Source organism: Oncorhynchus masou, chromosome 13, assembly GCF_036934945.1.
Source record: "Oncorhynchus masou masou isolate Uvic2021 chromosome 13, UVic_Omas_1.1, whole genome shotgun sequence".
Taxonomy (NCBI): domain Eukaryota; kingdom Metazoa; phylum Chordata; class Actinopteri; order Salmoniformes; family Salmonidae; genus Oncorhynchus; species Oncorhynchus masou.
In genome coordinates this window covers 96,910,960-97,055,138 of record NC_088224.1, presented here as the reverse complement: position 1 = coordinate 97,055,138, position 144,179 = coordinate 96,910,960, and the positions used below count along the sequence as shown (strand labels likewise).

The window sequence follows — 144,179 nt, the reverse complement described above, 5'->3', positions numbered from 1 at the left end:
GTACGTCACAATGAGCATATCAATCATCAACCCCCATTATATAGGGTACGTACATCACAACAAAAGCAGTAGGAACATACGTTGAATTATTTACTGCACTTTGGGAAGGTTAAAGACAGACCAACTAGACGTACCATCTCTCTGAGATAATTGCATTTAGAAATGACATAATTATGTTTGAGGTCGCGAGGTAAGACTAGTGCTTCCGTATGGAGGAAGACAGCTGGACGGATGGTGGTTAGGCCAGGATGGATGGTTCTACCTCCCACTCAGAATACATTGGAGTACAACACCCAGGACTTCACTGGTCTGATCCAGTCTGTTTGTGCAACTGCTCTATTTGTTCATTGTCATGCGGAACAGGTTGGAGAGCTCCGTTCGAGAACTGTAATATCCCATGTTTGTTTTTTTAATCTGGGTCTTATCTCATTTCTACCAGTAGGAAATGCATACAAAGCTCTCCCTCACTCTCCATTTGACAAATCTGACCATAACTCTATCCTCCTGATTCCTGCTCACAAGCAAACCCTCAAACAGGAAGTACCAACAACACGCTCAATACAGAAGTGGTCCAACGAAGCGGTTGCTAAGCCACAGGACTGTTTCACTAGCACAGACTGGAATATGTTCCAGGATTCATCCAATGGCATTGTAGAGTATACCACCTCAGTCAACGGCTTCATCAATAAGTGCATCACCGACGTTGACTCCACAGTGACAGTACGTACATATCCCAACCAGAAACCATGGATTACAGGAAACATCCGCACCGAGCTAAAGGGTAGAGCTGCCGCTTTCGAGGAGTGGGACACTAATCCAGACACTTAAAAGAAATCTCACTACGACCAACAACAAGCCATCAAACAGTCAGAATGTCAATACAGGACGAAGATTGACAAGCAACAGTGAACCATGCATGAGAGCACCAGTTGTTCTGGACAACTGTGTGATCTCGCTCTCTGTAGCAGATGGGAGTAAGACATTTAAACAGCTTAAAATTCACAAGGCCGCAGGGCGAAACGGATTACCAGGACACGTGTTCAGAAGGTGCGCTGACAGAGTCTCCCTGACAGAGTCTGTTACAAACAGATGCCCAAGAATTCCAAGGTAACTTGTATAAATGACTATCGCCCCATAGCACTCACATCTGTAGCCATTAAATACTTTGACTGTCTGGTCATGGCTCACATCAGCACCATCATCCCAGACACTCTGGACACCCACTCCAGTTCTCATACCGCACCAACAGATCCACAGATGAAGCCATCCTATTGCTCTCCACAATGCCCTCTCCCACCTGGACAAGAGGAACATTATGTGAGAATGCTGTTCATTTGACAACAGCTCAGCGTTCAACACCATAGTGCCCACGAAGCTCATCACTAAGCTAAGGACCCTGGTACTGAACACCTCCCTCTGCAACTGGATCCTTGACTTCCTGATGGGCCACAGTAGGTGGTAAGGGTAGATAACAACACATCTACATCTGCCACGCTGATCCTCAACACAGGAGCCCCTCAGGGGTGTGTTCTTAGTCCCCTCCTGTACTTTCTGTGACCGTACATGACTCCAACAGCATTATTAAGTTTGCTGACGACACAACAGTGTCGAGGGAGGGAGGAGAGGGAGGAGATCAGTGACCTGGGAGTGTGGTGTGAGGACAACAATCTCTCCCTTCAGATCAGCAACACAAAAAGAGCTGATTATGGACTTCGGGAAACAGAGGGCCGAATACACCCTCATCCACACCGACAGGGCTGTAAGGGAGTGGGTCTTCAGCTCCAAGTTCCTCCACATCACTAAGGAATTATCATGTTTCCAACACACCAACACAGTCGTGAATGCATGACAACACCTCTTCCGCCTCAGGAGGCTGAAAAGATTTGGCATGGGTCCTCATACCCTCAAAGTTCTACAGCTGAACCATTAAGAGCATTCTTGACTGGCTGCATCACCGCCGGGTATGGCCACTGCTTGGCATCCGACCGCAAGAGGCTACAGAGGGTAGTGCGAACAACGCAGTACATCACTTGGGCCGAGCTTCCTGCCATCCAGGACCTCTATACCAGGAGGTGTCAGAGGAAGGCCCTAAACATTGTCAGACTCCAGCCACCCAAGACTGTTCTCTCTGCTACCACACAGAAAGCGGTACCGATGCAACAAGTCTGGAACCAACAGGACCCTGAAGACCTTCTATCCCCGAAGCCATAAGACTGATAAGTAGTTAGTCCAGGTTAACTACCTGCATTAACCTTTTATGCACTAAGTCTTGACTCATCACGTTGCTGCTACAGTTTTTATTATCTGGCCTGCTGTCTAGTCACTTTATCCACACCTATATGCACATATCTACCTCAACGACCTCGTACCCATCGACTCGGTACTGGTACCTACTGGGCCCCATCGACTCAGTACTGGTACCCATCGACCTGGTACTGGTACCCATCGACACGGTACTGGTACCCATCGACCCGGTACTGGTACCCATCGACACGGTACTGGTACCCATCGACTCAGTACTGGTACCCATCGACCTGGTACTGGTACCTATCGATCTGGTACTGTTACCCATCGACCTGGTACTGGTACCCATCGACCCGGTACTGGTACCTACTGGTACCCATCGACTCGGTACTGGTACCTACTGGTACCCATCGACCCGGTACTGGTACCCATCGACCCGGTACTGGTACCCATCGACCCGGTACTGGGCCCCATCGACTCAGTACTGGTACCTACTGGTACCCATCGACTCGGTACTGGTACCTACTGGTACCCATTGACCCGGTACTGGTACCCATCGACCTGGTACTGGTACCTATCGACCTGGTACTGGTACCTACTGATACCCATCGACCCGGTACTGGTACCTACTGATACCCATTGACTCAGTACTGGTACCTCCTGATACCTATCGACTCGGTACTGGTACCTATCGACTCGGTACTGGTACCTATCGACTCGGTACTGGTACCTATCGACTCGGTACTGGTACCTATCGACCCGGTACTGGTACCCATCGACCCGGTACTGGTACCTACTGGTACCTATCGACCCGGTACTGGTACCCATCGACCCGGTACTGGTACCTACTGGTACCCATCGACTCAGTACTGGTACCCATCGACCTGGTACTGGTACCTATCGACCTGGTACTGGTACCCATCGACTTGGTACTGGTACCTACTGGTACCCATCGACTTGGTACTGGTACCTACTGGTACCCATCGACTCGGTACTGGTACCTACTGGTACCCATCGACTCGGTACTGGTACCTGCTGGTACCCATCGACTTGGTACTGGTACCTACTGGTACCCATCGACTCGGTACTGGGCCCCATCGACTCAGTACTGGTACCCATCGACCTGGTACTGGTACCTATCGACCTGGTACTGGGCCCCATTGACTCAGTACTGGTACCCATCGACTCGGTACTGGTACCTATCGACCTGGTACTGGGCCCCATTTACTCAGTACTGGTACCTATCGACCTGGTACTGGTACCTATCGACCTGGTACTGGTACCCATCGACTCGGTACTGGTACCTACTGGTACCCATCGACTTGGTACTGGTACCTACTGGTACCCATCGACTCAGTACTGGTACCTACTGGTACCCATCGACTCGGTACTGGTACCTACTGGGCCCCATCGACTCAGTACTGGTACCCATCGACCTGGTACTGGTACCTATCGACCTGGTACTGGTACCCATCGACTCGGTACTGGTACCCATCGACCCGGTACTGGTACCTACTGGTACCTACTGGTACCCATCGACTCGGTACTGGTACCTACTGGTACCCATCGACTTGGTACTGGTACCTACTGGTACCCATCGACTCGGTACTGGTACCTACTGGTACCCATCGACTCGGTACTGGTACCTACTGGTACCCATCGACTCGGTACTGGTACCTACTGGTACCCATCGACTCGGTACTGGTACCCATCGACCCGGTACTGTGCCCCATCGACTCAGTACTGGTACCCATCGACTCAGTACTGGTACCCATCGACTCAGTACTGGTACCTATCGACTCGATACTGGTACCCATCGACTTGATACTGGTACCCATCGACTCGGTACTGGTACCCATCGACTCGGGATGGGTACCCTGTGTATATTAGCATTGTGAACGTATTCCTTATGTTGTTACTGTGGTAATTTCTCTATGTTTCTCTGTGCATTGTTGGGAAGAGCCCATAAGTAAGCATTTCACTGTTCGTCTACACCTGCTGTTTACGAAGCATTCGACAAATACAACTTGTCGATGATGTAATTTTTAAAAGTTGGCTGTTCAGCGGTATTGGGGAATGGGATGTGTGGGCAACAACAATACCACACTGCTAACAACATACAGGACCAGGCTAAAATACAAGGGTGATATCTGATACTGTAACTGAATATATAGATCTCACACACACACACACACACACACACACACACACACACACACACACACACACACACACACACACACACACACACACACACACACACACACACACACACACACGGGAAGTCACAATGACAGACACAGTCTAGTGGTTGAGAGAGGGGACCCTATTCCCTACATTGCGCACTAAGTTTGACCAGAGCCCTATGAACCCTATTTCCTAAATAGCACACTGCCAAAGCCCTGTGGATTCTGTTCAAAAGTAGTGCACTATATAGAAAGGAAGCTGTAATTTGGGACGTAACCAGAGTCTGGTGGCGGAGCAGAGAGGGGGCTCTAATTGGGCAGGTCAGATACCAGACCAGACATGATTTTAAAAAGCCAGGGAGAAGAGAGAGACTACCAATATCAGAATGATCAAAGTGCAGCGGATGGTGGAAGAACCCATCTCAATTTAAAGCAGCTCACTGATATAGCCTGGCCCTGTACTGTCTAGTCCCTGTATCACTGATATAGCCTGGCCCTGTACTGTCTAGTCCCTGTATCACATATATAGCCTGGCCCTGTACTGTCTAGTCCCTGTATCACATATATAGCCTGGCCCTGTACTGTCTAGTCCCTGTATCACATATATAGCCTGGCCCTGTACTGTCAAGTCCCTGTATTACATATATAGCCTGGCCCTGTACTGTCTAGTCCCTGTATTACATATATAGCCTGGCCCTGTACTGTCTAGTCCCTGTATCACATATATAGCCTGGCCCTGTACTGTCAAGTCCCTGTATTACATATATAGCCTGGCCCTGTACTGTCTAGTCCCTGTATCACTGATATAGCCTGGCCCTGTACTGTCTAGTCCCTGTATCACATATATAGCCTGGCCCTGTACTGTCTAGTCCCTGTATCACATATATAGCCTGGCCCTGTACTGTCAAGTCCCTGTATTACATATATAGCCTGGCCCTGTACTGTCTAGTCCCTGTATCACTGATATAGCCTGGCCCTGTACTGTCTAGTCCTTCTATCACTGATATAGCCTGGCCCTGTACAGTCTAGTCCCTGTATCACTGATATAGCCTGGCCCTGTACTGTCTAGTCCCTGTATCACATATACAGTCTGGCCCTGTACTGTCTAGTCCCTGTATCACTGATATAGCATGGCCCTGTACTGTCTAGTCCCTGTATCACTGATATAGCCTGGCCCTGTACTCTCTAGTCCCTGTATCACATATATAGTCTGGCCCTGTACTGTCTAGTCCCTGTATCACATATACAGTCTGGCCCTGTACTGTCTAGTCCCTGTATCACTGATATAGCCTGGCCCTGTACTGTCTAGTCCCTGTATCACATATACAGTCTGGCCCTGTACTGTCTAGTCCCTGTATCACTGATATAGCCTGGCCCTGTACTGTCTAGTCCCTGTATCACATATATAGCCTGGCCCTGTACTGTCTAGTCCCTGTATCACATATACAGTCTGGCCCTGTACTGTCTAGTCCCTGTATCACTGATATAGCCTGGCCCTGTACTGTCTAGTCCCTGTATCACTGATATAGCCTGGCCCTGTACTGTCTAGTCCCTGTATCACATATACAGTCTGGCCCTGTACTGTCTAGTCCCTGTATCACTGATATAGCCTGGCCCTGTACTGTCTAGTCCCTGTATCACTGATATAGCATGGCCCTGTACTGTCTAGTCCCTGTATCACTGATATAGCCTGGCCCTGTACTCTCTAGTCCCTGTATCACATATATAGTCTGGCCCTGTACTGTCTAGTCCCTGTATCACATATACAGTCTGGCCCTGTACTGTCTAGTCCCTGTATCACATATATAGCCTGGCCCTGTACTGTCTAGTCCCTGTATCACATATACAGTCTGGCCCTGTACTGTCTAGTCCCTGTATCACTGATATAGCCTGGCCCTGTACTGTCTAGTCCCTGTATCACATATATAGCCTGGCCCTGTACTGTCTAGTCCCTGTATCACATATACAGTCTGGCCCTGTACTGTCTAGTCCCTGTATCACTGATATAGCCTGGCCCTGTACTGTCTAGTCCCTGTATCACTGATATAGCCTGGGCCTGTACTCTCTAGTCCCTGTATCACATATATAGCCTGGCCCTGTACTGTCTAGTCCCTGTATCACGGATATAGCCTGGCCCTGTACTGTCTAGTCCCTGTATCACGGATATAGCCTGGCCCTGTACTGTCTAGTCCCTTTATCACTGATATAGCCTGGCCCTGTACTGTCTAGTCCCTGTATCACATATATAGTCTGGCCCTGTACTGTCTAGTCCCTGTATCACATATACAGTCTGGCCCTGTACTGTCTAGTCCCTGTATTACATATATAGCCTGGCCCTGTACAGTCTAGTCCCTGTATCACTGATATAGTCTGGCCCTGTACTGTCTAGTCCCTATATCACATATATAGCCTGGCCCTGTACGGTCTAGTCCCTGTATCACTGATATAGCCTGGCCCTGTACTGTCTAGTCCCTATATCACATATATAGCCTGGCCCTGTACTGTCTAGTCCTTCTATCACTGATATAGCCTGGCCCTGTATGCTCCCAGACCCTAGCCTGCTCCCTGATCTGAGCCTGCTCCCTGATCTGAGTCTGCTCCCAGCCCCTAGCCTGCTCCCAGACCCTAGCCTGCTCCCTGATCTGAGTCTGCTCCCAGACCCTAGCCTGCTCCCAGACCCTAGCCTGCTCCCTGATCTGAGCCTGCTCCCTGATCTGAGCCTGCTCCCTGATCTGAGCCTGCTCCCTGATCTGAGCCTGCTCCCAGACCCTAGCCTGCTCCCTGATCTGAGCCTGCTCCCAGACCCTAGCCTGCTCCCAGACCCTAGCCTGCTCCCTGATCTGAGTCTGCTCCCAGACCCTAGCCTGCTCCCAGACCCTAGCCTGCTCCCTGATCTGAGCCTGCTCCCTGATCTTAGCCTGCACCCTGATCTTAGCCTGCTCCCTGATCTGAGCCTGCTCCCTGATCTGAGCCTGCTCCCAGACCCTAGCCTGCTCCCAGACCCTAGCCTGGTCCCTGATCTGAGTCTGCTCCCAGACCCTAGCCTGCTCCCTGATCTGAGCCTGCTCCCAGCCCCTAGCCTGCTCCCAGACCCTAGCCTGCTCCCAGCCCCTAGCCTGCTCCCTGATCTGAGCCTGCTCCCTGATCTGAGCCTGCTCCCAGACTCTAGCCTGCTCCCTGATCTGAGCCTGCTCCCTGATCTGAGCCTGCTCCCTGATCTGAGCCTGCTCCCTGATCTGAGCCTGCTCCCAGACCCTAGCCTGCTCCCTGATCTTAGCCTGCTCCCTGATCTGAGCCTGCTCCCAGACCCTAGCCTGCTCCCAGACCCTAGCCTGCTCCCTGATCTGAGCCTGCTCCCAGACCCTAGCCTGCTCCCAGCCCCTATCCTGCTCCCAGACCCTATCCTGCTCCCAGACCCTAGCCTGCTCCCTGATCTGAGCCTGCTCCCTGATCTGAGCCTGCTCCCAGACTCTAGCCTGCTCCCTGATCTGAGCCTGCTCCCTGATCTGTTTGTTCTCTTGCTAACTCAATTGCTCCTTGTCAAGCCAACATGTTTTCCATTTGGAATGACAGTATAAGCCAAGGAATTGGCATGATAATACAAACACTCTGGCTGTAAGTGTAGCCCAACTATATTTGGTCATATGCACACCCGGCCTGTCTAAAGTGGAAGAAAAGGTTTGGTTTGGAAGGTGCCTTCAGAAAGTTCTCATACCCCCTTGATTTATTCCACACTTTATTGTGTTACAGCCTGAATTCAACATGGATTCAATTGTTGCATTTTCCTCTCTTCCATTTCCACACTATACTCCGTAATGACCAAGTAAAAACATGTTTTTAGAAAAGTATTGAGAATTAAATACATAAATATCTCATTTACATAAATATTCACACTCTTGAGTTAACACACGTTAGAATCACCTTTGGCAATGATTACATCTGTGAGTCTTTTTGGGTAGGTCTCTAAAAGATTTGCACACGTGGAATATACAATATTTTTCAAATTCTTTAAAAAAATATTTAAACTCTGTTATATGTTGGTTGTTGATCATTGCAAGACAGACATTTTCAATTCTTGCCATAGATTTTCAAGCTGATTTAAAACAAAACTGTTACTAGGGTAACCAAGTGTGCTCTCCACGAGGATGGCTGTGTAGAGGAGGAGCTTCATCGAACTCGACACTAAAATTGATTTTGGCAACAATATTTACCCATTTTGGGGCATAGTGATACGCATACAAGTGAAAGACAGATTTTTGTTACAACCAAACATTACACATGTCTAACCGGGATAGCTGCAAACCACAGCACATAAAGGATTCACTGCAGACACAACTATCCAAGCTTAGCAAGAAAATGGAGGCTACGGGACAGCAAAGCCAGACACTGCAACTTGCAAGCCCACTCGGACCTTTCTTGCCTCCAAAAAATCTGAGAAATTAGTTTGTCCACCCAAAATATTGAACAAGACATGTCAGTAACAAAGACCGCGATGGAGTAAACGGAAGGGAAAATTGGATACGCTGGCCACCCGCTACATGAAGCAGAGGACCGTGTTGCAACATTGAATAACGGCGCCTTCACAACAAAAGGTCAGGTAGACGAAATCCAGAAGGACAGGACCATGTTGATAATTTAGATAACAGGGGGTGTCTCTGAAGTATTAAAATCTTAGGGGTTCCTAAAATGGTAGAAGAGAAAGACATGATACAGTTTCTACAGAGGGAAATCCTGAACGTGCTGGAATGCCACTTAAGATACCAGAGTCCCCTCAGGCCCGCCCAGAAGACAGCAGAAAGAGGGAGGTTGGCCACGGCACATCATGGTCAACATGCGACATTATCAGGTAATGGAGGAAATTCTCAGAGCAGCGAAAGAGAAGAACGTTGACATGGCTGGGACTATGTCCTCAGACTATTCTAAAGTTGACAAGGCTGGGACTATGTCCTCAGACTATTCTAAAGGCTGGTACCAGATGGAAGGGAGGGGCTAAACCAGACTGGTACCAGATGGAAGGGAGGGGCTAAACCAGGCTGGTACCAGATGGAAGGGAGGGGCTAAACCAGGCTGGTACCAGATGGAAGGGAGGGGCTAAACCAGGCTGGTACCAGATGGAAGGGAGGGGCTAAACCAGGCTGGTACCAGATGGAAGGGAGGGGCTAAACCAGGCTGGTACCAGATGGAAGGGAGGGGCTAAACCAGGCTGGTACCAGATGGAAGGGTGGGGCTAAACCAGGCTGGTACCAGATGGAAGGGAGGGGCTAAACCAGACTGGTACCAGATGGGAGGGAGGGGCTAAACCAGGCTGGTACCAGATGGTAGGGAGGGGCTAAACCGGGCTGGTACCAGATGGAAGGGAGGGGCTAAACCAGGCTGGTACCAGATGGAAGGGAGGGGCTAAACCAGGCTGGTACCAGATGGAAGGGAGGGGCTAAACCAGGCTGGTACCAGATGGAAGGGAGGGGCTAAACCAGGCTGGTACCAGATGGAAGGGAGGGGCTAAACCAGGCTGGTACCAGATGGAAGGGAGGGGCTAAACCAGGCTGGTACCAGATGGAAGGGAGGGGCTAAACCAGGCTGGTACCAGTTGGAAGGGAGGGGCTAAACCAGACTGGTACCAGATGGGAGGGAGGGGCTAAACCAGGCTGGTACCAGATGGTAGGGAGGGGCTAAACCGGGCTGGTACCAGATGGAAGGGAGGGGCTAAACCAGGCTGGTACCAGATGGAAGGGAGGGGCTAAACCAGGCTGGTACCAGATGGAAGGGAGGGGCTAAACCAGGCTGGTACCAGATGGAAGGGAGGGGCTAAACCAGGCTGGTACCAGATGGAAGGGAGGGGCTAAACCAGGCTGGTACCAGATGGAAGGGAGGGGCTAAACCAGGCTGGTACCAGATGGAAGGGAGGGGCTAAACCAGACTGGTACCAGATGGGAGGGAGGGGCTAAACCAGGCTGGTACCAGATGGTAGGGAGGGGCTAAACCGGGCTGGTACCAGATGGAAGGGAGGGGGCTAAACCAGGCTGGTACCAGATGGAAGGGTGGGGCTAAACCAGACTGGTACCAGATGGGAGGGAGGGGCTAAACCAGGCTGGTACCAGATGGAAGGGAGGGGCTAAACCAGGCTGGTACCAGATGGTAGGGAGGGGCTAAACCAGGCTGGTACCAGATGGAAGGGTGGGGCTAAACCAGACTGGTACCAGATGGGAGGGAGGGGCTAGTCCTCAGACTATTCTAAAAGGAGGCAAAGAACAGAGGATATCATTCAAACAGGTCAAAACGGATCTGAAATCCACTTCATTCTGTGTTTTCCTGCTATAGTGTCTGTCCAGAAACAGGAGGGGCTAAACCAGGCTGGTACCAGATGGGAGGGACTAAACCAGGCTGGTACCAGATGGGAGGGGCTAAACCAGGCTGGTACCAGATGGTAGGGAGAGGCTAAACCAGGCTGGTACCAGATGGAAGGGAGGGGCTAAACCAGGCTGGTACCAGATGGGAGGGACTAAACCAGGCTGGTACCAGATGGGAGGGACTAAACCAGGCTGGTACCAGATGGGAGGGGCTAAACCAGGCTGGTACCAGATGGGAGGGAGGGGCTAAACCAGGCTGGTACCAGATGGAAGGGAGGGGCTAAACCAGGCTGGTACCAGATGGAAGGGAGGGGCTAAACCAGACTGGTACCAGATGGGAGGGAGGGGTTAAACTAGACTGGTACCAGATAGGAGGGGCTAAACCAGGCTGGTACCAGATGGGAGGCTCTAAACCAGGCTGGTACCAGATAGGAGGGGCTAAACAAGGCTGGTACCAGATGGATGGGAGGGGCTAAACCAGGCTGTTACCAGATGGAAGGGAGGGGCTAAACCAGGCTGTTACCAGATGGAAGGGAGGGGCTAAACCAGGCTGTTACCAGATGTAAGGGAGGGGCTAAACCAGGCTGGTACCAGATGGGAGGGAGGGGCTAAACCAGGCTGGTACCAGATGGTAGAGCGGGGCTAAACCGGGCTGGTACCAGATGGAAGGGAGGGGCTAAACCAGGCTAGTACCAGATGGAAGGGAGGGGCTAAACCAGGCTGGTACCAGATGGAAGGGAGGGGCTAAACTAGGCTAAACCAGGCTGGTACCAGATGGAAGGGAGAGGCTAAACCAGGCTGGTAGCAGATGGGAGGGAGGGGCTAAACCAGGCTGGTACCAGATGGGAGGGAGGGGCTAAACCAGGCTGGTACCAGATGGGAGGGAGGGGCTAAACCAGGCTGGTACCAGATGGAAGGGAGGGGCTAAACCAGGCTGGTACCAGATGGGAGGGAGGGGCTAAACCAGGCTGGTACCAGATGGGAGGGAGGGGCTAAACCAGGCTGGTACCAGATGGGAGGGAGGGGCTAAACCAGGCTGGTACCAGATGGGAGGGTGGGGCTAAACCAGGCTGGTAAAAGATGGGAGGGAGGGGCTAAACCAGGCTGGTACCAGATAGGAGGGGCTAAACCAGGCTGGTAAAAGATGGAAGGGAGGGGCTAAACCAGATTGTTACCAGAGGGAAGGGAGGGGCTAAACCAGGCTGTTACCAGATGGAAGGGAGGGGCTAAACCAGGCTGTTACCAGATGTAAGGGAGGGGCTAAACCAGGCTGGTACCAGATGGGAGGGAGGGGCTAAACCGGGCTGGTACCAGATGGAAGGGAGGGGCTAAACCAGGCTGGTACCAGATGGAAGGGAGGGGCTAAACCAGGCTGGTACCAGATGGAAGGGAGGGGATAAACCAGGCTGGTACCAGATGGTAGGGCGGGGCTAAACCAGGCTGGTACCAGATGGAAGGGAGGGGATAAACCAGGCTGGTACCAGATGGGAGGGAGGGGCTAAACCAGGCTGGTACCAGATAGGAGGGGCTAAACCAGGCTGGTAAAAGATGGAAGGGAGGGGCTAAACCAGGCTGTTACCAGATGGAAGGGAGGGGCTAAACCAGGCTGGTACCAGATGGAGTCTGGGGCCTGTGGGGGAGCCCTGCCTCAGAATATTTAGCACAGTGAGATCACCGCCGAAGGACCTCCCCACTGTTAGAAACTCCAAAACATTGTGGGGTGAATTGCACAGAGGTGGACGTTGGGACCAGAAGAAATCACCTCAGGCCCCTCTGTGGCACAATAAGCGTATCCTATTTGGAGGTAAAAGCATCCTTTGGGAACCGTGGTAAATATGTAGGGATCACTTGTCTGTTGACTCTATTTAACCGTATTAAGCTATTCTTAAACTTGGCCCAGATTTCTAATAAATATAATTTGTCACAGGATTAATATTGGAGTCATCTCCAATTGCAAAGTCTTTTTCAAAATGGCTGGGAAGCTCTCTTACCTGTCCCATCGTCAGTCTGTTCCATCGCCAGCCTGTCCCAACGCCAGCCTGTCCCATAGCCAGCCTGTCCCATAGCCAGCCTGTCCCAACGCCAGCCTGTCCCATAGCCAGCCTGTCCCATAGCCAGCCTGTCTCATAGCCAGCCTGTCCCATAGCCAGCCTGTCCCATAGCCAGCCAGCCTGCCCCTTTGGCAGGTAGCCTAGTGGTTAGAGCGTTGGGCCAGTAACCGAATGGTTGCTGGATCGAATCCCTGAGCTGATAAGGTAAAAATCTGTCATTCTGGCCCTGAGCAAGGCAGTTAACCCACTGTTCCCCAGGCGTTGAAAACAAGTAACGTAACTAGCCCAGGGGTGTGAATACTTCCTGAAGACTCTGTATTGACCCTGGTTTATAAACGTACATAAAGTCTCTACCTCTTGAGCGTATGTTTGACCCTGGTTTATAAACGTACATAAAGTCTCTGCCTCTTGAGCGTATGTTTGACCCTGGTTTATAAACGTACATAAAGTCTCTGCCTCTTGAGCGTATGTTTGACCCTGGTTTATAAACGTACATAAAGTCTCTGCCTCTTGAGCGTATGTTTGCGGCACAGTCGATGGCGCACTGGGCTTCGGGCCAGAAGGTTGAGGGTTCAAACCCGAGCTCTATGCCCGTTCTATTACACTATATCACACTGAACAAAAATATAAAACGCAACAGTGTTGGTTCCTTTGTTTTATGAATTGAAATAAAATATCCTATACATTTTCAATAAGCACAAAAATGTTAGTGAGCATTTCTCCTTTGCCAAGATAATCTGACAGATGTGGTGTATCGAGAAGCTGATTAGACAGCATGATCATTACACAGGTGCACCTTGTGCTGGGGGGCAATATAAGGCCACTCCTAAATGTGCAGTTTTGACACACAACACAATGCCACTGATGTCTAAAGTTTTGAAGGAGCGTTCAATTGGCATGCTGACTGCAGGAATGTCCACTAGAGCTGTTGCCAGAAAATTGTACATTCAATTTTCTACCATAAACCCCCTCCAAAGTTGTTTTAGAGAATTTGTCAGTACATCCAACTGGCCTCACAACCACAGACCGACCACATGTAACCATGCCAACCCAGGACCTCCACAACCACAGACCACATGTAAGCACACCAACCCAGGACCTCCACAACCACAGACCATGTGTAACCACACCAGGCCAGGACCTCCACAACCACAGACCACATGTAACCACGCCAACCCAGGACCTCCACAACCACAGACCACGTGTAACCACACCAACCCAGGACCTCCACAACCACAGACCACATGTAACCACACCAGGCCAGGACCTCCACAACCACAGACCACGTGTAACCACACCAGGCCAGGACCTCCACAACCACAGACCACGTGTAACCACACCAGGCCAGGACCTCCACTACCACAGACCACGTGTAACCACACCAGGCCAGGACCTCCACAACCACAGACCACATGTAACCACACCAGGCCAGGACCTCCACTACCACAGACCACGTGTAACCACACCAGGCCAGGACCTCCACATCCGGCTTCATCAGACCAGCCACCCGGACAGCTGATGAAACTGAGGAGTATTTCTGTCTGTAAGAAAGCCCTTTTGTGGGGAAAAAACTAATTCTGATTGGCTGGGCCAGGCTCCCCAGTGGGTGGGCCAGTCTCCAAAGTGGGTGGGCCTATGCCCTCCCAGGGCTGCGCCCCCTGGCCAGTCATGTGAAATCCATGGATTAGGAACTAATGAATTCATTTCAATTGATTGATTTCATTATATGAACTGTAAATCTGTAAAATTATTTAAATGATTGCATTTATATTTTTATTTTCAGTATAGAAAAGTAGGCTATACATTGGATAAGCAGGCTACACTTTCTTTAAGTATAGGCTTCCTTCACAAAATCAAGGGGACACAGACAGACAGTGTCCTCTTGACACAACATAAAATGAATAGCAAGAGCTAGTGTCCAATTAGTCAATTGCATGGACTGTCTATGTTAAACACTCCTAAACAGTCCATCTTGGGCTATAGAGTCCAATGTATTTCATTTTCCATTGGGTCCCTTTGGACACGGAGAAAGGCTACTTAACATCCGCTGTTTTTCTTCATCCACGAGGTCACAGATACTGTCCAATCATCGACTAAAAATACTTTTGGGGACTGTAGACTAAACATTTTTTAATAGCGATATTATGAATGTATTTTCCTTTTTCATAGTCTAACCATCGATATAGCCTTCATACAACAACGCGTAACGGTCAGGAATACATTTACATTTACATTTAAGTCATTTAGCAGACGCTCTTATCCAGAGCGACTTACAAATTACGATGTTGTTTTGTCTTTATAATAAGGCTATCATTGATACAACTCTGAAATTATGACACTCACCTCTTGTCGTGTCCGTGGCAGTTTGCGCTACTGTTAGCAGATGAGTATTTATTTAACGGTGGATGATCTCTATCAGAATCTACTTCGGTAGAACATTGTTTTGTTGAATCACTTTCATTGAAATACAGTCTTCTGTGAGTCATTTCTTGTCAATCTCAACCCAGGTGATCATCAACAGAAGCGCACAGACAAAGACGCTACAAACCTCCTAAATCCACTCTTGGAATGGACTGACGCTGAGCGCGGAATGAGCGCGTCTGTACCCTGACCACAGAACAGTCTACCGTAGACGGTTGATGGTGACGTTCTTTTGACGATAATAATTGTGTGTGCTGTGGTAGGTTAATCAACTCACGACCGTTGTGAATGGGGTCCAGTTTGAAGTGCCCCTGTTTATGGCCAACTTGTCGGAACGTTTTTTTCCTCATATGCCTACAAATCATAGGGTTCAGGGCACAAGTTGAGTTTTCACTCCCATGGGTAAAAGGCATAGCCCCCCTCTCCTGCGCCTAAAATCTCACTCAGTGTGGATTTCCCAAATCGAACATATACAGACAATATTGCTTTTTACTATAATTTACTAATGGAGGATGGGGGAGCATCTCGAATTGTTTTGAGTTCATACCACGGATCATTTAGCTATTTGATTTTGAATTGTAGGACCCCTTTAGGTATTAAAATATTTAAAACATGATAAAACATTGAATTTGGCCTTTACTACTATGCCCATAGAAATGAATAACATTCATAAATGGCAAAACAGACAGTAAAAACATGATTCAGTTCAGTTCAGTAACTATTTCTAGGAAATGTAAGAAAGCTCAGGAAATCTAAACCATTTTTTACACATATTTAACCCCATTTCTTGGTAGCAACAAAACTACCTCAATAATACCTAGTTTTTTTTAACCTTCGGATGAGTATTGTGACACTTGTGGGAGAACACCATGATTTTTGTGAGAATCTCCCCTTTGCACCGTGGGGCAGATTTAGGTATAAGCGACATCCGCAGCCGCGCAGGGCGGCATCTTGGCGCGGGCGGCTCCGGGCGGCTGCACAAAAAAAATCGGAATGGAACATGGAACATTTTGCGCGACCTGTTTTCTATCGCTCATTTTCACATCACGTCTATGATTTCATGTCACCCTGTGGGACTTGTGAGTCAGTTAACCTTGTCGGAGTGGGCGCCCTGGTTCTAGTTTGTGAGCTAGGCAGGTATCTCACTCAGAAGTACGAGATGGGGAGGGTGCGGGGGAATCTATCATTAACAACTAAGGAAGAACTTTTCACGTCTCTCGTTGACTTCTCAAACCCCGGCCTGTTTTGTTTGGTCTGCTTCGCAAGCATTCCCGGAAGTCCTGCGATGTTCTGCCTCTGGGTTTAGAAACTCTGTGCCTAAACTATATACCTACATATACTGTAAGTATAGCATTACCATGCATTAAATACACACAGACAAATTACGTGGTGAAGCCTATAAATTGTATCATTGTATCACAAATACCGTAAAACATTGGCTCCGATGCATTGTATTGAATAACTGTTTCAACTGTTAATTTGTTTCTGCCATCATTTCTTCGAACAAATAAATACGTTTTTTTTTTTAAATTGTATTTTATTTTACCTTTATTTAACTAGGCAAGTCAATTAAGAACAAATTCTTATTTTACAATTGACGACCTGCTCCGGTCAAACCCAGACGACGCTGGGCCAATTGTGAGCCGCCCTATGGGACACCCAATTATGGCCAGTTGTGATACAGCCTGGGATCGAACCAGGGTCTGTAATGACGCCTCTAGCACTGAGATGCAGAGGGGAGCGTCGTATGGGGAGCGTTGCAGCATAGTTATTTTCAGGTTTTTCCAGAGATGTTCGATCAGGTTCAAGTCCGGGCTCTTGCTGGGCCACTCAAGGACATTCCGAGACGTGTCCCGAAGCCACTCTTTCATTGTCTTGGCTGTGTGCTTAGGGTCAATGTCCTGTTAGACGGTGAACCTTTGCCCTAGTCTGAGGTCCAGATTTACATCAAGGATCTCTGTACTTTTCTCCATTCATCTTTCCCTCGATCCTGACTAGTCTCCCAGTCCCTGCCGATGAAAAACATCCCCACAACATGATGCTGCCACCACCCGGCTTCACCGTTTGGATGGTGTCAGGTTTCGTCCAGACCTGACGCTTGGCATTCAGGCCAAAGAATTCAATCTTGGTGTCATCAGGCAAGAGAATCTTGTTTCTCATCGTCTGACTCCTTCAGGTGCCTCCAAGCGGGGTGTCATGTGCCTTTTACTGAGGAGTGGCTTCCATCTGGCCACTACCATAAAGCCCTGATTTGTGGAGTGCTACAGAGATGGAAGGTTCTCCCATCTCCACAGAGGAACTCTGCAGCTCTGTCAGAGTGACCATCGGGTTGTTGTTCACCTCCCTGACCAAGGCCCTCTCCCCAATTGCTCAGTTTGACCGGGCAGCCAGCTCTAGGAAGAGTCTTGGTGGTTCCAAACTTCTTCCATTTAAGAATGATGGAGGCCACTGTGTTATTGGGGACCTTCAATGCTGCAGAAATGTTTGGTACACTTCCCCAGGTCTGTGCCTTGACACAATCCTGTCTCTGAGCTCCAGAGGGGAGAAAATCTAGATCACCTGTACTCCACACACAGAGACGCGTACAAAGCTCTCCCTCGCCTTCCATTTGGTAAATCCGACCACAACTCTATCCTCCTGATTCCTGCTTACAAGCAAAAATGAAAGCAGGAAGTACCAGTGACTCGGTCCATAACAAAAAGTGGTCAGATGAAGCAGATGCTAAACTACAGGATTGTTTTGCAAGAACAGGAGGATTCTTCCGATGGCATTGAGGAGTCCACCACATCAGTGGCTTTATCAATAAGTGCATTGAGGACGTTGTCCCTACAGTGACTATACGTACATACCCCAACCAGAAGCCATGGATTACAGTCAACATTCGCACTGAGCTAAAGGCTAGAGCTGCTGCTTTCAAGGTGCGGGACTCTAACCCGGAAGCTTACAAGAAATCCTGCGATGCTCTGCGACGATCCATCAATCAGGCAAAGCGTCACTTCAAGGCTAAGATTGAATCATACTACACCGGCTCCAATGCTCGTCTTATGTGGCAGGGCTTGCAAACTATTACAGACTACAAAGGGAAGCACAGCGGCAAGCTGCCCAGTGACACGAGCCTACCAGATGAGCTAAATCACTTCTATGCTCGCTTCGAGGCAAGCAACACTGAGGCATGCATGAGAGCATCAGCTGTTCCGACATGTCCTGACCAACTGGCAGGTGTCTTCACTGACATTTTCAGCATGTCCCTGATTGAGTCTGTAATACCAACATGTTTCAAGCAGACCACCATAGTCCCTGTGCCCAAGAACACAAAGGCAACCTGCCTAAATGACTATAGACCTGTAGCACTCACGTCCGTAGCCATGAAGTGCTTTGAAAGGTTGATAATGGCTCACATCAATACCATTATCCCAGAAACCCTAGACCCACTCCAATTTGCATACCGCCCAAACAGATCCACAGATTATGCAATCTCTATTGCACTCCACACTGCCCTTTCCCACCTGGACAAAAGGAACACTTACGTGAGAATGCTATTCATCGACTACAGCTCAGCGTTCAACACCATAGTACCCTCTGCAACTGGATCCTGGACTTCCTGACGGGCCGCCCCCAGGTGGTGAGGGTAGGTAGCAACACATCTGCCACGCTGATCCTCAACACTGGAGATCCCCAGGGGTGCGTGCTCAGTCCTCTTCTGTACTCCCTGTTCACCCATGACTGCACGGCCAGGCATGACTCCAACACCATCATTAAGTTTGCAGACGACACAACAGTGGTAGGCCTGATCACCACCGACAACGACGAGACAGCTTATAGGGAGGAGGTCAGAGACCTGGCCGGATGGTGCCAGAATAACAACCTATCCCTCAACGTAACCAAGACTAAGGAGATGATTGTGGACTACAGGAAAAGGAGGGCCGAGCACACCCCCATTCTCATTGACGGGGCTGTACTGGAGCAGGTTGAGAGCTTCAAGTTCCTTGGTGTCCACAATAACAAAGTAGAATGGTCCAAGCACACCAAGACAGTCGTGAAGAGAGGCACGACAAAGCCTATTCCTCCTCAGGAAACTAAAAAGATTTGGCATGGGTCCTGAGATCCCCAAAAGGTTCTACAGCTGCAACATTGAGAGCATCCTGACCAGTTGCATCACTGCTTGGTATGGCAACTGCTCGGCCTCTGGCCGCAAGGCACTTCAGAGGGTAGTGCGTAAGGCCCAGTACAACACTGGGGCTAAGCTGCCTGCCATCCAGGACCTCTACACCAGGTGGTGTCAGAGGAAGGCCTTAAAAATTGTCAAAGACCCCAGCCACCCCAGTCATGGACTGTTCTCTCTACTAAGGCATGGCAAGCGGTACCGGAGTGCCAAGTCCAGGACAAAAAGGCTTCTCAACAGTTTTTACCCTCAAGCCTCCTGAACAGGTAATCAAATGGCTACCCGGACTATTTGCATTGCATCTACCCACACTCACACACTGGACTCTACCCACACTCACACACTGGACTCTACCCACACACACACACTGGACTCTACCCATCACACACACTGGACTCTACCCATCACACACACTGGACTCTACCAATACACACACACTGGACTCTACCAATACACTCACACACTGGACTCTACCGACACACTCACACACTGGACTCTACCGACACACTCACACACTGGACTCTACCGACACGCTCACACACTGGACTCTACCCACACACACACACACACACACACACTGGACTCTACCTACACACTCACACACTGGACTCTACCCAAACACATACTGGACTCTACCCACACACTCACACACTGGACTCTACCCACACACTCACACAATGGACTCTACCAATACACTCACACTGGATTCTACCCACACACTCACACTGGATTCTACCCACACACTCACACTGGATTCTACCCACACACACACACTGGATTCTACCCACACACACACACTGGACTCTACCCATACACACACACTGGACTCTACCAATACACTCACACACTGGATTCTACCCACACACTCACACTGGACTCTACCCACACACACACACACTGGACTCTACCAATACACTGACACACTGGACTCTATCAATACACACTCACACTGGACTCTACCAATACACTCACACACTGGACTCTACCAATACACTCACACACTGGACTCTACTAATACACACACACACTGGACTCTACCAATACACTCACACACTGGACTCTACCCTCACACACACACACACTGGACTCTACCCACACACACACACACTGGACTCTACCAATACACTCACACACTGGACTCTACCAATACACTCACACACTGTACTCTACCAATACACTCACAAACTGGACTCTACTAATACACTCACTGTCACGCCTGACCTTAGAGAGCCTTGTTTATTCTCTACTTGGTTAGCCCAGGGTGTGACTTGGGTGGGCAAATCTATGTTTCTATTTCTTTGTTGGCCTAGTATGGTTCCCAATCAGAGGCAGCTGTTTATCGTTGTCTCCGATTGGGGATCATACTTAGGCAGCCCTTTTTCCCACCTTAGATTGTGGGATCTTGTTTTTGTACTGTTGCTTTCCACCCCTACAGAACTGTGCGTTTCCTTTTGTATTTGTTATTTTTTCAGTGTCATCCATAAAATAAAGATGTACGCTTGCCATGCTGCACCTTGGTCCAATCCATCTTTGAACGAACGTGACACTCACACACTGGACTCTACCAATTCACTCACACACTGGACTCTACCACTTCACTCACACACTGGACTCTACCAATACACTCACACACTGGACTCTACCAATACACACACACACTGGACTCTACCAATACACACACACACACTGGACTCTACCAATACACTTACACACTGGACTCTACCAATACACTCACACACTGGACTCTACCCACACACACACACACTGGACTCTACCAATACACTCACACACTGGACTCTACCCTCACACACACACACTGGACTCTACCCACACACACACACACACTGGACTCTACCAATACACTCACACACTGGACTCTACCAATACACACACACACTGGACTCTACCAATACACACACACACACACACTGGACTTTACCAATACACACACACACTGGACTCTACCAATACACTCACACACTGGACTCTACCAATACACTCACACACTGGACTCTACCCACACACTCACACACTGGACTCTACCAATACACTCACACACTGGACTCTACCAATACACTCACACACTGGACTCTACCCACACTCACACACTGGACTCTACCCACACACTCACACACTGGACTCTACCAATACACTCACACACTGGACTCTACCAATACACTCACACACTGGACTCTACCAATACACTCACACACTGGACTCTACCAATACACACACACACTGGACTCTACCAATACACTCACACACTGGACTCTACCAATACACTCACACACTGGACTCTACCCACACACTCACACACTGGACTCTACCAATACACTCACACGCTGGACTCTACCAATACACTCACACACTGGACTCTACCAATACACACACACACTGGACTCTACCAATACACACACACACTGGACTCTACCAATACACTTACACACTGGACTCTACCAATACACTCACACACTGGACTCTACCCACACACACACACACTGGACTCTACCAATACACTCACACACTGGACTCTACCCTCACACACACACTGGACTCTACCCACACACACACACACACTGGACTCTACCAATACACTCACACACTGGACTCTACCAATACACACACACACTGGACTCTACCAATACACACACACACACACTGGACTTTACCAATACACACACACACTGGACTCTACCAATACACTCACACACTGGACTCTACCAATACACTCACACACTGGACTCTACCCACACACTCACACACTGGACTCTACCAATACACTCACACACTGGACTCTACCCACACTCACACACTGGACTCTACCCACACACTCACACACTGGACTCTACCAATACACTCACACACTGGACTCTACCAATACACTCACACACTGGACTCTACCAATACACTCACACACTGGACTCTACCAATACACACACACACTGGACTCTACCAATACACTCACACACTGGACTCTACCAATACACTCACACACTGGACTCTACCCACACACTCACACACTGGACTCTACCAATACACACACACACTGGACTCTACCAATACACTCACACACTGGACTCTACCAATACACTCACACACTGGACTCTACCAATACACTCACACACTGGACTCTACCCACACACTCACACAATGGACTCTACCAATACACTCACACACTGGACTCTACCAATACACTCACACACTGGACTCTACCCTCACACACACACAATGGACTCTACCAATACACTCACACACTGGACTCTACCAATACACTCACACACTGGACTCTACCCTCACACACACACACTGGACTCTACCAATACACTTACACACTGGACTCTACCAATACACACACACACACTGGACTCTACCAATACACTCACACACTGGACTCTACCAATACACTCACACACTGGACTCTACCCACACACACACACACTGGACTCTACCAATACACTTACACACTGGACTCTACCAATACACTCACACACTGGACTCTACCCACACACACACACACTGGACTCTACCAATACACTCACACACTGGACTCTACCAATACACTCACACACTGTACTCTACCAATACACTCACAAACTGGACTCTACTAATACACTCACTGTCACGCCTGACCTTAGAGAGCCTTGTTTATTCTCTACTTGGTTAGCCCAGGGTGTGACTTGGGTGGGCAAATCTATGTTTCTATTTCTTTGTTGGCCTAGTATGGTTCCCAATCAGAGGCAGCTGTTTATCGTTGTCTCTGATTGGGGATCATACTTAGGCAGCCCTTTTCCCACCTTAGATTGTGGGATCTTGTTTTTGTACTGTTGCTTTCCACCCCTACAGAACTGTGCGTTTCCTTTTGTATTTGTTATTTTTTCAGTGTCATCCATAAAATAAAGATGTACGCTTGCCATGCTGCACCTTGGTCCAATCCATCTTTGAACGAACGTGACACTCACACACTGGACTCTACCAATTCACTCACACACTGGACTCTACCACTTCACTCACACACTGGACTCTACCAATACACTCACACACTGGACTCTACCCACACACTCACACACTGGACTCTACCAATACACACACACACTGGACTCTACCAATACACTCACACACTGGACTCTACCAATACACTCACACACTGGACTCTACCCACACACTCACACACTGGACTCTACCAATACACTCACACACTGGACTCTACCAATACACTCACACACTGGACTCTACCAATACACTCACACACTGGACTCTACCCACACACTCACACAATGGACTCTACCAATACACTCACACACTGGACTCTACCAATACACTCACACACTGGACTCTACCCTCACACACACACAATGGACTCTACCAATACACTCACACACTGGACTCTACCAATACACTCACACACTGGACTCTACCCTCACACACACACACTGGACTCTACCAATACACTTACACATTGGACTCTACCAATACACACACACACTGGACTCTACCAATACACTCACACACTGGACTCTACCAATACACTCACACACTGGACTCTACCCACACACACACACACTGGACTCTACCAATACACTTACACACTGGACTCTACCAATACACACACACACTGGACTCTACCAATACACTCACACACTGGACTCTACCAATACACTTACACACTGGACTCTACCAATACACACACACACTGGACTCTACCAATACACTCACACACTGGACTCTACCAATACACTCACACACTGGACTCTACCCACACACACACACACTGGACTCTACCAATACACTCACACACTGGACTCTACCCACACACTCACACACTGGACTCTACCAATACACACACACACTGGACTCTACCAATACACTCACACACTGGACTCTACCAATACACTCACACACTGGACTCTACCCACACACTCACACACTGGACTCTACCAATACACTCACACACTGGACTCTACCAATACACTCACACACTGGACTCTACCCACACACTCACACAATGGACTCTACCAATACACTCACACACTGGACTCTACCAATACACTCACACACTGGACTCTACCCACACTCACACACTGGACTCTACCCACACACTCACACACTGGACTCTACCAATACACTCACACACTGGACTCTACCAATACACTCACACACTGGACTCTACCAATACACTCACACACTGGACTCTACCAATACACACACACACTGGACTCTACCAATACACTCACACACTGGACTCTACCAATACACTCACACACTGGACTCTACCCACACACTCACACACTGGACTCTACCAATACACTCACACGCTGGACTCTACCAATACACTCACACACTGGACTCTACCAATACACACACACACTGGACTCTACCAATACACACACACACTGGACTCTACCAATACACTTACACACTGGACTCTACCAATACACTCACACACTGGACTCTACCCACACACACACACTGGACTCTACCAATACACTCACACACTGGACTCTACCCTCACACACACACACTGGACTCTACCCACACACACACACACTGGACTCTACCAATACACTCACACACTGGACTCTACCAATACACACACACACTGGACTCTACCCACACACTCACACACTGGACTCTACCAATACACTCACACACACACTGGACTTTACCAATACACACACACACTGGACTCTACCAATACACTCACACACTGGACTCTACCAATACACTCACACACTGGACTCTACCCACACACTCACACACTGGACTCTACCAATACACTCACACACTGGACTCTACCCACACTCACACACTGGACTCTACCCACACACTCACACACTGGACTCTACCAATACACTCACACACTGGACTCTACCAATACACTCACACACTGGACTCTACCAATACACTCACACACTGGACTCTACCAATACACACACACACTGGACTCTACCAATACACTCACACACTGGACTCTACCAATACACTCACACACTGGACTCTACCCACACACTCACACACTGGACTCTACCAATACACACACACACTGGACTCTACCAATACACTCACACACTGGACTCTACCAATACACTCACACACTGGACTCTACCAATACACTCACACACTGGACTCTACCCACACACTCACACAATGGACTCTACCAATACACTCACACACTGGACTCTACCAATACACTCACACACTGGACTCTACCCTCACACACACACAATGGACTCTACCAATACACTCACACACTGGACTCTACCAATACACTCACACACTGGACTCTACCCTCACACACACACACTGGACTCTACCAATACACTTACACACTGGACTCTACCAATACACACACACACACTGGACTCTACCAATACACTCACACACTGGACTCTACCAATACACTCACACACTGGACTCTACCCACACACACACACACTGGACTCTACCAATACACTTACACACTGGACTCTACCAATACACTCACACACTGGACTCTACCCACACACACACACTGGACTCTACCAATACACTCACACACTGGACTCTACCAATACACTCACACACTGTACTCTACCAATACACTCACAAACTGGACTCTACTAATACACTCACTGTCACGCCTGACCTTAGAGAGCCTTGTTTATTCTCTACTTGGTTAGCCCAGGGTGTGACTTGGGTGGGCAAATCTATGTTTCTATTTCTTTGTTGGCCTAGTATGGTTCCCAATCAGAGGCAGCTGTTTATCGTTGTCTCTGATTGGGGATCATACTTAGGCAGCCCTTTTTCCCACCTTAGATTGTGGGATCTTGTTTTTGTACTGTTGCTTTCCACCCCTACAGAACTGTGCGTTTCCTTTTGTATTTGTTATTTTTTCAGTGTCATCCATAAAATAAAGATGTACGCTTGCCATGCTGCACCTTGGTCCAATCCATCTTTGAACGAACGTGACACTCACACACTGACTCTACCAATTCACTCACACACTGGACTCTACCACTTCACTCACACACTGGACTCTACCAATACACTCACACACTGGACTCTACCAATACACTCACACACTGGACTCTACCAATACACACACACTGGACTCTACCAATACACTCACACACTGGACTCTACCAATACACTCACACACTGGACTCTACCCACACACTCACACACTGGACTCTACCAATACACTCACACACTGGACTCTACCAATACACTCACACACTGGACTCTACCAATACACTCACACACTGGACTCTACCCACACACTCACACAATGGACTCTACCAATACACTCACACACTGGACTCTACCAATACACTCACACACTGGACTCTACCCTCACACACACAATGGACTCTACCAATACACTCACACACTGGACTCTACCAATACACTCACACACTGGACTCTACCCTCACACACACACTGGACTCTACCAATACACTTACACATTGGACTCTACCAATACACACACACACTGGACTCTACCAATACACTCACACACTGGACTCTACCAATACACTCACACACTGGACTCTACCCACACACACACACACTGGACTCTACCAATACACTTACACACTGGACTCTACCAATACACACACACACTGGACTCTACCAATACACTCACACACTGGACTCTACCAATACACTTACACACTGGACTCTACCAATACACACACACACTGGACTCTACCAATACACTCACACACTGGACTCTACCAATACACTCACACACTGGACTCTACCCACACACACACACACTGGACTCTACCAATACACTCACACACTGGACTCTACCCACACACTCACACACTGGACTCTACCAATACACACACACACTGGACTCTACCAATACACTCACACACTGGACTCTACCAATACACTCACACACTGGACTCTACCCACACACTCACACACTGGACTCTACCAATACACTCACACACTGGACTCTACCAATACACTCACACACTGGACTCTACCCACACACTCACACAATGGACTCTACCAATACACTCACACACTGGACTCTACCAATACACTCACACACTGGACTCTACCCTCACACACACACAATGGACTCTACCAATACACTCACACACTGGACTCTACCAATACACTCACACACTGGACTCTACCCTCACACACACACACTGGACTCTACCAATACACTTACACATTGGACTCTACCAATACACACACACACTGGACTCTACCAATACACTCACACACTGGACTCTACCAATACACTCACACACTGGACTCTACCCACACACACACACACTGGACTCTACCAATACACTTACACACTGGACTCTACCAATACACACACACACTGGACTCTACCAATACACTCACACACTGGACTCTACCAATACACTCACACACTGGACTCTACCCACACACTCACACAATGGACTCTACCAATACACTCACACACTGGACTCTACCAATACACTCACACACTGGACTCTACCCTCACACACACACAATGGACTCTACCAATACACTCACACACTGGACTCTACCAATACACTCACACACTGGACTCTACCCTCACACACACACACTGGACTCTACCAATACACTTACACACTGGACTCTACCAATACACACACACACTGGACTCTACCAATACACTCACACACTGGACTCTACCAATACACTCACACACTGGACTCTACCCACACACACACACACTGGACTCTACCAATACACTCACACACTGGACTCTACCCACACACTCACACACTGGACTCTACCAATACACACACACACTGGACTCTACCAATACACTCACACACTGGACTCTACCAATACACTCACACACTGGACTCTACCCACACACTCACACACTGGACTCTACCAATACACTCACACACTGGACTCTACCAATACACTCACACACTGGACTCTACCAATACACTCACACACTGGACTCTACCCACACACTCACACAATGGACTCTACCAATACACTCACACACTGGACTCTACCAATACACTCACACACTGGACTCTACCCTCACACACACACAATGGACTCTACCAATACACTCACACACTGGACTCTACCAATACACTCACACACTGGACTCTACCCTCACACACACACACTGGACTCTACCAATACACTTACACACTGGACTCTACCAATACACACACACACTGGACTCTACCAATACACTCACACACTGGACTCTACCAATACACTCACACACTGGACTCTACCCACACACACACACACTGGACTCTACCAATACACTTACACACTGGACTCTACCAATACACTCACACACTGGACTCTACCCACACACACACACACTGGACTCTACCAATACACTCACACACTGGACTCTACCAATACACTCACACACTGTACTCTACCAATACACTCACAAACTGGACTCTACTAATACACTCACTGTCACGCCTGACCTTAGAGAGCCTTGTTTATTCTCTACTTGGTTAGCCCAGGGTGTGACTTGGGTGGGCAAATCTATGTTTCTATTTCTTTGTTGGCCTAGTATGGTTCCCAATCAGAGGCAGCTGTTTATCGTTGTCTCTGATTGGGGATCATACTTAGGCAGCCCTTTTTCCCACCTTAGATTGTGGGATCTTGTTTTTGTACTGTTGCTTTCCACCCCTACAGAACTGTGCGTTTCCTTTTGTATTTGTTATTTTTTCAGTGTCATCCATAAAATAAAGATGTACGCTTGCCATGCTGCACCTTGGTCCAATCCATCTTTGAACGAACGTGACACTCACACACTGGACTCTACCAATTCACTCACACACTGGACTCTACCACTTCACTCACACACTGGACTCTACCAATACACTCACACACTGGACTCTACCAATACACTCACACACTGGACTCTACCCACACACTCACACACTGGACTCTACCAATACACACACACACTGGACTCTACCAATACACTCACACACTGGACTCTACCAACACACTCACACACTGGACTCTACCCACACACTCACACACTGGACTCTACCAATACACTCACACACTGGACTCTACCAATACACTCACACACTGGACTCTACCAATACACTCACACACTGGACTCTACCCACACACTCACACAATGGACTCTACCAATACACTCACACACTGGACTCTACCAATACACTCACACACTGGACTCTACCCTCACACACACACAATGGACTCTACCAATACACTCACACACTGGACTCTACCAATACACTCACACACTGGACTCTACCCTCACACACACACACTGGACTCTACCAATACACTTACACACTGGACTCTACCAATACACACACACACTGGACTCTACCAATACACTCACACACTGGACTCTACCAATACACTCACACACTGGACTCTACCCACACACACACACACTGGACTCTACCAATACACTTACACACTGGACTCTACCAATACACTCACACACTGGACTCTACCCACACACACACACTGGACTCTACCAATACACTCACACACTGGACTCTACCAATACACTCACACACTGTACTCTACCAATACACTCACAAACTGGACTCTACTAATACACTCACTGTCACGCCTGACCTTAGAGAGCCTTGTTTATTCTCTACTTGGTTAGCCCAGGGTGTGACTTGGGTGGGCAAATCTATGTTTCTATTTCTTTGTTGGCCTAGTATGGTTCCCAATCAGAGGCAGCTGTTTATCGTTGTCTCTGATTGGGGATCATACTTAGGCAGCCCTTTTTCCCACCTTAGATTGTGGGATCTTGTTTTTGTACTGTTGCTTTCCACCCCTACAGAACTGTGCGTTTCCTTTTGTATTTGTTATTTTTTCAGTGTCATCCATAAAATAAAGATGTACGCTTGCCATGCTGCACCTTGGTCCAATCCATCTTTGAACGAACGTGACACTCACACACTGGACTCTACCAATTCACTCACACACTGGACTCTACCACTTCACTCACACACTGGACTCTACCAATACACTCACACACTGGACTCTACCAATACACACACACACTGGACTCTACCAATACACACACACACTGGACTCTACCAATACACTTACACACTGGACTCTACCAATACACTCACACACTGGACTCTACCCACACACACACACACTGGACTCTACCAATACACTCACACACTGGACTCTACCCTCACACACACACACTGGACTCTACCAATACACACACACACTGGACTCTACCAATACACTCACACACTGGACTCTACCAATACACTCACACACTGGACTCTACCCACACACTCACACACTGGACTCTACCAATACACTCACACACTGGACTCTACCAATACACTCACACACTGGACTCTACCAATACACTCACACACTGGACTCTACCCACACACTCACACAATGGACTCTACCAATACACTCACACACTGGACTCTACCAATACACTCACACACTGGACTCTACCCTCACACACACACAATGGACTCTACCAATACACTCACACACTGGACTCTACCAATACACTCACACACTGGACTCTACCCTCACACACACACACTGGACTCTACCAATACACTTACACACTGGACTCTACCAATACACACACACACTGGACTCTACCAATACACTCACACACTGGACTCTACCAATACACTCACACACTGGACTCTACCCACACACACACACACTGGACTCTACCAATACACTTACACACTGGACTCTACCAATACACTCACACACTGGACTCTACCCACACACACACACACACTGGACTCTACCAATACACTCACACACTGGACTCTACCAATACACTCACACACTGTACTCTACCAATACACTCACAAACTGGACTCTACTAATACACTCACTGTCACGCCTGACCTTAGAGAGCCTTGTTTATTCTCTACTTGGTTAGCCCAGGGTGTGACTTGGGTGGGCAAATCTATGTTTCTATTTCTTTGTTGGCCTAGTATGGTTCCCAATCAGAGGCAGCTGTTTATCGTTGTCTCTGATTGGGGATCATACTTAGCAGCCCTTTTTCCCACCTTAGATTGTGGGATCTTGTTTTTGTACTGTTGCTTTCCACCCCTACAGAACTGTGCGTTTCCTTTTGTATTTGTTATTTTTTCAGTGTCATCCATAAAATAAAGATGTACGCTTGCCATGCTGCACCTTGGTCCAATCCATCTTTGAACGAACGTGACACTCACACACTGGACTCTACCAATTCACTCACACACTGGACTCTACCACTTCACTCACACACTGGACTCTACCAATACACTCACACACTGGACTCTACCAATACACTCACACACTGGACTCTACCCACACACTCACACAATGGACTCTACCCTCACACACACACAATGGACTCTACCAATACACTCACACACTGGACTCTACCAATACACTCACACACTGGACTCTACCCTCACACACACACACTGGACTCTACCAATACACTTACACACTGGACTCTACCAATACACACACACACTGGACTCTACCAATACACTCACACACTGGACTCTACCAATACACTCACACACTGGACTCTACCCACACACACACACACTGGACTCTACCAATACACTTACACACTGTACTCTACCAATACACTCACACACTGGACTCTACCCACACACACACACACTGGACTCTACCAATACACTCACACACTGGACTCTACCAATACACTCACACACTGTACTCTACCAATACACTCACAAACTGGACTCTACTAATACACTCACTGTCACGCCTGACCTTAGAGAGCCTTGTTTATTCTCTACTTGGTTAGCCCAGGGTGTGACTTGGGTGGGCAAATCTGTTTCTATTTCTTTGTTGGCCTAGTATGGTTCCCAATCAGAGGCAGCTGTTTATCGTTGTCTCTGATTGGGGATCATACTTAGGCAGCCCTTTTTCCCACCTTAGATTGTGGGATCTTGTTTTTGTACTGTTGCTTTCCACCCCTACAGAACTGTGCGTTTCCTTTTGTATTTGTTATTTTTTCAGTGTCATCCATAAAATAAAGATGTATGCTTGCCATGCTGCACCTTGGTCCAATCCATCTTTGAACGAACGTGACACTCACACACTGGACTCTACCAATTCACTCACACACTGGACTCTACCACTTCACTCACACACTGGACTCTACCAATACACTCACACACTGGACTCTACCAATACACACACACACTGGACTCTACCAATACACACACACACTGGACTCTACCAATACACTTACACACTGGACTCTACCAATACACTCACACACTGGACTCTACCCACACACACACACACTGGACTCTACCAATACACTCACACACTGGACTCTACCCTCACACACACACACTGGACTCTACCCACACACACACACACACTGGACTCTACCAATACACTCACACACTGGACTCTACCAATACACACACACACTGGACTCTACCAATACACACACACACACACTGGACTTTACCAATACACACACACACTGGACTCTACCAATACACTCACACACTGGACTCTACCAATACACTCACACACTGGACTCTACCCACACACTCACACACTGGACTCTACCAATACACTCACACACTGGACTCTACCAATACACTCACACACTGGACTCTACCCACACTCACACACTGGACTCTACCCACACACTCACACACTGGACTCTACCAATACACTCACACACTGGACTCTACCAATACACTCACACACTGGACTCTACCAATACACTCACACACTGGACTCTACCAATACACACACACACTGGACTCTACCAATACACTCACACACTGGACTCTACCAATACACTCACACACTGGACTCTACCCACACACTCACACACTGGACTCTACCAATACACACACACACTGGACTCTACCAATACACTCACACACTGGACTCTACCAATACACTCACACACTGGACTCTACCCACACACTCACACACTGGACTCTACCAATACACTCACACACTGGACTCTACCAATACACTCACACACTGGACTCTACCAATACACTCACAAACTGGACTCTACTAATACACTCACTGTCACGCCTGACCTTAGAGAGCCTTGTTTATTCTCTACTTGGTTAGCCCAGGGTGTGACTTGGGTGGGCAAATCTGTTTCTATTTCTTTGTTGGCCTAGTATGGTTCCCAATCAGAGGCAGCTGTTTATCGTTGTCTCTGATTGGGGATCATACTTAGGCAGCCCTTTTTCCCACCTTAGATTGTGGGATCTTGTTTTTGTACTGTTGCTTTCCACCCCTACAGAACTGTGCGTTTCCTTTTGTATTTGTTATTTTTTCAGTGTCATCCATAAAATAAAGATGTATGCTTGCCATGCTGCACCTTGGTCCAATCCATCTTTGAACGAACGTGACACTCACACACTGGACTCTACCAATTCACTCACACACTGGACTCTACCACTTCACTCACACACTGGACTCTACCAATACACTCACACACTGGACTCTACCAATACACACACACACTGGACTCTACCAATACACACACACACTGGACTCTACCAATACACTTACACACTGGACTCTACCAATACACTCACACACTGGACTCTACCCACACACACACACACTGGACTCTACCAATACACTCACACACTGGACTCTACCCTCACACACACACACTGGACTCTACCCACACACACACACACACTGGACTCTACCAATACACTCACACACTGGACTCTACCAATACACACACACACTGGACTCTACCAATACACACACACACACACTGGACTTTACCAATACACACACACACTGGACTCTACCAATACACTCACACACTGGACTCTACCAATACACTCACACACTGGACTCTACCCACACACTCACACACTGGACTCTACCAATACACTCACACACTGGACTCTACCAATACACTCACACACTGGACTCTACCCACACTCACACACTGGACTCTACCCACACACTCACACACTGGACTCTACCAATACACTCACACACTGGACTCTACCAATACACTCACACACTGGACTCTACCAATACACTCACACACTGGACTCTACCAATACACACACACACTGGACTCTACCAATACACTCACACACTGGACTCTACCAATACACTCACACACTGGACTCTACCCACACACTCACACACTGGACTCTACCAATACACACACACACTGGACTCTACCAATACACTCACACACTGGACTCTACCAATACACTCACACACTGGACTCTACCCACACACTCACACACTGGACTCTACCAATACACTCACACACTGGACTCTACCAATACACTCACACACTGGACTCTACCAATACACTCACACACTGGACTCTACCCACACACTCACACAATGGACTCTACCAATACACTCACACACTGGACTCTACCAATACACTCACACACTGGACTCTACCCTCACACACACACAATGGGCTCTACCAATACACTCACACACTGGACTCTACCAATACACTCACACACTGGACTCTACCCTCACACACACACACTGGACTCTACCAATACACTTACACACTGGACTCTACCAATACACACACACACTGGACTCTACCAATACACTCACACACTGGACTCTACCAATACACTCACACACTGGACTCTACCCACACACACACACACTGGACTCTACCAATACACTTACACACTGGACTCTACCAATACACTCACACACTGGACTCTACCCACACACACACACACTGGACTCTACCAATACACTCACACACTGGACTCTACCCTCACACACACACACTGGACTCTACCCACACACACACACACACTGGACTCTACCAATACACTCACACACTGGACTCTACCAATACACACACACTGGACTCTACCAATACACACACACACACACACTGGACTTTACCAATACACACACACACTGGACTCTACCAATACACTCACACACTGGACTCTACCAATACACTCACACACTGGACTCTACCCACACACTCACACACTGGACTCTACCAATACACACACACACTGGACTCTACCAATACACTCACACACTGGACTCTACCAATACACTCACACACTGGACTCTACCCACACACTCACACACTGGACTCTACCAATACACTCACACACTGGACTCTACCAATACACTCACACACTGGACTCTACCCACACTCACACACTGGACTCTACCCACACACTCACACACTGGACTCTACCAATACACTCACACACTGGACTCTACCAATACACTCACACACTGGACTCTACCAATACACTCACACACTGGACTCTACCCACACACTCACACAATGGACTCTACCAATACACTCACACACTGGACTCTACCAATACACTCACACACTGGACTCTACCCTCACACACACACAATGGACTCTACCAATACACTCACACACTGGACTCTACCAATAGACTCACACACTGGACTCTACCCTCACACACACACACTGGACTCTACCAATACACTTACACACTGGACTCTACCAATACACACACACACTGGACTCTACCAATACACTCACACACTGGACTCTACCAATACACTCACACACTGGACTCTACCCACACACACACACATTGGACTCAACCAATACACTTACACACTGGACTCTACCAATACACTCACACACTGGACTCTACCCACACACACACACACTGGACTCTACCAATACACTCACACACTGGACTCTACCAATACACTCACACACTGGACTCTACCAATACACTCACACACTGGACTCTACCCACACACTCACACACTGGACTCTACCAATACACTCACACACTGGACTCTACCAATACACTCACACACTGGACTCTACCCACACACTCACACAATGGACTCTACCAATACACTCACACACTGGACTCTACCAATACACTCACACACTGGACTCTACCCTCTCACACACACAATGGACTCTACCAATACACTCACACACTGGACTCTACCAATACACTCACACACTGGACTCTACCCTCACACACACACACTGGACTCTACCAATACACTTACACATTGGACTCTACCAATACACACACACACTGGACTCTACCAATACACTCACACACTGGACTCTACCAATACACTCACACACTGGACTCTACCCACACACACACACACTGGACTCTACCAATACACTTACACACTGGACTCTACCAATACACACACACACTGGACTCTACCAATACACTCACACACTGGACTCTACCAATACACTCACACACTGGACTCTACCCACACACTCACACAATGGACTCTACCAATACACTCACACACTGGACTCTACCAATACACTCACACACTGGACTCTACCCTCACACACACACAATGGACTCTACCAATACACTCACACACTGGACTCTACCAATACACTCACACACTGGACTCTACCCTCACACACACACACTGGACTCTACCAATACACTCACACACTGGACTCTACCAATACACTCACACACTGGACTCTACCCACACACACACACACTGGACTCTACCAATACACTCACACACTGGACTCTACCCACACACTCACACACTGGACTCTACCAATACACACACACACTGGACTCTACCAATACACTCACACACTGGACTCTACCAATACACTCACACACTGGACTCTACCCACACACTCACACACTGGACTCTACCAATACACTCACACACTGGACTCTACCAATACACTCACACACTGGACTCTACCAATACACTCACACACTGGACTCTAGCCACACACTCACACAATGGACTCTACCAATACACTCACACACTGGACTCTACCAATACACTCACACACTGGACTCTACCCTCACACACACACAATGGACTCTACCAATACACTCACACACCGGACTCTACCAATACACTCACACACTGGACTCTACCCTCACACACACACACTGGACTCTACCAATACACTTACACACTGGACTCTACCAATACACACACACACTGGACTCTACCAATACACTCACACACTGGACTCTACCAATACACTCACACACTGGACTCTACCCACACACACACACTGGACTCTACCAATACACTTACACACTGGACTCTACCAATACACTCACACACTGGACTCTACCCACACACACACACACACACTGGACTCTACCAATACACTCACACACTGGACTCTACCAATACACTCACACACTGTACTCTACCAATACACTCACAAACTGGACTCTACTAATACACTCACTGTCACGCCTGACCTTAGAGAGCCTTGTTTATTCTCTACTTGGTTAGCCCAGGGTGTGACTTGGGTGGGCAAATCTATGTTTCTATTTCTTTGTTGGCCTAGTATGGTTCCCAATCAGAGGCAGCTGTTTATCGTTGTCTCTGATTGGGGATCATACTTAGGCAGCCCTTTTTCCCACCTTAGATTGTGGGATCTTGTTTTTGTACTGTTGCTTTCCACCCCTACAGAACTGTGCGTTTCCTTTTGTATTTGTTATTTTTTCAGTGTCATCCATAAAATAAAGATGTACGCTTGCCATGCTGCACCTTGGTCCAATCCATCTTTGAACGAACGTGACACTCACACACTGGACTCTACCAATTCACTCACACACTGGACTCTACCACTTCACTCACACACTGGACTCTACCAATACACTCACACACTGGACTCTACCAATACACTCACACACTGGACTCTACCCACACACTCACACACTGGACTCTACCAATACACACACACACTGGACTCTACCAATACACTCACACACTGGACTCTACCAATACACTCACACACTGGACTCTACCCACACACTCACACACTGGACTCTACCAATACACTCACACACTGGACTCTACCAATACACTCACACACTGGACACTACCAATACACTCACACACTGGACTCTACCCACACACTCACACAATGGACTCTACCAATACACTCACACACTGGACTCTACCAATACACTCACACACTGGACTCTACCCTCACACACACACAATGGACTCTACCAATACACTCACACACTGGACTCTACCAATACACTCACACACTGGACTCTACCCTCACACACACACACTGGACTCTACCAATACACTTACACACTGGACTCTACCAATACACACACACACTGGACTCTACCAATACACTCACACACTGGACTCTACCAATACACTCACACACTGGACTCTACCCACACACACACACACTGGACTCTACCAATACACTTACACACTGGACTCTACCAATACACTCACACACTGGACTCTACCCACACACACACACACTGGACTCTACCAATACACTCACACACTGGACTCTACCAATACACTCACACACTGTACTCTACCAATACACTCACAAACTGGACTCTACTAATACACTCACTGTCACGCCTGACCTTAGAGAGCCTTGTTTATTCTCTACTTGGTTAGCCCAGGGTGTGACTTGGGTGGGCAAATCTATGTTTCTATTTCTTTGTTGGCCTAGTATGGTTCCCAATCAGAGGCAGCTGTTTATCGTTGTCTCTGAATGGGGATCATACTTAGGCAGCCCTTTTTCCCACCTTAGATTGTGGGATCTTGTTTTTGTACTGTTGCTTTCCACCCCTACAGAACTGTGCGTTTCCTTTTGTATTTGTTATTTTTTCAGTGTCATCCATAAAATAAAGATGTACGCTTGCCATGCTGCACCTTGGTCCAATCCATCTTTGAACGAACGTGACACTCACACACTGGACTCTACCAATTCACTCACACACTGGACTCTACCACTTCACTCACACACTGGACTCTACCAATACACTCACACACTGGACTCTACCAATACACACACACACTGGACTCTACCAATACACACACACACTGGACTCTACCAATACACTTACACACTGGACTCTACCAATACACTCACACACTGGACTCTACCCACACACACACACACTGGACTCTACCAATACACTCACACACTGGACTCTACCCTCACACACACACACTGGACTCTACCCACACACACACACACACTGGACTCTACCAATACACTCACACACTGGACTCTACCAATACACACACACACTGGACTCTACCAATACACACACACACACACACACTGGACTTTACCAATACACACACACACTGGACTCTACCAATACACTCACACACTGGACTCTACCAATACACTCACACACTGGACTCTACCCACACACTCACACACTGGACTCTACCAATACACTCACACACTGGACTCTACCCACACACTCACACAATGGACTCTACCAATACACTCACACACTGGACTCTACCAATACACTCACACACTGGACTCTACCCACACTCACACACTGGACTCTACCCACACACTCACACACTGGACTCTACCAATACACTCACACACTGGACTCTACCAATACACTCACACACTGGACTCTACCAATACACTCACACACTGGACTCTACCAATACACACACACACTGGACTCTACCAATACACTCACACACTGGACTCTACCAATACACTCACACACTGGACTCTACCCACACACTCACACACTGGACTCTACCAATACACACACACACTGGACTCTACCAATACACTCACACACTGGACTCTACCAATACACTCACACACTGGACTCTACCCACACACTCACACACTGGACTCTACCAATACACTCACACACTGGACTCTACCAATACACTCACACACTGGACTCTACCAATACACTCACACACTGGACTCTACCCACACACTCACACAATGGACTCTACCAATACACTCACACACTGGACTCTACCAATACACTCACACACTGGACTCTACCCTCACACACACACAATGGACTCTACCAATACACTCACACACTGGACTCTACCCACACACACACACTGGACTCTACCAATACACTTACACACTGGACTCTACCAATACACTCACACACTGGACTCTACCCACACACACACACACACTGGACTCTACCAATACACTCACACACTGGACTCTACCAATACACTCACACACTGTACTCTACCAATACACTCACAAACTGGACTCTACTAATACACTCACTGTCACGCCTGACCTTAGAGAGCCTTGTTTATTCTCTACTTGGTTAGCCCAGGGTGTGACTTGGGTGGGCAAATCTATGTTTCTATTTCTTTGTTGGCCTAGTATGGTTCCCAATCAGAGGCAGCTGTTTATCGTTGTCTCTGATTGGGGATCATACTTAGGCAGCCCTTTTTCCCACCTTAGATTGTGGGATCTTGTTTTTGTACTGTTGCTTTCCACCCCTACAGAACTGTGCGTTTCCTTTTGTATTTGTTATTTTTTCAGTGTCATCCATAAAATAAAGATGTACGCTTGCCATGCTGCACCTTGGTCCAATCCATCTTTGAACGAACGTGACACTCACACACTGGACTCTACCAATTCACTCACACACTGGACTCTACCACTTCACTCACACACTGGACTCTACCAATACACTCACACACTGGACTCTACCAATACACTCACACACTGGACTCTACCCACACACTCACACACTGGACTCTACCAATACACACACACACTGGACTCTACCAATACACTCACACACTGGACTCTACCAATACACTCACACACTGGACTCTACCCACACACTCACACACTGGACTCTACCAATACACTCACACACTGGACTCTACCAATACACTCACACACTGGACACTACCAATACACTCACACACTGGACTCTACCCACACACTCACACAATGGACTCTACCAATACACTCACACACTGGACTCTACCAATACACTCACACACTGGACTCTACCCTCACACACACACAATGGACTCTACCAATACACTCACACACTGGACTCTACCAATACACTCACACACTGGACTCTACCCTCACACACACACACTGGACTCTACCAATACACTTACACACTGGACTCTACCAATACACACACACACTGGACTCTACCAATACACTCACACACTGGACTCTACCAATACACTCACACACTGGACTCTACCCACACACACACACACTGGACTCTACCAATACACTTACACACTGGACTCTACCAATACACTCACACACTGGACTCTACCCACACACACACACACTGGACTCTACCAATACACTCACACACTGGACTCTACCAATACACTCACACACTGTACTCTACCAATACACTCACAAACTGGACTCTACTAATACACTCACTGTCACGCCTGACCTTAGAGAGCCTTGTTTATTCTCTACTTGGTTAGCCCAGGGTGTGACTTGGGTGGGCAAATCTATGTTTCTATTTCTTTGTTGGCCTAGTATGGTTCCCAATCAGAGGCAGCTGTTTATCGTTGTCTCTGAATGGGGATCATACTTAGGCAGCCCTTTTTCCCACCTTAGATTGTGGGATCTTGTTTTTGTACTGTTGCTTTCCACCCCTACAGAACTGTGCGTTTCCTTTTGTATTTGTTATTTTTTCAGTGTCATCCATAAAATAAAGATGTACGCTTGCCATGCTGCACCTTGGTCCAATCCATCTTTGAACGAACGTGACACTCACACACTGGACTCTACCAATTCACTCACACACTGGACTCTACCACTTCACTCACACACTGGACTCTACCAATACACTCACACACTGGACTCTACCAATACACACACACACTGGACTCTACCAATACACACACACACTGGACTCTACCAATACACTTACACACTGGACTCTACCAATACACTCACACACTGGACTCTACCCACACACACACACACTGGACTCTACCAATACACTCACACACTGGACTCTACCCTCACACACACACACTGGACTCTACCCACACACACACACACACTGGACTCTACCAATACACTCACACACTGGACTCTACCAATACACACACACACTGGACTCTACCAATACACACACACACACACACACTGGACTTTACCAATACACACACACACTGGACTCTACCAATACACTCACACACTGGACTCTACCAATACACTCACACACTGGACTCTACCCACACACTCACACACTGGACTCTACCAATACACTCACACACTGGACTCTACCCACACACTCACACAATGGACTCTACCAATACACTCACACACTGGACTCTACCAATACACTCACACACTGGACTCTACCCACACTCACACACTGGACTCTACCCACACACTCACACACTGGACTCTACCAATACACTCACACACTGGACTCTACCAATACACTCACACACTGGACTCTACCAATACACTCACACACTGGACTCTACCAATACACACACACACTGGACTCTACCAATACACTCACACACTGGACTCTACCAATACACTCACACACTGGACTCTACCCACACACTCACACACTGGACTCTACCAATACACACACACACTGGACTCTACCAATACACTCACACACTGGACTCTACCAATACACTCACACACTGGACTCTACCCACACACTCACACACTGGACTCTACCAATACACTCACACACTGGACTCTACCAATACACTCACACACTGGACTCTACCAATACACTCACACACTGGACTCTACCCACACACTCACACAATGGACTCTACCAATACACTCACACACTGGACTCTACCAATACACTCACACACTGGACTCTACCCTCACACACACACAATGGACTCTACCAATACACTCACACACTGGACTCTACCAATACACTCACACACTGGACTCTACCCTCACACACACACACTGGACTCTACCAATACACTTACACACTGGACTCTACCAATACACACACACACTGGACTCTACCAATACACTCACACACTGGACTCTACCAATACACTCACACACTGGACTCTACCCACACACACACACACTGGACTCTACCAATACACTTACACACTGGACTCTACCAATACACTCACACACTGGACTCTACCCACACACACACACACTGGACTCTACCAATACACTCACACACTGGACTCTACCCTCACACACACACACTGGACTCTACCCACACACACACACACACTGGACTCTACCAATACACTCACACACTGGACTCTACCAATACACACACACTGGACTCTACCAATACACACACACACACACACTGGACTTTACCAATACACACACACACTGGACTCTACCAATACACTCACACACTGGACTCTACCAATACACTCACACACTGGACTCTACCCACACACTCACACACTGGACTCTACCAATACACACACACACTGGACTCTACCAATACACTCACACACTGGACTCTACCAATACACTCACACACTGGACTCTACCCACACACTCACACACTGGACTCTACCAATACACTCACACACTGGACTCTACCAATACACTCACACACTGGACTCTACCCACACTCACACACTGGACTCTACCCACACACTCACACACTGGACTCTACCAATACACTCACACACTGGACTCTACCAATACACTCACACACTGGACTCTACCAATACACTCACACACTGGACTCTACCCACACACTCACACAATGGACTCTACCAATACACTCACACACTGGACTCTACCAATACACTCACACACTGGACTCTACCCTCACACACACACAATGGACTCTACCAATACACTCACACACTGGACTCTACCAATACACTCACACACTGGACTCTACCCTCACACACACACACTGGACTCTACCAATACACTTACACACTGGACTCTACCAATACACACACACACTGGACTCTACCAATACACTCACACACTGGACTCTACCAATACACTCACACACTGGACTCTACCCACACACACACACACTGGACTCTACCAATACACTTACACACTGGACTCTACCAATACACTCACACACTGGACTCTACCCACACACACACACACTGGACTCTACCAATACACTCACACACTGGACTCTACCCTCACACACACACACTGGACTCTACCCACACACACACACACACTGGACTCTACCAATACACTCACACACTGGACTCTACCAATACACACACACTGGACTCTACCAATACACTCACACACTGGACTCTACCCACACACTCACACACTGGACTCTACCAATACACACACACACTGGACTCTACCAATACACTCACACACTGGACTCTACCAATACACTCACACACTGGACTCTACCCACACACTCACACACTGGACTCTACCAATACACACACACACTGGACTCTACCAATACACTCACACACTGGACTCTACCAATACACTCACACACTGGACTCTACCCACACACTCACACACTGGACTCTACCAATACACTCACACACTGGACTCTACCAATACACTCACACACTGGACTCTACCCACACTCACACACTGGACTCTACCCACACACTCACACACTGGACTCTACCAATACACTCACACACTGGACTCTACCCACACACTCACACACTGGACTCTACCAATACACTCACACACTGGACTCTACCAATACACTCACACACTGGACTCTACCCACACTCACACACTGGACTCTACCCACACACTCACACACTGGACTCTACCAATACACTCACACACTGGACTCTACCAATACACTCACACACTGGACTCTACCAATACACTCACACACTGGACTCTACCAATACACACACACACTGGACTCTACCAATACACTCACACACTGGACTCTACCAATACACTCACACACTGGACTCTACCCACACACTCACACACTGGACTCTACCAATACACACACACACTGGACTCTACCAATACACTCACACACTGGACTCTACCAATACACTCACACACTGGACTCTACCCACACACTCACACACTGGACTCTACCAATACACTCACACACTGGACTCTACCAATACACTCACACACTGGACTCTACCAATACACTCACACACTGGACTCTACCCACGCACTCACACAATGGACTCTACCAATACACTCACACACTGGACTCTACCAATACACTCACACACTGGACTCTACCCTCACACACACACACTGGACTCTACCCACACACACACACACACTGGACTCTACCAATACACTTACACACTGGACTCTACCAATACACACACACACTGGACTCTACCAATTCACTCACACACTGGACTCTACCAATACACTCACACACTGGACTCTACCCACACACTCACACACTGGACTCTATCAATACACTCACACACTGGACTCTACCCACACACTCACACACTGGACTCTGCCAATACACTCGCACACTGGACTCTACCAATACACTCACACACTGGACTCTACCCTCACACACACACACTGGACTCTACCCACACACACACACACACTGGACTCTACCAATACACTCACACACTGGACTCTACCAATACACTCACACACTGGACTCTACCCACACACTCACACACTGGACTCTACCTATACACACACACACTGGACTCTACCAATACACTCACACACTGGACTCTACCAATACACTCACACACTGGACTCTACCCACACACTCACACACTGGACTCTACCAATACACTCACACACTGGACTCTACCAATACACTCACACACTGGACTCTACCCACACTCACACACTGGACTCTACCCACACACTCACACACTGGACTCTACCAATACACACACACACTGGACTCTACCAATACACTCACACACTGGACTCTACCAATACACTCACACACTGGACTCTACCAATACACACACACACTGGACTCTACCAATACACTCACACACTGGACTCTACCAATACACTCACACACTGGACTCTACCAATACACTCACACACTGGACTCTACCAATACACACACACACTGGACTCTACCAATACACTCACACACTGGACTCTACCAATGCACTCACACACTGGACTCTACCAATACACACACACACTGGACTCTACCAATACACTCACACACTGGACTCTACCAATACACTCACACACTGGACTCTAACAATACACTGACACTGGACTCTACCAATACACTCACGTTCACACAGTTACACATTCGCCACACACACACACTTCCACACTCATCACATACGCTGCTGTTACTGTTTATTATCTATCCTGTTGCCCAGTAACTTCACCCCTACCTATATGTACATATCTACCTCAATGACCTCGTGCCCCTGCACATGCACTCGGTACTGGTACCCCATGCATATAGCCTAGTTATAAATGACTCGGTACTGTCGTGTCTGGACTCATCATTAAATGTGAAGACTTATTATATAATTTATATCTTATTTATTACATGATTAAACAAATCATTAAAACATCAAATGAACTACAATTTTCCCGAATATAACTCTTCAGATATTTCAATATCTGATCGATTAGTCTCATTAATGTGTTATTACTACCTCATCAGTTCTCTGAACGTGGCAAACCCTTGGATATCTGCACCAACCCTAGTCTAAATCATGAATCAGCGATATACAAATTGGCGTAATTATTTATTTACTAACTAACTAAATAATCACACAGAAGTGCATAACAAAGAAACAATAGATACTAACAATGGTAGAAAAGTCCCTAGTGGACGAAGCCGATATGACGGCTTGGTAGACAAAGGGAAGGGGTGTGGTCTGAGAAAGAGCTGGAAAGACTAAATGGATTCACTACACACAGTGGATAATGGTACTCATGGACATGCGTGTGCTTTTCACATGAACTCATTCTGAAAGATATTGCATTGTACATATTTACGCCTGTATGTCGTTGTTGTCTCTCGATCATCCTGTAGAGTTCATCAGAGTCTCTGGTTAACTTTCCCAGAAGTCACTATTCCAACTAAACTACTGAAAGAGCTGCTTCCTGTGCTTGGCCCTCCTATGTTTAACATAATAAACGCCTCCCTATCCTCCGGATGTGTACCAAACTCACTAAAAGTGGCAGTAATAAAGCCTCTCTTGAAAAAGCCAAAACTTGACCCAGAAAATCTCAAAAATGAATCGGCCTATATCGAATCTACCATTCCTCTCAAAAATGTTAGAAAAAGTTGTTGCGCAGCAACTTACTACCAAATGCTTCCGTCTGGTTTTAGACCCCATCAAAGCACTGAGAAGGTGATAAATTATATTTTAATGGCGTCAGACCGAGGCTCTGCATCTGTCCTCGTGCTCCTAGACCTTAGTGCTGCTTTTGATACCATCGATCACCACATTCTTTTGGTGACATTGGAAACCCAAATTGGTCTACACGGACAAGTTCTGGCCTGGTTTAGATCTTATCTGTCGGAAAGATATCAGTTTGTCTCAGTGAATGGTTTGTCCTCTGACAAATCAACTGTAAATTTCGGTGTTCCCCAAAATTGCCCTCGCTAGAAGCCTGTGTTTCAGACATAAGGAAGTGGAAGTGGATGGCTGCAAACTTGAATCTGACAATTAATCTTGATGGTTGTACAGTCGTCTCAAATAAAACTGTGAAGAACCTCGGCGTTACTCTGGACCCTACTCTCTTTTGACGAACATATCAAGTCGCTCTGGATAAGAGCGTCTGCTAAATGACTTAAATGTAAAATGTAAATGTAAGACTGTTTCAAGGACAGCTTTTTTCCATCTACGTATCATTGCAAAAATCTGAAACTTTCTGTCCAAAAAATATGCAAAAAAATTAATCCATGCTTTTGTTACTTCTCGGTCAGACTGCTGCTAGAATCCTGACTAGATCCTGACTAGAACCAAACAATTTGATCATATTACTCCAGTGCTAGCCTCCCAACACTAGCTTCCTGTTAAGGCAAGGGCTGATTTCAAGGTTTTACTGCTAACCTACAAAGCATTACATGGGCTTGCTCCTACCTATCGCTCTGATTTGGTCCTGCCGTACAAACCTACACGTACGCTACGTTCACAAGATGCAGGCCTCCTAATTGTCCCTAAGCAAACAGCTGGAGGCAGGGCTTTCTCCTATAGAGCTCCATTTTTATGGAATGGTCTGCCTACCCATGTGAGAGACGCAGACTCGGTCTCAACCTTTAAGTCTTTACTGAAGACTCATCTCTTGAGTGGGTCATATGATTGAGTGTAGTCTGGCCCAGGAGTGTGAAGGTGAATGGAAAGGCTCTGGGGCAATGAATCGCCCTTGCTGTCTCTGCCTGGCCAGTCACCCTCTTTCCACTGGGATTCCCTGCCCCTAACCCTATTACAGGGGCTGAGTCACTGGCTTACTGGTGCTCTTCCATGCCGTCCCTAGGAGAGGTGCATCACTTGAGTGGGTTGAGTCACTGACATGATCTTCCTGTCTGGGTTGGCGCCCCTCCTTGGGTTGTGCCGTGGCGGAGATCTTTGTGGGCTATACTCGGCCTTGTCTCAGGATGATACGTTGGTGGTTGAAGATATCCCACTAGTGGTGTGGGGTCTGTGCTTTGGCAAAGTGGGTGGGGTTATATCCATTCCTGTTTGGCCCTGTCCGGGGGTATCATCGGATGGGGCCACAGTGTCTCCTGACCCCTCCTGTCTCAGCCTCCAGTATTTATGCTGCAGTAGTTTATGTGTCGGGGGCTGGCGTCACTTTGTTATATCTGGAGTACTTCTCCTGTCTTATCCGGTGTCCTGTGTGAATTTAAGTATGCTCTTTCTAATTCGCTCTTTCTCTCTCTCGGAGGACCTGAGCCCTAGGGCCATGCTTAAGGACTACCTGGCATGATGACTCCTTGCTGTCCCCAGTCCACCTGGCCGTGCTGCTGCTCCAGTTTCAACTGTTCTGCCTGCGGCTATGGAACCCTGCCCTGTTCACCGGACGTGCTACCTGTCCCATACCTGCTGTTTTCAACTCTCTAGAGACAGCAGGAGCGGTAGAGATACTCTGAATGATCAGCTATGAAAAGCCAACTGACATTTACTCCTGAGGTGCTGACTTGTTGCACCCTCGACAACTACTGTGATTATTATTATTTGACCATGCTGGTCATTTATGAACATTTGAACATCTTGGCCATGTTCTCTAATAATCTCCACCCGGCACAGCCAGAAGAGGACTGGCCACCCCTCAGAGCCTGGTTCCTCTCTAGGTTTCTTCCTAGGTTTTGGCCTTTCTAGGGAGTTTTTAGCCACTGTGCTTCTACACCTGTATTGCTTGCTATTTGGGGTTTTAGGCTGGGTTTCTGTACAGCACTTTGAGATATCAGCTGATGTTCTCATAGAATAGATGCTTCGGCAGTTGTCGTTATTCTCGTATTAGACTTACATCATTTCTAGCTGCAGACTAGTAATTATGCGTCTAAGATTTGCTCTTATTCTGTCGTGATCGATTGTCCCAAACTAACCTTTTCCAGCCATGTAACCAAAACTACAGCTGTATGGTCTAATGGTCATTAGAATTGTAGTCATTCCAACGTGGGGACTCTGTCCCGGCGTTCTCTGACTTAATATAGATTTTGTAGGAAGTGGGTTTTATACTCTTTGGAAAAAGGGGCGGTTCTATGACTCCTAATGTGATGTCTGGGCTCACGGGGGTGTGGCCACTGACTAGTTAATCTTTATATGAAAAACCCATACTCTCATTTAGAAGGTTAACATCACATTGCATCTTTTCACAAATAGTTTCATGTTTAATCACATACGTTTCACAATATTTAGATATAAACCTGACAGCTGGGAAATGTACACTTTAAGAGGTACAGTTATGTCTGTTTCCTGTCCTTTGTGAGATCACCAAATGAAACACACTCGTCATGACGGTCCCTTAAGTGTCCACAGACCATTCTCAAAAATATAAATATTGTTTAGTTCTTTCATTTTGGGGATTAGGAGTTTGGCCAAGTCTCTCTCTGTGTCCCACAGTCACACATTCCAATATCAATTCTACAGACCCAGAAGCAGAGTATTTACGACTGTCATAAACTTGGGGGGGGGGGGGGGGGGCTGTGATCCTGCCCCCAGGGCACGTCATGACAGTTCCCTGTGTATATAGCCAAGTTATAATTAACTCAGTACTGGTACCCAGTGTATATAGTCAGGTTACTCATTGACTCGGTATTGGTACCCTGTATATATAGCCAAGTTATCATTACTCATTGACTCGGTAATGGTACCCTGTGTATATAGCCAAGTTATCATTACTCATTGACTCGGTAATGGTACCCTGTGTATATAGCCAAGTTATAATTAACTCGGTACTGGTACCCAGTGTATATAGTCAGGTTACTCATTGACTCGGTATTGGTACCCTGTATATATAGCCAAGTTATCATTACTCATTGACTCGGTAATGGTACCCTGTGTATATAGCCAAGTTATAATTAACTCGGTACTGGTACCCAGTGTATATAGTCAGGTTACTCATTGACTCGGTAATGGTACCCTGTGTATATAGCCAAGTTATAATTAACTCGGTACTGGTACCCAGTGTATATAGTCAGGTTACTCATTGACTCGGTATTGGTACCCTGTATATATAGCCAAGTTATAATTAACTCGGTACTGGTACCCTGTATATATAGCCAAGTTATCATTACTCATTGACTCGGTAATGGTACCCTGTGTATATAGCCAAGTTATAATTAACTCAGTACTGGTACCCAGTGTATATAGTCAGGTTACTCATTGACTCGGTATTGGTACCCTGTATATATAGCCAAGTTATCATTACTCATTGACTCGGTAATGGTACCCTGTGTATATAGCCAAGTTATAATTAACTCAGTACTGGTACCCAGTGTATATAGTCAGGTTACTCATTGACTCGGTATTGGTACCCTGTATATATAGCCAAGTTATCATTACTCATTGACTCGGTAATGGTACCCTGTGTATATAGCCAAGTTATCATTGACTCGGTACTGGTACCCTGTGTATATAGCCAAGTTATCATTGACTCGGTACTGGTACCCTGTGTATATAGCCAAGTTATCAATGACTCGGTAATGGTACCCTGTGTATATAGCCAAGTTATCATTGACTCGGTAATGGTGCCCTGTGTATATAGCCAAGTTATCATTGACTCGGTAATGGTACTCTGTGTATATAGCCAAGTTATCATTGACTCGGTAATGGTACCCTGTGTATATAGCCAAGTTATCATTGACTCGGTAATGGTACCCTGTGTATATAGCCAAGTTATCATTGACTCGGTACTGGTACCCTGTGTATATAGCCAAGTTATCATTGACTCGGTAATGGTACCCTGTGTATATAGCCAAGTTATCATTGACTCGGTAATGGTACCCTGTGTATATAGCCAAGTTATCAATGACTTGGTACTGGTACCCTGTGTATATAGCCAAGTTATCATTGCTCATTGTGTATTTGTTCCTCATTTTTATTTTTTTTATCTACAAATGTTAAATGTTTCTCTGTGCATTGTTGGGAAAGGTTCGTAAGTAAGCATTTCACTGTTGGTCTACACCTGCTATTGCATTACATGGATTAAACTGTTTCATTGCTCTTTGTTATAGGGCTGGAATACGACCCTTGTTATAGGGCCTGAATACGACCCTTGTTATAGGGCCTGAATATGACTGTGTTATAGGGCCGGAATACGACCCTTGTTATAGGGCCGGAATACGACCCTTGCTATAGGGCCTGAATACGACTCTTGTTATAGGGCCTGAATACGACTCTTGTTATAGGGCCGGAATACGACCCTTGTTGTAGGGCCAGAATACGACCCTTGTTGTAGGGCCAGATTATGACCCTTGTTATAGGTCTGGAATATGACCCTTGTTATAGGGCAGGAATACGACCCTTAATTTGAAAATATATGTTTGATGCATGCGCCTGTGAGAATCAAATTAGCATGACAATAAAATCCCCATAAAAGTTTGTCGGTTTAAACTAGAGACATCATTTTTTTTAGTCTCAATCCAACGATGTCGGCCTTCCGCCTCTGCGGTGAAAGGTGGCAGAGCTAAGGAGGTGTTTGTCAGACCGGGAGACATTAGGAAATTCGTTCTTCTCACAAAAACGTCTGTACGCCGAATGTTTTGGCCTACAAACTATTATGACACCTCTATGGAAAGATGAGACACTCGCAAACACAAGAGATATCCACTCGTTGGGCATTAACATGGAGTTGGTCCTCTCTTTGCTGCTAAAACAGGCTCTGTGCAGGCCAGTCAAGTTCTTCCTCACTGATCTGGACAAACCATTTCCTTATGGACCTCGCTTTGTGCATGAGTCGTTGTCATGTTGAAATGGGAAAGGGCCTTCCCCAAACTGTTGCCACAAAGTTGGACGCAAAATAATTGTCTAGAATGTATGCTGTAGCGTTAAGATTTCCCTTCACTGGAACTAAGGGGCCCGAACCATGAAAAACAGCCCCAGACCATTATTCCTCCTCCACCAAAATGTAGAATTGGCTCTACAGTATATATTGGGGCAGGTAGTGTTCTCCTGGCATCCGCCAAACCCAGATTCATCTATCGGACTTCCAGATGGTGAAGCATGATTCATCACTCCAGAGAACACGTTTCCACTGCTCCAGAGTCCAATGGAGGCGAGATTTATACCACTTCAGCTGACTCTTGGCATTGGGCGTGGTGATGTTAGGCTTGTGTGCGGCTGCTCGGACACGGAAACCCATTTCATGAAGCATGAACTCTGTAGTGAGTGTTGCAACCGAGGACAGACTATTTTTACGTGCTACACGCTTCAGCACTTGGCTGTCCTGTTCTGTGAGCTTGTGTGGCCTACCACTTTGGGGCTGAGCCGTTGTTTCTCCTAGAAGGTTCCACTTAAAAAAAAACATATCTGTGTGCTCGATTTTATAGACCTGTCCACAACAGGTATAGACCTGTCCGCAACGAGTGTCCACATACTGTTGTATATATAGTATAGTGTAGATCTACGACATAGATAGGACAGACACTTCAACATAGATAGGACAGACACTTCAACATAGATAGGACAGACACTTCAACATAGATAGGACAGACACTTCAACATAGATAGGACAGACACTTCAACATAGATAGGACAGACACTTCAACATAGATAGGACAGACACTTCAACATAGAGGACAGACACTTCAACATAGATAGGACAGACACTTCAACATAGATAGGACAGACACTTCAACATAGATAGGACAGACACTTCAACATAGATAGGACAGACACTTCAACATAGAGGACAGACACTTCAACATAGATAGGACAGACACTTCAACATAGATAGGACAGACACTTCAACATAGAGGACAGACACTTCAACATAGATAGGACAGACACTTCAACATAGATAGGACAGACACTTCAACATAGATAGGACAGACACTTCAACATAGATAGGACAGACACTTCAACATAGAGGACAGACACTTCAACATAGATAGGACAGACACTTCAACATAGAGGACAGACACTTTAAAACAAACTTCCTTAGATTTATTTTTGTGCTGTTTTTCAATGTGTGAATCTGTCATTCAATGTGTTTCTATGGGATTAATAGCAGTACGTTTCATCAAATACATGTTTTTAAATATTGTTTTTACTACACGGGTCCTAAAAGTCTATATTTATTGGCTAAATGATCCTTGGTATGATCAAATGTAATTATTTTAAGATGTTAGATTGGTATAAACCCAACCCCGGGCCATTAGACTCTATGGGCTTAAAGGGCATGAATAAAACCCAACCCCGGGCCATTAGACTCTATGGGCTTAAAGGGCATGAATAAAACCCAACCCAGGGCCATTAGACTCTATGGGCTTAAAGGGCATGAATAAAACCCAACGCCGGGCCATTAGACTCTATGGGCTTAAAGGGCATGAATAAAACCCAACCCCGGGCCATTAGACTCTATGGGCTTAAAGGGCATGAATAAAACCCAACCCCGGGCCATTAGACTCAATGGGCTTAAAGGGCATGAATAAAACCCAACCCCGGGCCATTAGACTCTATGGGCTTAAAGGGCATGAATAAAACCCTCCCCGGGCCATTAGACTCTATGGGCTTAAAGGGCATGAATAAAACCCAACCCCGGGCCATTAGACTCTATGGGCTTAAAGGGCATGAATAAAACCCAACCCCGGGCCATTAGACTCAATGGGCTTAAAGGGCATGAATAAAACCCAACCCCGGGCCATTAGACTCTATGGGCTTAAAGGGCATGAATAAAACCCAACCCCGGGCCATTAGACTCAATGGGCTTAAAGGGCATGAATAAAACCCAACGCCGGGCCATTAGACTCTATGGGCTTAAAGGGCATGAATAAAACCCAACGCCGGGCCATTAGACTCTATGGGCTTAAAGGGCATGAATAAAACCCAACCCCGGGCCATTAGACTCTATGGGCTTAAAGGGCATGAATAAAACCCAACGCCGGGCCATTAGACTCTATGGGCTTAAAGGGCATGAATAAAACCCAACCCCGGGCCATTAGACTCTATGGGCTTAAAGGGCATGAATAAAACCCAACCCCGGGCCATTAGACTCTATGGGCTTAAAGGGCATGAATAAAACCCAACGCCGGGCCATTAGACTCTATGGGCTTAAAGGGCATGAATAAAACCCAACCCCGGGCCATTAGACTCTATGGGCTTAAAGGGCATGAATAAAACCCAACCCCGGGCCATTAGACTCTATGGGCTTAAAGGGCATGAATAAAACCCAACCCCGGGCCATTAGACTCTATGGGCTTAAAGGGCATGAATAAAACCCAACCCCGGGCCATTAGACTCTATGGGCTTAAAGGGCATGAATAAAACCCAACCCCGGGCCATTAGACTCTATGGGCTTAAAGGGCATGAATAAAACCCAACCCAGGGCCATTAGACTCTATGGGCTTAAAGGGTATGAATAAAACCCAACGCCGGGCCATTAGACTCTATGGGCTTAAAGGGCATGAATAAAACCCTCCCCGGGCCATTAGACTCTATGGGCTTAAAGGGCATGAATAAAACCCTCCCCGGGCCATTAGACTCTATGGGCTTAAAGGGCATGAATAAAACCCAACGCCGGGCCATTAGACTCTATGGGCTTAAAGGGCATGAATAAAACCCTCCCCGGGCCATTAGACTCTATGGGCTTAAAGGGCATGAATAAAACCCTCCCCGGGCCATTAGACTCTATGGGCTTAAAGGGCATGAATAAAACCCAACGCCGGGCCATTAGACTCTATGGGCTTAAAGGGCATGAATAAAACCCAACCCAGGGCCATTAGACTCTATGGGCTTAAAGGGCATGAATAAAACCCAACGCCGGGCCATTAGACTCTATGGGCTTAAAGGGCATGAATAAAACCCAACCCCAGGCCATTAGAATCTATGGGCTTAAAGGGCATGAATAAAACCCAACCCCGGGCCATTAGACTCTATGGGCTTAAAGGGCATGAATAAAACCCTCCCCGGGCCATTAGAATCTATGGGCTTAAAGGGCATGAATAAAACCCAACGCCGGGCCATTAGACTCAATGGGCTTAAAGGGCATGAATAAAACCCAACCCCGGGCCATTAGAATCTATGGGCTTAAAGGGCATGAATAAAACCCAACCCCGGGCCATTAGACTCTATGGGCTTAAAGGGCATGAATAAAACCCAAACCAGGGCCATTAGACTCTATGGGCTTAAAGGGCATGAATAAAACCCAACCCCGGGCCATTAGACTCTATGGGCTTAAAGGGCATGAATAAAACCCAACCCAGGGCCATTAGACTCTATGGGCTTAAAGGGCATGAATAAAACCCAACCCCAGGCCATTAGAATCTATGGGCTTAAAGGGCATGAATAAAACCCAACCCAGGGCCATTAGACTCTATGGGCTTAAAGGGCATGAATAAAACCCAACCCCGGGCCATTAGACTCTATGGGCTTAAAGGGCATGAATAAAACCCTCCCCGGGCCATTAGACTCTATGGGGTTAAAGGGCATGAATAAAACCCAACCCCGGGCCATTAGACTCTATGGGCTTAAAGGGCATGAATAAAACCCAACCCCGGGCCATTAGACTCTATGGGCTTAAAGGGCATGAATAAAACCCAACCCCGGGCCATTAGACTCTATGGGCTTAAAGGGCATGAATAAAACCCAACCCAGGGCCATTAGACTCTATGGGCTTAAAGGGCATGAATAAAACCCAACCTCGGGCCATTAGACTCTATGGGCTTAAAGGGCATGAATAAAACCCTCCCCGGGCCATTAGACTCTATGGGCTTAAAGGGCATGAATAAAACCCTCCCCGGGCCATTAGACTCTATGGGCTTAAAGGGCATGAATAAAACCCAACCCCGAGCCATTAGACTCTATGGGCTTAAAGGGCATGAATAAAACCCAACCCCGGGCCATTAGACTCTATTGGCTTAAAGGGCATGAATAAAACCCTCCCCGGGCCATTAGACTCTATGGGCTTAAAGGGCATGAATAAAACCCAACCCCGGGCCATTAGACTCTATGGGCTTAAAGGGCATGAATAAAACCCAACCCCGGGCCATTAGACTCTATGGGCTTAAAGGGCATGAATAAAACCCAACCCCGGGCCATTAGACTCTATGGGCTTAAAGGGCATGAATAAAACCCAACCCCGGGCCATTAGACTCTATGGGCTTAAAGGGCATGAATAAAACCCAACCCCGGGCCATTAGACTCTATGGGCTTAAAGGGCATGAATAAAACCCAACCCCGGGCCATTAGACTCTATGGGCTTAAAGGGCATGAATAAAACCCAACGCCGGGCCATTAGACTCTATGGGCTTAATGGGCATGAATAAAACCCTCCCCGGGCCATTAGACTCTATGGGCTTAATGGGCATGAATAAAACCCTCCCCGGGCCATTAGACTCTATGGGCTTAAAGGGCATGAATAAAACCCAACCCAGGGCCATTAGACTCTATGGGCTTAAAGGGCATGAATAAAACCCTCCCCGGGCCATTAGACTCTATGGGCTTAAAGGGCATGAATAAAACCCAACGCCGGGCCATTAGACTCTATGGGCTTAATGGGCATGAATAAAACCCTCCCCGGGCCATTAGACTCTATGGGCTTAAAGGGCATGAATAAAACCCAACCCAGGGCCATTAGACTCTATGGGCTTAAAGGGCATGAATAAAACCCTCCCCGGGCCATTAGACTCTATGGGCTTAAAGGGCATGAATAAAACCCAACGCCGGGCCATTAGACTCTATGGGCTTAAAGGGCATGAATAAAACCCAACCCCGGGCCATTAGACTCTATGGGCTTAAAGGGCATGAATAAAACCCAACCCCGGGCCATTAGACTCAATGGGCTTAAAGGGCATGAATAAAACCCAACCTCGGGCCATTAGACTCTATGGGCTTAAAGGGCATGAATAAAACCCAACCCCGGGCCATTAGACTCAATGGGCTTAAAGGGCATGAATAAAACCCTCCCCGGGCCATTAGAATCTATGGGGTTAAAGGGCATGAATAAAACCCAACCCCGGGCCATTAGACTCTATGGGCTTAAAGGGCATGAATAAAACCCTCCCCGGGCCATTAGACTCTATGGGGTTAAAGGGCATGAATAAAACCCAACGCCGGGCCATTAGACTCTATGGGCTTAAAGGGCATGAATAAAACCCAACGCCGGGCCATTAGACTCTATGGGCTTAAAGGGCATGAATAAAACCCAACCCCGGGCCATTAGACTCTATGGGCTTAAAGGGCATGAATAAAACCCTCCCGGGCCATTAGACTCTATGGGCTTAAAGGGCATGAATAGGGCATGAATAAAACCCTCCCGGGCCATTAGACTCTATGGGCTTAAAGGGCATGAATAAAACCCAACCCAGGGCCATTAGACTCTATGGGCTTAAAGGGCATGAATAAAACCCAACCCCGGGCCATTAGACTCTATGGGCTTAAAGGGCATGAATAAAACCCTCCCCGGGCCATTAGACTCTATGGGCTTAAAGGGCATGAATAAAACCCAACCCAGGGCCATTAGACTCTATGGGCTTAAAGGGCATGAATAAAACCCAACCCCGGGCCATTAGAATCTATGGGCTTAAAGGGCATGAATAAAACCCTCCCCGGGCCATTAGACTCTATGGGCTAAAAGGGCATGAATAAAACCCAACCCCAGGCCATTAGACTCTATGGGCTTAAAGGGCATGAATAAAACCCAACCCAGGGCCATTAGACTCTATGGGCTTAAAGGGCATGAATAAAACCCAACCCAGGGCCATTAGACTCTATGGGCTTAAAGGGCATGAATAAAACCCAACCCCAGGCCATTAGACTCTATTGGCTTAAAGGGCATGAATAAAACCCAACCCCGGGCCATTAGAATCTATGGGCTTAAAGGGCATGAATAAAACCCTCCCCGGGCCATTAGACTCTATGGGCTAAAAGGGCATGAATAAAACCCAACCCCAGGCCATTAGACTCTATGGGCTTAAAGGGCATGAATAAAACCCAACCCAGGGCCATTAGACTCTATGGGCTTAAAGGGCATGAATAAAACCCAACCCAGGGCCATTAGACTCTATGGGCTTAAAGGGCATGAATAAAACCCAACCCCATGGGCCATTAGACTCTATGGGCTTAAAGGGCATGAATAAAACCCAACCCAGGGCCATTAGACTCTATGGGCTTAAAGGGCATGAATAAAACCCAACCCGGGCCATTAGACTCTATGGGCTTAAAGGGCATGAATAAAACCCAACCCAGGGCCATTAGACTCTATGGGCTTAAAGGGCATGAATAAAACCCTCCCCGGGCCATTAGACTCTATGGGCTTAAAGGGCATGAATAAAACCCAACCCCGGGCCATTAGACTCTATGGGCTTAAAGGGCATGAATAAAACCCAACCCCGGGCCATTAGACTCTATGGGCTTAAAGGGCATGAATAAAACCCAACCCCGGGCCATTAGAATCTATGGGGTTAAAGGGCATGAATAAAACCCTCCCCGGGCCATTAGACTCTATGGGCTTAAAGGGCATGAATAAAACCCTCCCCGGGCCATTAGACTCTATGGGCTTAAAGGGCATGAATACGACGCATCCATTTGAAAAGATAAATGTTTCCTCTTACATAGTCCACGAAGAGAAACAGACAATTAGTTTTACAGCATCAAAACCTCAAAGTAGTAGATTCTAATAGCAGTTTAACATCTTCCAAGAACAGCGGTTCATATACAGTATGAAGCAGAAACAACACGTCATTCATATGGGCACATCAATTCATAAACTGTACAAGACCCACAAGTCTTCCATTATGTAATGGCCCCTGCCCCCAGGCGAGTAGCAACATACCGGGCTATGACAGACGGAGAGGGGACAGGGGCAACTATACCTGCGTGGATGAAACCATGATTTAACAGATTTCATGTTCCAAGTGGCACATCAGAATCTTTAGTACAGAAAACATAATTAACAATCCTCACATCAACAAAACCAACGAAATTCCATTAAAGATATCCTGGTCTATAGATACCCTGGTCTATAGGTACACTGGTCTATAGATACACTGGTCTATAGATATCCTGGTCTATAGATACACTGGTCTATAGATACACTGGTCTATAGATACCCTGGTCTATAGGCACCCTGGTCTATAGGTACACTGGTCTATAGATACACTGGTCTATAGATATCCTGGTATATAGATCCCCTTGTCTATAGGTACCCTGGTCTATAGGTACCCTGGTATATAGATCCCCTTGTCTATAGGTACCCTGGTCTATAGGTACCCTGGTCTATAGATACCCTGGTCTATAGGTACCCTGGTCTATAGGCACCCTGGTCTATAGATACCCTGGTCTATAGGTACCCTGGTCTATAGGCACCCTGGTCTATAGATACCCTGGTCTATAGATACCCTGGTCTATAGGTACCCTGGTCTATAGGCACCCTGGTCTATAGATACCCTGGTCTATAGATACCTTGGTCTATAGGTACGCTGGTCTATAGGCACCCTGGTCTATAGATACCCTGGTCTATAGGTACACTGGTCTATAGGCACCCTGGTCTATAGGTACCCTGGTCTATAGGCACCCTGGTCTATAGATACCCTGGTCTATAGATACCTTGGTCTATAGGTACGCTGGTCTATAGGCACCCTGGTCTATAGATACCCTGGTCTATAGGTACACTGGTCTATAGGTACACTGGTCTATAGATACCCTGGTCTATAGATACCCTGGTCTATAGATACCTTGGTCTATAGATACCTTGGTCTATAGGTACGCTGGTCTATAGGTACCCTGGTCTATAGGCACACTGGTCTATAGATACCCTGGTCTATAGATACCCTGGTCTATAGGTACCCTGGTCTATAGGCACCCTGGTCTATAGATACCCTGGTCTATAGGTACACTGGTCTATAGGTACACTGGTCTATAGATACCCTGGTCTATAGATACCCTGGTCTATAGATACCTTGGTCTATAGGTACGCTGGTCTATAGGCACACAGGTCTATAGGCACCCTGGTCTATAGGTACTCTGGTCTATGGGTACCCTGGTCTATAGATACCCTGGTCTATAGGTACTCTGGTCTATAGATACCCTGGTCTATAGGTACTCTGGTCTATAGATACCCTGGTCTATAGGTACCCTGGTCTATAGGTACACTGGTCTATAGGTACACTGGTGTATATGTACCCTGGTGTATATGTACCCTGGTCTATAGGTACCCTTGTCTATATATACCCTGGTCTATAGGTACACTGGTCTATAGGCACCCTGGTCTATAGGTACACTGGTCTATAGGTACCCTAGTCTATAGGCACCCTGGTCTGTAGGCACCCTGGTCTATAGGCACCCTGGTCTATAGATACCCTGGTCTATAGATACCCTGGTCTATAGGCACCCTGGTCTATAGGCACCCTGGTCTATAGATACCCTGGTCTATAGATACCCTGGTCTATAGGCACCCTGGTCTATAGGCACCCTGGTCTATAGATACCCTGGTCTATAGATACCCTGGTCTATAGGCACCCTGGTCTATAGGCACCCTGGTCTATAGATACCCTGGTCTATAGATACCCTGGTCTATAGGCACCCTGGTCTATAGGCACCCTGGTCTATAGATACCCTGGTCTATAGATACCCTGGTCTATAGGCACCCTGGTCTATAGGCACCCTGGTCTATAGGCACCCTGGTCTATAGATACCCTGGTCTATAGGCACCCTGGTCTATAGATACCCTGGTCTATAGATACCCTGGTCTATAGATACCCTGGTCTATAGGCACCCTGGTCTATAGATACCCTGGTCTATAGATACCCTGGTCTATAGGCACCCTGGTCTATAGGCACCCTGGTCTATAGATACCCTGGTCTATAGATACCCTGGTCTATAGGCACCCTGGTCTATAGGCACCCTGGTCTATAGGCACCCTGGTCTATAGATACCCTGGTCTATAGGCACCCTGGTCTATAGATACCCTGGTCTATAGGCACCCTGGTCTATAGATACCCTGGTCTATAGGTACCCTGGTCTATAGGTACACTGGTCTATAGATACCCTGGTCTATAGGTACCCTGGTCTATAGGTACCCTGGTCTATAGGTACACTGGTCTATAGATACCCTGGTCTATAGGTACCCTGGTCTATAGGTACCCTGGTCTATAGGTACCCTGGTCTATAGGTACCCTGGTCTATAGGTACACTGGTCTATAGGTACACTGGTGTATAGGTACCCTGGTCTATAGGTACCCTGGTCTATAGGTAACCTGGTCTATAGGCACCCTGGTCTATATATACCCTGGTCTATAGGTACACTGGTCTATAGGTACCCTGGTCTATAGGCACCCTGGTCTATAGGCACCCTGGTCTGTAGGCACCCTGGTCTATAGGCACCCTGGTATATAGGTACCCTGGTCTATAGGTACGCTGGTCTATACGCACCGTGGTCTATGGGTTCACTGGTCTATAGGTATGGCATGTGGGATGCAGCATTTTCTACTTATCCAAAATAATGTTGACTTATGCAGCTTGTTCTGACTGAGCTTCAATGTGTCAGCCAGGAGCAGGTCTTTAGGGTTGAGGTGTCAGCCAGGTGGAGGTCTTTAGGGTTGAGGTGTCAGCCAGGTGGAGGTCTTTAGGGTTGAGGTGTCAGCCAGGAGCAGGTCTTTAGGGTTGAGGTGTCAGCCAGGAGCAGGTCTTTAGGGTTGAGGTGTCAGCCAGGTGGAGGTCTTTAGGGTTGAGGTGTCAGCCAGGAGCAGGTCTTTAGGGTTGAGGTGTCAGCCAGGTGGAGGTCTTTAGGGTTGAGGTGTCAGCCAGGTGGAGGTCTTTAGGGTTGGGGTGTGAGCCAGGTGGAGGTCTTTAGGGTTGTGGTGTCTGCCAGGTGGAGGTCTTCAGGGTTGTGGTGTCAACCAGGTGGAGGTCTTTAGGGCTGGGGTGTGAGCCAGGTGCAGGTCTTTAGGGTTGTGGTGTCAACCAGGTGGAGGTCTTTAGGGTTGGCGTGTGAGCCAGGTGGAGGTCTTTAGGGTTTTGGTGTCAGCCAGGTGGAGGTCTTTAGGGTTGGCGTGTGAGCAAGGTGGAGGTCTTTAGGGTTGTGGTGTCAGCCAGGTGGAGGTATTTAGGGTTGTGGTGTCAGCCAGGTGGAGGTCTTTAGGGTTGAGGTGTCAGGTGGAGGTCTTTAGGGTTGAGGTGTCAGGTGGAGGTCTTTAGGGTTGAAGTGTCAGGTGGAGGTCTTTAGCGTTGTGGTGTCAGCAAGGTGGAGGTCTTTAGGGTTGAGGTGTCAGCCAGGTGGAGGTCTTTAGGGTTGTGGTGTCTGCCAGGTGGAGGTCTTTAGGGTTGTGGTGTCAACCAGGTGGAGGTCTTTAGGGCTGGGGTGTGAGCCAGGTGCAGGTCTTTAGGGTTGTGGTGTCAACCAGGTGGAGGTCTTTAGGGTTGGCGTGTGAGCCAGGTGGAGGTCTTTAGGGTTTTGGTGTCAGCCAGGTGGAGGTCTTTAGGGTTGAAGTGTCAGGTGGAGGTCTTTAGCGTTGTGGTGTCAGCCAGGTGGAGGTCTTTAGGGTTGAGGTGTCAGGTGGAGGTCTTTAGGGTTGAAGTGTCAGGTGGAGGTCAGCCAGGTGGTGTCAGCCAGGTGGAGGTCTTTAGGGTTGAGGTGTCAGGTGGAGGTCTTTATGGTTGAGGTGTCAGGTGGAGGTCTTTAGGGTTGTGGTGTCAACCAGGTGGAGGTCTTTAGGGTTGGGGTGTGAGCCAGGTGGAGGTCCTTAGGGTTGTGGTATCAACCAGGTGGAGGTCTTTAGGGTTGTGGTGTCAGCCAGGTGGAGGTCTTTAGGGTTGTGGTGTCTGCCAGGTGGAGGTCTTTAGGGTTGTGGTGTCAACCAGGTGGAGGTATTTAAGGCTGGGGTGTGAGCCAGGTGCAGGTCTTTAGGGTTGTGGTGTCAACCAGGTGGAGGTCTTTAGGGTTGGCGTGTGAGCCAGGTGGAGGTCTTTAGGGTTTTGGTGTCAGCCAGGTGGAGGTCTTTAGGGTTGGCGTGTGAGCCAGGTGGAGGTCTTTAGGGTTGTGGTGTCAGCCAGGTGGAGGTATTTAGGGTTGTGGTGTCAGCCAGGTGGAGGTCTTTAGGGTTGAGGTGTCAGGTGGGGGTCTTTAGGGTTGAAGTGTCAGGTGGAGGTCTTTAGCGTTGTGGTGTCAGCCAGGTGGAGGTCTTTAGGGTTGTGGTGTCAGCCAGGTGGAGGTCTTTAGGGTTGAGGTGTCAGGTGGAGGTCTTTAGGGTTGAGGTGTCAGGTGGAGGTCTTTATGGTTGAGGTGTCAGGTGGAGGTCTTTATGGTTGAGGTGTCAGGTGGAGGTCTTTAGGGTTGTGGTGTCAACCAGGTGGAGGTCTTTAGGGTTGGGGTTTGAGCCAGGAGGAGGTCCTTAGGGTTGTGGTGTCAACCAGGTGGAGGTCTTTAGGCTTGGGGTGTCAGCCAGGTGGAGGTCTTTAGGGTTGGCGTGTGAGCCAGGTGGAGGTCTTTCGGGTTGTGATGTCAGCCAGGTGGAGGTCTTTAGGGTTGTGGTGTCTGCCAGGTTGAGGTCTTTAGGGTTGTGGTGTCAGCCAGGTTGAGGTATTTAGGGTTGTGGTGTCAGCCAGGTGGAGGTCTTTAGTGTTGTGGTGTCAGCCAGGTGGAGGTATTTAGGGTTGCGGTTTCAGCCAGGAGGAGGTCTTTAGGGTTGAGGTGTCAGCCAGGTGGATGTTGTGGTGTCAGGTGCAGGTCTTCAGGGTTGAGGTGTCAGCCAGGTGGAGGTCTTTAGGGTTGTGGTGTCAGCCAGGTGGAGGTATTCAGCGTTGTGGTGTCTGCCAGGTGGAGGTCTTTAGGGTTGTTTTGTCAGCCAGGTGGAGGTATTCAGGGTTGTGGTGTCAGCCAGGTGGAGGTCTTCAGGATTGAGGTATCTCAAGAACAAGTCACTCAGTGTTGTCTCTATAAGTACATTAAAACAAAACAGTGGACAGGGCTCTGGACAGACAAGGGAACTTATAGATCTCATTATGTACATCAGTAATTCCACACCATTTGAAAGAGCGACCTGGCTCTCCGTATTTTGTTGGTCTGTGACCCTCTAGCCCCGCCCCCCGGTCAGAGAAGATGGGGAAAGTCCCTCCCTCTACTACTACTGACCAACCAGCAGTAATATACACAACTACAAAGTCCCTCCTTCTATTACTACTGACCAACCAGCAGTAATATACACAACTACAAAGTCCCTCCCTCTACTACTACTGACCAGCCAGCATTAATATACACAACTACAAAGTCCCTCCCTCCCTCTACTACTACTGACCAACCAGCAGTAATACACACAATACACACAGTCCCTCCCTCTACTTACTTTGTACACCATCCCACATGTCAAGATATGAGTCCAGCTGTGTTGGGCAGGGAAGAGGTGTAGGAGCTTGTCTCTCTGCAACTGCTTGAAGAAGACTGAGAGGGGTCGGCAGGAATTGGGGATCTGGAACCCAAGATGACTGCCTTTGATTGGCTGACCCCACGTTGTGATAAGGCACCTGGCAACCTGGTCCCTAGCAACTGCTAGGTTCTGACAAGAGATTAAAAAGCATTGTTATATGATTTGAATATTTCTAACAAATCAACACTTGACTTTATATGCAAATCAAAGGTTGTACAAGTAGACCAGACCTTTGTGGAATAATTATCACTTGTTTTTATGTATCTATGACAATCAATGCAAAAGTTATTGTGAACAAGAGATTTAACAGGTCTGTTGAATGTCTGATATAAAACCTCCCTCGGACCATTTAAGCTGGAGATGTATGTTTTGCATTGGATGCATCTCATTCCACCACATCCGCCAACAGATGCACTTCCGCACCTGCGGTGAAAGGTGAACGAGCTAGAGAGATGTTTGTCAGACCGCCAGAAAATCGGTCTTCTCACAAAATCGTCTGTAACGTCAGAACTGTTTGGCCTCTATTGAAACATGTAGGTGAGAATCTCGTGAACACATACACTATATATACAAAAGTATGTGGACACCCTTTAAATTAGTGGATTCGGCTATTTCAGCCACACCGATTGCTGACAGGTGTATACAATTGAGCACACAGCCATGCAATCTCCATAGACAAACATTGGCAGTAGAATGGCCTTACTGAAGAGCTCAGTGACGTTCACCTTTCCATCAAGTCAGTTCGTCAAACTTCTGCATTGCTAGAACTGAAAGTTCTGTTATTGTGAAGTGGAAAACGTCAAGGAGCTCAGCTGCGAAGTGATAGGCCACACAAACTGACAGAATGGGACCTCCGAGTGCTGAAGCATGTAAAAATCATCTGTCTCTGAGTTCCAAACTGCCTCTGGAAGCAACATCAGCACAATAACTATTCTTCGGGAGCTTCATGAAATGGGTTTCCATGACCGAGCAGATCACCATGGTCAATGCCATACGTTGGCTGGAGTGGCGTAAAGCTCGCTGCTTTTGGACTCTTGAGCAGTAGAAACTCGTTCTCTGGAGAGATGAATCACGCTTCACCATCTCGCAGTCCGACGGATGAATCTGGATTTGGCGGATGCAAGGAGAACGCTACCTGACCGAATGCATAGTGACTACTGTAAAGTTTGGTGGAGGAGGAATAACTCAAACTGAAAGCATTGTCTTTGAAAGATCATTCAAGAAACCCTAAACCTCAACTAAACTAACTAGTAATTCATAATGTGGAAATTGAGCAAGTTGAGGTGACTGAGCTGCTTGGAGTAACTCTGGATCAACAAAACATGTCAACCCCATCGAACACCTTTGGTATGAATTGGAATAAGTTGGCTCCCCTTCCTGTTCGGGCAGTGCTCGGCGGACGTCGTCACCGTCCTACTAGAAGTTGGCTCCCCTGCCTGTTCAGGCGGTGCTCGGCGGTCGTAGTCACCGTCCTACTAGAAGTTGGCTCCCATGCCTGTTTGGGCGGTGCTCGGCGGTCGTCGTCACCGTCCAACTAGAAGTTGGCTCCCCTGCCTGTTCGGGCGGTGTTCGGCGGTCGTCGTCACCGTCCTACTAGAAGTTGGCTCCCCTGCCTGTTCTGGCGGTGCTCGGCGGTCGTCGTCACCGGCCTACTAGAAGTTGGCTCCCCTGCCTGTTTGGGCGGTGCTCGGCGGTCGTCGTCACCGTCCTACTAGAAGGTGGCTCCCCTGCCTGTTCGGGCGGTGCTCGGTGGTCGTCGTCACCGTCCTACTAGAAGTTGGCTCCCCTGCCTGTTCAGGCGGTGCTCGGCGGTCGTCGTCACCGTCCTACTAGAAGTTGGCTCCCCTGCCTGTTCAGGCGGTGCTCGGCGGTCGTCGTCACCGTCCTACTAGAAGTTGGCTCCCTGTTGGGGCGGTGCTCGGCGGTCGTCATCACCGTCCTACTAGAAGTTGGCTCCCCTTCCTGTTCGGGCTGTGCTCGGCGGTCGTCGTCACCGTCCTACTAGAAGTTGGCTCCCCTGCCTGTTTGGGCGGTGCTCGGCGGTCGTCGTCACCGTCCAACTAGAAGTTGGCTCCCCTGCCTGTTCGGGCGGTGCTCGGCGGTCGTCGTCACCGTCCTACTAGAAGTTGGCTCCCCTGCCTGTTCGGGCGGTGCTCGGTGGTCGTCGTCACCGTCCTACTAGAAGTTGGCTCCCCTGCCTGTTCGGGTGGTGCTCGGCGGTCGTCGTCACCGTCCTACTAGAAGTTGGCTCCCCTGCCTGTTCGGGCGGTGCTCGGTGGTCGTCATCACCGTCCTACTAGAAGTTGGCTCCCTGTTGGGGCGGTGCTCGGCGGTCGTCATCACCGTCCTACTAGAAGTTGGCTCCCCTTCCTGTTCGGGCTGTGCTCGGCGGTCGTCATCACCGTCCTACTAGAAGTTGGCTCCCATGCCTGTTGGGGCGGTGTTCGGCGGTCGTCGTCACCGTCCAACTAGAAGTTGGCTCCCCTGCCTGTTCGGGCGGTGTTCGGCGGTCGTCGTCACCGTCCTACTAGAAGTTGGCTCCCATGCCTGTTGGGGCGGTGTTCGGCGGTCGTCGTCACCGTCCAACTAGAAGTTGGCTCCCCTGCCTGTTCGGGCGGTGCTCGGCGGTCGTCGTCACCGTCCTACTAGAGGTTGGCTCCCCTGCCTGTTCGGGCGGTGTTCGGCGGTCGTCGTCACCGTCCAACTAGAAGTTGGCTCCCCTGCCTGTTCGGGCGGTGCTAGGCGGTCGTCGTCACCGTCCTACTAGAAGTTGTCTCCCCTGCCCGTTCAGGCGGTGCTCGGTCGTCATCACCGTCCTACTAGAAGGTGGCTCCCCTGCCTGTTCGGGGTGGTGCTCGGCGGTCGTCGTCACCGTCCTACTAGCCGCCACCGTTCTCTTTTTCGTTTGTCTGTTTGTTTTGTCTTATTATTTTGTCTTCAATGAGTAGGTGTGTCCCCCCTCCCTCCACCCACAAACACATCTACCCCTCTCTCCCCTTCCACCCCCGACCTGACCTACACACCCCTAACCCCACCCACAAAAACATCTACCCCTCTCTCCCCTCCCCCTGGCCTGGCCTACACCCCCTCCTCCCACCCACAAACACATCTACCCCTCTCTCCTCTTCCACCCCTGGCCTGACCTACACCCCCCCCCCTCCCCCCACCCACAAACACATCTACCCCTCTCTCCCCTTCCACCCCTGGCCTGACCTACACCCCCTCCCCCACCCACAAACACATCTACCCCTCTCTCCCCTTCCACCCCCGGCCTGACCTACCCCCCCCCACCCACAAACACACTCACACTCACTCACACTCACTCACTCACTCAAGCACCTTTTCACCACGTCGACCTCTGTATCGTAGTCTCATCAGGGGGCCGCCACGTCGACCTCTGTATCGTAGTTTCATCAGGGGGCCCCCACGTCGACCTCTGTATCGTAGTCTCATCAGGGGGCCCCCACGTCGACCTCTGTATCGTAGTCTCATCAGGGGGCCCCCACGTCGACCTCTGTATCGTAGTCTCATCAGGGGGCCCCCACGTCGACCTCTGTATCGTAGTTTCATCAGGGGGCCCCCACGTCGACCTCTGTATCATAGTCTCATCAGGGGGCCCCCACGTCAACCTCTGTATCGTAGTCTCATCAGGGGGCCCCCACGTCAACCTCTGTATCGTAGTCTCATCAGGGGGCCCCCACGTCAACCTCTGTATCGTAGTCTCATCAGTGTCGGGGATTAGGTCCTGGTCCCGGGTGACCAGTATGACCTGTAAGGCCGAGTCATTGAATAATAATTATTCATCAAAAATGTAGGTTAGTGATCTCTGATCTTTAATGTCCAGAAGCTATTTTCAGTCATAGGAAACAATGAAGACACATTATGTATTATTACATACCAGTACACTATTTCCTGGTTGCTAAAATTCTTATAGTTTGTGACAAAACTGAAAATAGTGTAGAGAATCATTGTACCATCTAAACTGCTGTGAAATATATTTTCAATAACGCAAAATATTGTATTTAACCCCTTAAAGTTGTTTGAAACTGGTTTACAAAACCTAAAGTAAAAGACACAAAAAACTCAAATTTAAGAACGAGAAGCATAAAAATAGCACACATAGAACAGATCTACAAATTCTTAGACTGGCTTTCAATGAGAATGACAGATCTATAACACATAGAACACATCTACAGCTTCTTAGACTGTCTTTCAATGAGAATGATAGATCTATAACACATAGAACACATCTACAGCTTCTTAGACTGGCTTTCAATGAGAATGACAGATCTATAACACATAGAACAGATCTACAGCTTCTTAGACTGGCTTTCAATGAGAATGACAGATATATGACATATAGAACAGATCTTCAGCTTCTTAGACTGGCTTTCAATGAGAATGACAGATCTATAACACATAGAACCGATCTACAGCTTCTTAGACTGGTTTTCAATGAGAATGACAGATCTATAACACATAGAACAGATCTACAGCTTCTTAGACTGGCTTTCAATGAGAATGACAGATCTATAACACATAGAACAGATCTACAGCTTCTTAGACTGGTTTTCAATGAGAATGACAGATCTATAACACATAGAACAGATCTACAGCTTCTTAGACTGGCTTTCAATGAGAATGACAGATCTATAACACATAGAACAGATCTACAGCTTCTTAGACTGGCTTTCAATGAGAATGACAGATCTACGTCTCACATGTCTATGTGAATTTGGTCGGGTCGCCCATAAAGGGACATATTGCAGCTTTAAGATCAGAGCAACAAAAAAAACACACAAAGTAGAATGACTGATCAGGAGCCCATAAAATGGCTGCTATAAACGCCAGGTCCATTCTAGCTGATGGAATGATGGCAATAAAAAAAAACCCACCTTTAGTATTAGCAAACTGCTTTCAATAGCAATATGCATTTGACTATTATGTACATAAGAACTTTAGGTGCCATTTAGTTGATTAGGTCCACAGGCTAGGTTGGATCAACCATTATATGGGTTCAAACATATCGTGTATCATGTTCATTGGAATATCAGGTTTAAACTGGACTCCTGGATATTCAGGTGCACAGGCTGCGCAGTAAATGTGTTGTCAGTCCATCTTCAACAGGTAGCCTGACCACATCTGAAAGGTGTCGAAGAGGGCCACCTGCTGGCCAGTTCCGGTACTGTGCAGAAACTACAACCTTTTATATTATTCTCCGTTGTCAAGGAAGCGCGTCCTCGGGTTGCCAACATGGCGTGTGTCTGTTGTACACGGACAACTGTAGAAATTAATTTAGCTAGAAAACGCTAACTTGTTTATATTTTTAAATTTTTACTTGCTTATTTATAAAGTTTAGCTTTGGATTCTTTTTTTCCCCTGGTGTGTGGCAATGGTTGCCATTGCCGATGTGATATTACATGCGACGAAATGAACGGGAAAGCAGTGAGTGTTTAACGTTTCGTTAGCTGGGTCACTGCCCGTTTTCTATCTAGCGTTTCTGTCTGGGTTTAGTTTTTTTTGTCCTGGGTCTAATCCTGAACTGGGTCGAATGAAGACTGTGGGTGGTATTGGTAACCCTGTCGAGCCCGTCAGCTGTTTCCTAGAATGAAAGCTCTGAAGGACAACTTCTACTCGTATCCTTGCACTACATTGGCATTGCTAATACAGCCTGGCTAACGTTGGCTCAGTGGGAAACATAACCTTAGGTAGTAGTGTGTTTAGTGTCTATTACCTTTAGAGAATTATCCAGCTATAGATGGCTAGTTTAGGTCCTAATGTTTATATGCTAAATGGGATATATTATTATATTATATGTTTTAGGCAGGCAGGCAGAACACCGGAATAATTATTATCACAGTGAATTATTGTAATGTTTGTTTATGTGTCAATTAATCCCATAAGGGATGGGGGGTTTTGCCAACTAGCAGTTTGACATGAAACATTAAATGGCATTCATTCATTCAGTAGATTGATACTGTGTTGCTGTTTTTATTTGTACTCTATCTAAATAGGCCTAATTTGGTTGGAATTAATTCACATGGTTCTAGTAGGTGCTGCAGTTGTTGCCTTCCAAAAAGTAGGGTCGTTTACTTTTACATATGAGCCCTAACCCTATATCTTTGTTCTATTGTATGAATTGTACCTACTAATGGCATAAGCACCTTAACCGGGCCTGATGTCAAAACCAGCAGGATAGGAGCTGACGGGGTGTTTGAAGATGACCGGCATGTTCTGGTGGAGGAACAGAAGTCTTGCAGGGCCCGAGCTCGCTGCTTCTCCCTGGAAACCAACCGACGAAGGAAGTAAGTTTCTTTACCTACGCTTAAATCATAGCCTGGTCCCAGATCTGTTTGTGCTGTCTTGCAAACCACTATGGTCGTTGTCATGTGGCAGGTTACTACCTAACAACCGTAGGCCGTGTCTGAAAGCATAACCTAACTAAAAATGAGTTGTATTTTTTTTTACCTTCATTTAACTAGGCAAGTCAGTTAAGAAAAAATTCTTATTTTCAATGACGGCCTAGGAACAGTGGGTTAACTGCCTGTTCAGGGGCAGAACGACAGATTTGTCCAATGCTCTAACCACTAGGCTACCCTGGCGCCCCTCCACTCTAACCACTAGGCTACCCTGGCGCCCCTCCACTCTAACCACTAGGCTACCCTGCCGCCCCTCCACTCTAACCACTAGGCTACCCTGCCGCCCCTCCACTCTAACCACTAGGCTACCCTGCCGCCCCTCCACTCTAACCACTAGACTACCCTGCCGCCCCATGTATCTACATGTTCTAAAGTGTCCTTTGGTCGGGACCACGTCATTAGCATCCTGCTGCTACTAGCGAATCCCTCCGTCCCAGTACAACTCATATTTCTGCCCTGTTTAGTATACTACTTTTGTCAATTTGATTTGTTATATTTAACCTTTTATTTAGCTAACTGCCTTGTTCGGGGGCAGAACGATATATTTTTTTTAACCTTGTCAGCTCTGAGATTCGATCTAGTAACCTTTCGGTTACTAGCCCAACACTCTAACCGCTACCTGGTGCCTCGTAATTTTCCTAATGGATTGATATAATGGTGTAAATGTTGTTGTTTTGGGGGGGTCACGTAAGGGTTCCATTTGGGACACTGTGACTGTAAAGCTATCTAGAGGAGGACACCTCCACTGTGACTGTAAGTGTGACTGTAAGGCTATCTAGAGGAGGACACCTCCACTGTGACTGTAAAGCTATCTAGAGGAGGACACCTCCACTGTGACTGTAAAGCTATCTAGAGGAGGACACATCCACTGTGACTGTAAAGCTATCTAGAGGAGGACACCTCCACTGTGACTGTAAAGCTATCTAGAGGAGGACACCTCCAATGTGACTGTAAAGCTATCTAGAGGAGGACACCTCCGCTGTGACTGTAAAGCTATCTAGAGGAGGACACCTCCACTGTGACTGTAAAGCTATCTAGAGGAGGACACCTCCACTGTGACTGTAAAGCTATGTAGAGGAGGACACCTCCACTGTGACTGTAAAGCTATCTAGAGGAGGACACCTCCACTGTGACTGTAAAGCTATCTAGAGGAGGACACCTCCACTGTGACTGTAAAGCTATCTAGAGGAGGACACCTCCACTGTGACTGTAAAGCTATCTAGAGGAGGACACCTCCGCTGTGACTGTAAAGCTATGTAGAGGAGGACACCTCCACTGTGACTGTAAAGCTATGTAGAGGAGGACACCTCCACTGTGACTGTAAAGCTATGTAGAGGAGGACACCTCCACTGTGACTGTAAAGCTATCTAGAGGAGGACACCTCCACTGTGACTGTAAAGCTATCTAGAGGAGGACACCTCCACTGTGACTGTAAAGCTATGTAGAGGAGGACACCTCCACTGTGACTGTAAAGCTATGTAGAGGAGGACACCTCCACTGTGACTGTAAAGCTATGTAGAGGAGGACACCTCCACTGTGACTGTAAAGCTATGTAGAGGAGGACACCTCCACTGTGACTGTAAAGCTATCTAGAGGAGGACACATCCACTGTGACTGTAAAGCTATGTAGAGGAGGACACCTCCACTGTGACTGTAAAGCTATGTAGAGGAGGACACCTCCACTGTGACTGTAAAGCTATCTAGAGGAGGACACATCCACTGTGACTGTAAAGCTATCTAGAGGAGGACACATCCGCTGTGACTGTACAGCTCTCTAGAGGAGGACACCTCCACTGTGACTGTAAAGCTATCTAGAGGAGGACACCTCCGCTGTGACTGTAAAGCTATCTAGAGGAGGACACCTCCACTGTGACTGTAAAGCTATGTAGAGGAGGACACCTCCACTGTGACTGTAAAGCTATCTAGAGGAGGACACATCCGCTGTGACTGTAAAGCTATGTAGAGGAGGACACCTCCACTGTGACTGTAAAGCTATGTAGAGGAGGACACATCCACTGTGACTGTAAAGCTATCTAGAGGAGGACACATCCGCTGTGACTGTAAAGCTATGTAGAGGAGGACACCTCCACTGTGACTGTAAAGCTATGTAGAGGAGGACACATCCGCTGTGACTGTAAAGCTATCTAGAGGAGGACACATCCACTGTGACTGTAAAGCTATGTAGAGGAGGACACCTCCACTGTGACTGTAAAGCTATCTAGAGGAGGACACCTCCACTGTGACTGTAAAGCTATCTAGAGGAGGACACCTCCACTGTGACTGTAAAGCTATGTAGAGGAGGACACCTCCACTGTGACTGTAAAGCTATCTAGAGGAGGACACCTCCACTGTGACTGTAAAGCTATGTAGAGGAGGACACCTCCACTGTGACTGTAAAGCTATCTAGAGGAGGACACCTCCACTGTGACTGTAAAGCTATCTAGAGGAGGACACCTCCACTGTGACTGTAAAGCTATCTAGAGGAGGACACCTCCACTGTGACTGTAAAGCTATGTAGAGGAGGACACCTCCACTGTGACTGTAAAGCTATCTAGAGGAGGACACCTCCACTGTGACTGTAAAGCTATGTAGAGGAGGACACCTCCACTGTGACTGTAAAGCTATCTAGAGGAGGACACCTCCACTGTGACTGTAAAGCTATCTAGAGGAGGACACCTCCACTGTGACTGTAAAGCTATGTAGAGGAGGACACCTCCACTGTGACTGTAAAGCTATCTAGAGGAGGACACCTCCACTGTGACTGTAAAGCTATCTAGAGGAGGACACCTCCACTGTGACTGTAAAGCTATCTAGAGGAGGACACCTCCACTGTGACTGTAAAGCTATCTAGAGGAGGACACATCCACTGTGACTGTAAAGCTATGTAGAGGAGGACACCTCCACTGTGACTGTAAAGCTATCTAGAGGAGGACACCTCCACTGTGACTGTAAAGCTATGTAGAGGAGGTTTTTCAACAATGTGCTGTCGTCGTCATTGTAACCGATGTGAAATGGCTAGCTAGTTAGCGGTGGTGTGTTTCAATCGGGTGACGTCCCTCGCTCTGAGACCTGAAGTAGTGGTTCCCCTTCCTCTGCAAGGGCCGTGGCTTTTGTGGAGCGATGGGTAACGATGCTTCGAGGGTGACTGTTGATGTGTGCAGAAGGTCCCTGGTTCGAACCCTGGTCGGGGCGAGGAGTCGGATAAAAGTTCTATTGTTACACCAGCAGGATTTTATCCTGTTATCTTGAAATAGACCTCCTGGTAATGAGCCAACTGCAGGCCAGGGCTGGTCTGACTAGACTACTGGAGGGGTGACCCTGTCAGGTCTGACTAGTCTACTGGAGGGGTGACCCTGTCAGGTCTGACTAGTCTACTGGAGGGGTGACCCTGTCAGGTCTGACTAGACTACTGGAGGGGTGACCCTGTCAGGTCTGACTAGTCTACTGGAGGGGTGACCCTGTCAGGTCTGACTAGACTACTGGAGGGGTGACCCTGTCAGGTCTGACTAGACTACTGGAGGGGTAACCCTGTCAGGTCTGACTAGACTACTGGAGGGGTGACCCTGTCAGGTCTGACTAGACTACTGGAGGGGTGACCCTGTCAGGTCTGACTAGACTACTGGAGGGGTGACCCTGTCAGGTCTGACTAGACTACTGGAGGGGTGACCCTGTCAGGTCTGACTAGTCTACTGGAGGGGTGACCCTGTCAGGTCTGACTAGACTACTGGAGGGGTGACCCTGTCAGGTCTGACTAGACTACTGGAGGGGTGACCCTGTCAGGTCTGACCACACTACTGGAGGGGTGACCCTGTCAGGTCTGACTAGACTACTGGAGGGGTGACCCTGTCAGGTCTGACTAGACTACTGGAGGGGTGACCCTGTCAGGTCTGACTAGACTACTGGAGGGGCGACCCTGTCAGGTCTGACTAGACTACTGGAGGGGTGACCCTGTCAGGTCTGACTAGACTACTGGAGGGGTGACCCTGTCAGGTCTGACCAGACTACTGGAGACTTCTCCAGAGACCGCTGACAGGACAGAAGTAGGATTAAGTCAGTGTTAGGGTTTCTGAGGACAACACTACGTGTGTGTGTGTGTGTGTGTGTGTGTGTGTGTGTGTGTGTGTGTGTGTGTGTGTGTGTGTGTGTGTGTGTGTGTGTGTGTGTGTGTGTGTGTGTGTGTGTGTGTGTGTGAGATTAATGAACAGTCGCCAACCTCTTTAATCGTTTACAGGCCAGCCAACCTCTTTAATCGTTTACAGGCCAGCCAACCTCTTTAATCGTTTACAGGCCAGCCAACCTCTTTAATCGTTTACAGGCCAGCCAACCTCTTTAATCGTTTACAGGCCAGCCAACCTCTTTAATCGTTTACAGGCCAGCCAAACTCTTTAATCGTTTACAGGCCAGCCAACCTCTTTAATCGTTTACAGGCCAGCCAAGAGAAGTCTTCCTGGGAGAAATCATCATATTGTTTTTGAAGCCATTTACCAAGGTGTCCTGTGTGGCTCAGTCGGTAGAGCAGGGCGCTTGAAGCCATTTACCATGGTGTCCTGTGTGGCTCAGTCGGTAGAGCAGGGCGCTTGAAGCCATTTACCATGGTGTCCTGTGTGGCTCAGTCGGTAGAGCAGGGCGCTTGAAGCCATTTACCAAGGTGTCCTGTGTGGCTCAGTCGGTAGAGCAGGGCGCTTGAAGCCATTTACCAAGGTGTCCTGTGTGGCTCAGTCGGTAGAGCAGGGCGCTTGAAGCCATTTACCAAGGTGTCCTGTGTGGTTCAGTCGGTAGAGCAGGGCGCTTGAAGCCATTTACCAAGGTGTCCTGTGTGGCTCAGTCGGTAGAGCAGGGCGCTTGAAGCCATTTACCAAGGTGTCCTGTGTGGCTCAGTCGGTAGAGCAGGGCGCTTGAAGCCATTTACCAAGGTGTCCTGTGTGTCTCAGTCGGTAGAGCAGGGCGCTTGAAGCCATTTACCAAGGTGTCCTGTGTGGCTCAGTCGGTAGAGCAGGGCGCTTGCATCGCCCAAAGGTTATGGGTGTGATTCTCACTCGGGCCACCCACACATATGTATCCACACATGACTGTCAGTCGCTTTAGATACAAGTGTCTGTTGAATGGCAGATATTCTATAATATTGTGAGTTTTTCTTCATAAAAGCCTGATGTCATGTTCCCTCTCTAAACCAACCAGTTGTCATAGGATTGTTTCCTTCAACTATTTAATGAGTGCTGTGAATGCACCCCAAGGTGCCAGTTGTCATAGGATTGTTTCCTTCAACTATTTAATGAGTGCTGTGAATGCACCCCAAGGTGCCAGTTGTCATAGGATTGGTTCCTTCAACTATTTAATGAGTGCTGTGAAGGCACCCCAAGGTGCCAGTTGTCATAGGATTGGTTCCTTCAACTATTTAATGAGTGCTGTGAAGGCACCCCAAGGTGCCAGTTGTCATAGGATTGTTTCCTTCAACTATTTAATGAGTGCTGTGAATGCACCCCAAGGTGCCAGTTGTCATAGGATTGTTTCCTTCAACTATTTAATGAGTGCTGTGAATGCACCCCAAGGAATCCGTTTCCTGTGGGCTTAAACAAAAGATCACTTACATTTACATTTACATTTAAGTCATTTAGCAGACGCTCTTATCCAGAGCGACTTACAAATTGGTGAATTCACCTTCTGACATCCAGTGGAACAGCCACTTTACAATAGTGCATCTAAATCATTAAGGGGGAGGGGGGGGAGAAGGATTACTTATCCTATCCTAGGTATTCCTTGAAGAGGTGGGGTTTCAGGTGTCTCCGGAAGGTGGTGATTGACTCCGCTGTCCTGGCGTCGTGAGGGAGTTTGTTCCACCATTGGGGGCCAGAGCAGCGAACAGTTTTGACTGGACTGAGCGGGAACTGAACTTCCTCAGTGGTAGGGAGGCGAGCAGGCCAGAGGTGGATGAACGCAGTGCCCTTGTTTGGGTGTAGGGCCTGATCAGAGCCTGGAGGTACTGCGGTGCCGTTCCCCTCACAGCTCCGTAGGCAAGCACCATGGTCTTGTAGCGGATGCGAGCTTCAACTGGAAGCCAGTGGAGAGAGCGGAGGAGCGGGGTGACGTGAGAGAACTTGGGAAGGTTGAACACCAGACGGGCTGCGGCGTTCTGGATGAGTTGTAGGGGTTTGATGGCACAGGCAGGGAGCCCAGCCAACAGCGAGTTGCAGTAATCCAGACGGGAGATGACAAGTGCCTGGATTAGGACCTGCGCCGCTTCCTGTGTGAGGCAGGGGCGTACTCTGCGGATGTTGTAGAGCATGAACCTACAGGAACGGGCCACCGCCTTGATGTTAGTTGAGAACGACAGGGTGTTGTCCAGGATCACGCCAAGGTTCTTAGCGCTCTGGGAGGAGGAAACAATGGAGTTGTCAACCGTGATGGCGAGATCATGGAACGGGCAGTCCTTCCCCGGGAGGAAGAGCAGCTCCGTCTTGCCGAGGTTCAGCTTGAGGTGGTGATCCGTCATCCACACTGATATGTCTGCCAGACATGCAGAGATGCGATTCGCCACCTGGTCATCAGAAGGGGGAAAGGAGAAGATTAATTGTGTGTCGTCTGCATAGCAATGATAGGAGAGACCATGTGAGGTTATGACAGAGCCAAGTGACTTGGTGTATAGCGAGAATAGGAGAGGGCCTAGAACAGAGCCCTGGGGGACACCAGTGGTGAGAGCGCGTGGCGAGGAGACAGATTCTCGCCACGCCACCTGGTAGGAGCGACCTGTCAGGTAGGACGCAATCCAAGCGTGGGCCGCGCCGGAGATGCCCAACTCGGAGAGGGTGGAGAGGAGGATCTGATGGTTCACAGTGTCGAAGGCAGCCGATAGGTCTAGAAGGATGAGAGCAGAGGAGAGAGAGTTAGCTTTAGCAGTGCGGAGCGCCTCCGTGATACAGAGAAGAGCAGTCTCAGTTGAATGACTAGTCTTGAAACCTGACTGATTTGGATCAAGAAGGTCATTCTGAGAGAGATAGCGGGAGAGCTGGCCAAGGATGGCACGTTCAAGAGTTTTGGAGAGAAAAGAAAGAAGGGATACTGGTCTGTAGTTGTTGACATCGGAGGGATCGAGTGTAGGTTTTTTCAGAAGGGGTGCAACTCTCGCTCTCTTGAAGACGGAAGGGACATAGCCAGCGGTCAGGGATGAGTTGATGAGCGAGGTGAGGTAAGGGAGAAGGTCTCCGGAAATGGTCTGGAGAAGAGAGGAGGGGATAGGGTCAAGCGGGCAGGTTGTTGGGCGGCCGGCCGTCACAAGAAGCGAGATTTCATCTGGAGAGAGAGGGGAGAAAGAGGTCAGAGCACAGGGTAGGGCAGTGTGAGCAGAACCAGCGGTGTCGTTTGACTTAGCAAACGAGGATCGAATGTCGTCGACCTTCTTTTCAAAATGGTTGACGAAGTCATCTGCAGAGAGGGAGGAGGGGGGAGGGGGAGGAGGATTCAGGAGGGAGGAGAAGGTGGCAAAGAGCTTCCTAGGGTTAGAGGCAGATGCTTGGAATTTAGAGTGGAAGAAAGTGGCTTTAGCAGCAGAGACAGAGGAGGAAAATGTAGAGAGGAGGGAGTGAAAGGATGCCAGGTCCGCAGGGAGGCGAGTTTTCCTCCATTTCCGCTCGGCTGCCCGGAGCACTGTTCTGTGAGCTCGCAGTGAGTCGTCGAGCCACGGAGCGGGAGGGGAGGACCGAGCCGGCCTGGAGGATAGGGGACATAGAGAGTCTAAGGATGCAGAAAGGGAAGAGAGGAGGGTTGAGGAGGCAGAATCAGGAGATAGGTTGGAGAAGGTATGAGCAGAGGGAAGAGATGATAGGATGGAAGAGGAGAGAGTAGCGGGGGAGAGAGAGCGAAGGTTGGGACGGCGCGATACCATCCGAGTAGGGGCAATGTGGGAAGTGTTGGATGAAAGCGAGAGGGAAAAGGATACAAGGTAGTGGTCGGAGACTTGGAGGGGAGTTGCAATGAGGTTAGTGGAAGAACAGCATCTAGTAAAGATGAGGTCGAGCGTATTGCCTGCCTTGTGAGTAGGGGGGAAGGTGAGAGGGTGAGGTCAAAAGAGGAGAGGAGTGGAAAGAAGGAGGCAGAGAGGAATGAGTCAAAGGTAGACGTGGGGAGGTTAAAGTCGCCCAGGACTGTGAGAGGTGAGCCGTCCTCAGGAAAGGAGCTTATCAAGGCATCAAGCTCATTGATGAACTCTCCGAGGGAACCTGGAGGGCGATAAATGATAAGGATGTTAAGCTTGAAAGGGCTGGTAACTGTGACAGCATGGAATTCAAAGGAGGCGATAGACAGATGGGTAAGGGGAGAAAGAGAGAATGACCACTTGGGAGAGATGAGGATCCCGGTGCCACCACCCCGCTGACCAGAAGCTCTCGGGGTGTGCGAGAACACGTGGGCGGACGAAGAGAGAGCAGTAGGAGTAGCAGTGTTGTCTGTGGTGATCCATGTTTCCGTCAGTGCCAAGAAGTCGAGGGACTGGAGGGAGGCATAGGCTGAGATGAACTCTGCCTTGTTGGCCGCAGATCGGCAGTTCCAGAGGCTACCGGAGACCTGGAACTCCACGTGGGTCGTGCGCGCTGGGACCACCAGATTAGGGTGGCCGCGGCCACGCGGTGTGGAGCGTTTGTATGGTCTGTGCAGAGAGGAGAGAACAGGGATAGATAGACACATAGTTGACAGGCTACAGAAGAGGCTACGCTAATGCAAAGGAGATCGGAATGACAAGTGGACTACACTTATCGAATGTTCAGAACGTTAAGCTTACGTAGCAAGAATCTTATTGACTAAAATGATTGAAATGATACAGTACTGCTGGAGTAGGCTAGCTGGCAGTGGCTACGTTGTTGACACTACACTAATCAAGTCGTTCCGTCGAGTGTAATAGTTTCTACAGTGCTGCTATTCGGGGGCTAGCTGGCTAGCTAGCAGTGTTGATTACGTAACGTTACGTTAAAAGAACGACAATAGCTGGCTAGCTAACCTAGAAAATCGCTCCAGACTACACAATTGTCTTAGATACAAAGACGGCTAAGTAGCTAGCTAGCTACGATCAAACAAATCAAACCGTTGTACTGTAATGAAGTGAAATGAAAATGTGATACTACCTGTGGAGCGAGGCGGAATGTTGACCGGGTTGTTGAAGTTCGATTCGGAAGACGTTGGCTAGCTGTTGGCTAGCTAGCTAGCAGTGACTCCTACGTTAAGGACGACAAATAGCTGGCTAGCTAACCTCGGTAAATTAAGATAATCACTCTAAGTCTACACACTCTAAACTACACAATTATCTTGGATACGAAGACAGCAAAGACAACTATGTAGCTAGCTAACACTACACTAATCGAGTCATTGAGTGTAATAGTTTCTACAGTGCTAGTGGACGTTAGCTAGCTGCTGTGCTAGTGGACGTTAGCTAGCTGCTGGGCAGAAAGCAGTGTAGACTACGTTAGGACGACAAAATTTGATCAGCAAAGACAACTATGTAGCTAGCTAACACTACACTAATCGAGTCGTTGAGTGTAATAGTTTCTACAGTGCTAGTGGACGTTAGCTAGCTGCTGTGCTAGTGGACGTTAGCTAGCTGCTGGGCAGAAAGCAGTGTAGACTACGTTAGGACGACGAAATACGATAATTACGCAATTATCTTTGATACAAAGACGGCTATGTAGCTAGCTAAGAAGAAATTGCTAAGATTAGACAAATCAAACCGTTGTACTATAATGAAATGTAATGAAAAGTTATACTACCTGCGGACCGAAGTGTAGATGCGACCGCTCGCTCCAACCCGGAACACTTCAATCAATCTTGATGGAACTGGGACCAGGTTAAAACCTATGTGAAAATGCTAGTCAGAGGAGTTGGCTAAGGTACAATCTGGGACCAGTCTATATATTCTCGTTGTGACTATGATAATACGAGAAGAGTTTGTTGTTAAACAGGTCTGGGACCAGTCTGTAATGTGTTCTCTGTGTTCTCCATGCAGGGTTCTGGAGGAGAGGAGATGGTTAAACAGGTCTGGGACCAGTCTATAATGTGTTCTCTGTGTTCTCCATGCAGGGTTCTGGAGGAGAGGAGTTGGTTAAACAGGTCTGGGACCAGTCTATAATGTGTTCTCTGTGTTCTCCATGCAGGGTTCTGGAGGAGAGGAGTTGGTTAAACAGGTCTGGGACCAGTCTGTAATGTGTTCTCTGTGTTCTCCATGCAGGGTTCTGGAGGAGAGGAGATGGTTAAACAGGTCTGGGACCAGTCTGTAATGTGTTCTCTGTGTTCTCCATGCAGGGTTCTGGAGGAGAGGAGATGGTTAAACAGGTCTGGGACCAGTCTATAATGTGTTCTCTGTGTTCTCCATGCAGGGTTCTGGAGGAGAGGAGTTGGTTAAACAGGTCTGGGACCAGTCTATAATGTGTTCTCTGTGTTCTCCATGCAGGGTTCTGGAGGAGAGGAGTTGGTTAAACAGGTCTGGGACCAGTCTGTAATGTGTTCTCTGTGTTCTCCATGCAGGGTTCTGGAGGAGAGGAGTTGGTTAAACAGGTCTGGGACCAGTCTATAATGTGTTCTCCATGCAGGGTTCTGGAGGAGAGGAGTTGGTTAAACAGGTCTGGGACCAGTCTATAATGTGTTCTCTGTGTTCTCCATGCAGGGTTCTGGAGGAGAGGAGATGGTTAAACAGGTCTGGGACCAGTCTATAATGTGTTCTCTGTGTTCTCCATGCAGGGTTCTGGAGGAGAGGAGTTGGTTAAACAGGTCTGGGACCAGTCTATAATGTGTTCTCCATGCAGGGTTCTGGAGGAGAGGAGTTGGTTAAACAGGTCTGGGACCAGTCTATAATGTGTTCTCTGTGTTCTCCATGCAGGGTTCTGGAGGAGAGGAGTTGGTTAAACAGGTCTGGGACCAGTCTATAATGTGTTCTCTGTGTTCTCCATGCAGGGTTCTGGAGGAGAGGAGGGAGCGGTGGGACATCCAGGAACAGAGGCTGAGGGAAAGCATCCTACAGCAACGTAAACAGAGAGTCCAGGATGCTACCGAACGCTTCCAGAGGGCACATCTGCCCCCCTCACAGAGACGCAGACAATGTCAGTCGCACAACCCAAAGCTGTGTTTCACACAGAAAAACACAATTACTGGTCTCTACTTTACTCTTTGTGGTTTGTAACGGTAATGCGTCTTGAGAAAATACCTGAATGGAATGAGTCACACACTGCAGTGCGTTCGGAAAGTATTCAGACCCCTTGACTTTTTACACATTTCGTTAAGTTGCAACCTTATTTTAAAAATGACTTTTTTTTACCTCATCAATACCACATAATGACAATGCGAAAACAGGTTTTTAGAAATGTTTGCTAAAAAATAATTAAAAAATACAAATAAATACCTTATTTATATAAGTATTCAGACCCTTTGCTATGAGACTCGAAATTGAGCTCAGGTGCATCCTGTTTCCATTGATCATCATCCATGTTTATACAACTTGATTGGAGTCCACCTGTGGTAAATTCAGTTGATTTGACATTTGGAAAGGCACACACCTGTCTATATAAGGTCCCACAGTTGACAGTGTATGTCAGAGCAACAACCAAACCATGAGGTTGAAGGAATTATCCGTAGAGCACAGAGACAGGATTGTGTCGAGGCACAGATCTGGGGAAGGGTACCAAAATGTCTGCAGCATTGAAGGTCCCCAAGAACACAGTGGCATCCATCATTCCTAAATGGAAGAAGATTGGAACCACAGAGACTCTTCCTAGAGCTGGCAACCGGGCCAAACTGAGCAATCGGGGGAGAAGGACCTTGGTCAGGGAGGTGACCAAGAACCCGATGGTCACTCTGACAGAGACAACCATCTCTGCAGCACTCCACCAATCAGGCCTTTATGGTAGAGTGGCCAGACGGAAGCCACTCCTCAGTAAAAAGGCACATGACAGCCCTCTTGGCGTTTGCCAAAAGGCACCTAAGAATCTCAGACTATGAGAAACAAGATTCTCCGGTCTGATGAAACCAAGGTTGAACTCTTTGGCCTGAATGCCAAGCGCCACGTCTGGAGGTAACCTGGCACCATCCCTACGGTGAAGCATGGAGGTGGCAGCATCATGCTGTGGGGGTGTTTTTCGGCGGCAGAGACTAGGAGACTAGTCAGGATCGAGGGAAAGATGAACAGAGCAATGTACAGAGAGATCCTTCATGAAAACCTACTCCAGAGCACCCATGACCTCAAACTGGGGCAAAGGTTCACCTTCCAACAGAACAACGACTCTAAGCACATAGACAAGACAACGCAGGAGTGGCTTCGGGACACGTTTCTTAATATCCTTGAGTGGCCCAGCAAGAGCCCGGACTTGAACCTGATCTAACATCTATGAAGAGACCTGAAAATAACTTGAGAGGATCTGCAGAGAAGAATGGTAGAAGCTCCCCAAATACAGGTGTGCCAAGCTTGTAGCATCATACCCAAGAAGACTCGAGTCTGTAATCGCTGCCAAAGGTGCTTCAACAAAGTACTGAGTAAATGGTGTGAATACTTATGTAAATGTGATATTTGCAAACATTTCTACAACCCTGTTTTTGCTTTGTCATTGTGGAGTAGTGTGTGTAGATTGCTGAGGATTTTTTAATTTATTTTTATTTTTAAATCTATTTTAGAATAAGTAACGTAACAAAATGTGGAAAAAGTCAAGGTGTCTGAATACTTTTTGATGGCGCTGTAATTATACCAACAAGTTACATTAACAACAGACTTTTCTCTCGGTTGTATTGCAGCTTTCAGGAAGAGCGCGCTTAATATCGAGGAGGCACTTAATCACATACAAGGCACCATGACTTCCTACACCAGACAATCTCCCGACAGGTCAGGATGTCTGCTATAATAGCTCAACCCTTTACAAGTACTATGTCTACTAGTAAGAAGTGAATATTCCAACATAGATAGATAGATAGATAGATAGATAGATAGATAGATAGATAGATAGATAGATAGATAGATAGATACACGTACGTATAACCGTTACCCTATGAACACATAAACTATTATAATGACTTTATAAACATTTATAATTCATTAACGTTATTACACCAACTGAGTGTCACCATCTGCATATTTCTCCAGGCTGTTCATTCATGTCATTTTCTAGCCTGAGTCCCAGTCTGTTTGTGCTATCATACCACAGACTCTTTGTCACTCATTGTCATGTTTGGCTTGACATTGGCAGCAATGGATCTGGCAAGAGTACAAACTGATCTGGGATCAGGTTAGCAACCCTATAGTTTACCGGCATTTATAATGAACATTATTATACCAACCACATATCACCATCAGCATGTTCCTCTGTTTTAAACACAGGAGCTGCACTTCATCCCCTAAGCCTCCTCCGACACCCAGCCCGTCGCTCCACCAGGGGACCCGGTCTGCCCTGGAGGCCTACAGCAAACTGATGCAGGACAGAACCTTCAGCAGCTTCAAGAACAGGCTACTATTCCTCAGCCAGCTCCAGGAGACACAGCTGAGGGACAGGGACGATCTGCAGGACACACAGCCGAGGGAGAGGGACGAACTGCAGGAGACACAGCTGAGGGAGAGGGACGAACTGCAGGGGACACAGCTGAGGGACAGGGACGATCTGCAGGACACACAGCCGAGGGAGAGGGACGAACTGCAGGAGACACAGCTGAGGGACAGGGACGGACTGCAGGGGACACAGCTGAGGGACAGGGACGAGCTGCAGGACACACAGCCGAGGGTGAGGGACAAGGAGAGGGACGAACTGCAGGGGACACAGCCGAGGGAGAGGGACGAGCTGCAGGACACACAGCTGAGGGACAGGGACGAACTGCAGGGGACACAGCTGAGGGACAGGGAGCGGGACATGGTGTTCCCCAATGAGCTGCAGGACACACAGCTGTGGGACAAGGAGACCTGTAGCAGTCCACAGGTAGGCATTGTGGGTCAACTATATCTATTAAATCATGCAAACTACCCGGAGGTCTTCTGATGCTTCACAGTTCATATCTCTATTACATTTATAGCCTGTATCAGTGAGTTGTTTCAATTTGAAAATCCTTGTTGAATTAAACTCTCTTCAAATCAAATCAAATTTTATTTGTCACATACACATGGTTAGCAGATGTTAATGCGAGTGTAGTGAAATGCTTGTGCTTCTAGTTCCGACAATGCGGTAATAACCAACAAGTAATCTAACTAACAATTCCTAAACTACTGTCTTATACACAGTGTAAGGGGATAAAGAATATGTACATAAAGATATATGAATGAGTGATGGTACAGAGCGGCATAGGCAAGATGCAGTAGATGGTATCGAGTACAGTATATACATGTGAGATGAGTATGTAAACAAAGTGGCATAGTTAAAGTGGCTAGTGATACATGTATTACATAAAGATGCAGTAGATGATATAGAGTACAGTATATACGTATACATATAGGATGAATAATGTAGGGTAAGTAAACATTATATTAGGTAGCATTGTTTAAAGTGGCTAGTGATTTATTTTACATCATTTCCCATCAATTCCCATTATTAAAGTGGCTGGAGTTGAGTCAGTGTCAGTGTGTTGGCAGCAGCCACTCAATGTTAGTGGTGGCTGTTTAACAGTCTGATGGCCTTGAGATAGAAGCTGTTTTTCAGTCTCTCGGTCCCAGCTTTGATGCACCTGTACTGACCTCGCCTTCTGGATGATAGCGGGGTGAACAGGCAGTGGCTCGGGTGGTTGTTGTCCTTGATGATCTTTATGGCCTTCCTGAAACATCGGGTGGTGTAGGTGTCCTGGAGGGCAGGTAGTTTGCCCCCGGTGATGCGTTGTGCAGACCTCACTACCCTCTGGAGAGCCTTACGGTTGTGGACGGAGCAGTTGCCGTACCAGGCGGTGATACAGCCCGCCAGGATGCTCTCGATTGTGCATCTGTAGAAGTTTGTGAGTGCTTTTGGTGACAAGCCAAATTTCTTCAGCCTCCTGAGGTTGAAGAGGTGCTGCTGCGCCTTCTTCACGATGGGTGGGTGGACCAATTCAGTTTGTCTGTGATGTGTATGCCGAGGAACTTAAAACTTACTACCCTCTCCACTACTGTTCCATCGATGTGGATAGGGGGGTGTTCCCTCTGCTGTTTCCTGAAGTCCACAATCATCTCCTTAGTTTTGTTGACGTTGAGTGTGAGGTTATTTTCCTGACACCACACTCCGAGGGCCCTCACCTCCTCCCTGTAGGCCGCCTCGTCGTTGTTGGTAATCAAGCCTACCACTGTTGTGTCGTCCGCAAACTTGATGATTGAGTTGGAGGCGTGTGTGGCCACGCAGTCGTGGGTGAACAGGGAGTACCAGAGAGAGCTCAGAACGCACCCTTGTGGGGCCCCAGTGTTGAGGATCAGCGGGGTGGAGATGTTGTTGCCTACCCTCACCACCTGGGGTGGTTGCCTACCCTCACCTGGTCAGGAAGTCCAGTACCCAGTTGCACAGGGCGGGGTCGAGACCCAGGGTCTCGAGCTTGATGACGAGCTTGGAGGGTACTATGGTGTTAAATGCCGAGCTGTAGTCGATGAACAGCATTCTCACATAGGTATTCCTCTTGTCCAGATGGGTTAGGCCAGTGTGCAGTGTGGTTGAGATTGCATCATCTGTGGACCTATTTGGGCGGTAAGCAAATTGGAGTGGGTTTAGGGTGTCAGGTAGGGTGGAGGTGATATGGTCCTTGACTAGTCTCTCAAAGCACTTCATGATGACGGAAGTGAGTGCTACGGGGCGGTAGTCGTTTAGCTCAGTTACCTTAGCTTTCTTGGGAACAGGAACAATGGTGGCCCTCTTGAAGCATGTGGGAACAGCAGACTGGTATAGGGATTGAAGTAGTTTTTTTGGGTCGCCGGCTGGGATCCATTCCGTTGTCCTGGTTGAAAGGCAGAACACAGGATCCGCTTCGCGAAAGTCATATTCTTGGTCGTACTGATGGTGAGTTGACGCTGCTCTTATATTCAGTAGTTCTTCTCGACTGTATGTAATGAAACCTAAGATGACCTGGGGTACCAATGTAAGAAATAACACGTAAAAAAAACAAAAAACTGCATAGTTTCCTAGGAATGCGAAGCGAGGCGGCCATCTCTGTCGGCGCCATAGTCTTCTCTGTGGCTGTGGAGGTGTTGCTGTGGAGGTGAAAGTTAAAAGGTCCCTGTAGTGTAATGTTAGCCTGTAGCTACTACTGCCTGGACCTGCATCAACAGACAGGGGCCCCTCTGCGCACACACAGGAATGTTACCTATGTCTGTGCATGGGCCCAGGGGCACTAGATACTTGACATACACTGCATGACCAAAAGTATGTGGACTCCTGATCGTCGAACATCTCCTTCCAAAATCATGGGTATGAATATCCACTCTTCTGGGAAGGCTTTCCGCTAGATGTTGGAACACTGCTGCTATAACAGCCTCCACTCTTCTGGAAAGGCTTTCCACTAGATGTAGGAACATTGCAGCTTTAACAGCCTCCACTCTTCTGGGAAGGCTTTCCACTAGATGTTGGAACACTGCTGCTATAACAGCCTCCACTCTTCTGGGAAGGCTTTCCACTAGATGTAGGAACATTGCTGCTATAACAGCCTCCACTCTTCTGGGAAGGCTTTCCACTAGATGTTGGAACACTGCTGCTGTAACAGCCTCCACTCTTCTGGGAAGGCTTTCCACTAGATGTAGGAACATTGCTGCTATAACAGCCTCCACTCTTCTGGGAAGGCTTTCCACTAGATGTTGGAACATTGCTGCTATAACAGCTTCCACTCTTCTGGGAAGGCTTTCCACTAGATGTAGGAACATTGCAGCTGTAACAGCCTCCACTCTTCTGGGAAGGCTTTCCACTAGATGTAGGAACATTGCTGCTATAACAGCCTCCACTCTTCTGGAAAGGCTTTCCACTAGATGTAGGAACATTGCAGCTGTAACAGCCTCCACTCTTCTGGGAAGGCTTTCCACTAGATGTTGGAACACTGCTGTTATAACAGCCTCCACTCTTCTGGGAAGGCTTTCCACTTGATGTAGGAACATTGCTGCTATAACAGCCTCCACTCTTCTGGAAAGGCTTTCCACTAGATGTAGGAACATTGCAGCTGTAACAGCCTCCACTCTTCTGGGAAGGCTTTCCACTAGATGTTGGAACACTGCTGCTATAACAGCCTCCACTCTTCTGGGAAGGCTTTCCACTAGATGTAGGAACATTGCTGCTATAACAGCCTCCACTCTTCTGGGAAGGCTTTCCACTAGATGTTGGAACACTGCTGCTATAACAGCCTCCACTCTTCTGGGAAGGCTTTCCACTAGATGTTGGAACATTGCTGCTATAACAGTCTCCACTCTTCTGGGAAGGCTTTCCACTAGATGTTGGAACATTGCTGCTATAACAGTCTCCACTCTTCTGGGAAGGCTTTCCACTAGATGTTGGAACATTGCTGCGGAGACTTGTCGGGCAGTGATGTTGTGCGATTAGGCCTGGCTCGCATTCGGCATTCCAATTCATCAATGTTCAAAGGTCTTCGATGGGGTTGAGGTCAGGGCTCTGTACAGGCCAGTCCAGTTCTTCCACACCAATTTCTGTATGGACCTCGCTTTGTTCACGGGGGCATTGTCATGCTGAAACAGGAAAGGGCCTTCTCCAAACTGTTGCCACAAAGTTGGAAGCTGTAGCTTTACGATGTCCCTTCACTGGAACTAAGGGGCCTGGCCCCAACCATGAAAAACAGCCCCAGACCATTATTCCTCCTCCACCAAACTTTACAGTTGACACTATGCGTTCGGACAGGTTGCGTTCTCCTGGCTTCTGCCAAACCCAGATTCATCACTCCAGAGAACACGTTTCCACTGCTCCAGAGTCCAATGGAGGCGAGCTTTACACTCCAGTCGACACTTTGGCATTGGGCATGGTGATCTTAGGCTTGTGTGCGGCTGCTCGGCCATGAAAACCCATTTCATGAAGCTCCCGATGAACAGATGTTGTGCTAACGTTTCTTCCAGAGTCAGTTTGGAACTCGGGGACAGACGATTTTCACGCGCTTCAGCACTCAGCGGTCCCGCACTTTGAGCTTGTGTGGTCTACCACTTTCCGGCTGAGCCATTGTTGCTCCTAGACATTTCCACTTCACAATAACAGCACTTACAGTTGACCGGGGCAGCTCTAGCAGGGCAGACATTAGACGAACTGACTTGTTGGAAAGGTAGCATCCTAGATTGCATGGCTGTGTGCTCGATTTTATACACCTGTCAGCAGCGGGTGTAGCTGAAATAGCCAAATCCACTAGTTTGAAGGGGTGTCCACATACTTTTGTGTATATTTAGTGTAACTATGCACATTATTAAGGATATCTATCATACCGTCATGACATCCATCACTTGTTGAATCATACATCTCTTCTGTTGTTGAATTAATACATCTCTTCTGCTGTTGAATTAATACATCTCTTCTGTTGTTGAATTAATACATCTCTTCTGCTGTTGAATTAATACATCTATTCTGTTGTTGAATAATACATCTATTCTGTTGTTGAATAATACATCTATTCTGTTGTTGAATTAATACATCTCTTCTGTTGTTGAATAATACATCTATTCTGTTGTTGAATTAATACATCTATTCTGTTGTTGAATAATACATCTCTTCTGTTGTTGAATTAATACATCTATTCTGTTGTTGAATAATACATCTCTTCTGCTGTTGAATTAATACATCTATTCTGTTGTTGAATAATACATCTATTCTGTTGTTGAATTAATACATCTCTTCTGTTGTTGAATTAATACATCTATTCTGTTGTTGAATAATACATCTCTTCTGCTGTTGAATTAATACATCTATTCTGTTGTTGAATAATACATCTATTCTGTTGTTGAATTAATACATCTCTTCTGTTGTTGAATTAATACATCTATTCTGTTGTTGAATAATACATCTATTCTGTTGTTGAATTAATACATCTCTTCTGTTGTTGAATAATACATCTATTCTGTTGTTGAATTAATACATCTATTCTGTTGTTGAATAATACATCTCTTCTGTTGTTGAATTAATACATCTATTCTGTTGTTGAATAATACATCTATTCTGTTGTTGAATTAATACATCTCTTCTGTTGTTGAATTAATACATCTATTCTGTTGTTGAATAATACATCTCTTCTGCTGTTGAATAATACATCTATTCTGTTGTTGAATTAATACATCTCAGAGGAACTGTTTTTATGCTTTCATGGGTAATCCTCTGGGGTTCTTGGTACTTTTTTAAATAGTTTTTTTTGTCTGTATGAATTGTTTTACCCAAATATCAATGAATCAACCAACACAACTATATCTTCTGTATTCCAGCATCATACTGTGACTCAGTCAGAGAGTCTGTCCAGTCTGGATAGCTTGGAAATGGAGGATGGCTTAAACCACAACAACACAGTACAGAGAGTCCACAGCTCCTGGTTAGATCACCAGAAACACCCCAATGGTCCATCCTCTGACTTGTCCTTTTGTCCACCAACAAAGAGTTTCCAAAGTGGTAACCTCCTAATCCAACAGGGCAAAGTTGATGCTAGCCCTCAGCCACCCAGACCAAGGCAGACAGAGGAGTCTGTCGAAGATTGTAACAGCAGACTGCACCAGCTCTCTCAGGCCACTGGGTGGCAGAGTTGTACAGACCAATCATCATCACAGAGTAACACTATAACCCAGTCCCCACTCCTCAGTGTCAGTCACCACAGCCTGCTAACTCTGAGTGGGATTATAGATACATCCTCAATACGTTCAGATAACGGTGACCAACACTCTCAGGAGAGGGAAAGTCATCTGAGGGGGGACCACAGAGTCTCGGGGGTCGTAGCGTGCTCCAAGGCTTCTACCCCAGACAGAACACTGCTAGACTTCACCTCTTGTCTGATCCCAGAGGGAAAGTTAGAATTTAGGCAGCAGGTGAGAGACCCGGAGGACAAGTATTCCAAACAACCGTTGGCGACACAGGTCCTTCTGCCTGGGAAAACTTGCAGCCACAAAGACCTTCTGTGTGAAGCCCCCTCCTCAAACCCTGATCATATCCTCAGTTATAACACTAAAAGTAGCTCAGGGATCCGAGACACGGCCAACATTCAGCCAACAAAAAGCACACAACGCCAGTCACATGGGAGCAAACCCAGTGTAGAAGATGCCATGAACAACCTCAACAAAGGGACCAACTCTGAGCCCAAAGCAAGGACAAACTCTGAGCCCAAAGCAAGGACCAACTCTGAGCCCAAAGCAAGGACCAACTCTGAGCCCAAAGCAAGGACCAACTCTGAGCCCAAAGCAAGGACCAACTCTGAGCCCAAAGCCGAGAGGTCTAAGAACACAGACCCTCTCATTCAGACATTGGGTCATTGTAATATCAGGTCTGACCTCCCTAAAGGTCTAAAGAGCCTGCAGGTGGAAATAACACCAACACACCTCCCAGATACACCTCCATCTCCTCCACCTGTAGCTGTTGTCAGCACAGCCACAGATCATAAAGGCACTGAAGTCCGATGTACAAAGGGAATTCTTAAAAAACAATCAAAATACGGCGTGTCGGGAGGAAACGCTTGTTCTAGTATGTATAACGCCAGGCATTTAATATTCACCAAACAATTCACCATGTCCATCAGAGATAGTGTGGAACTGACCAGAAGGAAAGGCAAGGATGCAGACAAGATGATCAAAAAGAAGGTACGCTGGTTTGACGAGGTAAATCTGGAGGAAGAGGAGGAGATGGAACGGAGTCCTATAACAAACAACAAGTGTGTTTCTGAGTATCCACTACCTCCACATAAACACTCAGCATCATCAGACCACCAACAGGGTCAGGGCCAGACGGTGGCCACCAACACCCCTCTGGCCTCCACCGGCTATCACTTTACCAAGCAGGCCTGGGCAGATGTCAGGGTCCAGGAGAGCAGGCTGCAGGGGCACCAGGGGATCCAGGAGAGAGGCCAGGAGGCCAGGGAGACAAGAGTGCAAGCCAGGGAGGTCAAGGTCCAGCGGGGGAGCAGTGGGAGAACCGTGTGCCCCAGAGTCCCCAGGAGAGTGAGATCTGCCAGGGCAGGGATGGATCCTGTTTCGTCCCGCTCCAGAAAAGGCACGGTCATCAGACCCCAATCTGCTACGGAGGCCAGCAGCCACGTGGCCTGGGTGACCCACGGGAAGGTCATGGTGCCTCGTCCCCCGCCCCGCACTGAATCCATGGAACCAAAAACACACACAAGAGAGACGGATGCTGTAGTATCATACACCACCAAGACTCCTTACAACATGGATCAGTCTAACTCTGCTGCTACTAAAGCAGGGATTCCTGTAGATGAGGCTTTGTGTAATAATAACACCCTGGACAGCTTTGCCCTGTCCCAGACCCGTACACATGTCATTAGGGCAGATAGCAGCGTTATTTCCAACGCATCCAAGGCCACCCCCATGTCAGGCCAGCAGGACGCCCAGGGAGAGGCTGCCAGATGGGGGCTTCTGTACCATGAGAATGGCCTCTGTCTGGACCGTACTCCCACAGACGAGGAGATCTCCCAGCTCTGGCATGGAGTCCGTAGTGCCTTAGCCACCAAGGACGGTAATGTACTGTAGATTGATCAGACTGTCCGGTCCTCACATCTCTAATACATGTGTTGTTGTCATCAGTTGAGAAGGACGTGTCGTGGAAATGACCTCCATGGACACCTGAAGTCAATATTAAATGATTCATTCGTTATCATCAGCAAGCTGGAGAGGTTCCAAAACAACGTAACGCTCTGGGGCGGCAGGGCAGCCATTGGTTAGAGGGTTGGACTAGTAACCGGAAGGTAGCCTATTGGTTAGAGCGTTGGACTAGTAACCGGAAGGTTGCCTATTGGTTAGAGTGTTGGACTAGTAACCGGAAGGTTGCCTATTGGTTAGAGTGTTGGACTAGTAACCGGAAGGTTGCCTATTGGTTAGAGTGTTGGACTAGTAACCGGAAGGTTGCCTATTGGTTAGAGTGTTGGACAAGTAACCGGAAGGTAGCCTATTGGTTAGAGCGTTGGACTAGTAATCGGAAGGTAGCTTATTGGTTAGAGCGTTGGACTAGTAACCGGAAGTAACCGGGAGGTAGCCTATTTGTTAGAGCGTTGGACTAGTAACCGGAAGTAACCGGAAGGTAGCCTATTGGTTAGAGCGTTGGACTAGTAACCGGAAGGTAGCCTATTGGTTAGAGTGTTGGACTCGTAACCGGAAGTAACCGGAAGGTAGCCTCTTGGTTAGAGCATTGGACTAGTAACCGGAAGGTAGCCTATTGGTTAGAGCGTTGGACTAGTAACCGGAAGTAACCGGAAGGTAGCCTATTGGTTAGAGCGTTGGACTAGTAACCGGAAGGTAGCCTATTGGTTAGAGCGTTGGACTAGTAACCGGAAGGTAGCCTATTGGTTAGAGCGTTGGACTAGTAACCGGAAGGCATCCTATTGGTTAGAGCGTTGAACTAGTAACTGGAAGGCAGCCTAGTGGTTAGAGCGTTGGACTAGTAACCGGAAGTAACCGGAAGGTAGCCTATTGGTTAGAGCGTTGGACTAGTAACCGGAAGGCAGCCTATTGGTTAGAGCGTTGAACTAGTAACTGGAAGGCAGCCTATTGGTTAGAGCGTTGGACTAGTAACCGGAAGTAACCGGAAGGTAGCCTAGTGGTTAGAGCGTTGGACTAGTAACAGCAAGTAACCGGAAGGTAGCCTATTGGTTAGAGCGTTGGACTAGTAACCGGAAGGTAGCCTATTGGTTAGAGCGTTGGACTAGTAACCGGAAGGTAGCCTATTGGTTAGAGCGTTGGACTAGTAACCGGAAGTAACCGGAAGGTAGCCTATTGGTTAGAGCGTTGGACTAGTAACCGGAAGTAACCGGAAGGTAGCCTATTGGTTAGAGCGTTGGACTAGGTTCCGGAAGGTAGTCTATTGGTTAGAGTGTTGGACTAGTAACCGGAAGTAACCGGAAGGTAGCCTAGTGGTTAGAGTGTTGGACTAGTAACCGGAAGGTCGCCTATTGGTTAGAGCGTTGGACTAGTAACCGGAAGTAACCGGAAGGTAGCTTATTGGTTAGAGCGTTGGACTAGTAACCGGAAGTAACCGGTAGGTAGCCTAGTGGTTAGAGCGTTGGACTAGTAACCGGAAGTAACCGGAAGGTAGCCTATTGGTTAGAGCGTTGGACTAGTAACCGGAAGGTAGCCTATTGGTTAGAGCGTTGGACTAGTAACCGGAAGGTAGCCTAGTGGTTAGAGCGTTGGACTAGTAACCTGAAGTAACCGGAAGGTAGCCTATTGGTTAGAGTGTTGGACTAGTAACCGGAAGGTAGCCTATTGGTTAGAGCGTTGGACTAGTAACCGGAAGCTAGCCTATTGGTTAGAGCGTTGGACTAGTAACCTGAAGGTAGCCTATTGGTTAGAGCGTTGGACTAGTAACCGGAAGGCAGCCTATTGGTTAGAGCGTTGGACTAGTAACCGGAAGGCAGCCTATTGGTTAGAGCCTTGGACTAGTAACTGGAAGGTAGCCTAGTGGTTAGAGCGTTTGACTAGTAACCGGAAGGTAGCCTATTGGTTAGAGCGTTGGACTTGTAACCGGAAGTAACCGGAAGGTAGCCTATTGGTTAGAGCGTTGGACTAGTAACCGGAAGAAACCGGAAGGTAGCCTATTGGTTAGAGCATTGGACTAGTAACCGGAAGGCAGCCTAATGGTTAGAGCGTTGGACTAGTAACCGGAAGGTAGCCTAGTGGTTAGAGCGTTGGACTAGTAACCGGAAGTAACTGGAAGGTAGCCTATTGGTTAGAGCGTTGGACTAGGTTCCGGAAGGTAGCCTATTGGTTAGAGTGTTGGACTAGTAACCGGAAGTAACCGGAAGGTAGCCTATTGGTTAGAGCGTTGGACTAGTAACCGGAAGGTAGCCTATTGGTTAGAGTGTTGGACTAGTAACCGGAAGGTAGCCTATTGGTTAGAGCGTTGGACTAGTAACCGGAAGGTAGCATTTACATTTAAGTCATTTGGCAGACGCTCTTATCCAGAGCGACTTACAAATTGGTGAATTCACCTTAGCCTAGTGGTTAGAGCGTTGGACTAGTAACCTGAAGTAACCGGAAGGTAGCCTAGTGGTTAGAGTGTTGGACTAGTAACCGGAAGTAACCGGAAGGTAGCCTATTGGTTAGTGTTGGACTAGTAACCGGAAGGTAGCCTATTGGTTAGAGCGTTGGACTAGTAACCGGAAGTAACCGGAAGGTAGCCTATTGGTTAGAGCGTTGGACTAGTAACCGGAAGGTAGCCTATTGGTTAGAGCGTTGGACTAGTAACCGGAAGTAACCGGAAGGTAGCCTAGTGGTTAGAGCGTTGGACTAGTAACCTGAAGTAACCGGAAGGTAGCCCATTGGTTAGAGTGTTGGACTAGTAACCGGAAGGTAGCCTATTGGTTAGAGCGTTGGACTAGTAACCGGAAGCTAGCCTATTGGTTAGAGCGTTGGACTAGTAACCTGAAGGTAGCCTATTGGTTAGAGCGTTGGACTAGTAACCGGAAGGCAGCCTATTGGTTAGAGCGTTGGACTAGTAACCGGAAGGCAGCCTATTGGTTAGAGCCTTGGACTAGTAACTGGAAGGTAGCCTAGTGGTTAGAGCGTTGGACTAGTAACCGTAAGGTAGCCTATTGGTTAGAGCGTTGGACTAGTAACCTGAAGGTAGCCTATTGGTTAGAGCGTTGGACTAGTAACCGGAAGACAGCCTATTGGTTAGAGCGTTGGACTAGTTACCGGAAGGTAGCCTATTGGTTAGAGCGTTGGACTAGTAACCGGAAGGTAGCCTATTGGTTAGAGCGTTGGACTAGTAACCGGAAGGTAGCCTATTGGTTAGAGCGTTGGACTAGTAACCGGAAGGTAGCCTATTGGTTAGAGCGTTGGACTAGTAACCAGAAGGCAGCCTATTGGTTAGAGCGTTGGACTAGTAACCTGAAGGTAGCCTATTGGTTAGAGCGTTGGACTAGTAACCGGAAGGCAGCCTATTGGTTAGAGCGTTGGACTTGTTACCGGAAGGTAGCCTATTGGTTAGAGCGTTGGACTAGTAACCGGAAGGTAGCCTATTGGTTAGAGCGTTGGACTAGTAACCGGAAGGTAGCCTATTGGTTAGAGCGTTGGACTAGTAACCTGAAGGTAGCCTATTGGTTAGAGCGTTGGACTAGTAACCGGAAGGCAGCCTATTGGTTAGAGCGTTGGACTAGTTACCGGAAGGTAGCCTATTGGTTAGAGCGTTGGACTAGTAACCGGAAGGTAGCCTATTGGTTAGAGCGTTGGACTAGTAACCGGAAGGTAGCCTATTGGTTAGAGCCTTGGACTAGTAACCGGAAGTTAGCCTATTGGTTAGAGCGTTGGACTAGTAACCGGAAGGTAGCCTATTGGTTAGAGCGTTGGACTAGTAACCGGAAGGTCGCCTGTTGGTTAGAGCGTTGGACTAGTAACCGGAAGTAACCGGAAGGTAGCCTATTGGTTAGAGCGTTGGACTAGTAACCGGAAGTAACCGGAAGGTAGCCTATTGGTTAGAGTGTTGGACTAGTAACCGGAAGGTAGCCTAGTGATTAGAGCGTTGGACTAGTAGCCGGAAGTAACCGGAAGGTAGCCTATTGGTTAGAGCGTTGGACTAGTAACCTGAAGGTGGCCTATTGGTTAGAGCGTTGGACTAGTAACCGGAAGGCAGCCTATTGGTTAGAGCGTTGGACTAGTAACCGGAAGGTAGCCTATTGGTTAGAGCGTTGGACTAGTAACCGGAAGGTAGCCTATTGGTTGGAGCGTTGGACTAGTAACCGGAAGGTAGCCTATTGGTTAGAGCGTTGGACGAGTAACCGGAAGGTAGCCTATTGGTTAGAGCGTTGGACTAGTAACCGGAAGGTAGCCTATTGGTTAGAGCGTTGGACTAGTAACCTGAAGTAACCGGAAGGTAGCCTATTGGTTAGAGCGTTGGACTAGTAACCGGAAGTAACCGGAAGGTAACCCATTGGTTAGAGTGTTGGACTAGTAACCGGAAGGTAGCCTATTGGTTAGAGCGTTGGACTAGTAACCGGAAGCTAGCCTATTGTTTAGAGCGTTGGACTAGTAACCTGAAGGTAGCCTATTGGTTAGAGCGTTGGACTAGTAACCGGAAGGCAGCCTATTGGTTAGAGCGTTGGACTAGTAACCGGAAGGCAGCCTATTGGTTAGAGCCTTGGACTAGTAACTGGAAGGTAGCCTAGTGGTTAGAGCGTTGGACTGGTAACCGTAAGGTAGCCTATTGGTTAGAGCGTTGGACTAGTAACCTGAAGGTAGCCTATTGGTTAGAGCGTTGGACTAGTAACCGGAAGACAGCCTATTGGTTAGAGCGTTGGACTAGTTACCGGAAGGTAGCCTATTGGTTAGAGCGTTGGACTAGTAACCGGAAGGTAGCCTATTGGTTAGAGCGTTGGACTAGTAACCGGAAGGTAGCCTATTGGTTAGAGCGTTGGACTAGTAACCGGAAGGTAGCCTAGTGGTTAGAGCGTTGGACTAGTAACCGGAAGTAACAGGAAGGTAGCCTATTGGTTAGAGCGTTGGACTAGTAACGGGAAGTAACCGGAAGGTAGCCTATTGGTTAGAGCGTTGGACTAGTAACCGGAAGGTAGCCTATTGGTTAGAGTGTTGGACTAGTAACCGGAAGGTAGCCTATTGGTTAGAGCGTTGGACTAGTAACCGGAAGGTAGCATTTACATTTAAGTCATTTGGCAGACGCTCTTATCCAGAGCGACTTACAAATTGGTGAATTCACCTTAGCCTAGTGGTTAGAGCGTTGGACTAGTAACCGGAAGTTAGCCTATTGGTTAGAGCGTTGGACTAGTAACCGGAAGGTAGCCTATTGGTTAGAGCGTTGGACTAGTAACCGGAAGGTCGCCTGTTGGTTAGAGCGTTGGACTAGTAACCGGAAGTAACCGGAAGGTAGCCTATTGGTTAGAGCGTTGGACTAGTAACCGGAAGTAACCGGAAGGTAGCCTATTGGTTAGAGTGTTGGACTAGTAACCGGAAGGTAGCCTAGTGATTAGAGCGTTGGACTAGTAGCCGGAAGTAACCGGAAGGTAGCCTATTGGTTAGAGCGTTGGACTAGTAACCTGAAGGTGGCCTATTGGTTAGAGCGTTGGACTAGTAACCGGAAGGCAGCCTATTGGTTAGAGCGTTGGACTAGTAACCGGAAGGTAGCCTATTGGTTAGAGCGTTGGACTAGTAACCGGAAGGTAGCCTATTGGTTAGAGCGTTGGACTAGTAACCGGAAGGTCGCCTGTTGGTTAGAGCGTTGGACTAGTAACCGGAAGTAACCGGAAGGTAGCCTATTGGTTAGAGCGTTGGACTAGTAACCGGAAGTAACCGGAAGGTAGCCTATTGGTTAGAGTGTTGGACTAGTAACCGGAAGGTAGCCTAGTGATTAGAGCGTTGGACTAGTAGCCGGAAGTAACCGGAAGGTAGCCTATTGGTTAGAGCGTTGGACTAGTAACCTGAAGGTGGCCTATTGGTTAGAGCGTTGGACTAGTAACCGGAAGGCAGCCTATTGGTTAGAGCGTTGGACTAGTAACCGGAAGGTAGCCTATTGGTTAGAGCGTTGGACTAGTAACCGGAAGGTAGCCTATTGGTTGGAGCGTTGGACTAGTAACCGGAAGGTAGCCTATTGGTTAGAGCGTTGGACGAGTAACCGGAAGGTAGCCTATTGGTTAGAGCGTTGGACTAGTAACCGGAAGGTAGCCTATTGGTTAGAGCGTTGGACTAGTAACCTGAAGTAACCGGAAGGTAGCCTATTGGTTAGAGCGTTGGACTAGTAACCGGAAGTAACCGGAAGGTAACCCATTGGTTAGAGTGTTGGACTAGTAACCGGAAGGTAGCCTATTGGTTAGAGCGTTGGACTAGTAACCGGAAGCTAGCCTATTGTTTAGAGCGTTGGACTAGTAACCTGAAGGTAGCCTATTGGTTAGAGCGTTGGACTAGTAACCGGAAGGCAGCCTATTGGTTAGAGCGTTGGACTAGTAACCGGAAGGCAGCCTATTGGTTAGAGCCTTGGACTAGTAACTGGAAGGTAGCCTAGTGGTTAGAGCGTTGGACTGGTAACCGTAAGGTAGCCTATTGGTTAGAGCGTTGGACTAGTAACCTGAAGGTAGCCTATTGGTTAGAGCGTTGGACTAGTAACCGGAAGACAGCCTATTGGTTAGAGCGTTGGACTAGTTACCGGAAGGTAGCCTATTGGTTAGAGCGTTGGACTAGTAACCGGAAGGTAGCCTATTGGTTAGAGCGTTGGACTAGTAACCGGAAGGTAGCCTATTGGTTAGAGCGTTGGACTAGTAACCGGAAGGTAGCCTAGTGGTTAGAGCGTTGGACTAGTAACCGGAAGTAACAGGAAGGTAGCCTATTGGTTAGAGCGTTGGACTAGTAACGGGAAGTAACCGGAAGGTAGCCTATTGGTTAGAGCGTTGGACTAGTAACCGGAAGGTAGCCTATTGGTTAGAGTGTTGGACTAGTAACCGGAAGGTAGCCTATTGGTTAGAGCGTTGGACTAGTAACCGGAAGGTAGCATTTACATTTAAGTCATTTGGCAGACGCTCTTATCCAGAGCGACTTACAAATTGGTGAATTCACCTTAGCCTAGTGGTTAGAGCGTTGGACTAGTAACCTGAAGTAACCGGAAGGTAGCCTAGTGGTTAGAGTGTTGGACTAGTAACCGGAAGTAACCGGAAGGTAGCCTATTGGTTAGTGTTGGACTAGTAACCGGAAGGTAGCCTATTGGTTAGAGCGTTGGACTAGTAACCGGAAGTAACCGGAAGGTAGCCTATTGGTTAGAGCGTTGGACTAGTAACCGGAAGGTAGCCTATTGGTTAGAGCGTTGGACTAGTAACCGGAAGTAACCGGAAGGTAGCCTAGTGGTTAGAGCGTTGGACTAGTAACCTGAAGTAACCGGAAGGTAGCCTATTGGTTAGAGCGTTGGACTAGTAACCGGAAGTAACCGGAAGGTAGCCCATTGGTTAGAGCGTTGGACTAGTAACCGGAAGACAGCCTATTGGTTAGAGCGTTGGACTAGTTACCGGAAGGTAGCCTATTGGTTAGAGCGTTGGACTAGTAACCGGAAGGTAGCCTATTGGTTAGAGCGTTGGACTAGTAACCGGAAGGTAGCCTATTGGTTAGAGCGTTGGACTAGTAACCGGAAGGTAGCCTATTGGTTAGAGCGTTGGACTAGTAACCGGAAGTAACAGGAAGGTAGCCTATTGGTTAGAGCGTTGGACTAGTAACAGGAAGTAACCGGAAGGTAGCCTATTGGTTAGAGCGTTGGACTAGTAACCGGAAGGTAGCCTATTGGTTAGAGTGTTGGACTAGTAACCGGAAGGTAGCCTATTGGTTAGAGCGTTGGACTAGTAACCGGAAGGTAGCATTTACATTTAAGTCATTTGGCAGACGCTCTTATCCAGAGCGACTTACAAATTGGTGAATTCACCTTAGCCTAGTGGTTAGAGCGTTGGACTAGTAACCTGAAGTAACCGGAAGGTAGCCTATTGGTTAGAGCGTTGGACTAGTAACCGGAAGTAACCGGAAGGTAGCCTAGTGGTTAGAGCGTTGGACTAGTAACCTGAAGTAACCGGAAGGTAGCCTATTGGTTAGAGCGTTGGACTAGTAACCGGAAGTAACCGGAAGGTAGCCCATTGGTTAGAGTGTTGGACTAGTAACCGGAAGGTAGCCTATTGGTTAGAGCGTTGGACTAGTAACCGGAAGCTAGCCTATTGGTTAGAGCGTTGGACTAGTAACCTGAAGGTAGCCTATTGGTTAGAGCGTTGGACTAGTAACCGGAAGGCAGCCTATTGGTTAGAGCGTTGGACTAGTAACCGGAAGGCAGCCTATTGGTTAGAGCCTTGGACTAGTAACTGGAAGGTAGCCTAGTGGTTAGAGCGTTGGACTAGTAACCGTAAGGTAGCCTATTGGTTAGAGCGTTGGACTAGTAACCTGAAGGTAGCCTATTGGTTAGAGCGTTGGACTAGTAACCAGAAGACAGCCTATTGGTTAGAGCGTTGGACTAGTTACCGGAAGGTAGCCTATTGGTTAGAGCGTTGGACTAGTAACCGGAAGGTAGCCTATTGGTTAGAGCGTTGGACTAGTAACCGGAAGGTAGCCTATTGGTTAGAGCGTTGGACTAGTAACCGGAAGGTAGCCTATTGGTTAGAGCGTTGGACTAGTAACCGGAAGGCAGCCTATTGGTTAGAGCGTTGGACTAGTAACCTGAAGGTAGCCTATTGGTTAGAGCGTTGGACTAGTAACCGGAAGGCAGCCTATTGGTTAGAGCGTTGGACTAGTTACCGGAAGGTAGCCTATTGGTTAGAGCGTTGGACTAGTAACCGGAATGTAGCCTATTGGTTAGAGCGTTGGACTAGTAACCGGAAGGCAGCCTATTGGTTAGAGCGTTGGACTAGTAACCTGAAGGTAGCCTATTGGTTAGAGCGTTGGACTAGTAACCGGAAGGCAGCCTATTGGTTAGAGCGTTGGACTAGTTACCGGAAGGTAGCCTATTGGTTAGAGCGTTGGACTAGTAACCGGAAGGTAGCCTATTGGTTAGAGCGTTGGACTAGTAACCGGAAGGTAGCCTATTGGTTAGAGCCTTGGACTAGTAACCGGAAGTTAGCCTATTGGTTAGAGCGTTGGACTAGTAACCGGAAGGTAGCCTATTGGTTAGAGCGTTGGACTAGTAACCGGAAGGTCGCCTGTTGGTTAGAGCGTTGGACTAGTAACCGGAAGTAACCGGAAAGTAGCCTATTGGTTAGAGCGTTGGACTAGTAACCGGAAGTAACCGGAAGGTAGCCTATTGGTTAGAGTGTTGGACTAGTAACCGGAAGGTAGCCTAGTGATTAGAGCGTTGGACTAGTAGCCGGAAGTAACCGGAAGGTAGCCTATTGGTTAGAGCGTTGGACTAGTAACCGGAAGGCAGCCTATTGGTTAGAGCGTTGGACTAGTAACCGGAAGGTAGCCTATTGGTTAGAGCGTTGGACTAGTAACCGGAAGGTAGCCTATTGGTTGGAGCGTTGGACTAGTAACTGGAAGGTAGCCTATTGGTTAGAGCGTTGGACGAGTAACCGGAAGGTAGCCTATTGGTTAGAGCGTTGGACTAGTAACCGGAAGGTAGCCTATTGGTTAGAGCGTTGGACTAGTAACAGGAAGTAACCGGAAGGTAGCCTATTTGTTAAAGCTTTGGACTAGTAACCGGAAGGTAGCCTAGTGGTTAGAGCGTTGGACTAGTAACCGGAAGTAACAGGAAGGTAGCCTATTGGTTAGAGCGTTGGACTAGTAACAGGAAGTAACCGGAAGGTAGCCTATTTGTTAAAGCTTTGGACTAGTAACCGGAAGGTAGCCTAGTGGTTAGAGCGTTGGATTAGTAACCGGAAGTAACAGAAAGGTAGCCTATTGGTTAGAGTGTTGGACTAGTAACCGGAAGGTAGCCTAGTGGTTAGAGCTTTGGACTAGTAACACGAAGTAACCGGAAGGTAGCCTAGTGGTTAGAGCGTTGGACTAGTAACCGGAAGTAACAGGAAGGTAGCCTATTGGTTAGAGTGTTGGACTAGTAACCGGAAGGTAGCCTATTGGTTAGAGCATTGGACTAGTAACCGGAAGGTAGCCTATTGGTTAGAGCGTTGGACTAGTAACAGGAAGGTAGCCTATTGGTTATAGCGTTGGACTAGTAACCGGAAGGTAGCCTATTGGTTAGAGTGTTGGACTAGTAACCTGAAGGTAGCCTATTGGTTAGAGCGTTGGACTAGTAACCGGAAGGTAGCCTGTTGGTTAGAGCGTTGGACTAGTAACCGGAAGGTAGCCTATTGGCTAGAGCGTTTTACTAGTAACCGGAAGGTAGCCTATTGGTTAGAGCGTTGGACTAGTTACCTGAAGGTAGCCTATTGGTTAGAGCGTTGGACTAGTAACCGGAAGGTAGCCTATTGGTTAGAGCGTTGGACTAGTAACCGGAAGTAACCGGAAGGTAGCCTATTGGTTAGAGCGTTAGACTAGTATCCGGAAGGCAGCCTATTGGTTAGAGCGTTGGACTAGTAACCGGAAGGCAGCCTATTGGTTAGAGCGTTGGACTAGTAACCGGAAGGTAGCCTATTGGTTAGAGCGTTGGACTAGTAACCGGAAGTAACCAGAAGGTAGCCTATTGGTTAGAGCGTTGGACTAGTAACCGGAAGTAACCGGAAGGTAGCCTATTGGTTAGAGCATTGGACTAGTAACCGGAAGGTAGCCTAGTGATTAGAGCGTTGGACTAGTAACCGGAAGTAACCGGAATGTAGCCTATTGGTTAGAGCGTTGGACTAGTAACCTGAAGGTAGCCTATTGGTTAGAGCGTTGGACTAGTAACCGGAAGGCAGCCTATTGGTTAGAGCGTTGGACTAGTAACCGGAAGGTAGCCTATTGGTTAGAGCGTTGGACTAGTAACCTGAAGGTAGCCTTTTGGTTAGAGCGTTGGACTAGTAACCGGAAGGCAGCCTATTGGTTAGAGCTTTGGACTAGTAACCGGAAGGTAGCCTATTGATTAGAGCGTTGGACTAGTTACCGGAAGGTAGCCTATTGGTTAGAGCGTTGGACTAGTAACCGGAAGGTAGCCTATTGGTTAGAGCGTTGGACTAGTAACCGGAAGTAACCGGAAGGTAGCCTATTGGTTCGAGCGTTGGACTAGTAACCGGAAGGTAGCCTATTGGTTAGAGCGTTGGACTAGTAACCTGAAGGTAGCCTATTGGTCAGAGCGTTGGACTAGTAACCGGAAGTAACCGGAAGGTAGCCTATTGGTTAGAGCGTTGGACTAGTAACCGGAAGGTAGCCTATTGGTTAGAGCGTTGGACTAGTAACCGGAAGGTAGCCTATTGGTTAGAGCGTTGGACTAGTAACCGGTATGTAGCCTATTGGTTAGAGCGTTGGACTTGTAACCGGAAGTAACCGGAAGGTAGCCTATTGGTTAGAGCGTTGGACTAGTAACCGGAAGGTCGCCTGTTGGTTAGAGCGTTGGACTAGTAACCGGAAGTAACCGGAAAGTAGCCTATTGGTTAGAGCGTTGGACTAGTAACCGGAAGTAACCGGAAGGTAGCCTATTGGTTAGAGTGTTGGACTAGTAACCGGAAGGTAGCCTAGTGATTAGAGCGTTGGACTAGTAGCCGGAAGTAACCGGAAGGTAGCCTATTGGTTAGAGCGTTGGACTAGTAACCGGAAGGCAGCCTATTGGTTAGAGCGTTGGACTAGTAACCGGAAGGTAGCCTATTGGTTAGAGCGTTGGACTAGTAACCGGAAGGTAGCCTATTGGTTGGAGCGTTGGACTAGTAACTGGAAGGTAGCCTATTGGTTAGAGCGTTGAACGAGTAACCGGAAGGTAGCCTATTGGTTAGAGCGTTGGACTAGTAACCGGAAGGTAGCCTATTGGTTAGAGCGTTGGACTAGTAACAGGAAGTAACCGGAAGGTAGCCTATTTGTTAAAGCTTTGGACTAGTAACCGGAAGGTAGCCTAGTGGTTAGAGCGTTGGATTAGTAATCGGAAGTAACAGAAAGGTAGCCTATTGGTTAGAGTGTTGGACTAGTAACCGGAAGGTAGCCTAGTGGTTAGAGCTTTGGACTAGTAACACGAAGTAACCGGAAGGTAGCCTAGTGGTTAGAGCGTTGGACTAGTAACCGGAAGTAACAGGAAGGTAGCCTATTGGTTAGAGTGTTGGACTAGTAACCGGAAGGTAGCCTATTGGTTAGAGCATTGGACTAGTAACCGGAAGGTAGCCTATTGGTTAGAGCGTTGGACTAGTAACAGGAAGGTAGCCTATTGGTTATAGCGTTGGACTAGTAACCGGAAGGTAGCCTATTGGTTAGAGCGTTGGACTAGTAACCTGAAGGTAGCCTATTGGTTAGAGCGTTGGACTAGTAACCGGAAGGTAGCCTGTTGGTTAGAGCGTTGGACTAGTAACCGGAAGGTAGCCTATTGGCTAGAGCGTTTACTAGTAACCGGAAGGTAGCCTATTGGTTAGAGCGTTGGACTAGTTACCTGAAGGTAGCCTATTGGTTAGAGCGTTGGACTAGTAACCGGAAGGTAGCCTATTGGTTAGAGCGTTGGACTAGTAACCGGAAGTAACCGGAAGGTAGCCTATTGGTTAGAGCGTTAGACTAGTATCCGGAAGGCAGCCTATTGGTTAGAGCGTTGGACTAGTAACCGGAAGGCAGCCTATTGGTTAGAGCGTTGGACTAGTAACCGGAAGGTAGCCTATTGGTTAGAGCGTTGGACTAGTAACCGGAAGTAACCAGAAGGTAGCCTATTGGTTAGAGCGTTGGACTAGTAACCGGAAGTAACCGGAAGGTAGCCTATTGGTTAGAGCGTTGGACTAGTAACCGGAAGGTAGCCTAGTGATTAGAGCGTTGGACTAGTAACCGGAAGTAACCGGAATGTAGCCTATTGGTTAGAGCGTTGGACTAGTAACCTGAAGGTAGCCTATTGGTTAGAGCGTTGGACTAGTAACCGGAAGGCAGCCTATTGGTTAGAGCGTTGGACTAGTAACCGGAAGGTAGCCTATTGGTTAGAGCGTTGGACTAGTAACCTGAAGGTAGCCTTTTGGTTAGAGCGTTGGACTAGTAACCGGAAGGCAGCCTATTGGTTAGAGCTTTGGACTAGTAACCGGAAGGTAGCCTATTGGTTAGAGCGTTGGACTAGTTACCGGAAGGTAGCCTATTGGTTAGAGCGTTGGACTAGTAACCGGAAGGTAGCCTATTGGTTAGAGCGTTGGACTAGTAACCGGAAGTAACCGGAAGGTAGCCTAGTGGTTAGAGCGTTGGACTAGTAACCGGAAGGTAGCCTATTGGTTCGAGCGTTGGACTAGTAACCGGAAGGTAGCCTATTGGTTAGAGCGTTGGACTAGTAACCTGAAGGTAGCCTATTGGTCAGAGCGTTGGACTAGTAACCGGAAGTAACCGGAAGGTAGCCTATTGGTTAGAGCGTTGGACTAGTAACCGGAAGGTAGCCTATTGGTTAGAGCGTTGGACTAGTAACCGGAAGGTAGCCTATTGGTTAGAGCGTTGGACTAGTAACCGGTATGTAGCCTATTGGTTAGAGCGTTGGACTTGTAACCGGAAGTAACCGGAAGGTAGCCTATTGGTTAGAGCGTTGGACTAGTAACCGGAAGAAAATGGAAGGTAGCCTATTGGTTTGAGCGTTGGACTAGTAACCGGAAGGCAGCCTATTGGTTAGAGCGTTGGACTAGTAACTTTAAGGTAGCCTATTGGTTAGAGCGTTGGACTAGTAACTGGAAGGTAGCCTATTGGTTAGAGCGTTGGACTAGTAACCGTAAGGTAGCCTATTGGTTAGAGCGTTGGACTAGTAACCTGAAGGTAGCCTATTGGTTAGAGCGTTGGACTAGTAACCGGAAGACAGCCTATTGGTTAGAGCGTTGGACTAGTTACCGGAAGGTAGCCTATTGGTTAGAGCGTTGGACTAGTAACCGGAAGGCAGCCTATTGGTTAGAGCGTTGGTCTAGTAACCTGAAGGTAGCCTATTGGTTAGAGCGTTGGACTAGTAACCGGAAGGCAGCCTATTGGTTAGAGCGTTGGACTAGTAACCTGAAGGTAGCCTATTGGTCAGAGCGTTGGACTAGTAACCGGAAGTAACCGGAAGGTAGCCTATTGGTTAGAGCGTTGGACTAGTAACCGGAAGGTAGCCTATTGGTTAGAGCGTTGGACTAGTAACCGGAAGGTAGCCTATTGGTTAGAGCGTTGGACTAGTAACCGGAAGTAACCGGAAGGTAGCCTATTGGTTAGAGCGTTGGACTAGTAACCGGAAGAAAATGGAAGGTAGCCTATTGGTTTGAGCGTTGGACTAGTAACCGGAAGGCAGCCTATTGGTTAGAGCGTTGGACTAGTAACTTTAAGGTAGCCTATTGGTTAGAGCGTTGGACTAGTAACTGGAAGGTAGCCTATTGGTTAGAGCGTTGGACTAGTAACCGTAAGGTAGCCTATTGGTTAGAGCGTTGGACTAGTAACCTGAAGGTAGCCTATTGGTTAGAGCGTTGGACTAGTAACCGGAAGACAGCCTATTGGTTAGAGCGTTGGACTAGTTACCGGAAGGTAGCCTATTGGTTAGAGCGTTGGACTAGTAACCGGAAGGCAGCCTATTGGTTAGAGCGTTGGTCTAGTAACCTGAAGGTAGCCTATTGGTTAGAGCGTTGGACTAGTAACCGGAAGGCAGCCTATTGGTTAGAGCGTTGGACTAGTAACCGGAAGACAGCCTATTGGTTAGAGCGTTGGACTAGTAACCGGAAGGTAGCCTATTGGTTAGAGCGTTGGACTAGTAACCGGAAGGCAGCCTATTGGTTAGAGCGTTGGTCTAGTAACCTGAAGGTAGCCTATTGGTTAGAGCGTTGGACTAGTAACCGGAAGTTAGCCTATTGGTTAGAGCGTTGGACTAGTAACCGGAAGTAACCGGAAGGTAGCCTATTGGTTAGAGCGTTGGACTAGTAACCGGAAGTAACCGGAAGGTAGCCTATTGGTTAGAGTGTTGGACTAGTAACCGGAAGGTAGCCTAGTGATTAGAGCGTTGGACTAGTAGCCGGAAGTAACCGGAAGGTAGCCTATTGGTTAGAGCGTTGGACTAGTAACCTAAAGGTGGCCTATTGGTTAGAGCGTTGGACTAGTAACCGGAAGGCAGCCTATTGGTTAGAGCTTTGGACTTGTAACCGGAAGGTAGCCTATTGGTTGGAGCGTTGGACTAGTAACCGGAAGGTAGCCTATTGGTTAGAGCGTTGGACGAGTAACCGGAAGGTAGCCTATTGGTTAGAGCGTTGGACTAGTAACAGGAAGTAACCGGAAGGTAGCCTATTTGTTAAAGCTTTGGACTAGTAACCGGAAGGTAGCCTAGTGGTTAGAGCGTTGGACTAGTAACCGGAAGTAACAGGAAGGTAGCCTATTGGTTAGAGTGTTGGACTAGTAACCGGAAGGTAGCCTAGTGGTTAGAGCTTTGGACTAGTAACACGAAGTAACCGGAAGGTAGCCTATTGGTTAGAGCGTTGGACTTGTAACCGGAAGGTAGCCTATTGGTTAGAGCGTTGGACTAGTAACCGGAAGGTAGCCTATTGGTTAGAGCATTGGACTAGTAACTTGAAGGTAGCCTATTGGTTAGAGCGTTGGACTAGTAACCGGAAGGTAGCCTATTGGTTAGAGCGTTGGACTAGTAACCGGAAGGTAGCCTATTGGTTAGAGCGTTGGACTAGTAACAGGAAGTTAGCCTATTGGTTAGAGCGTTGGACTAGTAACCGGAAGGTAGCCTATTGGTTAGAGCGTTGGACTAGTAACCTGAAGGTAGCCTATTGGTTAGAGCGTTGGACTAGTAACCGGAAGGTAGCCTATTGGTTAGAGCGTTGGACTAGTAACCGGAAGGTAGCCTATTGGCTAGAGCGTTTTACCAGTAACCGGAATGTAGCCTATTGGTTAGAGCGTTGGACTAGTAACCGGAATGTAGCCTATTGGTTAGAGCGTTGGACTAGTAACCGGAAGGTAGCCTATTGGTTAGAGCGTTGGACTAGTAACCGGAAGGTAGCCTATTGGTTAGAGCGTTGGACTAGTAACCGGAAGGTAGCCTAGTGGTTAGAGTGTTGGACTAGTAACCGGTATGTAGCCTATTGGTTAGAGCGTTGGAGTAGTAACCGGAAGTAACCGGAAGGTAGCCTATTGGTTAGAGCGTTGGACTAGTAACCGGAAGTAACCGGAAGGTAGCCTATTGGTTAGAGCGTTGGACTAGTAACCGGAAGTAACCGGAAGGTAGCCTATTGGTTAGAGCGTTGGACTAGTAACCGGAAGTAACCGGAAGGTTGCAAGTGGTTAGAGCGTTGGACTAGTAACCGGAAGTAACCGGAAGGTAGCCTAGTGGTTAGAGCGTTGGACTAGTAACCGGAAGTGTGTCAGTGCCTGTGTTTGTGTTGCTTCACATTCCCCGCAGTAGCATAACGTGTATTTTTGTATCTGTTTTTTAAAATCAAATGTTACTGTTAGCAAAAATGACTTGATGTGGAATAGAGTTCCATGTAGTCATTGCTCTATGCAGTACTGTGCACCTCCCATAGTCTGTTATGGACTTGGGGACTGTGAAGAGACCCCTGGTGCATGTCTTATGGGGTATGCATGTGTGTCTGAGCTGTGTGCCAGTAGTTTAGACAGACAGGTCGGTGCATTCAACATGTCAATACCTCTCATAAATACAAGTAGTGATAAAGTCAATCTCTCCTTCACTTTGAGCCAGGAGAGATTGACATGCATATTATTAATATTAGCTCTCTGTGTTCATCCAAGGACCAGCCGTGCTGCCCTGTTCTTAGGCAATTGCAATTTTCCTCTTTGTGGCACCTGACCACACCACTGAACAGTAGTCCAGGTGTGACAAAACTAGGGCCTGTAGGACCTGCCTTGTTGATAGTGTTGTTAAGAAGGCAGAGCATCGCTTTATTATAGACAGACTTCTCCCCATCTTAGCTACTACTGCATCAATATGTTTTGACCATGACAGTTTACCATCCAGAGTTACTCACCTCAACTTGCTCAATTTCCACATCATTCATTACAAGGTTTAGTTGAGGTTTGGGGTTTAGTGAATGATTTGTCCCAAATACAGTGCTTTTAGTTTTATAAATATTTACGACTAACTTATTCCTTGCCTCCCATTCTGAAACTAACTGCAGCTCTTTGTTGAGTGTTGCAGTCATTACAGCCGCTGTAGTAGATGAAGAGTATAGTGTTGAGTCATCCGCATACTCAAAGCCAGTGGCATGTAGTTAGTAAAGATTGAAAAAAGTAAGGGGCCTAGACAGCTGCCCTGGGGAATTCCTGATTTCTACCTGGATTATGTTTGAGAGGCTTCCATTAAAGAACACTCTCTGTGTTCTGTTAGACAGGTAACTCTTTATCCACATTATAGCAGGGGGTGTAAAGCCATAACACACGTTTTTCCAGCAGCAGACGATAATCGATAATGTCTCAAGCCGCACTGAAGTCTAACAATACAGCCCCCACAATATTTTTATCATCAATTTCTCTCAGCCAATCATCAGTCATTTGTGTAAGTGCTGTACTTGTTGAATGTCCATCCCTATAATCATGCTGAAAGTCTGTCAATTTGTTTACTGTAAAATAGCATTGTTTCTGGTCAACAACAAAAACATTCTCCAACAGTGTACTAAGGGTTGGTAACAGGCTGATTGTTTGGCTATTTGAGCCAGTAAAGGGGGCTTTACTATTCTTAGGTAGCGGAATGATTATAGCTTCCCTCCAGACCTGAGGGGACACACTTTCTAGCAGGCTTAGATTGAAGATGTGGCAATATCGTCCGCTATTCTCCTTAGTCATTTTCCAACTTTTTTTTTTCCAACCATGTTGTCAGATCATGGTTGCTTGTCATTGTTGATAGACAACAATAATTTTTCACCTCTTCCACACTCACTTTACGGAATTAAAAATGACAATGCTTCTCTTTCATAATTTGATCAGATATACTTGGATGTGTAGTGTCAGTGTTTGTTGCTGGCATGTCATGCCTAAGTTTGCTAATCTTGCCAATGAAAAAATCAGTAAGTAATTGGTAATATCAGTTGTGATGAATGAGCCTTTTGATTCAATAAATGATGGAGCTGAGTTTGCCTTTTTTCCCAGTATGTAATTTAAGGTGCTCCAAAGCTTTTTTACTATCATTCATCGTGTCATTTATCTTTGTTTCATAGCATAGTTTCTTCTTTTTATTCAGTTTAATCACATGATTTTTCAATTTGCAGTACTTTGGTTCTGCAGCCAGTAACTGGAATAAGCAATTTCATAAATGTGTCAAGTGCAGCGTCTGGTTGCTCCTCGTTACACACCACAGACCAGCAGTGTCTGGTTGCTCCTCATTACACACCACAGACCAGCAGCGTCTGGTTGCTCCTCATTACACACCACAAACCAGCAGCGTCTGGTTGCTCCTCATTACACACCACAAACCAGCAGCGTCTGGTTGCTCCTCATTACACACCACAGACCAGCAGCGTCTGGTTGCTCCTCATTACACACCACAGACCAGCAGCGTCTGGTTGCTCCTCATTACACACCACTGATCAGCAGCGTCTGGTTGCTCCTCATTACACACCATAGACCAGCAGCGTCTGGTTGCTCCTCATTACACACCACAGACCAGCAGCGTCTGGTTGCTCCTCATTACACACCACAGACCAGCAGCATCTGGTTGCTCCTCATTACACACCACAGACCAGCAGCGTCTGGTTGCTCCTCATTACACACCAACAGATATTCTTTACATCATCAACAGAGGAATTACTACAAAACGTATTGTATGACCTCTTCTACACTATATTAGGCCCAGCCTTTGGAACTTTGGTAGATATTATAATTTTTAACTAGGCAAGTCAGTTAAAAACAAATTCTTATTTTCAATGACAGCCTAGGAACAGTGGGTTAACTGCCTGATCAGGGGCAGAACGACAGATTTGTACCTTGTCAGCTTGGGGATTTGAACTTGCAACCTTCTGGTTACTAGTCCAATGCTCTAACCACTAAGCTACCCTGCCGCCCCTCCACTCTAACCACTAGGCTAGCCTGCCGCCCCTCCACTCTACCCACTAGGCTACCCTGCCGCCCCTCCACTCTAACCAACTAGGCTACCCTGCCACCCCATATGGCTCTACTATATTTTGATGGCTCCATCTGATGGATCTGGATACTGCTCTTCAAACACATTTCTGCAGCTTAGTAAAGATGTGTTCAATTCAGATGAGGTATTTTCAGAATAAAACAAAATGAGTTAAAAACAACAGTGAACCATTGATTCCTGAAGTTTGAATTAGTTTTCTGACCAATGCTTAATTTGGATCGGTTTAGGCTCTGATGCACTCGCCGTTCATCCATTTGAACTGGGGACGATATGTAATGTTGAATCGTTCCATGCATAGTAGTTAGTTTAGTTCATCCATTTGAACTGGGGGCCGATATGTAATGTTGAATCGTTCCATGCATAGTAGTTAGTTTAGTTCATCCATTTGAACTGGGGGCCGATATGTAATGTTGAATCGTTCCATGCATAGTAGTTAGTTTAGTTCATCCATTTGAACTGGGGGCCGATATGTAATGTTGAATCGTTCCATGCATAGTAGTTAGTTTAGTTCATCCATTTGAACTGGGGGCGATATGTAATGTTGAATCGTTCCATGCATAGTAGTTAGTTTAGTTCATCCATTTGAACTGGGGGCCGATATGTAATGTTGAATCGTTCCATGCATAGTAGTTAGTTTAGTTTATCCATTTGAACTGGGGGCCGATATGTAAAGTTGAATCGTTCCATGCATAGTAGTTAGTTTAGTTCATCCATTTGAACTGGGGGCCGATATGTAATGTTGAATCGTTCCATGCATAGTAGTTAGTTTAGTTCATCCATTTGAACTGGGGGCCGATATGTAATGTTGAATCGTTCCATGCATAGTAGTTAGTTTAGTTCATCCATTTGAACTGGGGGCCGATATGTAATGTTGAATCGTTCCATGCATAGTAGTTAGTTTAGTTTATCCATTTGAACTGGGGGCCGATATGTAATGTTGAATCGTTCCATGCATAGTAGTTAGTTTAGTTTATCCATTTGAACTGGGGGCGATATGTAATGTTGAATCGTTCCATGCATAGTAGTTAGTTTAGTTTATCCATTTGAACTGGGGGCCGATATGTAATGTTGAATCGTTCCATGCATAGTAGTTAGTTTAGTTTATCCATTTGAACTGGGGCGATATGTAATGTTGAATCGTTCCATGCATAGTAGTTAGTTTAGTTTATCCATTTGAACTGGGGGCCGATATGTAATGTTGAATCGTTCCATGCATAGTAGTTAGTTTAGTTTATCCATTTGAACTGGGGGCCGATATGTAATGTTGAATCGTTCCATGCATAGTAGTTAGTTTAGTTTATCCATTTGAACTGGGGGCCGATATGTAATGTTGAATCGTTCCATGCATAGTAGTTAGTTATTTTTATTGTATGTAATTTATGACTGATGTCATCCACCTGCTTTTGGAAATATATTTTAAACTGCTCTTTTTTTTTTTTACATGGAAAGTACTGAGGACCCAGTGACCTAAAGCCTCCCCACTGAACTCACTGCACCTTGTGCTGTTGGCTAGTCCAACAGAAACCCTTTTGACGGGACAGTACTCTCTTTGTGTGGCTGCCAGTTTGTAACTTTGTTTGAGATTCTTTAGGTATGAAAACATTTCTTGGGAAAGCTTCTTCTTCAGTTGTATCGATACACTGTGTTTTCATTGGCCCCCCTGTACCACTCACCACCACATATGGGATCACTACACCGGTGAAATATATAATGGTGAAAATGTCCTTATTTTGGGGTCATGTTTTTGTTTTTGGTATAGTTTGGAGAGAAACTTCAGGTTTTTCATAACAGAATCTGGAGCAGGGAGGGAAACTAGGAACCTCTGACTTGTGTTTTGTCTCTTTAGGTGACCCTATAACTGTCCTGCCTCCAGCACGTGCCAACCTGTCTCGCGTTACTATCAACGGGGACAGCCTGATCAATGGAGTTAAAGCCATCACCACGATGGGAGACTTCTTCCTCTCCCCAACCAATGGTAAGAAAGGTCAAATAAGATTTGGCCTAGGGTTACGTCCCAAATTGCACCCTATTCCCTATTTTGTGCACTACGTTACAGATTTATTCTGAAATTGATTAAATTCATGTTTTTCCTCATCAATCTACACACAATACCCCCATAATGACATCACAATACACCATAATGACATCACAATACCCCTTAATGACATCACAATACACCATAATGATATCACAATACACCATAATGACATCACAATACACCATCATGACATCACAATACCCCATCATGACATCACAATACACCATAATGACATCACAATACACCATAATGACATCACAATACACCATCATGACAAGTGAAACCAGGTTTTTAGACATTTTTGCAAATGTATTAGAAATAAAAAAAACTGCAATACCTTATTCAGACCCTTCACTATGAGACTTGAAATTGAGCTCAGGTTCATCCTGTTTCCATTGATCACCCTTGATGTTTCTACAACTTGATTGGGGGGGATACCTAGTCAGTTGTACAATTGAATGCATTGAACTCTAATGGGTCTTCCACATTTAACCCAAGCCCTCTGAATCAGAGAGGTGGGAGGAGCTGCCATATTCAACATCCACGTCTTTGGCACCCGTGGAACAGTGGGTTGATAGGGGCAGAATGACAGATTTTTACCTTGTCAGCTCGGGGATTCGATCGAGCAACCTTTTGGTTATTTGCCCAATGCTCTAACCACTAGGCTACCTGCCACACAGATTCCACCTGTGGTAAATTCAATTGATTGGACATGATTTGGAAAGGCACACACCTGTCTATAGAAGGCCACACAGTTGGCAGTGCATGTCAGAGCAAAAACCAAGCCATGAGGTCGAAGGAATTGTCCGTAGAGTTCCGAGCCAGGATTGTATCGAGGCACAGAACTGGGGAAGGTACCAAAAAATGTCCGTAACATTGAAGGTCCCCAAGAACACAGTGGCCTCCATCATTCTTAAATGGAAGAAGTTTGGAACCACCAAGACTTCCTAGAGCTGGCCGCCTGGACAAACTGAGCAATTGGGGGAGAAGGGCCTTCGTCAGATGACCAAGAACCTGATGGTCACTCTGACAGCGCTCCAGAGTTCCTCTGTGGAGATGGTAGAACCTTCCAGAAGGACAACCATCTCTGCAGCACTCCATAAATCAGGCCTTTATGGTAGAGTGGCCAGACGGAAGCCACTCCTCAGTAAAAAGGCACATGACAGCCCTCTTGGCGTTTGCCAAAAGGCACCTAAAGGACTCTCAGACCATGAGAAACAAGATTCTCTGGTCTGATGAAACCAAGGTTTAACTCTTTGGCCTGAATGCCAAGCGTCACATCTGGAGGAAACCTGGCACCATCCCTACGGTGAAGCATGGTGGTGGCAGCATCATGCTGTGGGGATGTTTTTCAGTGGCAGGGACTGGGAGACTAGTCAGGATCAAGGGAAAGATGAACGGAGCCAAGTACAGAGAGATTCTTGATGAAAACCTGCTCTAGAGTGCACAGGATCTCCGACTGGGGCCAAGGTTGAACTTCCAAAAGGACAATGAACCTAAGCACACAGCCAAGACGATGCTGGAGCGGCTTCGGGACAAGGATGTCCTTCAGTGGCCCAGCCAGAGCCTAGACTTCAACCCGATTGAACATCTCTGGAGAGACCTGAAAATAACTTGAGAGGATCTGCAGAGAAGAATAGGAGAAACACCCCAAATACAGGTGTGCCAAGCTTGTAGCATCATACCCAAGAAAACGCGAGGCTGTAATCGCTGCCAAAGGTGCTTCAACAAAGTACTGAGTAAAGGGTCTGAATACTTATATAAATGTGATATTTAATTTATTTTTTCTTGTTTTTTTCCCCCAAAAACATTTATACAAACCTTTTTTTGCTTCTTCATTATGGGGTATTTTGTTTAGATTGGAGAAAAAAAATACAAAAATGTTTAATAAATTTTAGAATAAGTCTGTAACATAACAAACTGTGAATAAAGTGAAGGAGTCTGAATACTTTCCGAATGCATAGGGACGGGCAATTCCAGTCCTCGGGTGCCTGATTGGTGTCACACTTATCCCACATCCCTAGCAAACACAGCTGATTAAACTTATTTCAATCTAAACTGAAGATCATAACTAGTTAACTATTGTCGTCAGGTGTGTTAGCTGGGGCTAACAGTGGTTGTCGAGGGTGCAACAGATGTGACACCAATCAGTCCCCTGAGGACTGGAGGTGCCCCTGATGTAGGGAATAGGGTACCATCTGGCGTGACACCAATCAGTCCCCTGAGGACTAAAGGTGCCCCTGATGTAGGGAATAGGGTACCATCTGGCGTGACACCAATCAGTCCCCTGAGGACTGAAGGTGCCCCTGATGTAGGGAATAGGGTACCATCTGGCGTGACACCAATCAGTCCCCTGAGGACTGAAGGTGCCCCTGATGTAGGGAATAGGGTACCATCTGGCATGCAGCCTCAAAACCTCGTAATATTATCTGTCTGTCAAAGAGCGTTGGATTGTTAGTAGTTGTGGACTTGTTAGTAGTTGCTAGAGGTCGACCGACTATGATTTTTCAACGCCGAAACCTATATCGATTATTGGAGGACCAAAAAAAGCCGATACCAATTTGAATTTATTTAATTTGAATTTGAATTTTATATAAAATTAAAATTACAACAATACTTAATGAACACTTTTATTTAAACTTAATATAATACATCAATAAAATCAAGTTAGTCTCAAATAAATAATGAAACATGTTCAATTTGGTTTAAATAATGCAAAAACTAAGTGTTGGAGAAGAAAGTAAAAGTGCAATATGTGCTATGTAAGAAAGCTAACGTTTCAGTTCCTTGCTCAGAACATGAGAACATATGAAAGCTGGTGGTTCCTTTCAACATGAGTCTTCAATATTCCCAGGTAAGAAGTTTTAGGTTGTAGTTATTATAGGACTATTTCTCTCTATACCATTTGTATTTCATTAACCTTTGACTATTGGATGTTCTAATAGGTACTTTAGGATTGCCAGCCTAATCTCGGGAGTTGATAGGCTTGAAGTCATAAACAGCTCAATGCTTGAAGCATTGCGAAGAGCTGCTGGCGAACGCAGGAAAGTGCTGTTTGAATGAACGCTTACGAGCCTGCTGCTGCCTACCACCGCTCAGTCAGACTGCTCTATCAAATCATAGACTTAATTATAATATAATAACACACATAAATACGAGTCTTCGGTCATTAATATGGTCGAATCCGGAAACGATCATTTCGAAAACAAAACGTTTATTCTTTCAGTGAAATACGGAACCGTTCCGTATTTTATCTCACGGGTGACATTCCTAATTCTAAATATTGCTGTTACATTGCACAACCTTCAATGTTATCTCATAATTCAATGTTCTCATAATTACGTAAAATTCTGGCAAATTAGTTCGCAACGAGCCAGGTGGCCCAAACTGTTGCATATACCCTGACTCTGCGTGCAACGAACGCAAGAGAAGTGACACAATTGACCTAGTTTAATATTGCCTGCTAACATGAATTTATTTTAACTAAATATGCATGTTTAAAAATATATACTTCTGTGTATTGATTTTAAGAAAGGCGTTGATGTTTATTGTTAGGTACAGTCGTGCAACGATTGTGCTTTTTTCGCAAATGCTCTTTTGTTAAATCATCCCCCGTTTGGCGAAGTTGGCTGTCTTTGTTAAGAAGAAATGGTCTTCACACAGTTTGCAATGAGTCAGGCGGCCCAAACTGCTGCATACACCCTGACTCTGCTGCACAGAACCCAAGAGACGTGACACAATTTCCCTAGTTAAAAGAAATTAATGTTAGCAGGCAATATTAACTAAATATGCAGGTTTAAAAACATATACTAGTGTATTGATTTTAAGAAAGGAGTTGATGTTTATGGTTAGGTACACATTGGTGCAACGACAGTGCTTTTTTCACTAATGCGCTTGTTAAATCACCCGTTTGGAGAAGTAGGCTGTGATTCAATGATAAATTAACAGGCACCGCATCGATTATATGCAACGCAGGACAAGCTAGATAAACTAGTAATATCATCAACCATGTGTAGTTAGCTAGTGATTATGTGGAGATTGATTATTTTTTATAAGATAAGTTTAATGCTAGCTAGCACCTTACCATGGCTCCTTGCTGCACTCACATAACATGTAGTCAGCCTGCTACGCAGTCTCCTCGTGGAGTGCAATGTAATCGGCCATGATTCGTGTCCAAAAATGCTGATTACCGATTGTTACGAAAACTTGAAATCGGCCCTAATTAATCGGCCATTCCGATTAATCGGTCAACCTCCTAGTAGTTACCCAACATCGTACACATTTGACACTGATAACTCAAATTCTATTAAGGATTTCATCTATTTGATTTGTTGCTCTGACTATGCAATTTCCTTTAAAAAAAACATCATTATGGAACATTTGATTACCTCATTGGTAATAAATGCACATTTATTTAGCATTATTTTATGTTATTGTGATCAGTCAGGAGCGTGGTGAGGAGACAACCCCAGGAGAGTCGTGGTAGTGGGGCCAGGAGGAGAGGAACAACTGGCTCAGGGAACAGAAGGCCTCCTCTACCCTCCCAGTCCCAGGTACAGGCTTCCCTTCCTCTACCCTCCCAGTCTCAGGTACAGGCTTCCCTTCCTCTACCCTCCCAGTCCCAGGTACAGGCTTCCCTTCCTCTACCCTCCCAGTCTCAGGTACAGGCTTCCCTTCCTCTACCCTCCCAGTCCCAGGTACAGGCTTCCCTTCCTCTACCCTCCCAGTCCCAGGTACAGGCTTCCCTTCCTCTACCCTCCCAGTCCCAGGTACAGGCTTCCCTTCCTCTACCCTCCCAGTCCCAGGTACAGGCTTCCCTTCCTCTACCCTCCCAGTCTCAGGTACAGGCTTCCTTCCTCTACCCTCCCAGTCCCAGGTACAGGCTTCCCTTCCTCTACCCTCCCAGTCTCAGGTACAGGCTTCCCTTCCTCTACCCTCCCAGTCTCAGGTACAGGCTTCCCTTCCTCTACCCTCCCAGTCTCAGGTACAGGCTTCCCTTCCTCTACCCTCCCAGTCCCAGGTACAGGCTTCCCTTCCTCTACCCTCCCAGTCCCAGGTACAGGCTTCCCTTCCTCTACCCTCCCAGTCTCAGGTACAGGCTTCCCTTCCTCTACCCTCCCAGTCTCAGGTACAGGCTTCCCTTCCTCTACCCTCCCAGTCCCAGGTACAGGCTTCCCTTCCTCTACCCTCCCAGTCTCAGGTACAGGCTTCCCTTCCTCTACCCTCCCAGTCTCAGGTACAGGCTTCCCTTCCTCTACCCTCCCAGTCTCAGGTACAGGCTTCCCTTCCTCTACCCTCACAGTCTCAGGTACAGGCTTCCCTTCCTCTACCCTCCCAGTCTCAGGTACAGGCTTCCCTTCCTCTACCCTCCCAGTCTCAGGTACAGGCTTCCCTTCCTCTACCCTCACAGTCTCAGGTACAGGCTTCCCTTCCTCTACCCTCCCAGTCTCAGGTACAGGCTTCCCTTCCTCTACCCTCCCAGTCTCAGGTACAGGCTTCCCTTCCTCTACCCTCACAGTCCCAGGTACAGGCTTCCCTTCCTCTACCCTCACAGTCTCAGGTACAGGCTTCCCTTCCTCTACCCTCCCAGTCCCAGGTACAGGCTTCCCTTCCTCTACCCTCCCAGTCTCAGGTACAGGCTTCCCTTCCTCTACCCTCCCAGTCCCAGGTACAGGCTTCCCTTCCTCTACCCTCCCAGTCCCAGGTACAGGCTTCCCTTCCTCTACCCTCCCAGTCTCAGGTACAGGCTTCCCTTCCTCTACCCTCCCAGTCCCAGGTACAGGCTTCCCTTCCTCTACCCTCCCAGTCTCAGGTACAGGCTTCCCTTCCTCTACCCTCCCAGTCCCAGGTACAGGCTTCCCTTCCTCTACCCTCACAGTCTCAGGTACAGGCTTCCCTTCCTCTACCATCCCAGTCCCAGGTACAGGCTTCCCTTCCTCTACCCTCCCAGTCTCAGGTACAGGCTTCCCTTCCTCTACCCTCCCAGTCCCAGGTACAGGCTTCCCTTCCTCTACCCTCCCAGTCTCAGGTACAGGCTTCCCTTCCTCTACCCTCCCAGTCCCAGGTACAGGCTTCCCTTCCTCTACCCTCCCAGTCTCAGGTACAGGCTTCCCTTCCTCTACCCTCCCAGTCTCAGGTACAGGCTTCCCTTCCTCTACCCTCCCAGTCTCAGGTACAGGCTTCCCTTCCTCTACCCTCCCAGTCTCAGGTACAGGCTTCCCTTCCTCTACCCTCCCAGTCCCAGGTACAGGCTTCCCTTCCTCTACCCTCACAGTCTCAGGTACAGGCTTCCCTTCCTCTACCATCCCAGTCTCAGGTACAGGCTTCCCTTCCTCTACCCTCCCAGTCTCAGGTACAGGCTTCCCTTCCTCTACCCTCACAGTCTCAGGTACAGGCTTCCTTCCTCTACCCTCCCAGTCCCAGGTACAGGCTTCCCTTCCTCTACCCTCCCAGTCTCAGGTACAGGCTTCCCTTCCTCTACCCTCCCAGTCTCAGGTACAGGCTTCCCTTCCTCTACCCTCCCAGTCCCAGGTACAGGCTTCCCTTCCTCTACCCTCCCAGTCCCAGGTACAGGCTTCCCTTCCTCTACCCTCCCAGTCTCAGGTACAGGCTTCCCTTCCTCTACCATCCCAGTCTCAGGTACAGGCTTCCCTTCCTCTACCCTCCCAGTCTCAGGTACAGGCTTCCCTTCCTCTACCCTCCCAGTCCCAGGTACAGGCTTCCCTTCCTCTACCCTCCCAGTCCCAGGTACAGGCTTCCCTTCCTCTACCCTCCCAGTCTCAGGTACAGGCTTCCCTTCCTCTACCCTCCCAGTCTCAGGTACAGGCTTCCCTTCCTCTACCCTCACAGTCCCAGGTACAGGCTTCCCTTCCTCTACCCTCCCAGTCTCAGGTACAGGCTTCCCTTCCTCTACCCTCACAGTCTCAGGTACAGGCTTCCCTTCCTCTACCCTCCCAGTCTCAGGTACAGGCTTCCCTTCCTCTACCCTCCCAGTCTCAGGTACAGGCTTCCCTTCCTCTACCCTCACAGTCTCAGGTACAGGCTTCCCTTCCTCTACCCTCCCAGTCTCAGGTACAGGCTTCCCTTCCTCTACCCTCCCAGTCTCAGGTACAGGCTTCCCTTCCTCTACCCTCACAGTCCCAGGTACAGGCTTCCCTTCCTCTACCCTCACAGTCTCAGGTACAGGCTTCCTTCCTCTACCCTCCCAGTCCCAGGTACAGGCTTCCCTTCCTCTACCCTCCCAGTCTCAGGTACAGGCTTCCCTTCCTCTACCCTCCCAGTCTCAGGTACAGGCTTCCCTTCCTCTACCCTCCCAGTCTCAGGTACAGGCTTCCCTTCCTCTACCCTCCCAGTCCCAGGTACAGGCTTCCCTTCCTCTACCCTCACAGTCTCAGGTACAGGCTTCCTTCCTCTACCCTCCCAGTCCCAGGTACAGGCTTCCCTTCCTCTACCCTCCCAGTCTCAGGTACAGGCTTCCCTTCCTCTACCCTCCCAGTCCCAGGTACAGGCTTCCCTTCCTCTACCCTCCCAGTCTCAGGTACAGGCTTCCCTTCCTCTACCCTCCCAGTCTCAGGTACAGGCTTCCCTTCCTCTACCCTCCCAGTCTCAGGTACAGGCTTCCCTTCCTCTACCCTCCCAGTCCCAGGTACAGGCTTCCCTTCCTCTACCCTCCCAGTCTCAGGTACAGGCTTCCCTTCCTCTACCCTCCCAGTCTCAGGTACAGGCTTCCCTTCCTCTACCCTCCCAGTCTCAGGTACAGGCTTCCCTTCCTCTACCCTCCCAGTCCCAGGTACAGGCTTCCCTTCCTCTACCCTCCCAGTCCCAGGTACAGGCTTCCCTTCCTCTACCCTCCCAGTCTCAGGTACAGGCTTCCCTTCCTCTACCCTCCCAGTCCCAGGTACTGGCTTCCCTTCCTCTACCCTCCCAGTCTCAGGTACAGGCTTCCCTTCCTCTACCCTCACAGTCTCAGGTACAGGCTTCCCTTCCTCTACCCTCCCAGTCTCAGGTACAGGCTTCCCTTCCTCTACCCTCCCAGTCCCAGGTACAGGCTTCCCTTCCTCTACCCTCCCAGTCCCAGGTACAGGCTTCCCTTCCTCTACCCTCCCAGTCCCAGGTACAGGCTTCCCTTCCTCTACCCTCCCAGTCTCAGGTACAAGCTTCCCTTCCTCTACCCTCCCAGTCTCAGGTACAGGCTTCCCTTCCTCTACCCTCCCAGTCTCAGGTACAGGCTTCCCTTCCTCTACCCTCCCAGTCTCAGGTACAGGCTTCCTTCCTCTACCCTCCCAGTCCCAGGTACAGGCTTCCCTTCCTCTACCCTCCCAGTCTCAGGTACAGGCTTCCCTTCCTCTACCCTCCCAGTCTCAGGTACAGGCTTCCCTTCCTCTACCCTCCCAGTCTCAGGTACAGGCTTCCCTTCCTCTACCCTCCCAGTCTCAGGTACAGGCTTCCCTTCCTCTACCCTCCCAGTCCCAGGTACAGGCTTCCCTTCCTCTACCCTCCCAGTCTCAGGTACAGGCTTCCCTTCCTCTACCCTCCCAGTCTCAGGTACAGGCTTCCCTTCCTCTACCCTCCCAGTCTCAGGTACAGGCTTCCCTTCCTCTACCCTCCCAGTCCCAGGTACAGGCTTCCCTTCCTCTACCCTCCCAGTCCCAGGTACAGGCTTCCCTTCCTCTACCCTCCCAGTCCCAGGTACAGGCTTCCCTTCCTCTACCCTCCCAGTCTCAGGTACAGGCTTCCCTTCCTCTACCCTCCCAGTCCCAGGTACAGGCTTCCCTTCCTCTACCCTCCCAGTCTCAGGTACAGGCTTCCCTTCCTCTACCCTCCCAGTCCCAGGTACAGGCTTCCCTTCCTCTACCCTCCCAGTCCCAGGTACAGGCTTCCCTTCCTCTACCCTCCCAGTCTCAGGTACAGGCTTCCCTTCCTCTACCCTCCCAGTCTCAGGTACAGGCTTCCCTTCCTCTACCCTCCCAGTCCCAGGTACAGGCTTCCCTTCCTCTACCCTCCCAGTCTCAGGTACAGGCTTCCCTTCCTCCACCCTCCCAGTCTCAGGTACAGGCTTCCCTTCCTCTACCCTCCCAGTCTCAGGTACAGGCTTCCCTTCCTCTACCCTCCCAGTCTCAGGTACAGGCTTCCCTTCCTCTACCCTCCCAGTCCCAGGTACAGGCTTCCCTTCCTCTACCCTCCCAGTCTCAGGTACAGGCTTCCCTTCCTCTACCCTCCCAGTCTCAGGTACAGGCTTCCCTTCCTCTACCCTCCCAGTCCCAGGTACAGGCTTCCCTTCCTCTACCCTCCCAGTCCCAGGTACAGGCTTCCCTTCCTCTACCCTCCCAGTCTCAGGTACATGAATACAGGCACATTGCAGCATTGCACAAATCCCCGTCCAACCCAAATAAGTACTCATTATGTGACCAAGAATAGTGATTTTGTATCTGGCCTTGCTCAAACTGATCCCCTCAAACACTCTAATCTCAGTCTCAGGTGGGCTGGTTGTACCCTCCTAATCTCAGTCTCAGGTAGACTGTCAGGTACCCTCCTAATCTCAGTCTCAGGTGGACTGTCAGGTACCCTCCTAATCTCAGTCTCAAATAAACTGTCAGGTACCCTCCTAATCTCAGTCTCAAATAGACTGTCAGGTACCCTCCTAATCTCAGTCTCAGGTGGACTGTCAGGTACCCTCCTAATCTCAGTCTCAGGTGGACTGTCAGGTACCCTCCTAATCTCAGTCTCAGGTAGACTGTCAGGTACCCTCCTAATCTCAGTCTCAGGTAGACTGTCAGGTACCCTCCTAATCTCAGTCTCAGGTGGACTGTCAGGTACCCTCCTAATCTCAGTCTCAGGTAGACTGTCAGGTACCCTCCTAATCTCAGTCTCAGGTGGACTGTCAGGTACCCTCCTAATCTCAGTCTCAGGTGGACTGTCAGGTACCCTCCTAATCTCAGTCTCAAATAAACTGTCAGGTACCCTCCTAATCTCAGTCTCAAATAGACTGTCAGGTACCCTCCTAATCTCAGTCTCAGGTGGACTGTCAGGTACCCTCCTAATCTCAGTCTCAGGTGGACTGTCAGGTACCCTCCTAATCTCAGTCTCAGGTAGACTGTCAGGTACCCTCCTAATCTCAGTCTCAGGTAGACTGTCAGGTACCCTCCTAATCTCAGTCTCAGGTGGACTGTCAGGTACCCTCCTAATCTCAGTCTCAGGTAGACTGTCAGGTACCCTCCTAATCTCAGTCTCAGGTGGACTGTCAGGTACCCTCCTAATCTCAGTCTCAGGTGGACTGTCAGGTACCCTCCTAATCTCAGTCTCAAATAAACTGTCAGGTACCCTCCTAAACTCAGTCTCAAATAGACTGTCAGGTACCCTCCTAATCTCAGTCTCAGGTGGACTGTCAGGTACCCTCCTAATCTCAGTCTCAGGTAGACTGTCAGGTACCCTCCTAATCTCAGTCTCAGATAGACTGTCAGGTACCCTCCTAATCTCAGTCTCAGGTAGACTGTCAGGTACCCTCCTAATCTCAGTCTCAAATAAACTGTCAGGTACCCTCCTAATCTCAGTCTCAGGTGGACTGTCAGGTACCCTCCTAATCTCAGTCTCAGGTGGACTGTCAGGTACCTTCCTAATCTCAGTCTCAGGTGGACTGTCAGGTACCCTCCTAATCTCAGTCTCAAATAGACTGTCAGGTACCCTCCTAATCTCAGTCTCAGGTAGACTGTCAGGTACCCTCCTAATCTCAGTCTCAGGTAGACTGTCAGGTACCCTCCTAATCTCAGTCTCAGGTAGACTGTCAGGTACCCTCCTAATCTCAGTCTCAAATAAACTGTCAGGTACCCTCCTAATCTCAGTCTCAGGTAGACTGTCAGGTACCCTCATAATCTCAGTCTCAAATAGACTGTCAGGTACCCTCCTAATCTCAGTCTCAAATAAACTGTCAGGTACCCTCCTAATCTCAGTCTCAGGTAGACTGTCAGGTACCCTCCTAATCTCAGTCTCAAATAAACTGTCAGGTACCCTCCTAATCTCAGTCTCAGGTAGACTGTCAGGTACCCTCCTAATCTCAGTCTCAAATAAACTGTCAGGTACCCTCCTAATCTCAGTCTCAGGTAGACTGTCAGGTACCCTCCTAATCTCAGTCTCAGGTAGACTGTCAGGTACCCTCCTAATCTCAGTCTCAGGTAGACTGTCAGGTACCCTCCTAATCTCAGTCTCAAATAAACTGTCAGGTACCCTCCTAATCTCAGTCTCAGGTAAACTGTCAGGTACCCTCCTAATCTCAGTCTCAGGTAAACTGTCAGGTACCCTCCTAATCTCAGTCTCAGGTAGACTGTCAGGTACCCTCCTAATCTCAGTCTCAAATAGACTGTCAGGTACCCTCCTAATCTCAGTCTCAAATAGACTGTCAGGTACCCTCCTAATCTCAGTCTCAGGTAGACTGTCAGGTACCCTCCTAATCTCAGTCTCAAATAGACTGTCAGGTACCCTCCTAATCTCAGTCTCAAATAGACTGTCAGGTACCCTCCTAATCTCAGTCTCAGGTAGACTGTCAGGTACCCTCCTAATCTCAGTCTCAGGTAGACTGTCAGGTACCCTCCTAATCTCAGTCTCAGATAAACTGTCAGGTACCCTCCTAATCTCAGTCTCAAATAAACTGTCAGGTACCCTCCTAATCTCAGTCTCAAATAAACTGTCAGGTACCCTCCTAATCTCAGTCTCAGATAAACTGTCAGGTACCCTCCTAATCTCAGTCTCAGGTAGACTGTCAGGTACCCTCCTAATCTCAGTCTCAAATAAACTGTCAGGTACCCTCCTAATCTCAGTCTCAAATAAACTGTCAGGTACCCTCCTAATCTCAGTCTCAGGTAGACTGGTTGGTACCCTCCTAATCTCAGTCTCAAATAGACTGTCAGGTACCCTCCTAATCTCAGTCTCAGGTAGACTGTCAGGTACCCTCCTAATCTCAGTCTCAGGTAGACTGTCAGGTACCCTCCTAATCTCAGTCTCAAATAGACTGTCAGGTACCCTCCTAATCTCAGCCTCAGGTAGACTGCATGCCAGTTGTACATGACAGTTCAGGTAGCTGCATGCATTGGGCTCTTCAGTTGCATTGTGGGATAGTTGGTATCCTACTGTGAACACAGGGTGTTTTAGAACTTGTTGTGTTTGAGTCCGGGTCAATATGGCAATTCACTGGGAAGGCAGGGACTGTGACTGGGTCTCTTTATTGTCAGGTCGGTCGGTAGTTTTTGATAGGGTGACTAGTGTAGTATGCGTTCTGCTGTCTAGTCATTTTTATCTGTTACAACACGTGTAGTTAATTAATTAGTTAAGTGTATACAGTAGTTTATAAAAAATACAAAAAACACTTGCACAGAGTAGTAAATGTGTCATTACGATGTGTTTTCTTGTATGTAATAGAGTAGAACACAATGACTTCACGATGAAGACAGAATCTGATGCAGAACATTGTAAATACACATTTTCTCCGTGTCTGTATGTGTTTTGTTTTCCACAGGCCATGGTGCTGATAACACCATTACACAGCAAACATGACCTGACACATCAACATGAAGGTATGGGAGTATCTGTGGTAATGTCTGTATAAGTAGTGTGTATCTATACGTAAGGCGGTATTTCAACCCCTATGTTCTCTGGATTTTTGCTGGATACCTGCAGTATTTGTTGTGACATTAACATCAGCGCTAAATGTGCTGCTTGAGTCCAGACTAAGGTCAATACTGACTGTGTTGACTGTAATGTACACCCAGCAGCCAGTTTATTAGGTACACCCATATAGTACCGGTTCGTAACCCCTTTTCCTCCAGAACAGCCTGAATGCTTTGGAGCATGGACTCTACCTGTGGAAAACGTTTCACAGGGATGTTGGTCCATGCAGATACGATAACATCACTCAGTTGCTGCAGATTGGACACCCCACTGCCATCAGCAGTACCGCTGACACCGAGCAGGACGGGTCCATGGACTCAGGCGTGCCCAACTGGAGCCGGTTCTTCTTGTTTTTAGCTGATAGGAACCCGGTGTGGTCGTCTGCTGCAATGGTGTCACGGTCGTTGTTAGAATAAATGGACGAAGGCGCAGAGTGCGTAGAGTTCCACATGTTTTAATAAATGAAACTCACAAAAACAAAATACAGAAACAAACGGAACGTGAAGTCATGAAGTGCTCACAGGCAACTACACAAAAACAAAATCCCACAAAAACCCAGTGGGAAAAGGCTGCCTAAATATGATCCCCAATCAGAGACAATGATAGACAGCTGCCTCTGATTGGGAACCGTACCAAGCCAACAGTTGCTTGCCTCGATCATACCAAGGTCACTTGAATGCCTCGATCATACCAAGGTCACTTGAATGCCTCGATCATACCAAGGTCACTTGAATGCCTCGATCATACCAAGGTCACTTGAATGCCTCGATCATACCAAGGTCACTTGAATGCCTCGATCATACCAAGGTCACTTGAATGCCTCGATCATACCAAGGTCACTTGAATGCCTCGATCATACCAAGGTCACTTGAATGCCTCGATCATACCAAGGTCACTTGAATGCCTCGATGCCTGTCTGCCTTCTTTATATAGCAAGCCACGACCACATGGCTCACTGTCTGTAGGAGCGTTCCATTTTCATGACATGGGTGGGGTACCTAATAAACTGGCCGGTGAGTGTATAGTATATGTTGTCTATGCTGACTGATATTTCTATGTTGACTGTATTGACTGTATTGTCCATGTTGACTGTGCTGACTGTATTGTCCATGTTGACTGTGCTGACTGTATTGTCCATGTTGACTGTGCTGACTGTATTGTCCATGTTGACTGTGCTGACTGTATTGTCCATGTTGACTGTGCTGACTGTATTGTCCATGTTGACTGTGCTGACTGTATTGTCCATGTTGACTGTGCTGACTGTATTGTCCATGTTGACAAAATTGTCCATGTTGACTGTGTTGACTGTATTGTCCATGTTGACAAAATTGTCCATGTTGACTGTGTTGACTGTATTGTCCATGTTGACTGTGTTGACTGTATTGTCCATGTTGACTGTGTTGACTGTATTGTCCATGTTGACTGTGTTGACTGTATTGTCCATGTTGACTGTGCTGACTGTATTGTCCATGTTGACTGTGCTGACTGTATTGTCCATGTTGACTGTGCTGACTGTATTGTCCATGTTGACTGTGCTGACTGTATTGTCCATGTTGACTGTGCTGACTGTATTGTCCATGTTGACTGTGCTGACTGTATTGTCCATGTTGACTGTGCTGACTGTATTGTCCATGTTGACTGTGTTGACTGTATTGTCCATGTTGACTGTGTTGACTGTATTGTCCATGTTGACTGTGCTGACTGTATTGTCCATGTTGACTGTGCTGACTGTATTGTCCATGTTGACTGTGCTGACTGTATTGTCCATGTTGACTGTGCTGACTGTATTGTCCATGTTGACTGTGCTGACTGTATTGTCCATGTTGACTGTGTTGACTGTATTGTCCATGTTGACTGTGTTGACTGTATTGTCCATGTTGACTGTGCTGACTGTATTGTCCATGTTGACTGTGCTGACTGTATTGTCCATGTTGACTGTGCTGACTGTATTGTCCATGTTGACTGTGCTGACTGTATTGTCCATGTTGACTGTGCTGACTGTATTGTCCATGTTGACTGTGCTGACTGTATTGTCCATGTTGACTGTGCTGACTGTATTGTCCATGTTGACTGTCGTGACTGTATTGTCCATGTTGACTGTGCTGACTGTATTGTCCATGTTGACTGTGCTGACTGTATTGTCCATGTTGACTGTGTTGACTGTATTGTCCATGTTGACTGTGCTGACTGTATTGTCCATGTTGACTGTGCTGACTGTATTGTCCACGTTGACTGTGCTGACTGTATTGTCCATGTTGACTGTGCTGACTGTATTGTCCATGTTGACTGTGCTGACTGTATTGTCCATGTTGACTGTGCTGACTGTATTGTCCATGTTGACTGTGCTGACTGTATTGTCCATGTTGACAAAATTGTCCATGTTGACTGTGTTGACTGTATTGTCCATGTTGACAAAATTGTCCATGTTGACTGTGTTGACTGTATTGTCCATGTTGACTGTGTTGACTGTATTGTCCATGTTGACTGTGTTGACTGTATTGTCCATGTTGACTGTGCTGACTGTATTGTCCATGTTGACTGTGCTGACTGTATTGTCCATGTTGACTGTGCTGACTGTATTGTCCATGTTGACTGTGCTGACTGTATTGTCCATGTTGACAAAATTGTCCATGTTGACTGTGTTGACAAAATTGTCCATGTTGACTGTGTTGACTGTATTGTCCATGTTGACTGTGTTGACTGTATTGTCCATGTTGACTGTGTTGACTGTATTGTCCATGTTGACTGTGTTGACTGTATTGTCCATGTTGACTGTGTTGACTGTATTGTCCATGTTGACTGTGCTGACTGTATTGTCCATGTTGACTGTGCTGACTGTATTGTCCATGTTGACTGTGCTGACTGTATTGTCCATGTTGACTGTGTTGACTGTATTGTCCATGTTGACTGTGCTGACTGTATTGTCCATGTTGACTGTGCTGACTGTATTGTCCATGTTGACTGTGCTGACTGTATTGTCCATGTTGACTGTGCTGACTGTATTGTCCATGTTGACTGTGCTGACTGTATTGTCCATGTTGACTGTGCTGACTGTATTGTCCATGTTGACTGTGCTGACTGTATTGTCCATGTTGACTGTGCTGACTGTATTGTCCATGTTCACTGTCGTGACTGTATTGTCCATGTTGACCGTGCTGACTGTATTGTCCATGTTGACTGTGCTGACTGTATTGTCCATGTTGACTGTCGTGACTGTATTGTCCATGTTGACTGTGCTGACTGTATTGTCCATGTTGACTGTCGTGACTGTATTGTCCATGTTGACCGTGCTGACTGTATTGTCTATGTTGACTGTGCTGACTGTATTGTCCATGTTGACTGTCGTGACTGTATTGTCCATGTTGACTGTCGTGACTGTATTGTCCATGTTGACTGTGCTGACTGTATTGTCTATGTTCACTGTGTTTATGTGTTATTGGGATCCCCGTTAGCTTTTGCGGAAGCAGCAGCTACTCTTCCTGGGGTCCTCAGAAAGCACAAAACACAGCACTGATAGCTGAGGAAATTCTATGATCTACAGCAACTTCACAAAGTAGTCTCACCCCTTGACTTTTCCCAAATGTTGATGTGTTCCAGCCTGAATTGAAAATGTATTACATTGAGATTTGTTTGTCACTGGCCTACACACAATACCACATAATGTCAAAGTGGAATTATGGTTTTTACATTTTTACAAATTAATTCACATTTAAAAGCTCAATAACCCTTTTTTTTTTACTAGGCAAGTCAGTTAAGAACAAATTCTTATTTTCAATGATGGCCTAGGAACAGTGGGCTAACTGCCCGTTCAGGAGCAGAACAACAGATTTGTACCTTGTCAGCACAGGGATTCGAACTTGCAAACCTTTCGATTACTAGTCCAACGCTCTAACCACTAGGCTACCCTGCCGCGATCATGGCTTTGTATAAAACTGTCTGTTGCCGTGAGTTCGTTTTGGACTTGGGGACTGTGAAGAGACCCCTGGTGGCATGTCTAGTTGGTATAATACTGTGTGTTGCCGTGAATTCGTTTTGGACTTGGGGACTGTGAAGAGACCCCTGGTGGCATGTCTCGTGGGGTATGTATGGGTGTCTGAAGAGACCCCTGGTGGCATGTCTAGTGGGGTATGTATGGGTGTCTGAAGAGACCCCTGGTGGCATGTCTTGTGGGGTATGTATGGGTGTCTGAAGAGACCCCTGGTGGCATGACTAGTAGGGTATGTATGGGTGTCTGAAGAGACCCCTGGTGGTATGTCTAGTGGGGTATGTATGGGTGTCTGAAGAGACCCCTGGTGGTATGTCTAGTGGGGTATGTATGGGTGTCTGAAGAGACCACTGGTGGTAAGTCTAGTGGGGTATGTATGGGTGTCTGAAGAGACCCCTGGTGGCATGTCTAGTGGGGTATGTATGGGTGTCTGAAGAGACCCCTGGTGGCATGTCTAGTGGGGTATGTAAGGGCGTCTGAGCTGAATGTTATTTGTTAATTTCATCACAGTATTATTTCTCATAAAAATAATAAAGAGAAGCAGTTAATCTCTCGTCAACCCTCAACCAGGAAAGACTATCATTCATGTTGTTGATGTTACTTCTGTGTGTGCAGTTAAGGGCAAGGCATGGTGCTTTGTTTTCAGCCAGCTGAAGCTTTGCTGGGTCTTTCCTTGCTGCACTTGGCCATATTTCTGGACTGTAAATCAAGATGGGGAGTATACCAGAGCCTGAACCTAAGTACAGTTGTTTTTTTGTTAAAAAAATGCAGATTTGTCTTTTTCCAGACGTCTCTCCCCATCTTCAAAACAACTTTGCCAATATGACTATGACAATTGACCATCCGATGTTACTCCTAGGAGTTTAGCTTCCTCAACTTTTTCAATGGTCACACCCCTTTATGTACAACACCGGTTGAGGTCTTAGAGAATGTTTTGAACCAAGTACAATGCTTTTAGTCTGAGATGTATTTATTCATTATTAATAGACTGTAACTCCTTATTTCAAATCCCAGGTAGCTCATTGGCTTTGGGTGCTGACGTGTAGAGTGTGGAAACATCCTCATACATCCGTCATTCTAGCTGCCTGGAAGACCAGTGGCAAATCATTTGTAAATCTAAAGAAGAGTAACGGCTCAAGGAAATTACCCTGAGGGACACCGCACTGTACATATCTGATGTTAGAGAAGCTTCTATTAAAGAATACTCTCTGGGTTATATTGATAAATAACCAACCATGTGATGACAGGTGGTGTAAAGCCATAGAAAAGTAGATTTTTTTTTTGTAACAATTTATGATCAATAACATCAAAGGCTTCACTGAAATCTAACAATAACAGCCCCAACTATCATCTTATTATCCATTTCTTTTAACCAATCAGCAGTCATCTGAGTCAGTGCAGTGCAAGTGGAGTGTTCTCCTCTATACGCTGAAAGTTAGCGGTTAGCATTGTGTCGTCTCCATCTGTTTACTAAGAACGGGCAGCAAACTGATTGGGCGGCTGTTGGGGCCAGCAAAGGGTGCTTTACTATTTTTAGGCAGTGGAAATCCTTTAGGTCCTTCCACACCTGTGGACAGACACTCCTTTAGGCTTTGGTTAAAGATATGGTCAATAGGGGTGGCAATACAGTCTGCTAGTATTCTCTATAGTTTACCATCTAGGTTGTCTATAGTTTACCATCTAGGTTGTCTATAGTTTACCATCTAGGTTGTCTATAGTTTACCATCTAGGTTGTCTATAGTTTACCATCTAGGTTGTCTATAGTTTACCATCTATGTTGTCTATAGTTTACCATCTAGGTTGTCTATAGTTTACCATCTATGTTGTCTATAGTTTACCATCTATGTTGTCTATAGTTTACCATCTAGGTTGTCTATAGTTTACCATCTATGTTGTCTATAGTTTACCATCTAGGTTGTCTATAGTTTACCATCTAGGTTGTCTATAGTTTACCATCTAGGTTGTCTATAGTTTACCATCTAGGTTGTCTATAGTTTACCATCTAGGTTGTCTATAGTTTACCATCTAGGTTGTCTATAGTTTACCATCTAGGTTGTCTATAGTTTACCATCTAGGTTGTCTATAGTTTACCATCTAGGTTGTCTATAGTTTACCATCTAGGTTGTCTATAGTTTACCATCTAGGTTGTCTATAGTTTACCATCTATGTTGTCTATAGTTTACCATCTAGGTTGTCTATAGTTTACCATCTAGGTTGTCTATAGTTTACCATCTAGGTTGTCTATAGTTTACCATCTAGGTTGTCTATAGTTTACCATCTAGGTTGTCTATAGTTTACCATCTATGTCGTCTATAGTTTACCATCTATGTTGTCTATAGTTTACCATCTAGGTTGTCTATAGTTTACCATCTATGTTGTCTATAGTTTACCATCTAGGTTGTCTATAGTTTACCATCTATGTTGTCTATAGTTTACCATCTAGGTTGTCTATAGTTTACCATCTAGGTTGTCTATAGTTTACCATCTAGGTTGTCTATAGTTTACCATCTAGGTTGTCTCTAGTTTACCATCTAGGTTGTCTCTAGTTTACCATCTAGGTTGTCTATAGTTTACCATCTAGGTTGTCTATAGTTTACCATCTAGGTTGTCTATAGTTTACCATCTAGGCTGTCTATAGTTTACCATCTAGGCTGTCTATAGTTTACCATCTAGGTTGTCTATAGTTTACCATCTATGTTGTCTATAGTTTACCATCTAGGTTGTCTATAGTTTATCATCTATGTTGTCTATAGTTTACCATCTAGGTTGTCTATAGTTTACCATCTATGTTGTCTATAGTTTACCATCTAGGTTGTCTATAGTTTACCATCTAGGTTGTCTATAGTTTATCATCTATGTTGTCTATAGTTTACCATCTAGGTTGTCTATAGTTTACCATCTATGTTGTCTATACCTGGTGGCTCATCATTATTGATGGATAACAATAGGTTTTCCACCTCTTCCACACAAACGTGACCAAATTCAGAACAGCGATCCTTCTCTTTCATTATTAGATATTTTACACAAAACTCTGATGGCTCACTGTTCAGTGTTGTCATTTCATTTCTCAGTTTGTCCACTTTCCCAGGGAAATAGTGATTGAAATCATTGGCCAAAGGTTTTTGTTGTAATTATTTACGGTACTCCAAAGTATTTTCCCGTTGTGTTTTATATCATTTGTCATTATTTGGTCATATAATTTCTTGTTCTTTTTGTTTGTTTACATTTCTCAATTTACTGTATGTCAACCAATCAGCTGACCATCTCTTTTGCATAATTTATTTGAACAATTGTTTTTATTTTTTAGAAGCTTCCTGTGTTGACTGTCTTTACTGTGTTGACTGTCTTTACTGTGTTGACTGTCTTTACTGTGTTGACTGTGATTACTGTGTTGACTGTGATTACTGTGTTGACTGTCTTTACTGTGTTGACTGTCTTTACTGTGTTGACTGTCTTTACTGTGTTGACTGTCTTTACTGTGTTGACTGTCTTTACTGTGTTGACTGTGATTACTATGTTGACTGTCTTTACTGTGTTGACTGTCTTTACTGTGTTGACTGTGATTACTATGTTGACTGTCTTTACTGTGTTGACTGTGATTACTGTGTTGACTGTCTTTACTGTGTTGACTGTCTTTACTGTGTTGACTGTCTTTACTGTGTTGACTGTCTTTACTGTGTTGACTGTGCTTACTATGTTGACTGTCTACTGTGCTGACTGTGATATATATTTGTTGACCTTGATGTCTATGTAGACTGCGATGACTGTGGTGTCTGTGTTGACTATACTGACTGTGTTGTCTGTGTTGACTATACTGACTGTGTTGACTATACTGACTGTGTTGTCTGTGTTGACTATACTGACTGTGTTGTCTGTGTTGACTATACTGACGGTGTTGTCTGTGTTGACTATACTGACGGTGTTGTCTGTGTTGACTATACTGACGGTGTTGTCTGTGTTGACTATACTGATGGTGTTGTCTGTGTTGACTATAGTGACGGTGTTGTCTGTGTTGACTATACTGACTGTGTTGTCTGTGTTGACTATACTGACTGTGTTGTCTGTGTTGACTATACTGACTGTGTTGTCTGTGTTGACTATACTGACTGTGTTGTCTGTGTTGACTATACTGACTGTGTTGTCTGTGTTGACTATACTGACTGTGTTGTCTGTGTTGACTATACTGACTGTGTTGTCTGTGTTGACTATACTGACGGTGTTGTCTGTGTTGACTATACTGACGGTGTTGACTATACTGATGGTGTTGTCTGTGTTGACTATACTGACTGTGTTGTCTGTGTTGACTATACTGACTGTGTTGTCTGTGTTGCCTATACTGACTGTGTTGTCTGTGTTGCCTATACTGACTGTGTTGTCTGTGTTGACTATACTGACTGTGTTGTCTGTGTTGACTATACTGACGGTGTTGTCTGTGTTGACTATACTGACGGTGTTGACTATACTGATGGTGTTGTCTGTGTTGACTATACTGACTGTGTTGTCTGTGTTGACTATACTGACTGTGTTGTCTGTGTTGACTATACTGACTGTGTTGTCTGTGTTGACTATTCTGACTGTGTTGTCTGTGTTGACTATACTGACTGTGTTGACTATACTGACTGTGTTGTCTGTGTTGACTATTCTGACGGTGTTGTCTGTGTTGACTATACTGACGGTGTTGACTATACTGACGGTGTTGTCTGTGTTGACTATACTGACGGTGTTGTCTGTGTTGACTATACTGGCTGTGTTGACTATACTGATGGTGTTGTCTGTGTTGACTATACTGACTGTGTTGTCTGTGTTGACTATACTGACGGTGTTGTCTGTGTTGACTATACTGGCTGTGTTGACTATACTGATGGTGTTGTCTGTGTTGACTATACTGACTGTGTTGTCTGTGTTGACTATACTGACGGTGTTGTCTGTGTTGACTAAACTGACTGTGTTGTCTGTGTTGACTATACTGACGGTGTTGTCTGTGTTGACTATACTGACTGTGTTGTCTGTGTTGACTATACTGACTGTGTTGTCTGTGTTGACTATACTGACGGTGTTGTCTGTGTTGACTATACTGACTGTGTTGTCTGTGTTGACTATACTGACGGTGTTGACTATACTGACTGTGTTGACTATACTGACGGTGTTGACTATACTGACTGTGTTGACTATACTGACGGTGTTGTCTGTGTTGACTATACTGACTGTGTTGTCTGTGTTGACTATACTGACTGTGTTGTCTGTGTTGACTATACTGACTGTGTTGTCTGTGTTGACTATACTGACTGTGTTGTCTGTGTTGACTATACTGACGGTGTTGTCTGTGTTGACTATACTGACTGTGTTGACTATACTGATGGTGTTGTCTGTGTTGACTATACTGACGGTGTTGTCTGTGTTGACTATACTGACTGTGTTGACTATACTGACGGTGTTGTCTGTGTTGACTATACTGACGGCGTTGTCTGTGTTGACTATACTGATGGTGTTGTCTGTGTTGACTATACTGACGGTGTTGTCTGTGTTGACTATACTGACTGTGTTGACTATACTGATGGTGTTGTCTGTGTTGACTATACTGACGGTGTTGTCTGTGTTGACTATACTGACTGTGTTGACTATACTGACGGTGTTGTCTGTGTTGACTATACTGACGGCGTTGTCTGTGTTGACTATACTGATGGTGTTGTCTGTGTTGACTATACTGACGGTGTTGTCTGTGTTGACTATACTGATGGTGTCTGTATTGACTATACTGACTGTATGGTCTGTGCTGACTGGATTGACTGTGTGGACTGTGTTGACAGTATTGACTGTCCTTTTTGGTTCAGAGTATGCAGAAGTGAAGGCCCACAGTGAAGGCCTGCTGACAGACAGTGATATAGTGGTTGCCAAGGAGACGGTGCCATCCCAGAGGCTAGAGCCAGGTGGAGGTCAAGACCAGGGGCACCTAGTCCAGGGGCACCTAGTCCAGGGGCACCAAGCCCGGGGGCACCTAGTCCAGGCCCAAGAGCAGGGCCAGGTCTCCACCATCACCACCGTCTCCCTGGAGGAGCAGAAAGTGCTGCTGTCACTGAATCGACTCAATCGTCGGCTGCAATGTGAGTACGACCCTGCAACGACCCCAACTTTGATCAGGCTGTTACTGCCCGTGTCTGGGGACCCTAACTAGAGCCCAGAGTTTTCCAGTGGTCTCGTCTCCACCCCCTACTCGCTCTCTGACATTATATTGTGATACATTGCAGATGTGAGGGCCACAGCTGGAGGCAGCCCTGCAGATAACGCTTTCCTACGTGGTGAAGCTCCCTTTGTGAGTATCTCAGTGGTTTTGAAAGAATAAATGTTTGTACCAACACTTGTGATTGATTTGAATTAATTTGTAGATGATCGTTGACTTTGAGTGTTGTTAAACACGACCGTTTCCTGTCTCCTCCCAGACAGAGGAAGGGACGGGTGCTGCCCACCGTAAACACCGCACGGTCTCCACCGACAACCGTCCGAGAACCCAGAGGAGATTATGACACAACGGTCCAATATGGCCGCCTGAATGTCACTCTGTCAGCTTGTGCTTCACTCCAACCTTATACACTGCTGTTTAACAAAAACCCTCCCCGAGTTTCAGCTCCACCACTAACTCTCTCTGCTGGGCTGAAGACTTCACAACCCGGGACTGTGAATAAGTCCATTATCAAATTACAGTACTTATATTGACTTATTTACACATTATATATCAGTCTTATATACAGCCAGGCTTTGCTATTTGGTTTTGGACTTTAATTGATAGAGATTATTTTTGTATGAAATAAATATATTTCTTTTCCCGAAAAATTGTGCGGTGTGTGTATATATTGTACACAATGATTGTACACAATGTATTGTGTATCGTATTGGTATCATTGTATTGTACACAATGATACCAATAGGATTGTATACTGATGTGTGTCAGTGTGTAAACTAATCTTGATAATGATAAAGCAAAATAAAGTCATTCTGTCCTCACGTTTAGTTTTGTTCCGTTTCTGAAAGGTGGCGTAGATGCTGTTTGTTGTGGATTGTCCTCTAGGGAGGGTCACAAGTTACCTCTTGTCTAAAGGATGTTCATAAGATGTGAAACCCGTTCGTGTGATGCAACGTCAACGGTCTTTTCAATACCATTCAATTCAACTTGATCATAGGTGTGTGTGTTGATTGTTGTTGGGTGCCAGTTGAGTGAGATCCAGTGTGAATGACTTGAACAGCAGACTCACTCCACTGGCCCAACAAGGTCAACAAGGGTAGGTGCAGAAACAGAGGATCCTATTTTTAGTTTTATGGTCATTAGAAAAAACACTCAGCTCTATTACTATAAAATGTCAATTCTGTTTTCTAAACTATTACTCCTACTGTAAAATGTTTCAACAGTTTCAAACAATGGTTTATTACTGTTTTAGTAATAATATCTAAACACATTTTAACTTGTAACGTACTGTCTATAAATTACCTAATGTGAAGCATTACCAAACATTCTGTATTAAGGGGAACAGCAATCAGTGATTTAAGTGTGTCTCCCGTCAGCTTGCTGTGAACACTTCTCCCTCTGTCTCCCGTCAGCTTGCTGTGAACACTTGTCCCTCTGTCTCCCGTCAGCTTGCTGTGAACACTTCTCCCTCTGTCTCCAGTGAGCTTGCTGTGAACACTTCTACCTCTGTCTCCCGTCAGCTTGCTGTGAACACTTGTCCCTCTGTCTCCCGTCAGCTTGCTGTGAACACTTCTCCCTCTGTCTCCCGTCAGCTTGCTGTGAACACTTCTCCCTCTGTCTCCCGTCAGCGTGCTGTGAACACTTGTCCCTCTGTCTCCCGTCAGCTTGCTGTGAACACTTGTCCCTCTGTCTCCCGTCAGCTTGCTGTGAACACTTCTCCCTCTGTCTCCCGTCAGCTTGCTGTGAACACTTCTCCCTCTGTCTCCCGTCAGCGTGCTGTGAACACTTGTCCCTCTGTCTCCCGTCAGCTTGCTGTGAACACTTGTCCCTCTGTCTCCCGTCAGCTTGCTGTGAACACTTCTACCTCTGTCTCCCGTCAGCTTGCTGTGAACACTTGTCCCTCTGTCTCCCGTCAGCTTGCTGTGAACACTTCTCCCTCTGTCTCCCGTCAGCTTGCTGTGAACACTTCTCCCTCTGTCTCCAGTCAGCGTGCTGTGAACACTTCTCCTTCTGTCTCCAGTCAGCTTGCTGTGAACACTTCTCCCTCTGTCTCCCGTCAGCTTGCTGTGAACACTTGTCCCTCTGTCTCCAGTGAGCTTGCTGTGAACACTTCTCCCTCTGTCTCCCGTCAGCTTGCTGTGAACACTTCTCCCTCTGTCTCCCGTCAGCTTGCTGTGAACACTTCTACCTCTGTCTCCCGTCAGCTTGCTGTGAACACTTGTCCCTCTGTCTCCAGTCAGCTTGCTGTGAACACTTCTCCCTCTGTCTCCCGTCAGCTTGCTGTGAACACTTCTCCCTCTGTCTCCAGTCAGCTTGCTGTGAACACTTGTCCCTCTGTCTCCCGTCAGCTTGCTGTGAACACTTCTCCCTCTGTCTCCCGTCAGCTTGCTGTGAACACTTCTCCCTCTGTCTCCAGTCAGCTTGCTGTGAACACTTCTCCCTCTGTCTCCAGTCAGCTTGCTGTGAACACTTGTCCCTCTGTCTCCAGTCAGCTTGCTGTGAACACTTCTCCCTCTGTCTCCAGTCAGCTTGCTGTGAACACTTCTCCCTCTGTCTCCAGTCAGCTTGCTGTGAACACTTGTCCCTCTGTCTCCAGTGAGCTTGCTGTGAACACTTCTCCCTCTGTCTCCAGTGAGCTTGCTGTGAACACTTCTCCCTCTGTCTCCAGTGAGCTTGCTGTGAACACTTCTCCCTCTGTCTCCAGTCAGCTTGCTGTGAACACTTCTCCCTCTGTCTCCAGTGAGCTTGCTGTGAACACTTCTCCCTCTGTCTCCAGTGAGCTTGCTGTGAACATTTCTCCCTCTGTCTCCAGTCAGCTTGCTGTGAACACTTCTCCCTCTGTCTCCAGTCAGCTTGCTGTGAACACTTCTACCTGTCTCCAGTCAGCTTGCTGTGAACACTTCTCCCTCTGTCTCCAGTCAGCTTGCTGTGAACACTTCTCCCTCTGTCTCCAGTCAGCTTGCTGTGAACACTTCTACCTGTCTCCAGTCAGCTTGCTGTGAACACTTCTACCTCTGTCTCCAGTCAGCTTGCTGTGAACACTTCTACCTCTGTCTCCAGTCAGCTTGCTGTGGTCACTTCTACCTCTGTCCCCAGTCAGCTTGCTGTGAACACTTCTCCCTCTGTCTCCAGTCAGCTTGCTGTGGTCACTTCTACCTCTGTCCCCAGTCAGCTTGCTGTGAACACTTCTCCCTCTGTCTCCAGTCAGCTTGCTGTGAACACTTCTACCTGTCTCCAGTCAGCTTGCTGTGAACACTTCTACCTCTGTCTCCAGTCAGCTTGCTGTGAACACTTCTACCTCTGTCTCCAGTCAGCTTGCTGTGGTCACTTCTACCTGTCTCCAGTCAGCTTGCTGTGAACACTTCTACCTGTCTCCAGTCAGATTGCTGTGAACACTTCTACCTCTGTCTCCAGTCAGCTTGCTGTGAACACTTCTACCTGTCTCCAGTCAGCTTGCTGTGAACACTTCTACCTCGGTCTGCAGTCAGCGTGCTGTGAACACTTCTACCTCTGTCTCCAGTCAGCTTGCTGTGAACACTTCTACCTCGGTCTGCAGTCAGCGTGCTGTGAACACTTCTACCTCTGTCTCCAGTCAGCTTGCTGTGAACACTTCTACCTCTGTCTCCAGTCAGCTTGCTGTGAACACTTCTACCTCTGTCTCCAGTCAGCTTGCTGTGAACACTTCTACCTCTGTCTCCAGTCAGCTTGCTGTGAACACTTCTACCTCTGTCTCCAGTCAGCTTGCTGTGACTTGTCTGAGGCAGAGACACAAGCAGTACATATCAGGCAAGAATTTTTCTATTTCAGATGTGACGAAATGGTTTGGGCAGCACACCCACCAAACAGGTTTCTAGAACTTTGTAGCCTGGGCTCCTAAAAGTGTTTTTCCCTTAACATCTTCTCAGAGAGGACTGATTAAGATGCTTTTAAGTATTATATATTTAACAAATGTAAGGAAATCACAGAATACATATTTTTTTATATATATTTATTTATTTGGGTTTCTTTAGTTTGTTTTGCAGTCTTCTACATGGACTTTCCAGTATTCTCACCCTTTGACCTCCTAATGAGAGTTTCTTCAGAGGTGTTAATATGTCAGGTTCATGTCTGTTGTGGTGGAGTAGAGTCTGATCGATCTCCGACCAATCAGCTGCTGCACATCAACAATGTGAACTGAAAGTTCTGGTCCACCGGGGAAACTAGAGGAAGAGAAGGTACACATGACGCTTCTGGTTGTTTTTCAACCACAAACAACAAACTAGAGTTTTGGCAAGTCGGTTAGGACATCTACTTTGTGCATGACACAAGTCATTTTTCCAACAATTGTTTTACAGACAGATTATTTCACTGTATCACAACTCCAGTGGGTCAGTAGTTTACATACACTAAGTTGACTGTGCCCTTAAACAGCTTGGAAAATTCCAGAAAATGATGTCATGGCTTTAGACGCTTCTGATAGGCTAATTAACATAATTTGAGTCGATTGGAAGTGTATCTGTGGATGTATTTCAAGGCCTACCTTCAACCTCAGTGCCTCTTTGCTTGACATGGGAAAATCAAAAGAAATCAGCCAAGATCTTAGTAAAAAATTGTAGACCTCCACAAGTCTGGTTCATCCTTGGGAGCAATTTCCAAATGCCTGAAGGTACCATGTTCATCTGTACAAACAATAGTACGCAAGTATAAACACCATGGGACCATGCAGCCGTCATACCACTCAGGAAGGAGATGTGTTCTGTCTCCTAGAGATGAACGTACTTTGGTGCGAAAAGTGCAAATCAATCCCAGAACAATAGCAAGGGACCTTGTGAAGATGCTGGAGGAAACAGGTACAAAAGTATCTATATCCACAGTAGAACGAGTCCTATATCGACATAACCTGAAAGGCCGTTCAGCAGGGAAGAAGCCACTGCTTCAAAACCGCCATAAAAAAGCCAGACTACGATTTGCAACTGCACATGGGGACAAAGATCGTATATTTTGGAGAAATGTCCTCTGGTCTGATGAAACAAAAATAGGACTGTTTGGCCATAATGACCATCGTTATGTTTGGAGGGAAAAGGGGGAGGCTTGCAAGCCGAAGAACACCATCCCAACCGTGAAGCACGGGGGTGGCAGCATCATGTTGTGGGGGTGCTTTGCTGCAGGAGGGACTGGTGTACTTCACAAAATAGATGGCATCATGAGGCAGGAACATTATGTGGATATATTGAAGCAACATCTCAAGATGTCAGTCAGGAAGTTAAAGCTTGGTCGCAAAGGGGTCTTCCAAATGGACAATGACCCCAAGCATACTTCCAAAGTTGTGGCAAAATGGCTTAAGGACAACAAAGTCAAGGTATTGGAGTGGCCATCACAAAGCCCTGACCTCAATCCTATAGAAAATGTGTGGGCAGAACTGAAAAATCATCTGCGAGCAAGGAGGCCTATAAACCTGACTCAGTTACACCAGCTCTGTCAGGAGGAATGGGCCAAAATTCACCCATTATTGTGGGAAGCTTGTGGAAGGCTACCTGAAATGTTTGACCCAAGTTAAACAATGTAAAGGCAATGCTGCAAAATATTAATTGAGTGTATGTAAAGTTATGTCCCACTGGGAATGTGATGAAAGAAATAAAAGCTGAAATAAATAATTCTCTCTACTATTATTCTGACATTTTGCATTCTTAAAATAAAGTGGTGATCCTAACTGACCCTAAGACAGGGGATTTTTACTAGGTTTAAATGTCAGGAATAGTGAAAAACTGAGTTTAAGTATATTTAGCTAAGGTGTATGTAAACTTCCAACTTCAACCGTGTACACACTATATACACACTCACTAGACTATATATACACACTATATACACACTCACTAGACTATATATACACACTATATACACACTCACTAGACTATATATACACACTATATACACACTCACTAGACTATATATACACACTATATACACACACTCACTAGACAATATATACACACTATATACACACACTCACTAGACTATATATACACACTATATACACACACTCACTAGACTATATATACACACTATATACATACTCACTAGACTATATATAAACACTATATACACACTCACTAGACTATATATACACACTCACTAGACTAGATATACACACTATATACACACTCACTAGACTATATATACACACTATATACACACACTCACTAGACTATATATACACACTATATACACACACTCACTAGACGATATATACACACTATATACACACACTCACTAGACTATATATACACGCTATATACACACTCACTAGACTATATATACACACTATATACACACACTCACTAGACTATATATACACACTATATACACACTCACTAGACTATATATACACACTATATACACACTCACTAGACTATATATACACACTCACTAGACTATATATACCCAATATATACAGAACACCACCGTTCGGGGTCACTTAGAAATTGTCCTTGTTTTTGAAAGAAAAGCACCTTTTTTTGTCCATTAAAATAACACCAAATTGATCAGAAATACAGTGTAGACAGTGTTAATGTTGTAAATGACTATTGTAGCTGGAAACGGCTGCTTAAAGTGGTCCATTATCAGCAACCATATTATTATTATATTATATTATTGGGTTCCACGTTGTGTTAGCTAATCCACATTCATATATACAGGGGGTATCATTTTAAACATATATGCACAACATAAACGCAACATTAACACAACATATACGCAACAAACACAACATATACACAACATAAACACAACATAAACACAACATATGCACAACATATACACAACATAAACACAACATAAACACAACATATACACAACATAAACACAACATATACACAACATAAACACAACATATACACAACATATACACAACATAAACACAACATATACACAACATATACACAACATAAACACAACATATACACAACATAAACACAACATAAACACAACATATACACAACAAACACAACATATACACAACATAAACACAACATAAACACAACATATACACAACAAACACAACATATACACAACATATACACAACATAAACACAACATAAACACAACATATACACAACATATACACAACATAAACACAACATAAACA

General features: G+C 47.2%; 2 protein-coding genes across 2 annotated transcripts in view; one reads left to right on the top strand and one right to left on the bottom strand.

The window, feature by feature from the left end:
• The window catches only part of LOC135553495 (short transient receptor potential channel 6-like), a 72,736-nt gene extending 55,327 nt beyond the window's left edge, over positions 1–17,409 (bottom strand). Inside the window, exons 1-3 of the mRNA XM_064985595.1 lie at positions 17,341–17,409; positions 6,983–7,951; positions 1,239–1,297 (exon numbers count right to left, since the gene is read on the bottom strand). Of these exons, the coding sequence (XP_064841667.1) occupies positions 1,239–1,297; positions 6,983–7,951; positions 17,341–17,409 (1,097 nt within the window). The remainder of the gene's footprint in view (positions 1–1,238; positions 1,298–6,982; positions 7,952–17,340) is intronic.
• A 34,785-nt stretch (positions 17,410–52,194) lies between these two features.
• cep126 (centrosomal protein 126) lies at positions 52,195–137,868 on the top strand. The gene is made up of 13 exons (XM_064985594.1): positions 52,195–52,216; positions 68,494–68,935; positions 71,316–71,429; positions 82,473–82,618; positions 84,300–84,387; positions 84,880–85,276; positions 91,339–93,130; positions 114,015–114,173; positions 118,680–118,789; positions 126,742–126,799; positions 136,710–136,979; positions 137,124–137,188; positions 137,316–137,868. Exons 1-13 carry the CDS (start codon positions 52,195–52,197, stop codon positions 137,397–137,399), a joined length of 3,747 nt encoding a protein of 1,248 aa, XP_064841666.1. The 3' UTR covers positions 137,400–137,868.
• Positions 137,869–144,179: the final 6,311 nt, after the last annotated feature.

Excerpts from the sequence above, each read along its gene's own strand:
- cep126 (XM_064985594.1), top strand. The coding sequence starts at position 52,195 with ATGTCGGCCTTCCGCCTCTGCG. Across the intron at positions 84,388-84,879 it reads ACCAGACAATCTCCCGACAG|GAGCTGCACTTCATCCCCTA; the intron begins GTCAGGATGTCT and ends TTTTAAACACAG. Across the intron at positions 126,800-136,709 it reads CCTGACACATCAACATGAAG|AGTATGCAGAAGTGAAGGCC; the intron begins GTATGGGAGTAT and ends TTTTTGGTTCAG.